The sequence below is a fragment of the Anguilla rostrata genome, chromosome 11 (genome assembly GCF_018555375.3).
Source record: "Anguilla rostrata isolate EN2019 chromosome 11, ASM1855537v3, whole genome shotgun sequence".
NCBI classification, from domain to species: Eukaryota; Metazoa; Chordata; class Actinopteri; order Anguilliformes; family Anguillidae; genus Anguilla; species Anguilla rostrata.
In genome coordinates this window covers 14,262,827-14,406,045 of record NC_057943.1, presented here as the reverse complement: position 1 = coordinate 14,406,045, position 143,219 = coordinate 14,262,827, and the positions used below count along the sequence as shown (strand labels likewise).

At 40.6% G+C, this 143,219-nt stretch overlaps 8 protein-coding genes across 27 annotated transcripts in view; 6 read left to right on the top strand and 2 right to left on the bottom strand.

Annotated features, from left to right (window-relative positions):
• Positions 1 to 565, top strand: part of gata5 (GATA binding protein 5) — a 12,298-nt gene extending 11,733 nt beyond the window's left edge. For both annotated transcript variants that reach the window (XR_010324007.1, XM_064298113.1), the window contains one exon: positions 1 to 565. This exon is cut by the window's left edge and continues 346 nt beyond it. The gene's annotated coding sequence lies outside the window, so the exon portion shown is untranslated.
• Positions 566 to 25,850: 25,285 nt separating this feature from the next.
• rbbp8l (retinoblastoma binding protein 8-like) lies at positions 25,851 to 38,610 on the top strand. Of its 7 annotated transcripts, XM_064298110.1 has the most exons (16): positions 25,853 to 26,187; positions 27,782 to 27,847; positions 28,658 to 28,817; positions 29,163 to 29,205; positions 29,320 to 29,418; positions 30,352 to 30,464; positions 30,786 to 30,861; positions 31,136 to 31,320; positions 31,535 to 31,587; positions 31,742 to 31,833; positions 32,294 to 33,104; positions 33,341 to 33,443; positions 33,594 to 33,652; positions 33,966 to 34,086; positions 34,731 to 34,819; positions 36,038 to 38,610. In XM_064298110.1, exons 3-16 carry the CDS (start codon positions 28,751 to 28,753, stop codon positions 36,050 to 36,052), a joined length of 1,926 nt encoding a protein of 641 aa, XP_064154180.1. In that variant the 5' UTR covers positions 25,853 to 26,187; positions 27,782 to 27,847; positions 28,658 to 28,750; the 3' UTR covers positions 36,053 to 38,610. The 7 variants fall into 7 exon arrangements, 5 of the variants coding, with proteins under 5 accessions (XP_064154180.1, XP_064154178.1, XP_064154179.1 ...); XM_064298108.1 differs by lacking the exon at positions 27,782 to 27,847; XM_064298109.1 differs by lacking the exon at positions 27,782 to 27,847 and having other exon boundaries at positions 25,853 to 26,195.
• A 486-nt stretch (positions 38,611 to 39,096) lies between these two features.
• On the top strand, positions 39,097 to 52,456 carry hck (HCK proto-oncogene, Src family tyrosine kinase). 3 transcript variants are annotated; one of them, XM_064298105.1, is made up of 14 exons: positions 39,098 to 39,325; positions 41,110 to 41,234; positions 41,925 to 41,964; positions 42,933 to 43,029; positions 44,352 to 44,447; positions 45,050 to 45,153; positions 45,548 to 45,697; positions 46,092 to 46,244; positions 46,565 to 46,747; positions 47,192 to 47,268; positions 49,531 to 49,684; positions 50,101 to 50,232; positions 50,593 to 50,813; positions 50,846 to 52,456. In XM_064298105.1, the coding sequence occupies exons 2-13, from the start codon at positions 41,118 to 41,120 to the stop codon at positions 50,793 to 50,795; spliced, it is 1,506 nt and encodes a 501-aa protein (XP_064154175.1). In that variant the 5' UTR covers positions 39,098 to 39,325; positions 41,110 to 41,117; the 3' UTR covers positions 50,796 to 50,813; positions 50,846 to 52,456. The 3 variants fall into 3 exon arrangements, with proteins under 3 accessions (XP_064154176.1, XP_064154175.1, XP_064154174.1); XM_064298106.1 differs by having other exon boundaries at positions 39,097 to 39,329; positions 41,117 to 41,234; positions 50,593 to 52,456; XM_064298104.1 differs by having other exon boundaries at positions 50,593 to 52,456.
• Positions 52,457 to 55,325: 2,869 nt separating this feature from the next.
• tm9sf4 (transmembrane 9 superfamily protein member 4) lies at positions 55,326 to 72,156 on the top strand. The gene is made up of 18 exons (XM_064298101.1): positions 55,326 to 55,451; positions 58,827 to 58,934; positions 59,361 to 59,460; positions 59,779 to 59,947; positions 60,292 to 60,436; positions 60,884 to 61,007; positions 61,742 to 61,860; positions 62,513 to 62,624; positions 62,939 to 63,009; positions 63,734 to 63,866; positions 64,210 to 64,291; positions 64,762 to 64,837; positions 65,459 to 65,542; positions 66,123 to 66,298; positions 66,795 to 66,858; positions 67,387 to 67,506; positions 67,907 to 67,996; positions 68,726 to 72,156. The coding sequence occupies exons 1-18, from the start codon at positions 55,419 to 55,421 to the stop codon at positions 68,873 to 68,875; spliced, it is 1,956 nt and encodes a 651-aa protein (XP_064154171.1). The 5' UTR covers positions 55,326 to 55,418; the 3' UTR covers positions 68,876 to 72,156.
• Positions 72,157 to 72,779: 623 nt separating this feature from the next.
• On the bottom strand, positions 72,780 to 107,715 carry plagl2 (pleiomorphic adenoma gene-like 2). Of its 2 annotated transcripts, XM_064298103.1 has the most exons (5): positions 107,541 to 107,715; positions 83,073 to 83,109; positions 81,324 to 81,447; positions 80,703 to 81,196; positions 72,780 to 80,041 (listed from the first exon to the last, which is right to left on the bottom strand). In XM_064298103.1, the coding sequence occupies exons 4-5, from the start codon at positions 81,044 to 81,046 to the stop codon at positions 78,676 to 78,678; spliced, it is 1,710 nt and encodes a 569-aa protein (XP_064154173.1). In that variant the 5' UTR covers positions 81,047 to 81,196; positions 81,324 to 81,447; positions 83,073 to 83,109; positions 107,541 to 107,715; the 3' UTR covers positions 72,780 to 78,675. The 2 variants fall into 2 exon arrangements, with proteins under 2 accessions (XP_064154173.1, XP_064154172.1); XM_064298102.1 differs by lacking the exon at positions 83,073 to 83,109 and having other exon boundaries at positions 107,541 to 107,713.
• Positions 107,716 to 115,213: 7,498 nt separating this feature from the next.
• Positions 115,214 to 121,633, top strand: pofut1 (protein O-fucosyltransferase 1). 5 transcript variants are annotated; one of them, XM_064298094.1, is made up of 7 exons: positions 115,214 to 115,367; positions 116,202 to 116,323; positions 116,819 to 117,001; positions 117,529 to 117,641; positions 118,535 to 118,727; positions 119,367 to 119,609; positions 120,020 to 121,633. In XM_064298094.1, exons 2-7 carry the CDS (start codon positions 116,255 to 116,257, stop codon positions 120,206 to 120,208), a joined length of 990 nt encoding a protein of 329 aa, XP_064154164.1. In that variant the 5' UTR covers positions 115,214 to 115,367; positions 116,202 to 116,254; the 3' UTR covers positions 120,209 to 121,633. The 5 variants fall into 5 exon arrangements, with proteins under 5 accessions (XP_064154164.1, XP_064154165.1, XP_064154162.1 ...); XM_064298095.1 differs by having other exon boundaries at positions 115,250 to 115,388; XM_064298092.1 differs by lacking the exon at positions 115,214 to 115,367 and adding an exon at positions 115,429 to 115,583.
• A 949-nt stretch (positions 121,634 to 122,582) lies between these two features.
• kif3b (kinesin family member 3B) lies at positions 122,583 to 132,934 on the top strand. Of its 3 annotated transcripts, none has more exons than XM_064298088.1 (9): positions 122,583 to 122,744; positions 124,458 to 125,955; positions 126,184 to 126,285; positions 126,583 to 126,705; positions 126,806 to 126,924; positions 127,157 to 127,273; positions 128,793 to 128,898; positions 129,130 to 129,338; positions 129,712 to 132,934. In XM_064298088.1, the coding sequence occupies exons 2-9, from the start codon at positions 124,531 to 124,533 to the stop codon at positions 129,818 to 129,820; spliced, it is 2,310 nt and encodes a 769-aa protein (XP_064154158.1). In that variant the 5' UTR covers positions 122,583 to 122,744; positions 124,458 to 124,530; the 3' UTR covers positions 129,821 to 132,934. The 3 variants fall into 3 exon arrangements, with proteins under 3 accessions (XP_064154158.1, XP_064154160.1, XP_064154159.1); XM_064298090.1 differs by lacking the exon at positions 122,583 to 122,744 and adding an exon at positions 123,334 to 123,932; XM_064298089.1 differs by lacking the exon at positions 122,583 to 122,744 and adding an exon at positions 123,334 to 124,042.
• Positions 132,935 to 136,054: 3,120 nt separating this feature from the next.
• LOC135234012 (protein-L-isoaspartate O-methyltransferase domain-containing protein 2) overlaps positions 136,055 to 143,219 on the bottom strand; it is a 9,472-nt gene continuing 2,307 nt past the window's right edge. For 2 of the 4 annotated variants that reach the window (XM_064298097.1, XM_064298099.1), the window contains 5 exons: positions 142,492 to 142,833; positions 141,618 to 141,720; positions 139,922 to 140,093; positions 139,639 to 139,762; positions 136,055 to 139,202 (listed from right to left, as the gene is read on the bottom strand). In XM_064298097.1, coding sequence (XP_064154167.1) covers positions 138,748 to 139,202; positions 139,639 to 139,762; positions 139,922 to 140,093; positions 141,618 to 141,720; positions 142,492 to 142,798 — 1,161 coding nt within the window. In that variant the 5' untranslated portion in view covers positions 142,799 to 142,833 and the 3' untranslated portion in view covers positions 136,055 to 138,747. Of the gene's footprint in view, positions 139,203 to 139,638; positions 139,763 to 139,921; positions 140,094 to 141,617; positions 141,721 to 142,491; positions 142,855 to 143,219 lie in introns of all 4 variants that reach the window. The other 2 variants (XM_064298098.1, XM_064298100.1) reach the window with 2 other exon arrangements.

Genomic DNA, 143,219 nt, shown 5'->3' with positions numbered 1-143,219 from the left:
GCATTTGGTACATGGCTTTGCAAAGACACTCAGCATCACAGCAAGTTATTACAGTGTGATAATACAAAAAAGTGCAATGAGGGAAAAACTGTTTATTACCTCTTAACCTGCTTCATTATTCAAATGTAAATAATTATAATTGTAAAGATATATTTATGTTGAGATAAGGGCAGTCAAGACATAAAGATGTTGGAGTGTCATATTCCATGATTGTATTTAAACTTGCTTAGAGAAGTTTCAAGCAGTCAAGGAGAAGATTCTGAAAGAATAGCTTTTGCTGATTAATTTTATTCTTAACAATTTATCCAGCAATTTTAAGTGCAATGACTATCTTTTCAGGAATAAAGTGAAAAGGGGCAAGATTAATAATAGATACATGTTTTTATTTGGAATATGTTAACCTAAATTCATTTGCTGCATTATATTGGACTGCTTTTTTTGCTTAAAAAAGTCTGAAGATCTTGGATCTGGGTTCAAGAATGTCTGCCTCTCTGACTGCCTCTCTTGTTTGTTTGCAATGCTCTTTAAAATCTGTTTAGGTAAATAAATAAATTAATAAACCGTATGCAATGTTTCAAGTGTTAGATTAAATACCTAAAAAAACAATACATTCATAATTCTGAAACATTTTAAGATTCATTTTCAGAATGTTTTAATGCTTATTCTAAAATATTTTTGATTTTAAGAAAAGTCTTTAAATACAAGGTATATCCAAATGGGATTTTCTGTCAGAACACAGTATATATGCTAGTTTGTGTTTGTTATTTTTGTGTGGGAAACATGGCAGTGAAATTCAGGGTGATTTCCATGAATACAACTACAACTTATTATGCATGAGATTTACAGTCAAACAAGTGACAGTTAAATAGCACATGGGCTGTGTTATCAGCACAGGATTTCTATATTTATATGCACTAGTCTCAGGGTGTTTTCATTATAAAATAGAATTTTGTGCTGGACTATGAACACAAAGAGTGGATGTGGGTACACTGGCATCATAAAGTAACTCCATTGTACAGATGTTTTTGGATAAACAGGACAAAAAGCACCTATCATTTAAAAAGATTTCTCTCTCTCTCTCTCTCTCTCTCTCTCTCTCTCTCTCTGTCTATCTATCTGTCTATCTATTTATCTCCTTTCCCATTTGAAATGTCATTGATATTTGACTTTAAAAACTGCCACCTCTTTCACTCATATTAAATAATGAATTCCTAATATGTATTTCATCAACCATTTGAATATATGTTGCTCTTTTGTAAGGTATACTTTTCGGTTTCTTGCTCAAGCAGTTGCGAGCAAAGGTTGCGCTCCACCTCTGCTTTATGACCCTCAGGGTTCTTCTATCTCGCAGGTGCAGCTCATGCATCAGCGTGAAGCTAGTTAGGGTAACAGCCTCATGGAGATGGAGGGAGAGCGAACAAGAGAGAGAGAGAGAGAGAGAGATTTGATTTCTAGCCATGTTTTATTTTGATTAATTACTTTTTATTGTTGTCGATGTCTGGGAACAGTGGGCAGACATTGTATGCAGGTCCAGTCCAAAGATTTATCCTTCCTGAGGCCTGTTGTTTGCTGGGCAAATGCATGGTAGAAGAATTGTGTGTCAAGCAATTTGTAGCAAGGAGATACACCATTGTGACAGCAGCTACGTGTAAAGCCGTAGGCAGGGGTGGCAAACGTATCTCAAGGGTATAACAAGGGAGCGTGTGCTTGGCACCCCTCTATCACGCCAAGCTGAAGTCTTCCACTATAATACGAGGTCCCTTTAGAGGGGTTGTGACCCCAGCTCTGTGAATCAGCAGTACGCTGTATGAAATATGTATAACTGTATTCACAGAAAACCTCCCCCTTTCCCACCTTGCTGCTGCAAAGTGCTCAAACACCATTGTCCTTGTGCAAGCGTGGCACTTCTTCAAAGGACTCACTTCAAGTGCTAAGCAGACAGCTTGCATGGGAGAGGGGGCGAGGTCGGGGGGTGGGCGGGGGGTGGGGGGAGCTTACGGGCACGTTTACATTCAATTGTCTCTGAGTAAGTGCTTTCATTACGGCATCATCATTGTAAAACACTAAGTGGGGCATTCAGAGTTGGAAAGGTTTCAAGAAAGAATCCTTGTCCTTATCTCTCGCTTTTCCCTCTGTTCTTTTACCGTTTCGCTGTTGTTTGTGTGACTGTGGTCCTTGAAATAGAAAAACAGCTGTAGCCCCCTTCTTAAAGTGTACCTAGTCTTGTAAAATGCTACTGTTATTCAAGTCTTTCCAGAATTATTTGCTCATAATTGCACATTTTATGTAAAACCATTAAGTATTTTATTAAAAAACAACCTGCGTAGGACTATTGTCTTTCTTCATAATTCTCCTCAAATCCCTCAAATGTTCTTGAAGGTCCCGTAGGTGAACATTCCCAGGGTAATTCAGTTGTCAAGGTTGTTATGTATTGTTTCTGTCATTCTGTTTTGTTCCGTTGTTCTTATTGCTCTCTCTCCATCCACTTGCCCTCTCTCCGGGAAAGTGTCTTTCAGTCCAAGCTTCCGTCTCCTTCCCTTTCGGGTCGCTCTGCTATGCTGATGACTTCAGCCGAGCTCATTTGGGGAACCGCGAGGAAAGAAAGCCCGTCAGCGGTGGTGTGAGCGACTCGGGGCGAGAGCGAACGATGGCTTTTCCTCCCGCAAGGCTGGAGAAATCGAGCTCTTTCCCAGGGCCGCGCTCCTCCACCACTGCAGTCATTCATTCCTCCCCAGTCCCGTGCCTGTGGCGGAAAACAGGATATTGTCTTTAGGTCAGAGCAATACGGAGGGCAGGGGCCCACATGCTTTTCCGTAGGTAATATTCCTTCTTAAGTCTAAACTTCCGCACACATGATCCCCAAGGGCCTGATCCATTGCTCCCAGCACCTAGGCCCCCAATTGGCACCAAGGTTAGGTTCAAAAACACGGGCATTTTCAGCATTTATAGCTGTGATTTTACACTTTGTCACAAATCAGTTTTGCATGCTGTTGTCCTCTGTGTTTGGAATCTGGCATTTGTGAATCATAGGGGGTCTTTCTACGGCTCAGAGAAAGAGATAGAAAGGGGTTCTTTTGCTGTCCTTTACTTCAGTAGAGAGAAGATAAGCCCAGACTTATTTTCTCTGCCCAATGAGGCCTATTACTTGGAGAACCGTTTATTATGTTAAGTGTTGGTTTCATTTTGATTGCCTCTGTGCACCATTGCTTACCACCACTAAAATAGCAAATTACTAAGGAATAAGGTTGTACAAGGTAACCATGCAAGGGGAATATCTGGGCTACTGCATCCTCAACAATATAATAGAATAGTGAATTTATCATAAAAGGGAAATTCAGAACTAAGATGCTATTACTAATAAGCTATTACTTGAGCTATTACGTTTTTTTGAACAATTTCCTTTGGATCAACAGTATAGAAAAAGTTTCAGTGCAAAGCATATAAATCCTGAACTCCTGGCTACGACATAAAGAGTATTTTTGGTTTTGCCAGGGCCACTTCCTGTTTTCATTTTCTGCAGAAACACCATTATCCATCATCGCTGACTTAGGCACAGACAGGAAAGCAGTGAAAACTCTGCTGTTTCAGTGAACATAACCCTGGCCATTGACTCCTTTGGCTGATGTTATAGTGTGTGTGTGCGTGTGTGTGTGTGTGTGCATGCATGCTCATGTGTGTGTGTTTGAAGGGTCGCCTTTTGTCCTTCAATGCTGTTAGATATGATAATTTAATTCACTTTTTAAAAAATATTCTGGAGTCTTACAAAGGATGGCATTAATGGAGTGTTACCCTGTAAAACCAAGACTAAGATCACAGAAATTCTACTGAAAATTGTCACAGGTGAAACGTTATGGCATGCTGACATTATATAACTCTATTAGAGCAATAACAGTGGGAGCAAAAGGGAGTGGCTTGGCAAAGAGGCAGGGCGTTGTGTGAGAGATGGAGGGAGGGTGTTCCAGAGCTGATAAGGTATTAGTCAGCTCAGCAGCGTCAACTGGTCTCTGAATTTCATACAGAGAAAGATCACGTGTCAGCTGACAGGGGCATTCCAGCAGGTACAGGTGGTAAACAGTCAAAACCGTTTCTGATTTTGGTGACACTAGCACTTTGGGATTTTTTACATTCTGAAGTTCTCAATTTTTTCTAGTTCAAACAGGAAAATACAAATGAATCTGAATGATTTTCTGAATCCCTGCAGATTGAGTTCCAGTATATATAAGAGTTTAAGATTGGGCTGACTGGCACTGCGACAGTTAACAAGGTCCCTTGTTTCAAGGATGTGATGCTGTGTCACCACTGAATCTAAAAATATTCCACCCTACACAAAAACACCTGCCACTGATTGGTCCTCAGGGCCACAAACAGAAGCCCAGTCTAATTTTGGTATCCCGGTTCCTGTCTGATATTTTTAGTTTGATAGATGGGTACACTGACAATGGAACAGCACTGTGATGGTCAAATGGGCCATTTGACCTTAATCAGAAGTCATTTGGGACAGCTAAACATTTTGCACCATTAATGGTGGATGAAGTGGTATCAGTGAGTGAAGAGCTAAGGAATGTTGAACTAGTGTGACTTACAGATGGACGAGAGTTTTCAGTTTTTTTGGGGGTTTTTTCCCCCCTGAACGTCAAACCTAATTTTGCCACTGGTGCCTCTCAAACTGGTGCTTAAATGATGGATATTAGCCTTTATTGAATGGAGGAGGTAAAAGAGACACAGGCCGAGTGCTCCCTCCCCCTCCCCATATGCCAGTCCCTTCACACCTACCCTTGCTTGTGGTCCCCCCCCACAGCCAAGTCTGGAGTCAAAAGACTTCAGTCTTGCGGTCGCAAGTGTGATTCATGAGCTCCCTGCTGCTAAAGACAACATACTCACACACGTTTGTGTTTCCACTGCAGGGGTCTCCCTTTGACTCCCATTATATTTTGATTTACTATTCAATTCTTCAGGCAAATGACAGCCCTCATTGGGAGAAAAGAGACCACAACACATTTTTGCTAATTGGAAATTCTACCTGCTTTGTTCCTCGTGAATTATAAGGGGTATAATGTGGATTAGTGACCTACAGAAGATATATGGCCGCCATCTCCATGTGGAGACATCTTTTTCTAAACATGAGCTGTAGAAAGAATAATAGTTTATAATAATAATTTGCAGTGAGTAGTGAGAATGATATGAAAAGTAAACAGTGTTTTATTTTAATGAAGTCATGCTTTCCATTATTCTGTTATGATGATTGTCGTGCATTTGCTTTGTGTGCGCATTAGATTATTTTTCAATTTCTATCAGATATTTTGCATAGTGCATGTTTCTCATTGCTCTTCATTTCAAACATTTATTTACAGCTGGATTTACTGTAGCTAAAAAGCCATTTTAAAAAAATAAAAAAAATTTTTTGGTGGTGGTGGTGGGGTGGTGGGCGTGGGGGGGGGGGGGGGGTGGAGGATGGGGGGGTTGATGGGATTAGGGGTGGGGAAACAAAAGCCCTAGAACCTACTCATGGGTTTTTAATAATGCACCATTTTAGCCATTTATATGCCACACATGATGCATGATATTTCTATTACATGGGTTTGTTTAGTCTAAAGCAAACCATCAAATGAGCAGGTGTATTTATTACACGTAATCACCAGGGTGTAGCTTTAGTTACTGCATGCCCAGCAATCTGTTACACCTTTTACACGACAGTGTACCTTTCCAAAGGTCAAGGAGAGGCCAGGGCAAAGGCTCTCTTACAACCATAGCACAATAAACCAAAGTGCATCTCCAGGCAATTACCACACGGGGGACAAACACACTTATTATAAAGAGAGGGAGGGTGTTGGCAAGCATTAGTCTTTAGATGTCAACATTTAACTGCTTTTAAGGACTGCGGCATCGATTCACACAAAGAGTTTGATGCTTGTGATGTTAGAAATGATAGAAAATGCACATTTAGAAGATGCATATACAAGATATATACAGTATATATATATATATATTTTTGCAGGTGGTTTGTTTTATTATAGAAAGAGGCTGATGTAGCAATCTGAGACAGCAAAGAGGAATATGCTTTCCAACAGAAATTCTTCTGGTCGAAACTCAAACTGAATCACAACAGGCAGAGATAACATTCATTTCCTTGAAATAATCTTGAGCTATGAGCAGAGGGTGCTCTGGAAAATTCATCAGTGCCATAAGTATGATTATGACAGTCAATTCTCTATTGGTACACATTCATGAAAATTTTGTCACAGTCCTGGCAGCTGTTGTTCTTTTTAAACAAATAAAAATAGTAGCCACTAGAGGTGTGAAATTAAATATAAAATAAAATGCAAAACCAAGATCAATGAAGTTCAAATTTTTATGCCCCAACCTACTTAGAAATCTGTCCCTCTAATGAATAAATTGTGTCTTCAAAATCTGATTCGAGATCATTTTGCACTATTTTTCTTATGATAGTTGGGGTTATGATTGGGGTTAGGTGGACTGATTCTGCATCAGCTGTGCGAGGCAGAGCTTCTCCGACACATGGTTGTTATTTTGCCCTCATTTGTGTTCTATCTGAGTGGGTGTTGTTGGAGTTGCACCCTGGCAGCTGTGACACAGCTATTAATGCGCTCAGTATAGCTGACCTAGCACAGCAATACTGTATTGATCCCAGCAGGGACCGCAGCTTCTGGTAAATATTTTACCTTTCCCTTTGACCCTGCTTCGTGCATGCAACCGCATTTGCGAGTGTGTGTGTGTGTCTATGTGTGTGTGTGTGTGTGTGCGTGGGTGGATGTGCGTGTATGTGGGTGTGTGTGTCTGTGTGTGTATGTGTGTGTGTTTGCACATACTTGTGTGAGTATGTGTGTGTGTGTGTGTGTGCAAACTTGTGTGTGTTTGTGTGTGTGTGTGTGAGTGTGTGTAAAATTTCCTGTTTTGGATTTATTGAATGGATATTATTAGAGATGGCTAACTTTCAGCTATTTTCGAAGTTATTTTTTATTTAAAAAAAGAAAAAACCTGATTGATGTGAAAGAGATGTTCAACAAATAATGTAGTTCCTTGGACCGGAGTAATATTGTTTCCTTCAGAGACAAGAAAAACAAGAACAGAGCTCCCAGAGGTACAATCAATACAGTCCACCTTATCATGTCTCCACACACCCTGAAACACACACAAACACGCATACTCTCTGTCTCTCTTTCTCTCTCTCTCTCTCTCTCTCTCTCTCTCTCTCTCTCACTCTCCCTCTCTCTCTCTCTGTCTCTCTCTCTTTCACACATACACACACACACACACACACACATGTCTCAGACGGGCCCATCTCATCACATACAAAAAATAACACACACATACTATATAAAGAGCAACCTCCTTTTGTTGCTACATTCTCTAAATTTATCTGACACCTTATTCCATGGTTCTGTTAAACAATTTAACACCTATGCATGTAAATACTGTAAGAACCGCACATTCACAGCATATATTATATACATTGGATATTTATTATCATTTGGAATGGCTTGTTCTGTGGAAATAACTCTGGGTGAATTTACAGAAGAAATAAATGTTTATTACTTTTAATGTCTGAATGACTCAGTGCTTTTGAGTGACTGTGCTGATGAGTAGGTGCAGAATATTTTCTGAATGTCAAAACATTTGACCCTCTACTTCATGAATGCCACAATTCACTTTAATTGCTGTACTCGGTGAGGAAAAGGTAAAATGAGACAACACCACATTGTGTCAATATTCAACCTTTATTTCGAAAACACCATCGCTGGTTGCCTTAGACTGTACTACCTCTGAGAGCTGTGACATAGACACTCCAGTTCTCTTATTCCACATCACCCTCACCTCAGAGATGGAAAGAAAGAGGGAACAACAGACAAATGAATGTGCATGTGTGTATGTGCACGCATTTGTGTGTATACTTCACGTGTTTGTGAGTTTGTGCATGTATGGATGTGTGTGTGTGTTTATGTGTGTCTGTGTGGGTGTTTATGTGTTTGTGTGTGTGTGTGTGTGTGTATGTGGGTGTCTGTGTGGGTGTTTGTCTGTGTGTGTGTGGTGTTTGGGTGTGCGTGCATGCGTGTGTGCGTGTGTGTATGTGGGTATCGGGGTGGCTGTTTGTGTGTATGTGTGTGTGTGTGTGTGTGTGTGTGTGTGTGTGTTTCTCTATGAAATACAAGCTTACTAGGCTGAAGGCTTCTCCTCATACAAAGCATCTTCACACATCACACATAGCTGTCCTCTTCACCTGTTCCATGGAGAACACAGTGAGCTCGGCACCACTGTTTTCACTGGGCCTTAATAAGAGAGACCCCTGGCTGGAGAGTCAGCGATGTCACTGTCTGGAGGGGGTGGTTGTGGTAGGTTGGGTAGCCTTATCTCCAGAAATGGAACTCCAATGTAGCAGAATCTCTAAGAGACAAGTTTTTTTTTCTTTTTTTTTGGGGGGTGTGGAGTGATTGGTGCCAGGTACACAATCCTAGCTCAGGCGTCTCCTCTTTCCCCAGATCTCCTTTCCCAGGCAGTCACCCTGGGTATGAGCTGTGCTCATCCAGCAGCCATGAGGCAACCACTGATGTGTTATTTTTACTGCGGCCCTGACGAAGGTGCAGGGCAGGGAAACCGGACCTTGGGCTGGGCCTACCCCCCTTCCGGCTGTCACTTGTGCTGTCTCTCTCTTTCAGTCCCTTAGCCTCATAGTGAAATCCCCCTCCCCTGGCGTCCTCATAGAGTGATTGCGATCTGTCCTTACCCATCCTTTTCTTCTGTCATCTGTCCAGTTCCACAGTCAGCTCCGCCCACCTTCTCTTGTCACATGCACCATTGGAGGACAAGGGTTGTAACAGTTAAACTGACTGCTGAAACATGCCAACAACAGCCTGTCCATCACTGAAGCGACCAATGCAAAGGTTCCAACGAGTGAAGTCCAGCACCACTGTGGGGAACAAAACAACTGTGCCAGTGAAATTATTCACTACAGTGATGTGACTGAAACAGTTATGTCAATGAAAGCATTCACAATAAAACTGAGGTGAACCAATCAATCATGAAAAAAATCATTGGTTGTCGAGGTAACTATGCTAATGTCATTTATTTGTTTTGAGGATAAGAAGCTGAAAAGGACACAAATACAATGTTTGTATTGGTTCTGAAAAAAATACTTTGATGATACACCCAAGGACTTTAAAAAAAAAAAACTATGTCCAGGAGAGAATATACTGTATAGAAGAACCAAGAGAACAAGCAACTATATTAATGACAGCATTTAGCATCACTGATGTATCTGAAATGAGTGACCAGCAAAACAAAGTGACTCAGAAAAACAGAATAAACCACAACTATAAAGAGTAATTTTGGCAGTTGAATATACGCACTATGTCAAGTTGTAATGGAAGTATATATATTATTAAACATAGAGCTTTGAATAAAACAATCAACTTGTAAAAACAGCATATAGGTGATGCTTTTGTTTTCTGTGCTTTCTATCTTTTTGTGTGTACATATACATTTTTATTGTGGCCAACCAATGGTGTCTGTGAAGCATTCAGATTTATGTACACAAAACTATGCTGTGTTATGCATGTGCTCTCTCTCCTCTGTCAAATGTTCTCCTGGCAATTTAGTTGAGTTGAAAAACTTTGCACTTGTGTAGCACCCTTCCCGAACATCTGTCAGCAAAGGCCCTGTTACACCATCAACACTCATATAAGCCAGATCATTAATTCATTGTGATTTATAGAACTTGTACCAGCTGATTCCCCTATCACAGTGATGTCATTAACCCCCCACCCCCCTTTACAAAACCTAAAAGCTGCCACTAAATAATAAGCATCATAAAACTGGGGCTGTCCCACATGACGGATTCCCTCCCTCTGCCTCTGAGAATGCACTTTGGATAACCCTCAACAATGCCTTTTTTCTGCTCCCTGTAGATAAATTGACCCTATTTATTTTAGAGAAGGACAGAGAGAGAGAGAGAGAGAAGAGAGAAAGAGAGAGAGAGGGAGAGAGAGAGAGAGATGAAGGAGAGAGAGTGGGGGGATACATGCTTGTGGTTTAAATTCAGCACAATTTGGTGAAGGGTTACTTTGTGAAAGAGTGTCTTTCCAGATTTATAGATGTGGCTCCACTTCCTCCTCTTGGAAATGTTTTAATCATGATTTGTTTGATTAGACTGCAGGATGAAATGAGCGTTGGAGGGATTGCATGGTGTACCTCAGTGCAACCCTCTTCCATTTGGAGACTAGAGTTCACAGACTCTCCTCATCCCGTTACAATATTTGAGGCAACAGTATATTTGAATGATCGTTGAGCTGAGAGTAGGAGACTCATAAACCTTGAGAGCTTCATCTTTCTTGCATGCGCAACCTTTCCTCTCTGGGTAAAAGCCTTATAGGTGCATAATGGCCTGGCACATAAAAGTCTGGAGAGAAAAAAAAGGTGATGGTTGTTTTTATTGATCCTATTTTTATATGTCTGTTGCAAATGCCAATTGTTTTATGATTAACAGTGAAATGTCAAAGATGAAGTGGATTCATAAAACCACAAAAAAAAAAAAAATTAACTGACAAAGCATTGACTAAGGTAACCAGTGGAAAAAACAAGGAGACAAAGACTGGGACAGAGTAGTAGAAGAAAAGAAAGAGAACGTAGAGAGCAAAACATGGATGTAGAGAAAGGCCAGGAGAATGAGACAACGTAAAGACAGAGGAAGGTACAGTAGATGAAGATAAAAAAGGAGAGAGGAAAAGGGGACAGAAAGAAAGAGATAAATTAAGAAAGGAGGGTAGAAAATAAGAGAGTGAGCACATAGTTCAGGACAAAAAAGGATAGGCAATGGAGTGGAGAGCCAAGGAGAGAAGGGGTTTATGTGTGGAGTTAGGGTAGGGTAGGGTCAGGGGGTGGGAAGGCAGTGTTGGGCTGGGAGGTTGGGGAGGGGGGATGGAGTGTATCTGTCGGGAGCGCTATTGGGATTCCTCAGTCGCTGCCTCATTGTCCCAGGTCCTGTAAGACAAAGGGTTAAGTAAATGTTTTGGGAAGATAAGGCCACTCACATTGACAGGCAGCAGACTCCACTGCTGGGGTGAACCAGACCAAGATACACTGCAGAGCGACATTTCTCCCCCTCCCTTATTTCTTCTACTGCTTTCCTCCTTCATTTGTCCCCCCCTCTCCCTCTGTGCGTGAGGGTCAGAGTGTGTGTGTGTGTGTGTGTGTGTGCGCGTGTGCGTGCGTGTGTGCTCGCACGTGTGGGTATGTGTATGTGCGTTCGGGTTTGTAATAGAGGTCATGTTTGTGTGAGTGTTTTTTTAGATTTGTGAAAGAGGTGGGAGGGAGATGTTGGTTTTCTTAATGTTGGTATTTCAGTCGCTATCTCCAGAAACAAGACTGAATGTCTGGCCAAAAAGCACACCAACACGTATTTGCCTGAACACTCTTTGCAAGTTTTTCCATTCTGAGAACAAGCTCCGTCTCTCAGTCCGCTGATAAGAAAGAGGTGTGGCTGCGAATACGTGTGTGTATGTGCATATGTGTGTGTGCGTATGTGTGTGTGTGTGTGTTTGTGTGCATATGTGTGGTGTGTGTTTATTTGTGTGTGTGTGTGTGCGCACACGTGTGTGTGTGTGCGTATGTGTGTGTGTGTGTTTGTGTGCGTATGTGTGGTGTGTGTTTATTTGTGTGTTTGTGTGTGTGCGCACACGTGTGTGTGTGTGTGTGTAAATGTGTATGTATGTGCATAAGTATGTGTATGTGTGCACTTTCACATTGAACCAGGCCTTGATCTACATTTCAAATGTATAATGATTTTTTTAATGACAGTTGACAGTTTCTTAATAACACTTCCGTGGTCATTTTCACACCTACCCAGGCTTTTGTGTGCACCCCAGTTTTTAGGTTGCTTGCTTAAATACTTAGATATTTAGATATTCCCGTAAGCAACCCCCCCCCCCCCCCATCCAATAGAAGCCCATTCAATATCAAACTCCACGTTAGACTCATTGTAAACACACGCCCCTGCTCCTCATGACTGATATTGTTCTTCTAATGAATGTGTTGCCCTTCATGTTTCGATTACTTATTTCATTATGTTAATATTTTACGCTGTTTTGTTGCTTTCCTTTACAAATGCAGGAAGTAGACCCAGGCAGTTTAGTGTCAAACTCGAGGATGCATATCATTGCACGACTTCTGATGTGGGCGTACCTGCAGACAATAACATTGGGTTGGTCCTAGAAATAGTGTTGTATTACTACCTACTAGCAAACCCGAAAATGTCTGAGGACGAAATAAATGGATGGTGGCAACCATACAACAGCAGCCAGCAAGCTATCTAACTGTTACCGTAGATATCCTATGTATCACAGACAGACGCGATAGCATTAGCCAGCCTGCTTAGTAGCTCCCTCGAGTGGTTTGACCAACAATGGGAAAACAGTGGGTACAGCTCCAGGCTTCAGGCAGTCGCCTTGGCAGTTGGTGGCTTCAAAGTGGTCACTGCATACCCTTAGTCCTCATTTGCGAACTTCTTCGGCTGTTATGTTGGGGTGTCTGATTACATCCAGCCATGTCTGGCACAAAGTTGCATCACGTGGAAAACTATGAGAATGTGCTTTCAAGGCAAGTTTAACGGGGGCATTATAACAACCGGATACAATGCACCTTATTATTACACCGATATCGCATCAAACAAATGCTAGCAGACACTAGCTTGTTTGATTTCAACGCTAAGTTAACGGAATGTTTTGCTTCGTTTCTTCTCGATTTTGCCGCGAAATGATATCGAAGAAGAACAAAAAATTGGAAACCATACTACTATGTGGACTTGCGCTAAAAATAGGTCTTTGTTTCTAATGTTAGACATTTAAAATGAAATAACTAATCGAAAAATGAAGGGCGACACATTCATTAGAAGGACAATATCAGTCATGAGAAGCAGGGACGTGTGTTTACAATGAGTCTAACGTGGAGTTTGATGTTGAATGGGCTTCTATTGGATGGGGGGGGGGGGGGGTTGCTTATATGGGTATATCTAAATACGTAAATGTTGAAGTAAGCGACCTAAAAACTGTCTGGGGTGCACACAAAAGCCCGGGTAGGTGTGAAAATGACCCCAGAAGTGTAATAAAGTGAAATTCCCCTTTAAGTATCTCACATGAAAAGCAAACATCGCAATTAAAATGTATTTATTATATATACTTCATAACAATAAAAGGTGGTAGATTCCAAAGCCTTTGCAATCCGGATTGAAGAGCTGCAGTGAGCGTCATGTCCATACGCAGTGATCCAGAGATCCACTGTATGCACAGTAGCTCGCTTCACACGCCAGCCAAGTGGTAAGGCTGTTACTGTTGCTAAGGAACAAGTGGACAACAAAAAACACATTCATAACTGGAGTTCAATTTATAAATCCAGGCCTTTTTCTTTACATGTTTTTTTTCTACAAACAGAGAAAAATAAATGAGACCAAGAACTCTCAGGCCATTTATTAAGGGTGTCAAGGCAGAGGTGTTGCTGTCGGCTATGTCTCTTTGTTGAATACAAGTTGGGGGCATTCTGAATATACAATTGGACATTTCGTTTTTGTAACAAATTATCGGATGAGGTAAACAGAATGGTAAGTGGTGCAGAAAAAAAGAGACAGTCAAACAATTTATACACCCCCAATTCATTACCCCACCCCACCTAAAATAGGAATATGTATGTCTGGCTTGAAATTCATTTCACCTATGCAAAATTTTTAAAAATCCAGGAAAAACATGGTGAATGTGTTTTCCCTTTGTAATTCCAACATTAACGTACATCCCAAATCTAACATAATATTGCAAACAGCATAAACACACATGGCATGGTATACATGTTTGACTATCAGAAAAAAGCAAGGGTTGCGGAGTGATAAAAAAATGACAGAAATGATCATCGGGAGACAGCTTTTCTCATGGTTATGGATGCGGGAAGTAGTCCACTAAGGGGAAGTGTACAACACGCAGCAGTGCTTACTTTCTGCGCAAGCAATATGGACACAGGCCTAGTGCATGTGCCTTCCTTTCCTTCCTTCAAGCGGAGACACAAATGCGATAATTTGCACATTGAGTTATGACAGTAATGATGAAAACAACAGCAAAAATGGCTAAATTTCATACAGAGGAATTCATGAAGCTGGACCAATTACTATCCCGTCTCAGAGATGATGTGATCACATCCTCTTCTCATAAATAACGGGAGCACGCAGCTGTCTAAATCATGAAGCTTCATTCAGCATTTTCCTTGAGGAGCTCTGAACTCCTGTTTTGTTAACAGGGCCCATTACGCCAGATGTATTGTGCAAGTCTGAGCTTTGGAGTAAGACTATCTGAATCTCCCTCTCTTCCTTTCTCCCCCCCCCTCTCTCTCTCTCTCTCTCTCACACACACACACACACACACATACTCTTTCTCCCTCTTTCTCTCGCTCCGCCTCTACTTTATCAGCAGCCCTGGTCAGTGTCCTACCATCACGGCTCGATGTGATTTATGTCAGGGACTCTAAAGTTTACTTATCTCCAGGCCCTTCCCCCATCCCTCGTCCGCCCCCCCCCCACCCCCGATTCCCCCCGCAGTGGCTGGCTCCCTCTGTCTCAGCCCGTAGTCTGCCTGTCTCCTCCAAAGCACCCTGGCCCGTTCCTCCTGGGAGAGAGATGACCAAGCCAGAGAATACAAGACAGAGGGGAAGAGCGAGGGCCGGGAGAATGAGACAGGGAGGAGTAGAGAGAGAGAGAGTGATGGAGAAAGTGGAGAAGCGTGGGGGGACGAGAGAGGAGGAGTAGCGTGGAGCTGTGCTAGTGCCAAAGATAATGGGGTGTTAGGGAGAAATACGACAGACAGGGAGGGGAGGGACTCAGAGGTGCGGCACACAGTGAATGTCGCTCTCCTTCTTCTTTTACTATGCATTAATTCATTCCCTTCATATCAGCACGGCTGGAGAAGACCAGCTACTGCCATAGGGCAGAAGCCACATTCTGTCACACTTTAGGCTAACGCGGGGTATCACTGCTAACTGTGACCGACTGTCGCGTGCCATGATCATGCCCTGGCAGTCTGCTGCAGCCACTGATTAAAGAGCAGTGTGACGCCCACAGGCATGCAGGTGGGCCTGAGCGTGGATGTGTGAGGTCTGCTCGTCAGCTGACTGTGGGGACAGGCGCCATTCTCAAGCTCATGTGTCATGTGACTCTTCAGGTACACAGTTCTTGCATTGAACAACTGTATCTTATTTCATTTTTTTTTATGTAATGGCAGACCCATGTAAAATGTAAAATCTACTGGCCAAATAAATTTTGCAAGGGTTATTTTACAATCCCTAAAAATGCACAGTCCATCCCGTGTGTGGGTTTACACTTGTTTGCCATCTGCGCAACTCCTTATTTTGTGCTTTGATGTGCTTTTAAAACGCCCAATGGCCTCTCTGTTTTCTCTCTCTCTGACAATTGTTTATTAGTTTTGAAAGGGCTCAAACGGACGTCAGCCTCTCCCAGAGCGTGGTCAAGGAGCAGAGAAAGGAAAAAAAGAAACCTAAAGGAAAGAAAGAAAAAGAGAAGCAAAACTGTTTATGGTTTTTTTTATCAGAGTTTATTTAAGAGTTCATGTTTGGCACAGTGACGTGAAAGGTATTGGAGAGAGAGAGAGAGACCACCCAGGTGTCTGGAGTATAATTCTGTTGGAGATTTATTTGGTCCGGGGTGGATTTTGAATATGTTTGCAAGACAAATCTTGATGACCCACCCAGCACTATGTGTGCTTTGATCCCACTGCTGTGCATTATAAACTCATTCAGAGAAGCAGAAAATGAGATTTATGTGAGGTTTGACTGGCAACACAGACATTAAGAAAATTTGAGTTTTGTGGCAAGTGCAACAATAAAAGATGAGATTTTAAATAGCCATGAATCTGTGAATGTACAGCTGGTTCCTGATAGGACCTGAAAAATAGCTACTTTTGACATTTTTTAGACCATAGAATGTATAGGTTATTTTATTAATATTATCATCTGTAATATACCTCTGTATTTTACAAACATACAATGGGTAATGGACACAGATTGAGCCCTGCTTTCTTATAAGCAGACAGCATTGTTATAATTGCTACAGAAGCGCTTGCTTTACATGCAACAACATGGCTACCAAGGTCCTCTAACTAAAGATGGGGATAAGCCATGCTGTAAGTTCCAAAGCTAAAGCAAACAATGACAGAAATCAACTAGCCTACTGTGGTTCATACCACGGCTAATGTTTGCATCAAACAACCTACATAAATATAGGAAAAAAATCTAGTAGTTAATATACTGTCCAGAACTGGTGTATTACTGGGATGCCATATGATTATCTTCTTTCATGGCCAGCTCAATACATGGAATGATAATTTCAGAAACTTTATGGAAATGAATTTATTCTCAGTAATTGTATAGTTAGATAAAGGTTACTTGATCATTTCCAATTCACTGACATTTCTGGAATTCTTTCTTTTATCTCCTTCCCCTTTTGTTTGCTCTGGAGTGCAAGCTCTAGTCATGTACAAGCCTTTAATTTTTGTGATCCATCCCAGACTTGAAGTAACCTCAGGTCAGCACCAAATATACATAGTCTGTGGAGAGCCTAATTATATTAACTACATGATTAATCCTGTACTAAGTCAAGGACTGTTCTCTAGAAGTAGGTCATAAGAAGTTAAGAAATGCTTCAGAAGTCAATTTCTCATTCTGGCTTAACTACTCTAGAATTAAACTTACACTCCACTTAATTCAAACAGACTCTGGGAAACTGACCCTAAAAAAACTATATTCCACAGGACGCCAAAAAAAATAGTAGTAGCCAGCTGTACATTCCACTTTTGGGCACACTACTTTGCAAATTGTAAAATAGTTTAAGTTTCAGTGACTCGCTGTCGCTAGTGAACAGACTCCATAAAGCAAATGCAGGTTATAAATGCCATAAAATGTATGTCTTTGGCTTGAAAAACTGGAACAATCCTGATGATCCATATTATTCTAGTATTACTCTTATAACTGAAAATAAGTGAAGAGCAAGTTACGTGATGACCCTTTGTTTTTCTATCTATTAACTGACCTTGATCACAAAATATATTATTGGTTGACTATGATTATACTTAACTGACCGGTAGAAATAATCTGATGTTAAAGTTATAGCAACACAACTAACAGGTAAAGGTGGCAGGTGTTTTGGATTCAGCATCACACTAGTGATAGCTACTCTAGTCTCACTAGCCTAATGAAAGTGATAAGTAAGTCTGTATTTTATCGGATGATGTCATGTTCACACAAACCATTTGTTAGAGCTGATTTAGGCTTATGATCAGCTTTGGCAATGCCGAGAAGAAATGTCACTTGTCAAGGGCTAACCACTGTGAGCATGCATGTTCCATTCCTTGTGCAGCCAACTGTAGGTACTATAGCCACAGAGTCAGGATCACCTCAAACACTAGGAATGAGTGTAAAGTGCCCTGGGAGCTGCCCTATGGACATGTCAGTGGCTTCAGTAGTTCATGGAGTTCATGGCCTTAATCGCTTTCAGAGATGCAAGAGACTTCCCTATATGTTCTATGGTCATAACCCCCTCCGAGACCTCTTTCTGTCTCCATTCCTCTTTTCTATGGCCTCCATACATGGTACGCTCTCTCTATATTTTGGTGCTGTTTAATTTTTCAGAGCTGCCTCTTATCTGTTCATAAGGAGGGTAAGAAAACAGTGTGATCGTGGCCCCTAATTCGCTCTCTCTCTGTAATTGCCTAATTACTTTTTTTCTGGGGTTCTGTTTTCTGTCAGGCCGGCAGCAGGCTGGAAACAGACCTGAGGAACAGGGAGCATCTCCCTCAATGTCATATGCCTCGCCTTCATTGGTTCAGTACAGGATGTAAGAGCTTTCTGATTGGCTCAGTTGAGGACAGATGGCTTTGTTGATTGGTCTAGCTCAGGATGGATGGCCAAGCTGACAATCTGTGGGCCCCACATGTATTTAAGTGTGTGCGTATGTGTGTGTGTATGTGTGTGCATGTGTGTGTGTGTTATTCCAATAACTCAAAGACTTTTGGCCCTTGGGGTGAATAAAGGACAATACTGAGTGTGCACAGACAGTATGACAGCACAGTAATAACCCAACAAACCTATTAGCTGCAACAGATCAGAATCCCTGGAGACACTGCTGCTCTGTGCATCTGTATCTGCTAAAATAATAATAATAATAATAATAATAATAATAATAGAATATATTAACCAAGTCACAAGTTAAGGTGAGGTCACTGTTCTTAATCATTTATGCATCTAAGATTAGACATGGCTACAATTATTTTGTAGCAAAATCTATTTTTTTTTTAATTTATATTGCTTGCTGAAGAAAAATCCTGACATGAATCTCTTTTATTTTTAGAAAAATTGAGCCCACAAATAAAACAGTTTGCTATAATGAGATAATCAGTTGCTATTTCCAAACAAATTATTTTTGTCATGATGAGAGATCACCTTGAGGAGTACTGATTGATTCATATATGGAAAATAATGCATTCCACGCACAGAGCCATAAACAGTGAAATGCATATTTCAGTGTCAGATGGTTCGAGTGCAACTGTATTTTCCAAACAATTCCAAGGTTTATTATTATTCAGGGATGGTGGTTAGGGGGGAGATGATTCAGGCTTTTGCCCAATCAAGCTTGACAAAGATAAGGGGGGGGGGGGGGGTTGAGGAGCCATATCCTTAACACAGGCAGTAAATCAGAGGTGGTTAGTTGTGGGAAGGATGAGAGGGGCTGATTTAAGAAGCGTCTTCGCTCCTCTGTCTCAGCAAAAGCAGAGCCTCTACATCAGGAGCTGGAGGCTGTCGGAGGGAATCAAAAGCAAAGCTGAGAAAGGAGGACAGAGAGGAGAAGCTACAACTTCTCAGTCAGAGCTTGAGAGAGGAGAAGAGAGTCAAAGAGGGGAAAAAAGAGAGGACCAGCAGATATATTCAGAGAGGAGTGGACAGAATAAATGAGAAACAGAGAGACCCAATGAGGAGCAGGAAGCCAAGAAAAGGAACAGTGAAAAAGTCAGAGAGTGAAAGAGGAGAAGAGGCTGAGTTGAGTAGAAAGGGTTGTAGTCAGCCAAAGTAGCATGGCATGGGGCAGTTTGTTTTCATTAGGGGTCTGAGGAGGGGGTGTGGTGAGTGAGGAGGTTAGAGTGAGTGTGGGTTACGGTTGGAGGGTTAAAGGGTAAGAGGGTAAGGGCCATGCTCTCTATCTCCCCCTGTGTGCCTCTTGCAAATCATAGCCAAATAAAAAAAATTATAAATCCCATAAACTGTTCCTCATTTTTTCCCTTGTCTCCTTCACCCTTTACGCTCTACCTTTTTTTTCTCAAGGCAGCCAAGCTCTCCAGAACTATTACCACAAATGAAGATGGATTTGGCCACTGCACAAGGTTGCTGGTCATTTATTGAGTGTCCCCTCTCTTTCATGTGTGACAGGGGGTGCTGGGTGTTATTTATGTGGGTTGGATGGGGGGATTATGGCTGACTCTAGTGGGAGGAGTGTTCCCCCAAACGAGGGCAATAGATTTGACAAGGTTATCCTGTTCTTCTTCGAACCCTCATCACTCGTGGCTCCCAGACCTGCCATTTTCACACAAGACATTACAGTGACTTTTTTCAATCATGATCTTCATCCTCATCACCTTCATTAGATCCTTCTCCCCCTCACTAAATGAGTCTTCATCTTTGTCTTACTCACATGTGTTGTAGTAAGTCACTTCACAGCAAACTTTATCTTAATCTTCCAGTGGTGTTCATTGTGATCCCATCTTCCTGACACACCTTCCCGTATCACGTTTCTCTGTCTTGTTCCTTGCTTGTCATTCATTTTCAACAGCACTACTCAACTTCAAGCCTGGTGGGAAACAGTGTCTGCAGGTATTTGCTCCAAACATCTTCACTGAGTGATTTCACTAATTATTTCACCTTCATGCTTCAAGAAGAAGCTCATGTGTTTGGTTGTGTTGTGCATGGTTGGAGCAAGTACCTGCAGACACTGTGGCCCACAGGACCTTGAGTTGAGTAGCCCTGATTTATAACATCTCAACACAGGGAGCAGAGACTGTATTTTGAAATGTCCTTACTGCTTCCTATGAACAATGCACTGAAATCGTTTGGTCATTGTGGAACATCTAAGGTCAAAACATGTACGCTTTGTCAAAGGGAATGGGTGTAGAGTAAGGGTCATCACCTTCTCTGTTTATGTTGAACATTTTGAAGAAGAAATTATTTTTTTCTTTGGACACATGAAAAAGGTATTACAGTATTAGGCAACCAGAAATGTCAAACCACTGCTTTTTATATATGGTATGTACAAATGTATGTTTTTGCTATATTGGTTCAGTGTTTAAAGCAATAGTGAAGGTATAACTGCATCAAATAGAAACTCCTGGTGCTAGCCCAATGGCTCTAGCTAATGGGTCTGCTCTGTTATATCTTCAAAAGATCATCAGGCCCTGCACACCAGACAGACCTTTCTGTTTTGCTGCATCTGTGAAAAAATGGTGACTGTCCTGTCTCTCTGGGGACAAAGGGTACATGATGCTTGAGTGACAGCAGCGTCCACCATGGAGACGGCGCTGTGTTATCAGCTCTGACTCAGAAAGAGGAAGCAGCTGGGCGTCCTGCTGCTGGCCAGACACAGGAAGCAGCATGGTAGAGACAGGAAGTGCCTTCCAAAAAATAATAAATAAATAAATAAAAACAAAAATAAAAAAGACACATTCACTATCCCAAAACATCACTGTTGTTTCAAAAACAATCATATAATCAAGCACAATCAAAAGAAAAGGTGTAATCTGTATACGGTGAATGGGTGCACAACTGCAAGCTCACTGATACACCACAGTGTCAATTTTTAATTACCTCACACACCACAACTCAAAAACGAGCCAAGGTCATTCCGCTATGGCGCTTGACGGCATGAGCGCTAGTATTCGTGAGACACACAAAGTTTAAATTGTTTAGCGATAGCTTTTTGTGCCAAGTGCAGTGTGTGGCCACCGTGCTAATAGTGTCAGAGGAGTTATTAATAGCAGCTCTTGTAGTGTGTTAATGGTATTAAAGTGGGCCTGGGGCTGGCGCGAGACTTAGGTGTCGCGGCTCTACTTCAGTATGTGTAAACAGCAATACCTCCTGAGCCCTACTGCGCTGGGGAGGGGGATGTCAGACGAGCGTTATACCTAAATAAACTGTTATTTAAAGGCCACCAGGGCTTTTTATGAACCATTGTTCACTACAATTAAATTATGCAGTACGTAGAGAAAATATACTAAATATAAGGTATAATGTATAATAGTAATATAATATAAAGTCTCTTCAAGATTTAAAATCATTAAGGAGGGTGATCTTAAATAGCTGATGCTCACACTACTTTGTTCATCTTTACTTTTTTCCTTTCACATTGTTTAGTTCAGTTCCCCATTCTAAATCTCTCTCTCTCTCTCTCTCTCTCTCTCACACACACACACACACACACACACACACACACACTCGCTTGCTCTCTTTCTCCTGGATCTCTCTCTCTCTCTTTCTCTCTCTCTCACTCGCTTGCTCGCTCTCCTGACTCTCTCTTTTTCTCTCTCTCTTTCTCTCTCACTGAGTTCTGGCTATTTTGAATATATTCCCTCCCCTGTCTCAGCTCAGTGGAGAATAGTGCTAGCCCATCGTTGTCTTATTCATCCCCTTGGGTGGGCCTGGACGGGCCACATTTCCAGGATGCTTCCTGGATGTGTTACAGTGTTATGCAGTCATCAACTGAAAATTCAAAACACAGACAGCCGAAGCCTCTGAGCTAAGCATGTATGATGCGATGATGTGCTGAAAACGCAAATCAAGCATTCATTTGTGTAATTATTCATTATTCATGACAAAACAAAGGATCATAATGATATTAAAATACACCTTTGGATAGTAAACATGCATAACTGGCTGAAAGAAGTTGGTGGCTATGAAAGTCACACACATACTGTACTGTGGAAAGTGACGTGATTCTGCAGTAAGAGACCTTATCATAATATCAACATACTCAGAGATCACAGTAGGCAGTGTGGTTCAAGTGGCACAAGGGCTCTATTGTAAACTGTCTACTGAGCAGTTTTGCTTGGCCCATGTGGATCTTTGGGCAGGGGAACAATGTCTTCCCCTGAATGCCGTGCATGATCAGCCATGCGAGAGAAATGTGCAGTGCACAGTGCAGAACAAACACATGGTAATTTTTCAGTTAGTGCTCGAGGCAGCCTGGCAATTAGCAAGGCTTTGCATCGGCGTTGTCTTTTTGAAATGTGATTTGAATCAATCCTTTGCCAGTGTTCCTCCGGGGCAGACGGAATGGGGGTTGGTTATGGGAAAAAAAAAAAAAAAACATTAAGCAGTCAGTAAGTTTGCCATACCTCTCTCAGCATTGGTGAATAACTGAGAGACAGAATTTATGTGACACATTTATTTTGTCCATGTCGCTCAGTGCCATGCAAACATCCATCAAGCCAGCTGTGTCCCTCTTTCTCATCCACCCGGCCACCCCACCCACTGCAGTCATTGGAGTAATTTATTTGTCTTTTTGCATCAGCAAAGTTATTTCAAAAAGGAGCACTTGACACCTGTAGACCTCGCTGAAGAACATTGATTTAGATACATCAGACCATAAAAAGTTATTTTACAAAAATAACGCCAGTCTTCTTGTTAAAACCATAGGTAACCTATTAATTTTCCTTCCGTTTCCACTGAAAGAGATCCTACATTTTCTCTCCTGTGTCGGCCATCCATAATATTGCATAAACATTTACACAGCAATATTTTTTAAAGGCTTTCCGCGGCGTCTTGTAAATCTGCCTGGCTCTTTGAAGTCTTATCTGTGGGGGCTTGGGGGATGGGGTGCGGGGGCAGGAGGATGGAATCCAGGTCCTGCCAGTGAGCTCAACGGTGATTCCATGTCCAGAGAAAATGCCCAGAGGAGTTCAGTAGTTGAGGGCCAGGATTGGTTCAGTAAGCATTAGAGACACCAATACATGCACCGTCACATCACAATGCCATATTCCAGCAAGTTCAATTCTCCTGGGCCAATCAAAATACTGAAAGTTTAATGCATCGCAAATTTAGTGGACCACTAGCACAAATAGATTCCTACAGGAGGCTTTGACATCACTTGAAACTTTGAATAGGTCCTATAATCTTCAGGGGCACAGTCTATTGCTTTAACTGTTACAATGCCAATCGAAAATACTGTCAGGTAAGTTTACATAGTGGTATTTAATATATGGACATACCTCAAAGCTGCAAATATAATAACAACAACAACAACAACAACAACAACAACAACAACAACAACAACAACAATAATAATAATAATAATAGTCACTATTGGGTGGCATGGTGGTGCAGTGGGTAGCACTGTCGCCTCACAGCAAGAAGGTTGTGGGTTTGAATCTCGGCTTGCGGAATTTCTGTGTGGAGTTTGCATGTTCTCCCTGTGTCCGCATGGATTTCCTCTGGGAACTCCAGTTTCCTTCCACGGTCCAAGGACATGCAGGTAGGCCAATTGGATATCTAAATTAATCACTGCTTCATAATGTTTCACTGAATTATGAACTTCAGAAAAGATGTCTGTATACTTTATTTGTAATTTCTTAATCCTCATATTGTATACACAGAACATAAATGTGAAATTCAACCTTCAGTCTGACAGTGTGAGTAGATTATAGGTGGGTGTTGCCTTATACCAGTTTGCAGTAATATTACCATGTGTGGCCATGTCCAAAAATCTTGTCCATCAGTTCAAGTGGGTATTTTGTCTTTATATGATGGCAGCAAGATTTATACACCTGATATGTCAATTAATTAAATAAAAATATGACAAAATAATGACATTATGTCCTTATACGTTAGCTTTAGGTAAAACCTGAAAAATAGGCATCCACAAATTAGTAGTATTTATCTGTCTTCCTTCTACATAATTAACATGACAAACTCAACTATGTTGAATGAAAAATGAGGAATGAATTTTGATCCTGGTGTTACAATGAGTTAATGAATGGAAATGTAATGTCATAACATGCTCATGAGGTACATTTATTGTGTTAAAAGTTCTTTTTAGTTCAAACTAATAGAAAGCAAAACTTTTGTATTCAGCACTAAAATAATAAGTCACTGAAAATCCTAACATGCAGATATAAGTTAATCATTACTTTTTGTATGGCCATCATCAATAGCGCTTTTAAAAGGGGCAATTGATTATTCTCTCTCATTGCACAACTGATTCAGCGGTCATGTCTGTAAAGAAGTGAAGCTCTGCCCTCTAGTGGAGATCCAGTACTGCTTGCTGTTTTGTGCAGTGAGTGGTTGACTCAGTTTCCCCTTACATTAATATTGTTAAGAACTCAAAAAAAGGACACAAAACATTAATGTAAATCAATGATATCGGAAATACTAAAGATCAATGTTGAACAATATTTAAGCAAATTAATTTTTCATTTTTTATTTTTTTGTTATTACAGTTACGGGCTGTCGAATGTTCTAAATGCTCACTTAAATTTACTAATGGATCTTCTTTTAAACTGGCTATTTACTGATTTTTTAAATGTGGCAAGTGGGACCTCAAACATTTACCATGCATTCAACTGTAAAACTTTCATTTGCATGTGTGTTGTCATGGTAAGTTTCTCATAGAATGTTGTTGGTTGAACAGTTATTCATCTTCACAGAAATATTTGATTATTGAAACATTTATATATTCGATATGAAACATCAAATATTTTGGCAAGCCCCAAAGCAGCCTCATCTAACCATTTACACCTATTTCCAAAAGAATACAACCTGTTTCGTTTAAAAAATATAATGGGACATGGTACCAGTTTGTTTTGCAAAACAATGCAAACAAGGCGTGCTGATAGGCTGAGATGAAGCTTTCATTAACTGAGCAAAAAGTTGAATCATTGGTAGATATGTTACGTTCCTGGCCACTCTAAAGGGCACACTCCTCTTATAGTTCTGCTGTAAATCAAGGTGACATATGCTGATGATTCTAAATGGCACGCAACGTCATGAGATGGTATTACCAGGAATTAAAAGATTGTCAAAAACCCCTACGTGCCAAATCTGGCCACACCACTATTCATGGTGCATTGTCTACGTCATACCCACACCCAGGGCCTCAGCCATGGATCTTCAGGCTCGGGACAAAATATATGATATGTTAAACCCCATATCCTGGGCCCCCTTCTGGCCTAGTCCCAGGACGAAGTGCCCTAGTTGCCCCACCCAGTTTGTGGCTCCATCCGTACCTTTCGATTTCAGTTCACCCTCAGCTTCTCTCCCATTCAGGAAATAATATCTTTAGAAGGTGAACGTAAGTCTGATTTGCCCAGAGAGAGAATCAGGAAATGACCAGAAATAGAGCATGCCGCTGTCCTAGGATGCCCTCTCTCCTGAGACCGGAACAAAATAATGGCAAGGGTGTTTTTTTTTTGAGTGCTGGGTTGTATGCTTTGTGGCACACATATAACATTCCATCATTGCTGGTATAGTACTACTCACAATACAGAGAAGCAGGAAAATAAAATTAATACTGGCGAAAAGTATCTTAAAAACCCTCATAATATAAGGGTGACAGCATTTATTATATCTGTACACAGCGCAATACCTAAAAAATAATCACACATTCCCCTAAGTGTAGAAAGCAATTCAATCATTTAGTGCATGAACAATCAACATCAGACGTCCACTGACTCTGTGCCTGTACTTGTCTGTCTTTAAAAAAAAGAAAAAAAAAGTACTTTCTTGGCTCTCGTTTCTGAGAGGCAATCGTTTCATGATCAAAACGGCTCTGTGTGCTGAGGATTTTTTTTTTCCATTATTTTGTTTCCAGCGTTTATGAAGCCAGTCAATCCGGTTCTATCAGATTTCTGCAGAACTGGAAAAGCCAGAGGGAACTGGCTGGGTTTCTGTGTGTGTGTGCTTAGGAGGAGGACTGCTCAGACCTGTTTCCCCAGAAGCCATGAGTCTGGAGGCGGGCGGGGCATGGGGAGCTGGAGTCTATCCTTCACTTTTCTTCTTAGCCTGCTTCTTACCTTATATCTCTCTATCTCTCTCATTCTCTTTCTCTTGGCATCTGGACCTCTGCCTTGAAGCTGAGGGAAGAGTGGACAGACTGAGGTGAGTCTGTAAGTGTGGTCCATTCATTATCCTCATCCTGCAGTGGTTAAATAGAGCTATGTAGTGGAGGTAGGCTTTAATTACCTGCTGAGAGGGAAGATGTGAGTTCCTTTTGGCTCAGACTGTTCAGTTGTTGCTTCATTGGCTGAAATGATGCATTGAAAAAGCCACAGTGTTGTTTTCTGAGCTATATATATATATATATATATAGACGGAGTGTAGCACAGTGGGTAAGAAACTGGACTTGTAACCGAAAGGTCGTAGGTTCGATTCCTGGGTAGGACACTGCCGTTGTACCCTTGAGCAAGGTACTTAACCGAAATTGCTTCAGTATATATCCAGCTGTATAAATGGATACAATGTAAAATGCTGTGTAAAAAGTTGTGTAAGTTGCTCTGGATGAGAGCGTCTGCTAAATGCCTGTAATGTAATATATATATATACATATACATTCCCCTTAATCTAACTTGTTTGTTTGAACTTTGAACTCGTTTTGATTATAGTCGACAATCTATGGCATGACAAAAATGGATGTTTAATGTCAGGTTTCATTTTCTCCAGATTTTTGTAGTTTCTATATTCTTTCTGTTGGTCTGGAGGCAGAACGTACTGCCCGTTGCTTTTAGGGACCTTACCCAGAGCGTAACGGCAGGGAGCACGAGAGGTGACAGATGACAAGCGCGTGGAAAAGGAACATCGGAATTATAACCGCCGCGCACTGAAATCCAGACATGTCGTGACAATGTGACAGCATTGCAGCGGCTCATTTTCCCACGGTCCGCCGTGGATCTCTGGCACATCCCTTTTTATTCCTTGTCACTGACAGCGCCTGGGTCTGTCACCTAGGACTGAGTCTAGGAGGACAGTGCAGGGGCCTATCATCACGTTTTCGTACTGCAAACCGAAAAGTCTGAATTGCAGTTTTTAAGATGCTGCTGCTATGTGTTTGTGTGTGTTTAAATATTGATGTTTATGATTTACACAAATCCAATTTCAGTCTGTGGAAGCTGGGATGGGCCAATGGTTTTCATCAGCAGACCATGAATAAATGAATCATTAAGGATTTCTCTCTGATAATATCTCTTTTGGAGGTTCAGCTATGCTTGCAGTCCTCCCCAGCCACACAAAATGTCAGCATGCTTTACAATCTTATCCACAATCAGATCCTAGGAAACATAAAAATGGCTGAGTCACTGGTTATTTATATATATATGTTATATCACCCAATCATTGGAATCATTATTAGAATGACTGCCATCACCGATTCACATGAATTATTACTCTAGTTTTATTAATGTTAAGAGCTTTTCAAACTATAGGTATATGAATTGGATATTCTATGCATAATTCTGTCAAAATGTGTAAGCAGTAAAAATGAAAACAAACAGAGTGAGCTGTACTCTTTCAGTGTTTTCTATAACGGAGCCCAAGACCTGAAGCCACTGTTCCTCCCATGTCCACTGACCCAAGTCCCCTTACTGCTCTAGGATACTGGGGGTGGGGGTGGGGATTGTGACTGTTTTTTTCACCGCCTTCCTCTATGCATGTGTATGTGGGGTGAACATGTCACCTCTCGCTCTGTTTACACATTCAGGATATGGTGAACGTTTCTCAACTTGCAAAGAGAGAGAGAGAGAGAGAGAGAGAGAGAGAGAGCCAGGTGAGAGAGCAAGTGAGTGTGTGTGTGTGTGTGTGTGTGTGTGTGTGAGAGAGAGAGAGAGAGAGAGAGAGAGAGAGAACAGTTCAACAGCTCACATTAAAATGCAAACTGGAGGGTTACACCCTCCTGTGCAGTGCTGTCGAACTAAGGGAAAACTGTAATGAGGAAACGTCACTTATAAACCATAACTCTTGCATTATGACATACCTTGTTGGAAAATTGGCATGTATAAGTATAACATATGGGAAAATACATTAGAAAATTGCCCTGTAAAGGCAACAATTATCTTGCGAACGGGTTATGTCCTTGTTAAAAGGTCAAAGATCTGTAAAATCAATTTGTTATTCATTACCTCACCTGTTTCTTTGGCAATGTAGCATGGTTATTATCGACTTGGTACAGAGCTTGCACCCATTCAAATGTCTGACAGCTAAAATAACCATTTTGGCCAGGCTGATGTGATTTCCCTTAGACTAACCAGCAGATTCTGTAACAATTCCTGTTTTTCAATGTGCTGTGTTCTCCTTTTACTTTTGTTAAACCTAAAAAATGGCTTTGTATAATGTGTGCAATTTAATAAACAAAGTCAGGGTTTATTAAACTCACCTACCAACCACCCTAAGCAGATATTGATAACTTGGACCTTGGGCAACTTCCTAGAAAAACCTGTCCGGCAAGTTTGGCTCATTCTCAATATCAGCAGCACTGAACAATCGCTCATTTACATGCTTGCACACGACGTGGTCAAGAAGACCTCGTTAAGCTCAAACACCACATGAAAACCATGAAGACTTTGTCTTTTTTAACCAGGAAATTCCATTGGATTCCATAAGAAGTTAAGTTGTTCAGACGGAGAGGGTGTAGGTCTCCACTGGCGAGAAGAGGCAGTGCTTAAAAATCGCAATGGCTTTGGAGAGCTTCACTGAACTATTGCACAGGCTGAAGGATCTTCACGAGAGAGAGATTGAAGGTGGGTCACTATTCTCAGAAGTGTCAATAAGCCTTTCACAGCTTAATGGCATTTCCTGTGTTCAACATTGATCTATTAAACTGCAAAGGAGCCTCATGCACTTCAGTATGCACTTACTGTGACATTTAAAAAATTTATAATTTAAGAAATTGGGTTTTTGGTTTGGTCCGGAAGTTAGAATCATTAATAAAGTAAAAATAAGAAAATTTCAATACAGCTAAAAACGGGAATGATTTATTTTAGTCTTACAGTTTTGTTAATATTTATCAAGGATGCCAATAATATTGGAGGTGACGGTGGATGTGCACATAGTTATTCATTTATTTTTCTGCTCTGGTTTTCTAGGATGGCAAGAGAAGGTTTTGGAACTGACCAATCAGAAATGCTGGTGAGTGTTAATCCCACGATCTGTGGATAGAACAGTACTGCTGGCTAATGTGGAGATAATGAATATGTAGGAAAGGATGATGCTGATAATGAATATAGCTCCTCTTCCTCTAAGCAGCGATACAAAAAGAATGGAGGAGCTGTTCAACAAGAACCAGCTGCTACGAGAGCAACAGAGGCTTCTGACAGAAAACATTAAACAGCTGGAAAACAGGTATGCGTGTGTGTGTGTGTGGCTGCATGTAAGGTTTATTGGTGTGCATGGCAGCACAGTATGTCGCTCACACCATACATGTGGTTGCATGTATTTTCTGTGGGGATCCAATACTTGTACGTTTACTGTATATCAGTATCTGAAGAAAAACACATATTCAACATATACAAATGGCCATGTGAAGTTGTTGGTGAATTCTGTCTGCTTATACATGAGGTGAGAAGGTACAGAAGTTAATGTTCTTAAGGGCAGAAAGTCAGTGGTCATTGTGGTGCTGTATAGACAAATCACATATGGCCAACACAATACTCTCATACAGTGTGGGTATGTAATATGCATGCAGAGGGTATTCTCCATTTAGAAATAATGGCTCTCACAGCGGTTTGGTGGAGTTCCAGACCCTTATAAATAGCTTTGTAACCCTATCCAGACTGATATATTTCAAAAAATATTTTCTCATGTCTTCTGAAATTTCCTTGATTGTGGCATAGTGTGCATGTAGAAACTTTGTGGAGACTACTTCACTCTGATGGTAAGGCTCAAAATGAGTGAGGTTCAGATTCAACAGGACTGGCTGCAATCTAGCCTGGCTGTGTTCAATCAGCTGCATCTAATTAGCAATTCAATTTGGTTAATTGGTTGATTGAGTAACTAAAGGGGCAATTATTTTGCATGGGTGATATGGGTGTTTGATAACGTTTTTCATTAAATAAATGAAATAATGATTTAAAATGTGTTTTGTGTTTAGACAGTTTTTCTAATATAAAATTTTGCTTAAAGTTCAGAAAACATTCTGTGACAAATATGCTATGATAGAGGAAATCAGGAAGGAGCAAATACCTGTTCACAGCACTGTATATGCCACCATTGGTACACATATGCATACTGGTCCATGGGGCCTCAACATCACCTCTAATAACCTTTGTCTCCCAGGTTAAGGGCAGGCCTGTGTGATCGGTGCACGGTCACCCAGGACGTAGCCAAGCGGAGACAGCAGGAGTATGAATCCTCACAGATCCAGAGTCTCCAGCACATCACCGTCCTCGGTACCTGCTCCACCTTCCCAATCACTGCCATACTGCCCTTGCAGGGCTTTAGGACTTTCTTTTGATGTTGAGCGTGATATCCTGCTACATTAGATATCAGTCAGCTGCTGTTTGTGGTAGAATTGAAAACCTGTTGGGCAGCAGCACCCGAAGACCAAGCTAGCCTGCTAGTCCCGCAATGTTACATTACATTACATTTATTTAGCAGATGATATCCAAAGCGATGATGCATCTTCCATACAGAGTGACTGTGTGTCAAACAGCAGTTCTGTAACAGGTCTGTTGCTGGGTGTCCCATTCTGATTCTGTATTTGTCTCCAGTGAGTGAGATGAATGCGCTCAAGAAGGAGAACAAGAGGCTGCAAGATGAAGTTAAGAACCTGCGGGGGGCGCTTGAGTGAGTTTGTCCCTTTAACCCATGAGTCTGTATTAGTGTTTCCCACTGTGCACACACATGCATTCATACAACACACATGCATTCATTCACCACATACCGACATAGCAAAGGGTGCATGGTCAAGAAACCACAAAAATGTACATATGCATTATTGTCCCCACACAAAAACAAATAGGACACACATCCACACATGGAACAGGTGGCTCAACACTGGTGATTCAGAAACGTTCAGGACGTGTGTTCCAAGGAATTCATTGTTTATATCTCTGTTCAGTGGTCAGAGCAGTCAGGATTCACTGGCTCCTGCCCCAGAGGTCAGGCAGGCACCAGATCCTTCGCTCTCTGCAACGGCTTTAATTGCAACAGCCATAAAAGCCAGCAAGCAGCCACAAGGGGGCACCACACCTGGCCTGACGATCGTAAAAAGTGACCCAGATCAGAACAGCTGTGTCATTGAAGGTGAGATAAAAGACACTCATGACCCTAGTACTTGCTGTTTCTGTGAGATTGACAATGATGTATCAGTGTTAATTAGTTATTTCTTACACACGTCTGATTAAGGTTAACAGCAACAGTGTTCAATTCAAGAACAATTTTTAAGTAAAATTCATAAGCCACAAACCCTATATGTGCATTCATTCATTGGTTAATGTGTGTCTTGATTACTTTATAGAGAGGTTTCCAGGATATAGGAAGCAACAGAGCTGGAATGGACATGAAAGTCAAGTAGGTCATTGTACTTCATATTCTACATATTAGTTGTGTTATGACCATCCAGTAGGGACACAGGAGTATAATAGGTCTGCAGAATGTGTACACTGTAGATTGCAAGCTAAGTGTGTACACCTCCATACTACCCTTCTGCTCTTATGTTCTCCAGATGGCACACAGGGTCCATATTCCTGCTTCCATCTCCCCAGGACAGAGGGCAGAACAGCACACTGTCCGGGGACCCATAGCTGGAGAGAAGAGGTGAGAAAAAAAGCAAAAAGAAAGAGAGAATGAGGGAAGAAAAGAACAGAATTAGGGAAAATGAGGGAGAGACAAAAGTTTTTGGCCCTGCGATAGATTGGCGGTCTGTTCAGGGTGCAATCCTGCCTCTCGCTCATTGCATGCTGGGATAGGCTCCAGCCCCCCCTTCCCCCTGCGACCCTTACCAGGACAAGCGGGTATAGATAATTGATGGATGGATAAAAGTATCTGAACGTGTGGAATTTAAAATATGGAGGATAAGAGGGATGGGGAGGAAAGAGGAAGGGGAGACACTAACAGAAAAAGAGACAGTGAGAAAAACGGATTTGGAACAGAAGGTGGAAGAAAGGAATGATGATTCAAGACAGGGTACATGAAAAAGGTACATTTATCCAAGGGCCCATGCACATCTGTTCACAGCTAAGCATTTTCTGTTTTGTCCTTCATCTTCTCATCTAAGGGTGCACAGTGTGGAAGCTATGGAGCCACGACTTTCCCCCAGCTCACCTTCGCTTCCCCCCCCTTCCCCCCTGGTCTTCTTAAAGAACCTCCCTTATTCCTCCTCCTCACCATCTACCATGGCGGAAGAGAAGCCTGTCCGTAACGTGCTCCACGCTCCGGTTCCATACCGGCCCCGCCCCATTAAGACACCCCGCCTCTCGCTGCCCTGGTCCCTGACGGAGCAGCCAGACTGGGCGTCCCTTGGGCCCTTGTGCGGCATTGGGGTTGGGCCCCATCAGACACCTTCTCTAACAGAAAACAGCAAGGGCCTGCTGCTGGTGAAGGACCTGAACCAGAATGGAAAGAGGGGCATGGAGCCGCACAGGGCTGATAGAGATGCCCCCCAGCTCTACAGCACCGCCCTATCTTTGAGGAGGGCCATTTCAGCAGAGCAGGCAGCGAGAAAGGACAAAACAGAGGAGAGAGCAGCAGGGCCAGTCTGGTGGAATTCCAACATGAGGCAACCGGAAAGGATATTTGGAGAGAACCTGCGAGACGGTGAGACAGATGCACCTCTTGACCTCTCTGACCCTGGGAAGGGCAAGCTTGGCGAGCACCAGCAGTTTTATGAGACCAGTCCAGCCTTGCTGGACAAGGGTGTTAAAGAGGAAGAGCAGTTATCTGGCAGGATGGACACTCCCACCCAGACATCAACAGGCTCCTCCTCTTCCTCTTCGTCACCACTGGTGCACAGCTCACCCTCCTCTGCTTGCTCCACCAGCAGCCTACAGCAGGAGCAAGGACAGCACAAACAGCAGCAAGACACACTGGTACAACACACAAACATATGTGCCACACATATACATTTAAACAGTCGTGTGTGATTGCTAGACTAAGTGCTCAACAGCATTGAACTATTTTAAATAGAGGAGAAAATATTGTACTCTGATTCTGTCTGAGCCTTAGTATATTTTAATATATTTTTTATCCTTTTCCAAATATGAGCCTGATAGTGATGCATGAATGAGATATTTGTCATGATTTAAATCAGACCATTTGATTCCAGGACCAAGATGAATCAATGGAAGCCAAACAAGATTTGAACTCAGAACTATGCGCAAATGCAGGGGAAAAGAAAGTACCTGCTCTGACCATCTCTCTTCATCCAGGTACAGATAATTTTGTGTATACGTTTGTGTCTGAGTGTGTATATGAGTGGGTGTTTGTGTGAGAATATGCATATTTGCTATTGCATATTTTTGCCCAATGCTTTAGTGTGTGTTTGCTGTATAAATATAGTTCCATTGGTCTCCTCACAGTGGGTGTCCTGGAGGTACCGAAGCCAGGATCAGAGAAGAAGGATTCATGTGATGGTGAGGTCAGTCCTGCTCAAAGGCGATTCAGACATTTTTATTTTTCTGTGTCACACAGTCAGTCCAGACAAATCCAGGGAGGACCAGATATTGGCCCATTGGCTTTTAATGATGAGACCAACAGTTTACATAGTCTAAAACAACAGTGTATAGTCTGCTAAAATACATATAGTAGTATCTGTATAGTGTGTATGATAATGCATAGTACATATCCTGAGTTTAGGATGTTGGTATAGATTAGCTGAGTTTGTGCTGTTTTTGTTGTTCACATGCACTTTTTACTATTAGGCTTGTACTAAGTTCAGAATCTTTATATAGATGAACCTGGAGCTCCCTCCAGAGAACAAACTGGAGGAGCAATCAGAGGACGTTCTCTCCTCTTTTGAGATGAGCCAGAATGGGAAGAGGAAGACAAGAGGGCAGTTTACAGGGAGAGAAGGTAAGGATATCAGTCATTCATTCACTCACCTAAGCTTCCAACATTTCACATTTTTTATAGCACATGTGCATGTACGGTCACGCAAGTCTGAAGCTGGCGGTTTCCCGTTATTAAATGAACATGTTTGTACTAGCAGTAAGAGGGGAGTGTTCATGAAAATCTTCTTGCAAAGTGAATGTTTCACTGGATGTCACATGACAAAAGAACTTATGCCCACCGAAACACCTCTCAGTGGTTATGCAGTGGTGTCTTTACAATTGTGACAATGCAACTGAAAGATCCACTGTCATATGCACAGTTTTGAGTCGCTGTATGGGTCTTTGCTCTTATTAATGCCAACAGAACACATTTCAACACAACACAGACATTTCCCACAATACAACACAGACATTTCTCAAACACAGGAAGTTCATTCATCAAGCTGGGATACCATAGTCACATAAAAAGGAAGCCAGAAACATTTTGGAACGAATATATCACATTCCAACATAATTTTGTGCCCTCTTACTTTCCTCTCTCACCATAGATATATTTTTGGCTCCATGGATAAAAGTTGTATTATTTTACACATTGTCAAGTCGTTGCATCCTGTTATTTTGTTATTTTACTAAATAATAACAGCCCTGCGGCCCCGATCTCCCAAGGAAAGGAGGGTGAAGTTGAGCCCTGGATGGCAGGTGAAAACACAGAGTGTCATGGAGCAGAGCTGATGACCCCCAAACAGCACGGCCAGGTAAGAGAGGTCCGGAACAAACTGACATGCAAAATTGCATGGTCGACTTTAAGCTATTTAAAAGCAGCTTAAGAAGCTCAGTAATGATTTCTACTTGGTACGTGATTGAGAAACAAAGTAAACAGTGGTGCGGCTGATCTCGCTGGCTGCCTGTCAGGACGTCATGTGTTACCAGTGGAGATACAATGAATATTTCAGTCAGATGACAGGGCAGGGAATGGATATCCTTAAACAACCCAATTGTTTGAGAAGGCTTATTTCAACATTGAGAATGCGGACTCATTTCGTGATTTTTTGCCAGAATAACTGCTATTTGTAGGAGTTTTCTATTTATCATATGACCTTAGACATACATTATCTACATTTAGTGTTATACTATAATCCTGCACAACACGCGAGAGGTAAAAGATGACACTCAGTCCAGCAAATACCTCCACCAACACTATGCAATTTTCCAGATATGCCAGTTCCACATGTCAGATACCCACCAAAAGATAATTGTTTCTTCCATGCCCTTCATAGATGCATGCATTTTCATGACAGTACCTCAAATTGGGCATGAGATATTCCCATTTAAATTCTTGCTAAACTTAAGCATTTTAGTCTGTTATTGCAACACCATGAGAACAGTCAGCACTATATTTGTCCGTTGGGCAGACATTAGTTCTCCAGCACCCCCCTGCTGATAGGCACACAAAGTTGGTGTTACTTGAATCCGTTAATTCTACTTTTAAATCTGGGCTACAAAAAAATGTGACATTTTTAAAGAAATATTGCTGGAGGGAAACAAAGTAACAGTATGTTTTTCATTGAATTTCCACATGTGATTGAATATGCAATTAATCATGGATTAATCGCAATTTGAAAAAAAAAAGATTGTTTGATGTTTAATTTTTACTTTCTATCAGTGGAGAGTTACTGGTGTGTCCTTCATGGAATGTATCTACAGTTATTTAAAAGGCAAAATCTTGTCATTAGCACTGGAAACATTGTAGCTTGAGATCAATTTCAGATTTGTTGCAAAAAACAAAAGAATGCATATTATTTGAAAACAGATCCAGGTGCACAGATTACTTGCTTACCCATGATCGCTTTCCATCACCGGCAGTGGTTTAAAATGCTCAGGCTCATCCATGTTTAATGATTTTATTTAATGTTTAGTAAGCATAGCTTACACACTCATTCATGTCATTGTTTTACTTTTTTGTCTCCTCCTAGATGCACGTACAATGAGAGAGCGTTGTTTATAGACAACGTCTAACTGTACTCCTCCAAACGGCTGTGCTGAGCATCTGCTTCCACTGGAAGACTTTACCCGGCATCCATCATTTTACTAATGTGGAAAGAGGGGTGCCCACTAAAAAGTGAATAATAGTCACCACTGAAATTTCTGTTAATAGAAACTTTACCAGCAGAGCTCAGCACTGTGCTGCTGTGGGGAAGGCTAAGGAGGACTCTGGCACCAGCATGTATCCCCTATAAAGAAGAACTTGTACAGCTAAGAGGAAAACATGAAAAACAAAATCCTTCTTGTGGCTTTAAGCACTTCAGTGTTGCAGCCCCAAACAAGCATTGGGTTGCATTTTTTGCATCTAGTGTTACCACCTTCCATCCTCCTGTTCATGAGGTCATTCTCTCCTTATAACCCAAGAATGACCCCAAATCACACACAAACTCATATCACACTCATTCCACACACAAGCACACATGCACGCACACACACACACACACACACACACACACACACACACACGTACCTAACCAAATTAACTGTTGTTGAATTATAAAACTTAAAACTCTGAGACTACATAGAGTCTGATGAGTGCTTTCAATGTGTGTTAATCAAAATGACAAAAATTGAGAAACTGAAAGAAAACCAACTTTCTTCTTCTCCTTTTGGTTCTTAGTAGTACACATTTTGTAATACTGAATTTTCCAATCACAGCTTCTGTGAACTGCATAGGGAAGCTGAGGGGAGCAGGTATTTCCCTTTAAAGCTGTAAATCTATGATAAATTTACGCATACACTACTTCCACATATTTCAAGCATATATATTACAGTTACTGCAATTATTAAGAGCATAATACATGATGCCATTCATAAAGAGGAGCACTTGAGCATGACCTTGAAAATACTTAAACATTCTCAGAAAAATTATAATCAGGTGCAGATGGAGATTCCTCTCCCCTCCAACTACACCCCATTCTGCAATCTCATCGAGGGCGTCACATTGGCTGTACTGAGCCTGACAGTGACATCATATCCTTTCCCAGCTGTGTGGAAACCCTTTTCTGTAATAATGCGGAATGAAGAAAGTGGACACATTGGCAATACAACAGGAAAAGAACACAGTGCTTTCAACATCGGGCCAAAATGAAGAAATAACAAAAGATGGGAAGGAGAGAAACTGTTCCCCCTCATACACACAAAAAGACATCTTCAATCTTTAAATTCTGAAATGGTCTATGCCTAGTTTATTTCATGCCTAGGGGAACGCTGTTTGGTCATGAAGTGTGTGGAATTTAAATGAGAATTCTTCCGCAAACTGTGGTTTGGTTTACAAATGTTTGTGGCTTTTCCTGGGTTTGGTTTACAAATGTTTGTGGATTTCAAGGTTGTTTGTGTTTCAGTTATAACTTGTATTGTCATGGCAATTGACAAGATGCTTAAACGTTTACAGATTGACCACTCCTCTCACATTTATCATAAAGAAAACTATTTCTATTAACTTTGTAATATCTGACCACATATACATTTAAAGCTGTAGGGATAACCAAGTGGAACTGATTCTAGAGGCTACTATATAGGGGCATTGCATGTTCCCACATGACCCTTGCATTATACTAGAAGGTTAATTACCCCGATTATATGGACATTTAATAATGGTTCCAAAATGTGGAAGGAAACCCTAATTGACAATGTGGATTTGCATTTTTTTCCCTAGATGGAAGTTTTTCTGTGAACATTTATTTTGCAACAGGGGTTAAACAGATACTCATTTTCATATGTTATATGGATATGTTTATCTAATAATCCAAAAACAAAAGCAGATTGATATGGAAGTCATTTCCTTTAACATAGAGATGGAATTTCACACATTAAGCAGATGCCATTAGGTTTGTACAGCATTTAGCTAAATGTGATCTTGTAAAGAATTAGATGAAAAATCACTACTTGTGTTAACCTGTGAGAGAATTTGAGGGAAACAATTGGTTTTAAAATGTAAACATTGTCTAAGAGTCTTTGTGATTTATCGGTGAAATGTACCTGTATATGGCACAATGTTCTAGACGCTGGTGACAATAAATTTGAAGTTTTCTAGACTTACTAGAAACTTTCCATAGGCCCACGGGAGGGAGAACTTTAAAGCTTTGAAAATGTTACTGAGCACTCATATTCAATATCTATCTTTAAATACACAGATTTTAGATATATATTGATACTGTTATACCAAGAGAACTTTAAATGGCAACCCCAGACAGCGTGTGTCTTTGGGATAAACTGCTTTATCTGATGAATGCATGAGTGTTATCAAGTCACTGTCAAATCACATAAATTTGTCTTAATGTGTAGATTTTTAGTACATACAATCTATCTTGCATAAAATAAAATAATTCCTCTAAACACATCAGATAAGGTAATGTAAAATTGTAATTGTACATTTAAAAATCTACTGACAGGTGTTGGGATAGAATACTTAATGTGATACATGCAATAGTTGTTTTTCCCCTAACATTGTGTCAATGTTTCAATCAATGTCTTAACCAATAAATACATTCATTTACATTTACATGGAGAGAAGTAGCCTACCTGATTAAAGGGAATGTATAGGATGCGCAACCTCAATAATCAGATGAAAAATGGGGTTTATTTTCATTCGTTGGCCTTTGAGACACTCGCAAACCCAGCTCTTTGACCTCAGGGACTTCTCCTCTAGTGTAAGAAATAAAAGAAACTAAAATCAAAATGTATTTATATAGCGCAGTTTGCCTTAGAAATTAAGATGGCATTCTCAAAACATGTGCATGGATAAGGTAGATATGTATGGAAAACTATTTTTCAGTTCATAATTATTCTGACCTCAGTATCATATCAAAAGAGGAGTACAACTTAAAACAGTATGCCCGAGTTCGTTCCTCTGTGTCCTTCCTAGTGTAGTCGTGCAGCCGATTCTTTTTTTCTAACCGTTCGTGATGAAGCCTAATTATGCATGCGGAAGTTTCTCTTCGTGCGGTGAGGAAGCCCTCCGCCGGTCTCAAAGAACCTTTTTTTCTGATGACTGCACTATTGGGAGAATGTAACTTCCTCATGTGCTGATTGTTAACATCCTATGTACTCACTCCACCGGCACTTCTCAAGTGAACGATATGGAGGAATCGTCTATATCATAAATAGAGGGGCCTTCAAAAATTGGTCTATACATACTTTAAAAATAACCTTTCGATGGAATATAGGCTGCTTCATTTTCCCGGATAATACTAAGATTTAACATCTGATTTGAAGAAGTAAGTATGAGTCTTCTGTAGAATCGTCTCTGGAAATTATTTAAACAATTAACCACCGTTTCCTCACTTTATACACTGATATTAAAATATAGAATTAGTCAATAAGTGTTCATTTAATATTGCAAAGGCAGTCGACTAAATAGACTAAATAGGCTACTGAAGAAAGAAAATAGCCTCTTTTATTTCAGGGACATTAGTTAAGCTACTCTTGTTCGTAAAAAAATGTCAAAAATGGGTCAAATATAAACTATAAATGATATCTAAATAAATTATGACACTCGTCCGCATTCTATAAACTGTAACGGAGTAAATATAGCAGGAAAATGAACGAATAAATAAATGGCGTTAGTGATAAATTAACTGAACAATGTGCCTGCATTGATTTACTGTCTGCTTGGCACTTGGCTTTCAGTAGCCTCTATTTATTTATCTTTTTATTTATTTATACAATTTGTGCTTGCATGCTGTCGATTTGGAATTCGAATGCTCGTGCAGACCTACGTGTTTTAATGTACCATCGCTGTTTCGGTGATCCTTCGCATAATAATAATAATAATATCGGCTCGGGGGACACACACTTGGGGAAAGTTACAATTAACTTCTGTTTTGCGAGCTTGTTTCCTTGGAGAAGGCTGATTCTCTTTTGTGGTCCAGTGTTTTACTGCAAGAAGTAGGCTACATAATTTACATCCATGTAACACATGTGGATGCTGCTTTGCTCTGTCTTTGATATTTACGTAGGATGGCAAGTGTGATTTAGGCCTATACATTTTTTCTTCGCCATTTCCATTATCGTCGTCTGAAGGTTGGTTGTAAAAGTTGGTTTTGCTACAGCTTCTTGTGGTCAGCCAAGGGAGCACTGGAATCTAAGTTCCACGTGGGATGAACTAGGTTTTAGTCACCGCAAAGCAAGCTAAGTCGGCAGTACCTACTGTAATTGCTTCAGAGAGAGACTTCGTCTGTTTGTCGCAGATGATATAATCAGATTCGCTTCAATGTTCTTAAAGAGAAAATCACTGTCTGTGTAAGGACTACACAGACTGACCGGAGGGTACAGTACATACAGGATCATAAATAAAACATTGCGTAGCTCATCCTATCATATAGAAATACCCAAATACCCTATCAGAATGGGCTCCTAAATAAAATGGGTTACTTACTGGATAGCTCATTCTTTCATATAGAGATGACATGTCAGAATGGGTTCATATGTAAAATACTGCAGGTTACTCAGACATTGATTGGGTAGCTCATTGTGTTCATTTTGAGTGGTAGGTCAGTTTGTCAGAACACCAGTTCCCTTGGTTCTTGTTTTGGAATCTCTCCTTGAATTAAATGCTGCTTGCTTCTACATTGCATCCTCATGCTAACACACAGTGCACAGTCTTGTCACAGGTGCAAGTCAAAACACAACTCAGTCCTACAAAAATCTGTCACACTAAGACAAGAAAAGTTTTCATTTAAAACAATCAACAAATACACTCCACAGTAGTGTGAGAACTTCTTTCATTAGGGCTTAACGAGGTCATTGCCTTCAGCTGTAGGCACATGTCTGGTGTTGCAGTGTAAAGGAGTGGAGCCAATGGTAGGTGTAGTATTGTCCCTCTATGATGGTAGCCTTACCTAATGTAAGGTACTCATTGGTACTAGGTAAGAATTTATCTTCAGTAGTTCACTGCAACACGAATTTATTTGCCGCATATATGCCATATAGCAAACATATTACAGTGTGCAGCAGTTACAAGAGGAATAGTCCCAGTGAGTGCATGCACTGTGTCTGACAGGTTCCAGAATGGGTTGCATTGAATCCAAGGAGCAGAAGGCTATCAACAAAGTGATAGACGACGACTTCCTGAACAAGGCTCAGGCACCCCACTATGTCAAAGATCCCACATCCGGGAACAAGGCAGTGAGTAGAGACATGTGTTGGGTTTGCTACATGGGATACAACTAGGTTCGGGTAAGGAGGGAAAAGGTGAGGAGAGAACAGGTGTATGTTAAGGAGAACATGGAGGGCAGCATTATTGTCAGGGTGGCTGATGTCAAGCCTGGCACACCCTATGATTTCTGAGGTATTCAGTATTTTTTAGAAACGTGAAAGGGGGCTGGGGTGGGAAGATTACATCAAAACTTGAATTACGGAACTCTGGTAGTTGACTCCTTTATGTGGTCATTATTTATTTTTTATTTTTTTTATTTTTATTTTTTGGAAATGTTGGAAATAATGCAGTTTAACAGATTTTTACAAAGTCAGAAAAGTCCAGCTAGGGTAATATTGCCCTACTGAATGTGTCAAATTTGCCTTCCCTTGTTTACTGTAACCTATAGTGATGACACTTGCTTTTGAGAGAGAGGGGAAGAGAGAGAGAGAGCTTGAAAAGATAGAGTGATGTGTTCCAATGTGTATCTTCTTATGACATGCCCTAACTGTTCATAAACATTACACTGTTGAATTGTTGGCTGTTGCCAGCCGAACTATGATGACTTACAGTGCCACTTCTTCATTCATTATTCCCAGAGGTTAACTCTGGTTAACACAGTTAGCATGATGCTATTTCAGCTAATAGCATGTACTTTCTTTCTCCTGCCCTCTCTACAGAACAGAACCAGCTCCTCCAACCTCCCAGTCTGCACTGACGGTGAGTGGCAGAACATAAATCAGGAGCTTCCCAGCTTCAGAGCGCTTTGTTTGTGCAATTATTATCAGTAAGATCAAAATTAAGTAGTACAAATTTCAATGGGTTAAAAGTACTTCCATAATGCAGGGCTAACATACTTTCTAACTCACCAGGCCACCCAGTATAGACAGAAATAACCTAACATTGTCGAGCTGACACTACCTCGTCCTGTGCTACAAACTGTCAAGGCCTAGGTTACTCCCACGATATGTCACCTCATTTATGGTTTATAATGTGTGAGACAGTTTCAGAGACTCAATTCAGTGTCTGCCTCCACGTTCTCTTTGAAACCTCTTGTACCGCAGGTTGTAACACTACCAACCTACAGAAGCATTTGCTTTTAAAGGGAATTTTACCTCTAAAATATCTGCAATGTTCAGAAGCTTTCGTATAAGTGTTCTGAATTTAAAGGTATTTCTAAAGGTGCCAGTATACTCTAAATGAAATCAAACTTTTTGTTTGAAACTAGCCTTTTTGAACAAGAGATGAGCAAAAAATAGGCCGTGTTTTGAGTTCAAACGTCGTGGTGTGTGTATGCCCCCAGCACAAACTATTCACAAACAGTGTGCAATGAGCCTATATCTGTAGCCAGTGGAGGGAGATGAGAAGGGGAGTGACATGGCTGAGCCTAGGGAGGCTGGAAGTTTGAAGAGCAGCAATGTTGTGGATGAGGTTCAGAGGCCTGATGGCACAGGCAGGGAGCTCAGCGAGGAGGGAGTTTTGGTACTTGAGAAAAGAGATCTAATACCCAGACCAGAAGCTGGGTTGAGTAAGTGGCAAGGAAGTGGTGGATTCTGTGGGTATTAGCCTGCTCAGTAACATTCTGTATGCCTCCTTTAGCCTGATTACATGATATTTAATTCAAGCTTAAGTGCAGACAATATGATTAATTCCCTGCATGCTTACCTGCTCCCCTTTTTTCCCTGTAGGTCCAGAAAACATTGTGATTGCGCTGTATGACTATGAGGCCATGCATGAAGGAGACTTGGGCTTCAAAAAGGGGGACAGACTGAAAGTCCTTCAAGAGTGAGTGTTGCTTGCATAGTCCATTAGCCACAGGACTGAAACGATATCCCTGTAAGAAAACACTCCTAAGATGACTCCAAAATATTTTACATGGATTTTGAATGTTGCTGGCATCATTGTCTCACTTTGGGGGCCATGTTGCGCATGCTTGCTTCATTTTGACAGAGAACGTGGTAATGCCCTGCGGGCGGGAACAAAAGTATCAGTCAGTCATTTTGTGAACAACAAACTTCCTCATCCCATCACATCGCCATTTAGTTATGCCAGCAGAGAATGGAAAGTAGAGGTGGTGTTTCTAGTGTCAACATGGTGAGAGTCAAATTCAAGCTTATCTCAGGAGCTACATTAGTTGTAACCAGATCTGTGTATTCACAGTGGAGATATGATCGAATCTATATGTTGGCGAGGAAGATCATGCTCTGTGACTATCCCTTGGCACTGTGGGATTGCCTCTGTGCGTGTATGTGTGTGTGTGTGTGTGTGTGTATGCAGGGGTACACAGATTATGTCAGTATAGCGTAAAACCAGATTTGTGTATATTCTCTGCTGGAGACATATACATACATCGGACATATATAGCCAGTGAATGGAAGTAGCAGGTTAATGACATTCTCTCTGATTTTACTGCTAAGCTGCATATGACTGATATATTGCTATTGCCAGTGATTATGGAATTAGAGGCAATAGGGCAGCTGGCTCTGTCTGAACGTCCTTTTCTCTAATGTTCATATTCCACGCAGTATATTAAATGAGCTAACCAATAGAGCAGTATGTTTTGTCAGGAAATGGTTTGGCTTAAACACGCCACTAGAGACATTCTATTCCACACTAAATGCAATGGAAGGTGGGGAGTGCCTAATGTGGAATGGATCTACACTGTCCAAGAGCTTGCTAGAGCCTCATTATTCCTTGACATGAGGCGTAATATGATTCCTGTAGCTAGCGAGCTAGTGAGTCTTACCCAGCCTTTCAGGGCTTCCGGAGGAAACCCAATGGCAAGATGGACACATGCCTTGCTGGCTAAATGTCATTTGTGTTTGAATAGGAGTTACTCTGGAGTGGGAATGACCTGACTCAGTTACAGTTACAGAGGACATTATAACTGACCAACTCACTAGTGTAAGCAACTGTTGGGCACAGGGACTCGAAGCGAAGCTACCATCTTCAATTACCATGTCTTCCCTCTGCTGATCATTCCGTATCACATTTTGTATTTAATAATATTTCAATTGATGAGGATATTGTTATTTTCACTGTTAAAGCAGGGCTCTCTCTCTCTCTCTCTCTCTCTCTCTCTCTCTCTGTCCTTCATTTCTCTGCAGGTCAGGGGAGTGGTGGAATGCAGTGTCTATCAGTACAGGAAATGAGGGCTACATCCCCAGTAACTATGTAGCTAAAGACAGTTTGGAGACAGAGGAGTGAGTACACTGGTTACAACAAATAAGATACTGTCTGAAGGCATAGTTAAAGTGTGGCTAATCTGGAGAAAATGTACCATGATTCCGACTGCAATAAAAATTGGAATATTAAGGATGTTACAGAGCCACCAGGTTCATTTAAATGCAAGTTTGGAAAGAAGTACAATAATATAGTACGTCTTCAAAGATGAAGCATGTTCATTTTGCATGATTACATTGCAGAGAACCCAGAGATGTTCCACAAAATAATACAGATAAAAAACAAGAACAGAGCAGACGAAAGAGTGGTGAACCACAAGACTATGCTAATGAGTTGATGTAGAACATGAATGCAAATGGTAACCATGTTGTGTAATAAATGTGTTTTTATTCGAGTGATTTTAATGCAAACAGTTTTGCTTATCTGTCTGTTAGTGGCAGGAAATTTCAGAATGAAATCAAATATTTGAAATGATAGCAGAAAACAGAAAGATGAATGGCCTTAGTGTAAGCATATTTAGAGTTTTTATTTATTTATTTATGTTTGGTTATTCATTATAGCAGACACAGTTAAAATAAATTGTCCACATGTGAATAGATTTGAGCTCTTTATTGCTTCATAGGTGGTTCTTCAAAGGTATCAGCAGGAAAGATGCAGAGAGACAGTTGCTGGCCTCAGGAAATTGCGTTGGGTCCTTTATGATCCGAGACAGTGAAACCCCCAAAGGTAAGCCCTCTGACTGGATGCACTTGTCACTGTGTAACCACTGTGAATATGGGATGAAAGCAGTAATTCTTCATTTTGTCTGTGGTTCTACTTTGAGTCTTATTCAGTTATTGGTGTGTGGTGCATTAGACATTAAATATTATTGTTCATCCATCCATCCATCCATCCATCCAATATCTATACCCAGGGCAGGGCAGATTAGAATTTTTTTCAAATAAAAGGGCAGTTACATACATATGATAGAGAGGCTGTTGTGATCGTACAAAAAGTTAGGGAAGTTGGCCATTCAGGACACCATTGGGTAACATTACCTTACAAATCAACCTGACCTTTTACCTAATCTGGTAACCATATCTATTTCTGTGAGGAACTTAGGCATTGTTATTTCTCACAGGCAGTTACTCCTTGTCGGTGAGAGACAGAGATGCTAAATTTGGTGACAGGGTCAAGCATTACAAGATTCGTACTCTGGACGATGGAGGCTTCTACATTTCTCCCAGGATCACCTTTAGCACTCTGCAGGACCTGGTCAGCCACTACAAGAGTGAGTGCCCTCTGCTGGCAGGACATGTCCGGAGAAGTTCTGTGTTATGAGTTTTTTTGTAATATTTTGAATGTACTACAGAAACCAATTATAATGTGTGTTCTGTTTGCATGTGTGTGTGTGAGGGTATGTGTGTGTGAGAGAGAGACAGTGATTGCCTGTGTATGCATGTGTGTGTGTGACTGTGACTGCCTGTGTATGCATGTGTGTGTGTGTGTGTGAGAGAGAGACAGTGATTGCCTGTGTATGCATGTGTGTGTGTGACTGTGACTGCCTGTGTATGTATGTGTGTGTGTGACTGTGAATACCTGTGTATGTATGTGTGTGTGCGTGTGTACATGCATGCATGTGCGCATGCTCATCTAAATGTTGGTGTGACTGTGTGTCTGTACAGAACAGTCTGATGGGCTGTGCCAAGCTCTGACGGTCCCATGCCTCAGTCCCAAACCGCAGAAGCCCTGGGAGAAGGATGCGTGGGAGATCCCTCGGGAATCTCTGAGGCTGGAAAGACGTCTGGGTGCAGGACAGTTTGGGGAGGTCTGGATGGGTAAGCCAAAATCGCGGCATGTAAACAAAGGAACTGGAAACCTAATGGGTTTTCTTCAGTCATCTGACTTTAGCTCAAATATTTGTACTGGCTGCATTTTCATAGAGCACACAAACTGTTTTATATTGAGTGTGGTCCTCTGTCATTTGTATTTGAATTTAAATGTATCAATAAACGATATTTAGACATATTCAGGTGATTGTCAACTTTAAATTGGATTATGTTTCAAATAAGTGAAAGGTTCTTGTCTAATCAGCACAGTTAGGCTTCCCTGGAGATGTAGTGCAATAATACTCTTTCATTGCTTTGCCCTGTCCCAGCCACATATAACAACCACACAAAGGTGGCAGTGAAGACAATGAAGCCAAACAGTATGTCAGTGGAAGCTTTCTTAGCTGAGGCCAACCTGATGAAGACATTACAGCACGACAAGCTGGTGCGGCTTAATGCCGTGGTTACCAAGGAGGAGCCCATCTACATTATCACAGAATTTATGGAGAAAGGTAAGCAGTAACCTCTTTTCTGTTTCTTGCTGACTTTATCCTAACTCTTTCTCTCTCTCTCTCCCTGTCTTTATCTCCACATATTTTCGTAATCTACTGGTCTAGCTGTTTGTTGGGAAAGGTAAAGAATGCTCAGAAAGTAACCCTTTCCCTATGTAATCAGATTACAAACATCAGGACCATTTAATAAATGGCTCATCTCCTTTCACCTTGTCTGTGGCTTTCTCTCTACACTTTTACTGAGCTCATGAAGAGAGAGGGTAAGGATTATCAAGTGTTCATACTCCTCCTCTACATGTCACGTAATATTATGATAACTATGTACAGTACACCCCGGCTGTAATGACATATCTAACTGTCATTGGATCCCAACTACTAGATGAAATGTGGGAGATGTACATGTAATAAAAAATAATTTAACCTCTTTGGCTTATGTGTCGACAGGCAGTTTACTGGATTTCCTGAGGAGTAATGAGGGAAGCCGTATCCAGCTCCCAAAACTCATAGACTTCTCCGCACAGGTGAGTCCTGCTGGAGACAAACACACACACACACACACACACACACACACGCAAGCATGCACGCACGCACACACACATACACACACACGCACTATACAGACCCTGTACTTGAATTTCACCCAAAGGCACATACTAGTAACTACAATGATCCAGACATTCCCTGTGTTTTCTTTTCAGGCCCAGTTCCTGAACAATCATGTAATTTACAGACCATATATGGCTTTGGAATGGCACTGTTAATGATTTGCTATTCATGATTTACAATGACAGAAGTCTGGAAGATGGGTTTATGTGCTGCTGGCATACTCAGGGCTGCAGGGACCTGGCCACATTTGTACATAATTTGTTCTCGGGTCGGTAAGACCCGCTCGCTGGCAGGGGCGCACCCTCAGCTCTTAGTACAGAGAGAGCTGAAAGGGGAGCAGTGTGAGGCACAGTCTGACAAGGAAACTACAAACACAAGGTTGTGATTGGGCATAAAACGGGCATTACAGACCATGTGCGCTTAAGAGTTAACAGACACACTGACAAAAAGAGGCACAGACAAACAACAACAAAACAAGCAGGGAACTGTAGAATGACATGGTATCGTTTTTTAAAACTTTGTCTCGTTTATTTCGTTATTCGGTGTGGCTTCTTCTGGTTGTTTCGCACTTTAATATGACGCCGTTGGCGCGCGAATGAGTGCGTACTTCCGCTCAAGCGGAGGACGTCGGTTGACTAGGCGGTCCTTCAATGTGGCCCAGGACGCATTCGTGTACACACTGCTAAAAAATGTGGCCATATGCGACCCAGACCACCTACGAATGTGGTCTGAGTGATCGGATCTCAATGCGTCCTCAATGCGTCGTGGGTGCGTTCACACCTGTAGTTAGAGCTGTCCACTTGTGATCGGATCACCCAAGACGCATTTTAACGCCTGGTGTGAACAGGGCCTTTGGCACAAAGACACAAATTACAGCATGGGGTGAAACAAATTATGCACAGAACAAAGACAAGCACACACAGAAACTCTGAAGAACAGACAAACAAACAAACACACACACAGTGTGACTCACACTGGGCTTCATCATAATCCAGGTTGTCAGGAAATAATCCCCAAACACAAGCTCTGTGTTCACTATAAGAGTAAAGCCCATGAACAAAGGCAGAATTATTCACTGATCAGCCCTGTGCTCTGATACACTGTAGTGCATGGTTACACAGTGTCTTCTTTTTAAACAATAAAGCAGGCCTTTCCCCTGTGAAGCAATTTCAATATTCAAATGAGCTCATTTTGTATTAACTGCCTCTGTGTGTGGGATTACGTGTGCAAGAATGCACGTATGTGCATGTGCAAGAGTATGTATTTCTGCCATACGCATGCACGCATGTGGGTAAGACTGCAGTATATTTATCTACTTCTGGCAAAAAATGTTTTGTATCCTTTTCCCGGTATACTGTGGAACTCAAAGTGTCTCTGTTCATAGTGTTGACCATAAATTAGGTTTTAAAAAGGAGCAGAGGAAGTTTAAAAAGCAGAACATTGTACTTATCTAATTTTACAGAGAGAGAGAGAGTGAGAGATAAATATTCATGAGATCGACACACAAGCCCTACAAGAGGAAAGAGGAAAGAATCTGAGACAGGTTCACACTACTGTGCAATTCGATACTGTTATTCTGATACTGCGTTAATGCATTCCAACTCCAAATTATAGGTCTATACCTTACTGCGAGATCTGAGCTGCTGTATTTATGCTAGAAGAAAATGTATGTGCCATCTCCTGAGTTGGAGTGCTGGTTTAAGAAAATATTAAGAGTACATGTCCCATAATTAGTTATGCACACCTATTGGGGTTTCTCCTGAGATGGCGCATGAGTCTGATTAGAAAGCCATTTTCATAGTTTTAGCCTTCACACTGAAAGATCACTGCTGTACCACATCAGCATCCATCCATCCATCCATTATCCATACCCGCTTATCCTGGTCAGGGTCGTCAGAGGTGCTGGAGCCTATCCCAGTATGCATTGGATGAGAGGCAGAAATACACCCTGGACAGGTGGCAAATCTGTCGCAGGGCACCACATCAGCTTTACCTAGTAAACGAACTGCATGTTGTCACAGTCATCTGAACATTGCAGGGTGGCTGTATCTTCTGAGCAGAAGTGATCTGATGAGATGACTTGCACTGCGTCTGGAGGAATGCTTATCGTTGCACACTAGAAAGCAGGAAGGATCTAACTGCTGAGTCTTCTGATCACTGCTGTACTGTGTTCCCAGATTGCAGAGGGAATGGCATACATTGAGCAAAGGAACTACATCCACAGAGACCTGCGAGCTGCCAACATCCTCGTCTCTGAGACCTTGGCGTGCAAGATCGCTGACTTTGGCCTGGCCCGCATCATCGAGGACAATGAATATAGTGCCCGGGAAGGTGAGCCAAGGGCCTGGAACTGTTTTTTTAATATTAGGTGATCAACCTTTCAACATCCATAGTAGAGTTCAGCACACACCCCACAAATCTACAGAATACTGGTCCATGCAAATCAGCCAATCCAAGCATTAGGGACAACACCACTTGGAAGAATCATTGACCAACAGTGCCACCTGCTGGCCCCTGGCAGAACTGCTGCAAATCCCATGATCATGCAAAATTTAGCTCCGATATGAATGACTTTCTTGCCTAGCCTTTGAATCATGATACTGCTTTTGCCTGGTACAGTGATTCCCACATTTCTGAGCTCACTTCCCACCTAATGATTGAACACATTTTCAGTGACCCAACCGTAAATATAGAATTTCTGTCATGATGGGACACTAGCATTTAACAGCCTCTCCCTGCCGTCACAGGAGCCAAATTCCCCATCAAGTGGACTGCACCAGAGGCCATCCACTACGGCTCCTTCACCATCAAGTCTGATGTGTGGTCCTTTGGCATCCTTCTAACAGAGATCATCAGCTATGGACGAACCCCATACCCAGGTACGTAGATGAGTTGCCCCAGTAAACAGGTCACTGTGACACAATAATTTTTTCACAATAATTTTTTAACACCATTTTAGACTGTAGACACCACACAGAGGGAGCCCAACACAAAAGCTGACAACTTCAAGAGCATTTGCCCCTAAAATAAACAGCATATTACAGAAAAGATCATTGGTACCAAGTAACTAAGATACTGTGGGAACAATTATAACAGTTTCTTGAAGTTCCTGAAGAAAAGTAAAGTTTTTCTATTCTATAACTGAAACACAGCAGGAGAAAGGTGGCACTAAGATGTTATACTCAATAATATTTTTTTAATGTTACCGAATCTCTAATTACTGTGTGCATTTGGCCCAGGAATGCCACACTCGGAGTTGATTCGATCCCTGGAGAGGGGCTACCGCATGCAGCGCATGGACAACTGTCCGCAGGAGCTTTATGATATTATGCTGATGTGCTGGAAAAGCAGACCAGAGGACCGGCCCACTTTCGAGTACCTACAAAGTGTGCTGGAAGACTTCTACACAGCCACAGAGACTCAATACCAACAACAACCATGACATCATGATATGCACACATGTACGCCCTCTCTCTCTCACACACGCACACACATACACGCACATATGCACACACACACACACAAACACACACACACACACACACAGTCAATTTCATAACTGGTAAAGATACACAGGCACAGGAAAAATTATACTTTAGTTGTAATGAAAGTCCCTGGGTCTTACCACTTATCTTTACTATTCATATTGAATGAACACGGAAATGTGTTGGTGGGGTAACACATACAGTCTTACAGATACTTATAATGAAAGATACACAGCACACACAGATAAAGGCGCGCGCACACACACACACACATGCATGCACACATACACACACACTGGTTAAATGCTGAATTTAAAAGGGTTGTGGTAAATTAACATATTATTGTGCATCTTCTAAGATACTGCATTTGAAAATCAACTGTTTAAATTTTGTGTTTAAATCTCATTTTCATATCGTAGACAATTTTTTTTTGTAATTATCATTTGAAGTACTGGAATGCTTTTCTTTGCTTGAGAAACATCTATTTTCTCTTTAAAACAAGACCAAAAACATGAAATTGAAATATAAAATCAGGATGAGCATCTTTGCCACAATACATCAGACCTAAACAGACATCCCACCTTTGAATATCAAAACAACCGTTGTCCCCGCCCACAGAGATAGAAACACGCACCCAATCCCCCCTGCTTCCCCACACAGCTCACCATATCATATGGGAATATGGAGGGAATGCACTTATCATATGTATCTTAATCACTATTGTTGGAGCGAAACGTATCATCACCTGTGAGACTTGGGACTTGGTGGGATTATCTTGTTGTCTTCAACAGCATTAATCATTATTTAGTGGTATTTGTACAGTAAAACTAATGTAGTGTATGCATTTACTCAGGTATATTTTAATGGGATACAACATTGCTGTGCTGTCTACTGTCAGGAAGGTCCTATCAGAAAGGTCCTATTGTAAAACAAACAGTTAAATTTAAGATAAAATCTCTCTCTCTCTCTCTCTCTCTCTCTCTCTCTCTCTCTCTAACTCTCTCTCTCTCACACACACACACACATGCACACCCTAATCCCTGTTTGCCTTATAAGGCATTGTCTCTGTTCTAGAAGAAATTCTTAGAAGCACCACCCAGGTTAGCCAACAGTTAAGAATGCACTCTCAGATTGCACCTGTAGGTACCATGCCCTACGAAAGACACAAACTACAAAGCCCATATGTCCACCTCAGTGACTCACTTAACCACGCCCCCTACTAAAGCTCTACTGTAATCACTTGGAACGTCTTGTATGGGTGGAAGGCAACCTACGGTACTTATTTTCAAGAACAGTCATCTATAACCAATCAAAGAATACTCTCAATTGCATTAGTTGTGGACAAGCCCTCTAGATCCACTGATTGAACAATATCCAGATTTAATGACATTCAGCAATCTTGTAGGGTAATTTGGTTGCGACATTACTATCTCTTTGCAGTCCACCTGATATATACCATTGGAGGGAATTCACATATTTTAACTCATGCTGTGCGGTTACACTCTTTTGTAATAAAATGATGTGTTACAGGATATGCAGGTAATGTAATTAATGACCCACTGACATTTCAATGACTTAAGTTACTTGATTTAGTTCACTATAGAGATTTGTTGACTCATTTGTTGATTCATTTATTCATCAATTCATTCTGTAGTAGCCTATTTCTGGTCAGTGTGTACTGATAGTACATTTTTGGAACAAGTATTGTACATGACGTTTTCTCCATATTGTGAAATCAGACCATCCTATTTCAGAAATGTATGTGGTAGTTACAATATATCAGTATTTCTTTGTTTATTTGATGATTATTATTGTTATTATCCATTAATCCATTATCTATACCCACTTATCCTGGGCAGGGTCACGGGGGAGCTGGAGCCTATCCCAGCGTGTATTAGGTGAGAGGTAGAAATACACCCTGGAATTGTCGCCAGTCTATCGCAGGGCTCACACACCATTCATTTACACACTCATGCCTATGGGCAATTTAGACTCTCTAATTGGTCTACCTGCATGTCTTTGGACTGTGGGAGGAAAACTGAAACTGGAGTACCCGCAAGAAACCCACACGGACATGGGAAGAACATGCAAACTCCACACAGAAAGGCCCAGGACCTTTTTGTTTTTAGGTAACAGTGCTACCCACTGCACCACAATGCCACCCTGGATAGATTTGTGATATTTTATATTTATTTAGTAGGCGTAAATATGGAAAATAAATGTGGAAGTTATATGCTGCTACAAAAATTTCCCCATGGGGATAATGAAGCATTCTATCTATCTACAGTATCTATTATACAAGCATTATTTATTTTAAGATATTCTAATATATGAGAACTTGTACATATTGTAAAAACTTGACAACCAAATATAAACAAATCATTTCTGGAGTGTAGATTTTCATTAGCTGTTTAATATAATCATTTAAATTATTTCATGATGTCTTCCAAGAGGCAAGTTGTGTTATTTGACACTTTGATGTGACACAAAGTTTAAATGACCACATTTTCTTCAGATAGTAAGGTGAAACACATTACGTGAAATAATTTAGGAAACACTGGGTAGCATTGCTTCGAAACAGAACTTGTAAATTGTGTGAACTAAGATAGTCAATATTGTTTGTCATGAATTGGCCTCATTTTGATATCAGTACTTTTAACACCATGCCATGGCATTTGTGTACTTTGAAAATGTGTTTTTTGTTGAGACAAACTCATCGTTACATGGATGTGATGCAGTTCATTTCGTTCACCCGTGAGATTTGTTCAAAAGCAAATGACTCAGGTGACATGAAACCCAGCTTACATCAGGACAGCGTACAGTTTGAACAACTTTCCGAACAAGTAATGCTTGAATAAATAATACATAGCATTAATAATTAAGGACACCCGTTGATTAATGTAGATGACCAATAATGCTGGAAAGTAACATGGTTCTATCTGCCGTTCATTTCCTTGTTCCTCACTGTATACACTCAATACTCTTGTCTGTCTGTGGCCACAGTAAATCCTACCATCAATTTAAAAATTGAAGATTCTTTCCATTTTTCCGATACATGCATTTCAAAGAACTGAAATATATTCACATCTTAATTTCTTCTGAAATACAGAGAACAGGGGTTTGGTTTTAAAACTTGTAAATGAAGAATTTCCCCAGTACATATTAGAACATGTGTTTCCTTCTAGTGAAAGCCTGCTCTCTTATATTTTATCTACATAAACCCTATGAAAAGGAGTGCAGGAAAATATATATAATATATAATATATAATATTTTTTTCATCCATATTATACACTTCCTATACATTACGGTTCAAGTTTTTACTAAAACATTGTCAGACAAGTAATTCACCATTTGTCCGTTCTCAGCCATAGGAAGCATCAAAGTGCTCGTCCAGCATAATGTGGAGATAAGACAGGGCAGAAACTGAGGGGTTACTATCTAAGGTGTGAATGTGTGTGTCTGCATGTGTGGGTGTCAGAGGGGGTGTCCATGCCCCTGCCCCCTCCTCTTTCTCACTAGTTAAAACATGTGGTTTTCTTTGAGTTAAGTCAGCTTTTGAGCAACTAAAAAAGAAGGCTTGTAACAGTTGGAAGTGGGCATCTGAGTCCCGCATCTAGGTCTGGCGGTCTACATTTCATCTCTGGTTCTTTTGGAATATTCTGTTGTCTTTTGGTTTCTGCATTTTGGATTAGTTTGGGACAAAAGCTGTGGTTGGGTATCTTCTTTCATTAATTTCTTGTGTGACTGTCCATGTCTGTAATCTTTGTTAATTGTTTTAATGTAGTTGATCCTCGTCTTTAGATTAGGCATAAATATTTGTTGTAACTTAATAAATGTCTTAATTTTTAGCTGGTTTTGAGTTGTACATTTTGATAAAGGTTGATCCAAACAGTTTGCTCTGCTTATCAACGAATTTGGTGATTTAAATGATAATTTATATCTTATGATAATAATTACTAAATGAAATCAAATAAATTGTACATTTTGGGTGAAGAAAATTGAACATATTTCAATTAATCCACCTTTCTGACAACATACTGTACAGAGAACTACCTGACTTTATATTTTAGATATTCCCATGCTAATATGGGATAGTATATTGGCATCTCCTGTGACATCAGAAATAATAGACTTCATACTTGCAGAACAAGTTTAATTACCTAGGAGACTGGCATTGAATTTCCAGTACCCTCTATTACAACATTTGTTTTTATGTTTCTGATATAATCACAAATACAATGGTCTGTGAAAGGGGTAGCAGATATAGGCCTACTGGTTCAGACTTTATTAAAGCATGTGTGATTAACCAGTAGTCTAATCTGTCCTGGATTTGATAGAGGCCTCAGGATTGAACCAAGAGGTTTAAAGAATTGAAAAAAAATCCATTAGTGTACGCGGTGATCTTTTTTGAATGGTACCGATGTAAGCATACACATTTCAAACAATCAAACGTCATCTAATCCAACTACTCCTCAGGGCACTGGAAGAAAGAGCGACTCCTGCAGAACGCACAATATATTGTGCGATTTTTTTCCTCTGGTTCCTCGTTCGCCAGTCACTATTTCCTGTAACGTCACGAATGACACGTGTATTCAAGATGGTGGCCGCGATGGTAAGTGTAAACGAGACATCGTCCTTTTATTTTCCCCATTCCCTAATAATCTACCTGTATTGTGTATTGTATTGCTTATTAATTCGTTTAGCTCTAGTTCAAAATACACTTAATTCAAGGTCCTAAGATGCTATTTTATTGCCTTTTGACGACTTGGGGATCCATTCTTTGCGACGGAGCTTTAGCTAACTGTATTGCTAGCTAATGTTAGCTCTCCAATAAATCCGGGTTATGTCGTATTATATGCAACTAGATCACAAGCTTGTCAATTCATAATTATGTGTAAATTGGTTGGCAGCTATATGTTACCTATTTTGTTGCACTTATGTATGGATTTTTGTACTACTACAGACTTGTGGCTCATTTTCAGGCTAAAAGACGTTAGCTCGCTAAACCTTAAACTGGCCAGTCGTGCAGTATCTGATGCTAGTCTATGGACATCAAATGCTGCAGTGTTTAGATTGGGTTGACTGTGCGTTTGTTACGTACCCTTTGGGTGGATATTTGTCTGTCCGATTATCTATTATAATTATTTTAACTCTGTGAGTAGTCTAACTCTTTATTTCTAGGTAGTTGCTAACTAGTTAGCTGTAGGCTAAGTTTGTTGTTGAGGTACCGTGCAGATAGCAAGCTAACGCTAGCTACTCCCTCTCTTCCTTGACGTTAGGTTAGCAAAGTTAACGTTTTGTTTGGAAGTTCCTAGCTTGCTGTAAGTGTGACAGAAGTCACCAGCGGGGTCATTCGTGCCAGGGCTCTACGCTAATTTACCTCCTTTTACTGCAGGTTACCACAATCCCACTTAAGACAGCCAACAAGGTATTTTTTGACTAATGCTAGTTACAAGCGAGCTAGCTAGTGAGTGTGTTCTAAAATAGCTTGCTAGCAAGTCCAGGTACTTATTTACTTGATTCACAGCTTAATGTTTACAGTTGATGTAAACGGAAATGTTAAAAGATGAAGGGCTTGGGTTCTATTACTTTGAAAAACATGGGATCCCATTCCACCCTGCTGTCCATTACCTTATATCATCAGCGTGACAAAGTATGGTTTAGGAGCTGACCGTAAAACTGAATACTCTTGTGCTCAATTTCCTTTAAACTAGCTTTGTCAAGATATTAATGTACAGTTCTCATTTTTCACGTAGTTACTCTCTGTACATTGCAGTGCTGAATGGTTCAATTACCCCAAGAGTGCAGCAATATACTATCTAGACTGAAATGGCATGAAAAACACTGCATTTTGCTGACCACTCGTGTTCATGAACTAGTTAGCCTAATACCTATCCATCTGTCTTATTACTCTAGGGCTAACTGTATACCATTGTACTTATACGACTGAGACTGGCACTCACAGTCCATCCCCAGTACTACACAAGGTCAAGCCAGAGACACATTCATCCAGGGATAAAGTGTTTTCTTTAGCTTATAATGAGAGGCACGTAGGTCTGGGTATAAGTATAACAATTAAGTGACAAATACATAAGTAATATATTCTTGGTCCAAAAAACTAAAAAAACATCGGGCAAGTATTTTGTTAAAACGGTTGAGATTACATGGAAAGAATGTCACCAAACCTTGATTGCAGACTGATTTTTTTATATTGAGTAATTTATCAACCCCACATGACTTCAAGATGAAAATGGAGGAGATAAAAAATGGTTCTATAAAACTCATGACCCTACAAATGGGTAAACATAGATAAATGCTGTTTATTCAAACCTCAGCCGGACCTGCAAGGAAAAAAGCAAAAATTAAAAAGGTAGGCTACATAACAAAATTTAATGCACGGTGTACTTCTAATTGCTCAGTTTCAGGAAGATGAAGTTTAGGAAATGTCGCTGAGTTTAGTTTTCTATTCTGATGTGGCTGAACTAGCTTCATTTCAGATACTGGATTAAGAATGAGATTATACATATACTATTAGCTGCAAGTTTCCAGTTTTGTTCTTTAATGTATTCAGTTTAAAAATGTTATGGTTATTAGTAATTAATCTGAATTTTGGTTTAAGGCTGCGTTGTAAGAAGAGACACGATTGTTTTTTGTATTTTTCTGATGGGTTTATTGTCACTTATCGATACTGGAAACAGGGTTAATGAATAGGCTACAGTATTTGCCTTTTCTCTCAAGCACTGTGAGCACGGCAACTCTCCCATAAGTAAATGTTTAAATATTTACCTGAGGAATGCCTTATGTTTCTCATACATCCCCTTTCTTTTCTGGTATTTCAAGCTTGTTCCCATGGCCTGTTTTCCTTATTGCCAATTAATGGTGCCTTGTGTAATGATTTGTAAATAAATGTTGTTTGATGTTGGAATATGAAAGGAATTATTTAGGCATTGCATTTTAGTTTGGGGTGGCAAAAAAAACAAAATAGGCTGTTTTTATCAAGACGCAACTTTAAATAAACCCTGATGCTCATGCCATAGCTAGAAAAATGACTTATGTTCTGCCTCTGGCCAGTTTATATTCTATATCATGTTCCACTGCATTCATACTGTTTGGCTTGAGGGAAATGACTTGCAAAAAATAGCTCATGGATAATTTGGAAGGTCAGATCTTAATTCTGTTCTAAGGTTGAAAAGTGTGTACTCTACTTTCTGAATTGCAATGAGACCCAACTTGTCTAACCAGTATTTGGTCAACTGTGAAGGAACATGGATTGGGCAATGTGATGTCAACGCAGCTATGAAAAATGTTACCCAACCTGATTATAATGTGAAAAATGTGAAATGACAAACAGTATAAAAAAAAATCGCTTTTACCCAGGGATTGAATTGCAATTATTGCTAGTAATAAGAGTAGCCCTATTCTTACCAGGACAAAGCTCTGTCTCTCATTGTCCTTTTCTTGTAGCCTATGTGCACTCTTCCTGTGTGTATTACCATAGTCTGCATCTTGTCTAGAATGTGTATTTAGCCTAACTGCTTGTGATGCAGTCAGAATGATTGCTTAGCCGGTAGATCTTGTGGTAGTTTTTATAGCATATAGCCTAGATTCTTCTATAAAGATATGGTGAATCATAAGTAACCAAGTAGGGTCCGTTCTGTGATTATTTATACCCTAGGAGCACTCTAGTAAACAATATTTACATGAAATTCATGAGAAATTAGCATTTTCTCTGATATGACAGTTGTATAGATATTTCTGACTGTTTTAGTCATTACTAAAGCAAATCCAGTTTACAGTTAATTATTTTCAGAAATTACAGCGGATGAACAGCTAATGCCATATTGACCTTTCAGAACATGTAGTGTGAATCAGCTCAAGTAAATGGTATATACATAGCAAATTAGCCCATATAATGAGTAGACCTCATTTTGATTACATTTGTGTATATGGGCTTACCCTGGTAGTTGACCCTGAGTTTGTGTTTCAGGAGACGTGGGCCCTGCTGCTGCTGTCCATGCTGCACGTGGCCCAGCCTTTTTATGTGCCTGGAGTTGCTCCCATCAACTTTCACCAGAATGACCTTGTGGAGATCAAGGTGAGGGATAGGTGACAGGCAGGAGGTGGCTGTGAGCCTATTGCTGTGTGATGGTTATCGCAGTTCCATTAGGTTGCAAAGGAAGGAATGCTTGGATGTGTTTGTCTCTTTCTGTCTGCCTTCCTGTTGGCAGGGTGTGGTTGGGGCAGCCACGTAATGAAGTCAGCTTGTCTACTTCTTGACTCTCGTGTCACCAAGCCTGTTTCTTCACTAAGATATTGAATTAAACTAATGCCCTTTGGTGTTTTTCTCTAATTTAGCCTTGATTTACCCATGATTACTGGGAGAGGGCAAGTCTCAGTGTAAAATTTCCGAATGTCCGTTTTCTTGTGCATTGAAGAGCCTCAGATATGCTTCTAACGAAAGTGATATTTTTAATGTTGCTAATGAATGATTTGTAACCCGACCTCCCCTGGCTGTGAATAGGCAGTCAAGCTGACCAGCTCGCGGACCCAGTTGCCCTATGAGTACTACTCCTTGCCTTTCTGTCAGCCTGGCAAGGTGGTCTACAAAGCTGAGAACCTGGGTGAGTATTCCTGCTATCACAAGCATATTTTAGTAGCAGGAGCTTTATAATGAATCTTGATGACTGATAGAGAAATTGGAGAAATTTTCTTTCCACGCAGTACACGGTCAATGGCCACTCTACCTTTCTGTTGTGAACAAACAAGAAATATTTAAAAGCATTAAAAATAATGGGCGGGAAAATCTTGTTTAATTCAGCAGCGAAACCTGTTTTTGTCTTATATGGGGAATGGGTGTAACTACATTTACATTGATGGCCAAACCATGCGTTCTCTTTGTGTGTGTGTGTGTGTGTGTGTGTACGTTTACGCATGTGTAGGGGAGGTACTCCGTGGTGACCGTATTGTGAACACTCCCTACTTGGTCCTGATGAACCAGGACCGAAAGTGTGAGGTGGTGTGCGAGAAACCCAACAAGCCAATCAGGCTGAGTGTGGAGAAGAGTAAGCTGATCGCGGAGCGAATCCAGGAGGAGTATTATGTCCATTTGTGAGTTCACTTCTGGATCTGAGCTGGCATTCAGTTAACCAATCAACCAATCGGCTGTCTACGTAACCAGTCAATCAATCCATCATTCAATTAATTAGACAGTTCATCAGTCAACTTCTTACCCTTTGCGCTGTCCAGTGAATGGTAAGCTGTTGTCTTACCAACATTCTTATAAATTGCATTGTTTGAAATTGTGAAAGATTACAGGAAATCATTTTGGTTAGGCATTTTTTTTTACTTAACCAAGACATTTTCACATTTGTTAGGGGATGAACAGATTGAATCAAAATTATAAAGTGAGGGTACATAATTCATTACTAGCCAAACTACAAACATTTCTCCAGGATTGCAGACAACCTCCCCGTTGCCACGCGACTGGAGTTCTACCCAAACCGTGAGGCAGGGGGCGAAGAGGAGCAGAAGAAGGAGGCCCTTAAAGATGTGCAGTTTGAGCATGGCTACAGGCTGGGCTTCACTGACAACAACAAGGTACCCAGCACCTGCTTTAACTCTCTCACTCAGAGAGGTTTCTTCACACCGAAGTCAGCATCGCTTGCACGAGTACCCGAGGCTGTTCTGTGGAGTGACGGGACCCAGGGAGAAAGCATGTGGTGTGTTTTTATCAAGCAAAACGATTTCTGGGTTTGATGTTCAGCCTTAGAAGACCTTTAGAAACTTTAAAGCAGTTTCAAAATAAAGTTATATGGACAAATGGTGAGGTTTAGAAGGGATGAAAAAAACATGGTACACATCAAGATATGCTGTAGTAAAGGCTTCTGTGGCAACACTGCCCTTGACCCCAGTGCATTCATCCAGCAATCTGGGGCATCAGGAGCAATGCAGTTGGAAGTTCAGTCATGGTTCCCTAGCTCTTGGTTCACACAGCAGCCTGGGCTTCTCCCTGCCTGATGGTGTTTTCCTCTCTTCATCCCTCAGTTCTACCTCCACAACCACCTCTCCTTCATCCTGTACTACCACAAGGAGAAAGTGGAGCAGGACGAGGAGCATAACTTTAGAGTGGTGCGGTTTGAGGTGGTGCCCCAGAGCGTTAAGGTAGAGGGTAAGTTAAAACTTCTGTCTCTTACCTTAAGTGTCTCCTGATGTAAATGGTTTAGTTCACTGGAGTGGCATGCTGTCTTTCACCTGATATGAATGCAGTCGGGGAATGACTCCTGTCATCCATTACACACTCATCCCATCAGAAACAAAAAAAAAAAGGAAACACTGTGCCTCCTATAACGAAATGTCCCAGTCAGTCGACGTCAGTCGTGTTGCTCCTAGACTCTTTGTTGAAAAACTCAAATCGCCGGGATTATTAGATTATAGCACAATGGGCAGTAAGGTTAAATGTGGCGTGTACACATTTTTACGTGGATCCTCACAGGCCTGTTTCAGAATAGATTTTCCGTGAAAATGTAATCCCAGAAAAGGTGCGCATGCTTATGCAGCATGTGGCTGTGAAATCTTCATGTTGTTCACTGTTAGATGTCTATTTAGCCATGTGCATGTGCTCTCACAGTTAGACATTTTAACATTGTTAGGATTTAGCAGACACATTTATCCAGAGTGACTTGCATTCTTTTACGTACAATCCATTTATACAATGTGATATGTACTGAAGTAATTCAGGTTGAGTACCCGGCTCAGTTGTACTGCTACAGTGCCCTGCCTAAGAGTCTAACCATGATCAAATCATTAACCATTATGCTGCAGTACAGCACATGTATCCCACAGTTCTGTTGTGTACGTCTGTAGTTCGCCTAGGATGAGCATGATCCCCTGTCTCTCTCACAGACCTGAAGGGGGATGAGAAGGGTGTGTGCGACCTGCCGGAGGCCAGCGGCTCGGCTCCCCAGGAGATCGACCCCAGCAAAGAGAACGACGTGCTCTTCACTTACTCTGTCCACTGGGAGGTGAGCTGGGAGCATGGTGCACGGGACTGGTTTATTTGGGCTGTCCTTATGACGTTCAGTTCTTTTTTATGACCTTTCTACCCCATCTGCCTGGTGTCACCATTCCTCGCGTTCCCACCAACGCAAGCACTGATTTCCGCAGTCAGACCCAGGCCTGCAGCAATGGATTTGCATCCTGAACTGGATGTTAGAGGCCTGGTTTCTATCTCTGTCTATGTGAGAGAGCATGCAGAAAGCAATGCAGAATTTATATATCATCGTGTACAAAATTTCTTGTCTTCATGAATAAATAATTATTAATTTGTTTACATTACAAATAATGGCTTTGTGTCTGTCTATCAACTCTAGACTGAACATGGAGGCTTAGAATGAATAAATAATTACTTTAGTTCCCTACTCCTGTGAATATGTGCCCAGTGATCAAGAAAGAAATTAAACATTGGCACTTCTTAGTGGATATTTAAAATTGGTATACACTCATAAATAATTAACACACTTGTGTTTAAAGTATTAAACTAGGAAATATATCCACATTAAAACAAACAGTGGCAAAAAGGGAACATCAGAGTTAATAAGCCATTGCTTAGTATTCAACACCGTGTGATATTTAATGATGCCTCCTCAATGCTGATGTGTGCCCCCTCCCCTGCAGGAGAGCCAGGTGAAGTGGGCGTCGCGCTGGGACACCTACCTCACCATGAGCGACGTGCAGATCCACTGGTTCTCCATCGTCAACTCCGTGGTTGTGGTCTTCTTCCTCTCAGGTAATTCCACGTCCTCCATATGCCCAGTTCCTCTGGCAGTCCATCACTACAAGAGCTGAATTCACACGCCTAATTCAGGTTTTCCCTGTAAACATGGAAAGGGTTTGCACAAAGGTAGGTTGAGAAAGGGGAAGAAGGCAGGGGAAATAAAGTAAAAAGAGAGTAAGAAGTGCACTGCAGATAAAAGGAGGATTGGTATAAGATTTTAAAATACCATTTCCCCCATTTTGATCCCTATTTGTGGAGAATTAAAAAATATGCAGTCACTGTACAGTCTGTTCTGCATTTGCTTTTGTGTTTTCCTGGATCTGTAGGTATTCTGAGTATGATCATCATCAGGACCCTGAGGAAGGACATTGCTAACTACAATAGAGAGGATGACATCGTAAGTGACTCGCTTTACTCCAAAGAAATTGAAATGTAGAAAATGACTGCAGAGGTGATTCTTTTCAGGAATCAGGAAACTCTGACCTTGGGGACCTTCTGTGTATGCTGGTTTTTGTCAAAACCAATCTCTTGATCAATTAACGATGTGTTGTACCATATTGTGTGGTTAAGCTTAACACAATGGAGGTTTTAGCTTTTGCTGTCAGTAAACTCCATTAATTTTACACGGACAGTTTCAGATTTTCACACTGAGAAAACTGGACTCAACTGATTTCACCTGTCAGTTTGTAATTGAAGCAATTAAAAATAGAACCTCTTTCAAATGGAATTATTTGAAATGTAGTACATACAGTACAGTAAATGCATAGGTTGGTCCCACTGAATTCCTGGGAGGTGAATATGAGAAGATATTTTTAAGGACATGCATATTTCTGCTTTAATGTGGCTTTAGTAAATCATCCTTCAATAGATGAAAAAAGTCTAATTAAGAGCAGTTGGTGTTTAATTAAAAACAATTAGCAACTTAAAATACAGAGCTTGTTACTATGGCTGGAACAAAAATCAGCATACACAGTGGGTCCCCTGGACCAGGGTTCAGAAGCACTGCTCTATAATGTAGTTGATCTGACATTTCTTCTTAAAAAAATGTGCACCACATCTGAAGACTGAAGTATTTCACAAGTAGAAAGGGGAAGGCATCCATGTCTGTCTGTCTCTGGCAGGAGGACACCATGGAGGAGTCTGGCTGGAAGAACGTCCATGGAGATGTGTTTCGCCCGCCTCAGTATCCCATGATCCTCAGCTCCCTGCTCGGCTCTGGCATACAGCTCTTCTGCATGATCCTCATTGTCATCTGTAAGTATTCTGTAACTGCACACTCATTGGACCTGCGGATATCATGGATTGTGATGAAAACACCAAGTAACTGAAAGGCCTTTTCTGATCTTCATCAGGATTTGGAATTAAATGCATATAATTTATGCATATTCACCTAAATTATGCAGCAAGACGATGATCCAAAACACAAAAGCAAGTCCAATGGCTGAAAAGAAACAAAATTAAAGCTTTGGAGTAGTCTACTCAAAATCCTGACTTGGACCCAATAGAGATGCTGTGGCAAGACCTGTTTTGGAAGCCATTTTGTATTGGATTGTTCGAATTGATTTTCTATGAGTAAACATACACCTCTTTCTGGCAGTTGTGGCCATGCTGGGGATGCTGTCTCCTTCCAGCCGAGGTGCTCTGATGACGACAGCCTGCTTCCTGTTCATGTTCATGGGGTACGTGCCACTGCCACACTGCGACATGTGCAGCGTCCTGCTCCAGACGGTCTCATTCTCAAACTATCTGGATTCCACTTGTTACCTACAGATGCAACGCAGATATCATCTTTCCCAAGCACTGATGCTCTAGGTTGTTTATTGTAGCTGGGATCATTATTAGGCTGGGATAAATAATTCTGGATCACTTTTTTGGGGCAGGAATAGCCTGAATATCTACTGATCACCGCTAAGGAAGTTTGCTTCTCTCAGCCTTGGCTTCGCCGTGCGCTGTAAACCTGGATGTTTGTTACCTGTTCCAGAACATATGTCCCTTTCGGTGGAATTCTTGGAGTGTCTCTGAGCTTTCCAAAAGTGTTGAGACCTGCTGCTTCAATGGAAGATGATAAGCGTGGTATTCCTGCGCAGCTGGGTGCAGCGTGGAGTGTAGGCTGATTACGCGTGTCTGTGCATGTTCCTTCTCTCTGCAGTGTGTTTGGGGGGTACTTCGCTGGCAGGCTCTACCGCACTCTGAAAGGCCACCGGTGGAAGAAGGGAGCGTTTTGTGTGAGTGTCGCGGAGGGTTCTCTCCTCTTTTTCTCACACACAGAGCTGGGGGAAGTGTGTGGGTCAGATACCTTTCACACACTGTCCATGCCATTATGAGCTGAGCTGGAGTCACTCAGTGCCAGTTGGGTCACCTCAGCCTGTCTTTTCATGCTGTCCATCAGCTCATCCCCGGCTAATTGCTGCATGTATAATTATGGAATGTTGTAGGCAGTGTGGTTGAGTGAAATAAAGTGCAGAACTGACAGGAAGTGTCAGTGGAGGGCGGACATTTCAAATTATTCATAGCCAACTTGAAAATGAAAAAGTTATCCTGCACATTGTACTTGACTCAAGAATGAGGTGTGGCTTTGGATAAGTAAAGAGTGTAAAGCCTTCAAATTTGAACTTCTCCTGATATCCTCAACAAAATATATTCAGTGAATTGTTGCATTTGTGTGCGTGTGCACTTTATCCTATTCAAGCAGGGAAAACGTAGTGGCTGCTGTAGCTTTTGACTTTATGAGTTTATGGGTGCATGTCTGTTTTTATCCTTTAGTTCGTTTTATTCTTTTCTCCCAGGCTGTACTTTAGGACTGCAGTGGACTTTGACCTTTTTTTTGCGTTTGTGTTTTCTTGCAGACGGCCACCCTCTACCCCGCCGCGGTCTTCGGGATCTGCTTCGTCCTGAACTGCTTCATCTGGGGAGAGCACTCCTCTGGCGCGGTAAGCTCGGCGTCAGTACCGACGGTAGCCTTGGCACGCATCCTCCGCGGCGGTGTCTCGATAGCCAGCGTGTGGGAGCGGTGGTGCTGCTGTTAGAACACTTGACTGAGACCTGTGGGTGTGTCTGCTGCTGTAAACTCGACATGGCGTATGATTAAAATCGTGAGCTCCGTTAGGGACCACATTGAAGGGTGAGAAACGCATTATATGAATCAGTAGCACCATTTCCCTCCACTCAGAAACAACAGTGGTTATAAATAAACAGGTGATGAAGACAAGCTGTAATTTGAACTACGCATAAATCCATCAGCAGATTTTTTTGGCTGTTTTTATTTGTTTATTTCGTTTGGTTTCAGTGGGCGGTGCAGAACAGTCAGCATGTCAGCAGTTGCATCAGTGCATAGAGTGCCAGGGTTATCTAAACAGCTCAGTTGCTTCTGTAGTCCCTTGGGAGGTGAACAGTATCTTATACAGTGTTTGTAATGAAATGGATTCACCTCTAGCTGGTAGGCCTGTTTCTGTCAGGGAGCGTGTGTGCGGTTTTTTGACGTAGCTTTTTTGCTTGCCTGCTCTCCTCCAGGTGCCATTTCCGACCATGGTGGCGCTGCTCTGCATGTGGTTCGGTATCTCCATGCCCCTGGTCTACCTTGGCTACTACTTTGGCTTCCGCAAGCAGCCCTATGACAACCCCGTCCGTACCAACCAGATCCCTCGGCAGGTCCCAGAACAGCGCTGGTACATGAACAAGTTTGTTGGGTGAGTGGCTGTGCTCAACTGCAAATCACACCCATCTCCATGTATTCTGTCCTCTTAGTGATATTTACGGTTCACTGTATTAGGACTTTCTGTTCTTAAAGCAGCCCTTGGACTGTTTGTGTCAATCAAGGAACTACACGCATATTGAAAGTTCTATTGGGGATTTGTGAAATGGAACAAATAAAATGAATAATGCAAATTGTTGAGGAAAATGAAGCGTACTGTTTTCAAAGCACACAATCACTGTGCTGTAATAGATTGAGGGCAGCAGTCTTATGAAACCTATAAACATCTCAACTTCTGACTGAGGTCTCTTACTAGATTATTCATTTACAAGTGAATCCCTTGAAAACTTTGAAAATGTGATTGAATGAAATATTGTAGAAGCTTTGTGTGGAATATTGGAAAAGGTTATTAAGTATTCGTCCTCTGTGCAGAATCCTTATGGAAGCTCTCTAAGTCATGTGACCTGACTCCCTTTGTTGTTTTTGTGCAGAATTCTGATGGCGGGGATCCTTCCGTTTGGCGCCATGTTCATCGAGCTCTTCTTTATCTTCAGTGTGAGTGTCCTCGCTGTCGGTGGTCACAGAAACCCTGAAAAGCCATGGCTCCCCGCCAGTCTAGCTTCTAAATCGGGAATTGGGTGCCTGCAGTCACAAAGACCACTGCTGTTGCCTGTTTTTTTTTAATTTGTTTTGTTATTTGGCTATATCACCTGACGTTGCCGGTTAATTGTTTAATATTGAAATGGCATATCAGTTTCAGAATTGTTATAGGAGAGTAAGGCCATCATGTTTTATCAGAGCGACTTGCTTATTTGAACTAATCAGTGGCTTGTTATAGTGAGCAAAGTGTTTTCGAAGGCTCTTGAAGATGCAAGTTTCTGCTTCCTAGATCTTAATAAATTTGGGTTTAGGTGCTACTGCCTTTAAATCCGAGAAGTAATTTAGAGGAACTCCCTAACAATGGTATTGGTTTATCAACCAAAGTAATATGCTTTTTTAGAATGGTAGCTTTCATATTTGGTTTGTAGTGCTATCTTGTAAGTCGATCAGGTGTAAATGTTATGCGTGATATGCTCCCTCCAGGCCATTTGGGAAAATCAGTTCTACTACCTGTTTGGCTTCCTGTTCCTGGTCTTCATCATCCTGGTGGTGTCCTGTTCCCAGATCAGCATTGTCATGGTATACTTCCAGCTGTGTGCAGAGGTGAGTGGGACTGGTACTGTCACATATATTTCTATAGCATAGAATATAGAATTTATACTAACATTGTATTATTGTATAGTAATATGATATGCTGTCCTACAGAGTCTTAGCCACTTTTTTTAAATCACGTTTTGACATTGCTATTGTGGAAATGGTCAATTTTGTGCCACCCTAAATGCATCAGGTAATATTGAGATTGTATTATTTCCAAGCCACTTGGTATGCATCCAGGAAAGTACTTGTACATTGCTAGTAAAACATGTTTAGCAATACCGTTAATCAAAGCCATTGTAAAATAATAATCGTAAGCTATAAATTGTCCTTTAATATGGGTTGTATTTTGTCAATAAGAAAATGTGTATATGTAGCTCTGATTAAAAAAATGTCTCTCTCTTGGTAGGATTACCGATGGTGGTGGAGGACTTTCCTTGTCTCGGGCGGGTCTGCCTTCTATGTACTCGTTTATGCCATATTCTACTTTGTCAACAAGGTAACATCACCAGAGCCCATACGTTTCAGAGTTTCTCTGCAGTAGTTTATTCATAGATCATCAGCAGCCTTTTGGCTAAATTACTGAATTGAGTTTTAAGCTCCCATAAGCCATTGAGAAATGCAGAACATCGACATGCCATTCTACATTCCTGCCAATAGGTGGCAGAAATATGCTGGACTGTCTCTCAGTTTCAAAGAAAGGTTGTAAGCTCACTCAGTGGTTCATTTCTTATTTAGTATTTAACTAGGAATACCCGCGTGTGATTGAACTATCTCTTACAAGGGGGGAGCTGACATAAAACACACTCTAAATTGAATATAGTTTTGAATATTTTAAATATAAGGTGACCAGGTAGTACCGGAGCTTCGCGTCATTTGGAGGTCTAGGTAACGTTACCTGTGCTCTGCTCTTATCTCTGTAGCCCTAGGCCCGCTTGCCCTGTTTGCTCTTCCAGTGCTGTGAATGCGCAACAGGAGTCAGGGCAGACAGCTGTCCTGATTGGTTGTTAAGATTCAAGCAAGGTGAAATTTGGAGTGGCTTGTTTCAGAGCCTGGGGCAGTCACGGAGAGACCAGATTTTTTTCTTAGACCTTTTAATTTAAAAAGATCAAGGTGAGAACATATAGTGCCTTGTAGGGCTGTCTGAACCTTAATTTGGTAGTCTTGGATTAATCTCTTTCTCTCCCTCTCTCCATCTTCCTTCTCTCTCTCTCTCTCTCTCTCGCAGTTGGACATTGTAGAGTTTATCCCATCACTGCTGTATTTTGGATACACAGCCCTGATGGTCCTGTCCTTCTGGCTACTGACAGGGACAATTGGGTTTTATGCTGCGTACATGTTCATACGGAAGATCTATGCTGCCGTCAAAATCGACTGAGATGCTGGAAGGAGACGAGGGGTTGTCTTTTTTCCCTTTTTAAAAAATATCTTTTATGTTTTTTTTTGTTGTTTTTTTTTTTTTGCAAGCAAGCACTGATTTTTGTGTATGGGAGGAGCATGGGGATGGGTTTGTGAAAGAGCACCCCCTGGAGGGAGAAGACGGACACAAACATTACACAGCTCCATCTTGTCTTCAGTTTGGGAAATCAAAAGAAAAAAAGCTCCTCCTAGACTGTAGTTCACAGTGTTCAGCAAAACAAGGGCCAAAGTGTGTGCGATGAGATTTTCCTTTCCCCCCCTCTTTTTAATGATGCTTTTGGAATTTGACAGGGCAGGTTTTAGGAGCAGTAGGCAGTTTTTACATCTGTTGTACCTGTTGATATTTTTCCTTTTCTTTTTATTTTTTGTTACAGGGAATATGTCTGTAAAGACTTTGGAGTGAGGGGCACGAGGCACTGTATCTATGGACATGATAGTGTGATAATGTACATGAAAATGATGAAGAGCTTGTATATGTCTGAGGAGCAGTAAATAATGAATAACATTGTATTTAACCCAACCCTCATAAGATTGGGTCTGCCCTGTCATGAGGCCCCTGTGCAGCCAATGAGCTTCTGACCTGTCGAGACTAAATAGGGTTCCGTTGTTCCTTTGGGTGGAGAAAAGAACACGTTGGTTTCACTTTGTCTGCTTGTTCGTTTACTACTTTCTGCTTCTTCTCTGAACAAATTTGCTGAAATGGGCCCCAAGGCCATGCTATACCAGCTGAATGTGTTTTACTGTGTGGGCACAGTGAGATTTGGATGGTGTTGTTTCATACACAATCATGACACAAGTGGCTGTATATGAATCTACAGAACTCGCTTAATTTTTGAAACAGTTGATACAATGCTGAGTTTAGAGGCTCTGATGATGGTTTAAACGTTTAAATTTTTTTAATTTAGAATTTTTGTTTAACATGCCTGGTGGTTTTCTCATTTTGTACTTTTGTTAATTGTTACATACGGAGCGTTGATATGTAATTATTGATAAACATACTTTAGGACTGTTTTAAAGATAAACCAGCTTACACTTATTCCCAGCAAACATGTAAGATAATGCTGTGGATACATTAGCTGGTTGACATTGTGATTTTGGCAGTACCATCATAAGTACAACCTGGGTTATAATACAGTATACTATTCGTAGCCATAACTCATGCTGGTATTAGAATTACGGACCTGGATACTGATTTTAGATGAACAACTAATGCCAAAAATAATTAATGGACTGACTGCTCTAATATTCTGATGCATACATGCATGTTATTTACAACTTTGTATGCTGGTAATCAGAGCACATGGTAAAGGCTAACATCAAGTAGTGCACAGCATTATTTGTAGAACCAAGAGTATTGTAATATTATGAGGTGTACTTTTTAAAAAACGTTTTTGATGTAATTTATTTCGTTTTTTTTTTTTTTTTTCTCTTGCCAGGTGCAACATCACTGAAAGTTGGTAATCAATTGGGCACAAATCTTGGTGCTTGATATGCCACTGTTGGGTTCCTAGGCATTATGAGTCAGAACCTTGATGTAAGCAGTATGCCTGTTTTGTTGGTATCAACCTGTTCTGCACCGTGCACAATCAAGCCTTTGATTAATTGCATTATTCTTACTGTTAAACGTCATTTTGGCTCTTTTTAAGGATGGCTTTGGTGCATAGTCAACAGTACATTGCAAGATAAAATGTGAATCAGATTTTTCAGAAGGAGAGCTTTCCTGGACGGAAATGTCATTCGTTCTTTCAAAATTTCTGAAGTAATTTCTGAGTTATAGTTGGTATGAAGAACCGCCTGGATTTTAAACATTTTATTTTATTATTTTTTTTATGCAGAAGCAGACACAAGTGTACTGTAACTCCTGTCAGTTAATCTCTTTGCAGCTATTCTAAGATGAGCCCGTTCTAAATATATAGGTCCTGTTGCCTACTTTTCATAAATGACTTGGTTGCCCAACTTTGTTCTTTAAGGACTTTTGTTCACTATTTGTTTGTTTTTTTTAGTCTTCTGTATGGTTTAAACCTCCATGTGCATTCAATCATGTACCCAAAATGAGCTGAATAAGCATAAATGAGGGGAAGCCCAGAGCTAGAGAGTACATCTTCCATCTGCGATATGGTAACACTGCTGTGGTAGACTTGCTGCATTAATATTGGGAACTGAGAATGGAAGTGGGCAATGTAGAATGTGGTGTGCCAATGGTGACCAGCTGTAGATGGGTGTACCCACCCCCTCCATGCCAGAAAACCCCGGCAAGGGGGGTGGGGGTGGGGGGGGGGTGGAGGAGAAATCAATAAAATGTGTCTTGGCAGATTCAATCAATTACTGAATCATTCTAGCCCTTTGGAGCCCTTTTTCAGAGCAATTCCACTTTTAGAAGAGTAGAAACGTAAGTCTATAACGAGAGGAAAACCCTGGCATGGTGAAGTATCCTTTTTTAGCACTCTACTAGAAATGCTGGATGTCTGCAGGTGAGCTAAAGTTTCACCAAAGGGTTGGGCTACTGATGTGTCGCACAGCAAAAAATTGAACAGCTACAGTGAGAGCACAGGGATGGGACCCTGGGGTGTTGTCCTTTGCTCTGAGCCCGTCTTCCAGGTGTTCAGTGTGGAATTATTAGTTCATGGTTTCTGTGGTAAGACCAGGCAGAAACCTTTTTTTATTTTTAACCATTTTTTTGGGCCAATCAAATGTAGGTGTGCCCCCTTTAAAATGCAGTTGGCAGAAGGAGGAAGGGAGAATTGTTCTGCAGTGTGAGACTAACTGCAATTGCAGCCTTTTGTGGTTAAAACTTTGGGTGTGGCCTATTTTGGTAAATATGTGGAAACCACTACTGGTTGGGGTCCCTAGGTTTGGGTTGGGACAGGGAAAATCAGCAGCAGAGAATTCAGAACATGGTGCTTCACAAGCTCTTGTTCTAGCCTCTAAACATGTTTGTAGAACTTGGATCAAACAACAGCATCTGGGACCCAATAATACTTTGACGTACATATTTTATACAGATGTACTTTTCTTGCCCTGTATGTATGTGTGTACGGGTGTGCGTGTGTACTGTATGTCTGTATTTCTGTATATAATGCTTTGTGTTGTTGCATTTAAGCTCTTCCTAGGCTGTATGTTCCCAGTCATGTCGTCCTTTATGACAGGCAGCATGTTTTTAATCCTTTTTTTTTTTGTTCTTTATTCAAAGAATGTCCAGTTATATAATGTATGAAACAATAAAAGTGCCCCTAAATTCAAGTTTGAAATGCTGTCACCTTGGTTTCCAACGACAGAATTTAGTATGCTTGTCACTGAGCAGATAACCTAAGGAGGGGGTGGGGGGGGGGGGGGGGTGGGTGTGTACTTTGTGAATAAGGGACCAGTTGTGTGTGAACACGGTATATGTGTCCATGGTTCTTGGACTTAAGGTCGCAGTTGTTTGAGTAACAGGCTCATGTTAAAATTCTCCTCACTAATTTGGACAAATTTGGGACCAAATTGAAGCAAACCAGCATGTTCATCACTGTCCCCTCTTCCTCCCTGAAGATACCCTGAAAAAATGGCTTTATTTTTAAACTACAACATTCATAATGTAAGTGTAGCTGTAAGTGGAATGGGATGGAACAGTGCCATAGTACGTGTAAGTAAGTACAGGTTAGCGATACTGTAGTGTAATTAGAGGCATTTTCAAACCCAGCTCTGTCTGTGCTTTTTATCACTTGAAAACGTATCTAACCCACAGCCATTTAATTTCATTTTCAGGCAGTAGTGTTTCCTGCTGTTAGGAATGTCGACTGCTATTTTCAGTGTGATTGGAGCTGGGTACTTTTTTCAGCCCTGGGTGTAACATTTTAATAGAGGGGGGAAAAACGACAAAGAAGTATGAAACCGTGGGTTTGTCTTTTAATCATTTAACATGACACATTACAAGTCAAAAGTACATTGTACTGTACAATAAGTAAATAGGTTTGTTGTAATGTCTTTTCTTTGGATCAACCAATATACACATCTGTCATTTTACATTGCAGCAACTGATTGCATGTGAAATGTGTCACAAGAAAGGCAGACAATTTGTCACTGAAGCATTTTTTTTGTACAATTCTCCCTGTAGTCAAACTCCATGCTATATAAAATAGTGTAGGATGAATGCAAATATTCCTTTTATGTTTCTTTCACCTTTTTTGCAGGTGCCGGTAACAAGAGAATACTAAAAATAAAATGACTATGTCTAAACAAGATACATAAAGAGCTTGGAATGCAAGACTTACATTAAGCTAAAATATATGAAACTACATGTGGATTTTGTCTATACTAGACAGTACCCAGTTTCTCATCATAAAGCAAAGAAATGTATTTAATCAGATTTATATCTTCCTGGATGCATGTTTTTATTCCCTTAACTTTGTGTCTTGTACCTACTAGTACAGAAAAATGTACTAGTGTAGTACATTTGAGGATAAGTGCAGCACTAGTAGGTACAAAGGAGGTAAAAATCAGGCAGAACCATGACAACAAGGTGTAGCTACAGCTAGTTACAGCTCAGTCAAACCACAGATGGCCAAGAGCAGGAATGAGCTTGATAAACAGAACATCACAATTTCACTGCGACACTGCTGGAAGGTGACGTCCACAGGTCTCTCTGTGTATTTAAACCATGTCTGGACTTCACCTCCCATCAGCACCACTGAAAAATGAGATGCTCTGCCTGTTTGAGGGCCCCAATCCCTCGGAGTTGCACATTTTGAGGACATGCCCCACCCATCCCCATGAAGGAGAGCAAAATGTGAGATTCAATGCCATCCACGTTAAATCACACAGGCTCACCTGTCACGGCCCAAACTGTCCCACTCAGTCTTATTCTGAAGTGCATCTGCACTTGCAGGCTGAAGCTGGAGGATGTCACAGGTGCTATTTAAGAAGTTATTTCACTTAAATAACAGTTTAACTCTTTGACCAGATGTTGGAGACATGACCAAGAGAGGTCCTTGGTCGTTTAGTTCCATTGACTGGTCAGGGCATATCTCAGTGTGCAAAGTTAGCTCAGCACAGAAGACCCTAACTGTATTCAGCATTGTGTGCCACTCAGCCCTTACCTGACACATCAAGACAAATTAAAAGTGCTTTCAAAATAAAAACCATATATATATATATATATATATATATGCAGTCAGTGTTATATTTCAGCTCAACCTGTAACCAAAATAGGGTTTTCTTTTTAAAGATTAAAATTCAAATAAAGTTGGATTTGACCACAATCAAGTTTTTTTTTCTTTTTTCTATTTTTACAGAAACGGTTCTGGAATTTTGGCCTTCTGTTCCCAATGCTTTAGACTGCATGAGTTCTAAAGACACAACTTATATTTGATTTGAGGTGGGGAGTAGTTTCCCTAGAGTTTGAGGAGCTGTAACAACGCTGTTGTAGTTCTTTTTTTTCTGCTTTTCTTAAAATTCACTGAATGGTAAATTGAGAAAAGCAGCCTTCTTCTCCAGGAAGGGGCATGGAAGATATTAGTGAGTCTATCAAAAATACTGTTATTCTTAAAAAAAAAAAAAAGAAACATACATACACAAAGATTAATAAAATCTACACATCAGACTAATGGCACTTACATGTACATTATCAAGTACAAAATTAAAAACATACAAACAAAACAAGGCTGAATTTAAAAAGGAAAAATACTCTTTTTAAAGGTTTGAAAGTGCTAGAATTCAGATAAGCTCACAGAAACCTGGAGAGAAAAAACTGAAGAGATGACAAGAGCTTTCTTCTTTTTTCTTAAAAAATGAATATGCTCAAGATAACTTCACATAAAATTTCCAGGTTCAAATCAATGTAATAATTTTAATTAAAATGGTATGACCTTCACATAATTAATTTTAATAAAATTGGTATGTTAACACACTATCAGGGCTTCCTTGTCTCTTGATGGAAAAAGCAAAAACTGTAAATGTTACTTGTGTTGGTACTTACGATTCTAATATAATGTGGTTTCGGGAATTATTTGAAGATTAAATTAAGGGAAATTGCTTTGTCAGATGTGCATACATGCATATGCCCTGTGAAGAGCAATAGCATCATTACATTAAATTTCAGCATTTAACAGATACAAAACTCATTGGCAGTAAAGATTTGGGTCAGCTGGTGCTGGATCAGTTATTAAAGGAGACTAAATGACCCTAAACAGCAGATGAAAGAAGATTTATAAATGTAACCCTCTGTCAAAACCATTTCCCAGGTTTTAATTTACAAATAAACCATTGGTAATTATTTTAAACTGACTGATTCAAGCACAAACTGTAACATACTATGAAGAGAATAGGGAAGACAATGATTTGTACCACTGGAGAATACCCTTGGTGACCTCAAATTTCACATGTACAGTATCAATATCAAATGTTTATCATAATATTTGAATAAGCAATTGTGCAAATTGTAGTTCCTTCTCCCCAGGTTTTTGGTAAGAAAAAATAAAATGAGGTGATGCGTTGTGTTGTTTCGAGGTCCTGTTTCAATAACAGAAAAAAATATTTCATATGACAACAAAAATAATAAGCAATATCCCAACTGGGTGTCCCATACTTTGAATGTCAAAGACCACACTGATGGCATTTTGTTCTTGATATTGTAATCATTTGCTATGCCTATACCCTTTTTATTCTATTTTCAATCTAAGAAGCAGCCATACACATTACAGAGAAGAGGAAATGAAGGTGTAAAAGAGTATTGCTGTGCACAGTCTGCTTTAGACCTAGCAGTTTGAAATAGTTTATAGTGGTCTACAGTTACTAAGAACCATAGCTTGAAGCAGCAGCTGAACTGTTAATGTATTGTGAATTATTTCTCTTCTTTCATAGATTACATGCATTTCACGGCACAAAGGGGGAAGTGGTTCGGCAAATTGTCTACTGTTTTTAGTCTCAGCATTTTGAAGGTGATGATGCACTGATGTGTTGCTCACACACATAATGTAGTCAAACAGACTCATGTTGTGGAAATAGCTTTTTGCACTTTCCCTCTCCTTCCTTTTTTACATTTTCTAAAGACAATATTTTGAAAGCAATAAACCAACATTGACAATTCAAACTGTCAACCAGGAAAAGCCTTTGAATGGTAAAGCCGAGGTTTGTATTGTAGTGTCAAAACGTTATTGCCCTAACTGAAGCAAGTTACTGTGGCCAGAAGAGCAGTTTGGAACTGGCGATGGTGGAAGACATTTTGTGGTTCAGGATAACTGAACACTTTGTGTTTGTGGGGCATTTGAGGTCTGTACACAAGTACTGTGCCTAGCTAGGAAAGCACAGCTGTCCACATACTCTTAGCAACGGTTTTGTTTGGTTTGAAAAGACACCATGCACTACAGTTTATAACTCAAAACAAAATATGAAAACTGAAATGTTCCTTTGCGTTAAATGTTCTTCACACAACATGAGTCAGCAATGACATGCTATGGTTTGTTTTGTTTTTTCTTCTCTTTTTTAAGGAACCCTGTTAAAACTCACTTCTCATGGTGCTTCAGTTCTGACTGCAAAGCAGTGGAGGATATTAACAGGGTTCAACTGACCCTCATCAAAACGGTCAAAATCCTGCCATTTGGATTTTCATCTCCATAGTGAAGTTGGTTTTTGCTAAAAAAAAAAAAAAGAACAAAGAAAGAGGGAATAATTACTTTAAATTTGTTTCACATGAGAACTTGTCCAGTAGAGGTGAAATTATATCCAAAGCTAACAGGGCTAAACATATATTCTGACAATGCTGAGGTCGCCATGTTGTGAGAAAGTAGAGAATTCATAATCAGCTTTTTGTACATATGGGTGTTTCCATTATGCCCTCTTTTAGAGGCAGAGTAAAATGTAAAACACTAAGCCCTTCCTAATTTGGTATGTTGCCATATTTTACTTCTGTCTATCCACAGTTGAGGTTCTTGATTTTTTTCTCACATACATGAAAGGGAAACGAACATAAAATAATGCTAATAGAGAAAGCTAATACTTCATCCATGTTTTGATCAATTAAATGCAAGATACACACAAATGTAAACCTGCCAGACAATAAAAAAACCATCAGCAATTTGTTTTTAATAATCTATCTACCTACTTTACACTTTACTGAAATAAAAGCAATTATAATATATATTTTTGATGTTGTATTTTGTACACTGCAAAAATATTCTTATACAAGTTTTAATTGTCATTGTTATTTTTGTTTACTATTCACATATGTCAGGGTTATTATTACCATGAATTTCTAGGAAAAAATAAACTGCCTAAGATATATATATTTGATTCTTCTCAAGATTTTTAACACAAAGCGGGTTGGAGCAGAAGCTGTCTCTCTGTCTTGTGAAGGCCCATCAAAAATTAGTGCCAGAAGGAAGATGGTGTAGAAGATAAAAACCAAATCACTTTATGGGATCATTAGGGCTATAGGCCTGTTTCGGTTTCCTGGACTAGTTTCCATATTAAAAGGCTGCTGGCCATATTACAAGGTTGGTGGCTTATTTGGTTTGGTCATGTTTGTTGCTGGATTGTTTTGGCTGGAGAACCACAGGGGAAGGGCTAGCCACATTTCCACAAGTTTTTGGAGTCGCTCAGCCAGCTCCAACAGGTGAAGTGCCATCTGCTGTAAAAGTGCTTCACTTAACAAAGCCTCATTCTGTCTCCCACTAAAAGTAATTTTCCCTGGACTGTCGTATCACACAGAATGACAGCAGAGAAACTGACATTTGTATAGCTTTTCTTTAAAATAATCTACCATCTCTCCTTCGTTCTCTGCAACTTGCACTTCTGCAAATGTGTTTTTCAATGCTGAATCACTTCGCTGACCAAACTGTGTTCAGTGTTGCAATGTTTTGCAATGATATAGCTTCATAAAAATGGCAAAAAAACGTTCTCTCTGTGTCAGCCAAACACCAGATTAGAGAACAGAGACTTGGACACTTCACACTACTACTGTGGCATCTTTATGTATATGTCGGATTTAAAAGGACTCTTTTGCTCCTTTGTGAATCTTTCAGATCTCATCAGAGTAATACTTGCTATTATATGAACATTCCGCAAATTTGTCTTACAACAACAGATACGCGTTTGCTTTTTTAAAAATAGTTTCTATAATTTGGTTTAAACAAAAACATTGTTAGATTCTAATAATAAAGAGAAGCACTGCTCTTTTTATGCATGGTTGAGTCTTATCCATCTGTGAGATACTCTGAGGTGACTCTTCCCTTTCAAGTGTGACCTTTGGGCTTGATGTGATTACTTCACTCCTCCACTAATTTTTCACTCCTGTCTGTGAAGACAGTTTACGTTCAAGAATAATTACTTCAAGACCTTACTGGCAAGGGAGAAAGGAGAGACAATGTAGCTGGTTACATCTCACATTTGGAAAAGCAAAATTATCATAATCCACTTCAAGCTAGTCTTTCTGAATAATAACACAGATTATCTTCTCTAAATTAATCTTTGTAATTTTTTATCAATATTATTACTTTATATAGACTGCAGTACCATGCCTTCTGGCTCATTGATGCTGCCTCTAACTACAGAAAGGGGTAGGGCTGGGGAAAGGGGGGTTAACAAAAAAACAACAGCTAAAGTATTGAATGCAAGCCTAAATAAAAGCTTCTTAGTCTCTTTTTTTTAATAAAGGGTTTTAGCTTCCTCCGGGCTCAATCAAAAGCTTTTGTGCGCTTTAATTAAGGCTTCTAAGTGTTCAAGTGTTTTGACCCCTGACCCTTGACCCCTGGACCCTGGGTGGCAGGGCAGAGTGGGGAGCGGCCCTCACTGAAACGCCTGGTGGAAGCGAGGCAAGGTGGTCGTGCTGAGACTGGTGCTGAACACTGGAGGGAGCGAGTGCAGGGGCCCCAGGCTGAGGCCCCCACTGGAGCCCTGGGGCTCCTGAGGTTGCGGTTGCAAAGAGGTAAGAGGCGCTGCGTGGGGCTCGGCTGCGTGGGAGGAAGATGAGGATGAGGAGGAGGAGTAACCCATCACCAGGCCACTGGCACTCATGGGGGGGTTGTAGGGGGGCAGGTTGAGAGGCAGGAAACCCAGCAGGTGGGAGAAGTCCATGTTAGCAGCACACAGAGACTCGGCAATGACGGCCGGGCTCTTGGACAAGAGGTGCTCCCCACAAAGATCATCCTGCAGGGCCTGAGTGTGCTCCAGCCCCTCCTTAGGCGGGGAGTTGCCATGGGGCTCCACTGGGGGTGGCACTGGCAGGCCACTTTGCAGATCCATCAGGAAGCTCTCCATCTCCACCTTCAGGGGCTTCTCCAGTAGATATGAGGTAGATCCAAGCTGGTACTTGGGTGGTGGCTGGGGGTGCTGCTGCTGTTGAGGCTGCTGGAGGGGAGGGGGGGAGTGGTGGTGGTGATGGTGAGGGTGGGGATGGTGGAGAGGGGAGGGGGATTCCATGTGGCAGCCCATTCCCATGGCAGCAGACAGCGACCCAGACACCAGAGAGTGGTGGGACACCCCTGAGTTGGACATAGCCTGCAGGTGGGGGTTGTACATGCCCATGGGGAAAGCACCGGGGAAGGGCTTGCCCATCAGGGAGTCCTTGGAGGGGCCCATACACATCATGGGGCTGAGCTCCTCTTTTACAGGGCAGGGCGGAGAGCCGGTACCCAGCAGGCCCAACATGTCCGGCGGCTCCGTCTTGATCTTCAGCAGCTCCTGCGAGTGGCTCTTCTTCACATGCCGGGTCAGGTGGTCCTTGCGGCCGAAGCGCTGGGCGCAGTACTGGCACAGGAAGTCCTTGCGGCCGGTGTGCACCACCATGTGGCGTCGCACGTCCTTGCGCGTGTAGAAGCGGCGGTCGCAGTGGTCGCAGGGGTGCTTTTTCTCCTTGGCCCCGCCCGAGGACTTTCCCGAGTGGCTCTTGAGGTGCTCCAGCAGCACGGGCGTGCTCTCGTAGCTCTGCAGACACACCTTGCAGGTGAGGTCGCCGCTGGTGGCCGCGTGCATGGCCATGTGGCGCTTGTAGCCCAGCTTGGTGTTGTAGTTCTTGCCGCACTCTTCGCACTTGAAGGCCTCTTTGTTGGGGTCGTGGGTCTGCAGGTGGTTTTTCAGGTGATCCTTGCGGTGGAACATCTTCTCACAGAATGAGCACTGGTGGGTCTTCTGTGGGGAGTGTGTGGCCATATGCCTGTGGAGACATGAGACTATGGTCAGCATATCACACGTTGTGTTTATATATGAAGTGTGAATGGAAAAGGTGTCGCTGGCTGAAGGTGCAATATTGGCCACTGATCGCACAATGAGTTGCCAGTTCGGGAGTAATACAGAACACTGAACACTTAAGCAGAGTCTACACATTTTAATTTTGTTCATGTAAAAACTATTACAAGTTTACTAAAAATCTTAAGGAAATTTTATATATGCACAATGAAAGTGGAGAGCAGCTTAGAGCAGCATGCCAGGTAGCAACTTGACTTAATTTAGTAAATTCTTAAAAGAATTCTTCTTCTGATTTCCATTCAATGGGCAGCCAAAGCCAAAGACAAGTGACCAATCAACAACTTAATGTGACAACAAGAAAGGGCTGATCTCAGTGAGCTGTTTGCTTTCGAACTCAAGCAGAAGCCAACAGGAGAGTCATAGAAGAATGCAATGCAAAAGTGACAACAGTGCCACAAATGCATGCTATATCACTGCATGTTAAAAAAAAAAAAAAAATCATATACTATATATAATATGCATGCTTTTCACATTGTTAGACACAGAAGTGGAGAGAGGTTAGACAGGTCAAGGTGCAAAGTTGATTACTGTCTTCTGTGACCTCTTCCTTCCTTTGCTGTGATTTTTACCTGAAAAGCTTGTACTTGGAGACAAAGGCCTTAATGCAGTGCGGCTGGGAACAGCGGAAGGGCTTCTCTCCCGTATGGCAGTAGGCGTGGAGGCGGAGCTTGTCCTGCGAGCTGAAGAGAACCCCGCACACTGGACACACGATCCCGGTGGCTCTTCCCGCACTCTCCCTTTCCCTCTCTCTGTGTCTCTCCCTCTCCCACTCCCTCTCTCTGTCCCTCTCTGGCTCACTCTCTCTCCCTGATCGCGGCGTGCCTCCGAACAGCTTGGCGGCGGCTCGTCGTTCCTCTTCCTCCGGGCTCAGTGCGGTAATCTGGCGTGGGGCATCGGCGGCAGCAGCTGCCATGGCAGCCCTAGGGTGCCGGAGCCATGAAAAAATGGCTGTGCCTCCCCTGCCTTCCAGGCTCTGCTTGGGTGGTGGCTGGGTATAGTAGTGAGTGGGGTACAGGTCACAGCCAGGAGCTGGATAGGATTCAGCCAAGGCTTCTGTCTGTATCTGCACAATAAGCATGTAACGTCATGTAAATGTTTGCTGATTCAATCTACTTCCACATTCACAGTTTTAGTGCACACACAAACACAGTTAAAAGTTGTACATGTTTTACGTAGTGCAAAGACCTTACCTTCTGTGTGTCTGCAGGTGTGAAATTTCTTGTGAGAACTGGTGTGTGGATTCCCCTTTCTCACCCGGTTCCAACAGTGGCAGTTGGGGGTGAATGAATGGTTTTGCTGTACATCTTCACTGTCCTGCGGGGAAACAACCATCAAAGTTTCAGACGGCCTTTGCCATATATAGCACAAAACTGTTCACATTTTAAAACCCAGAGCCCTCCATGGATCAGTCCCTCACACTGGCTTTAGTGAAGGGTCTCAAAAAGGGCTTTGATCCCCTATAGCAATTTAAAGTTATTGAAATAATTAATGGTAAAATCATATAAAATTAATCAGAAGCTACATATAAGATTTTCCAGTAATGCTAGATAAGTCCCACAACTGTTTACTGCAATAGGAACAAGAATAATGACCAGATATCCTTCCAGAGTGCACTAAATCAAATGTTTGTTCAAGGTGAATCTCATGTTTTTTGTGGGTTTTATGGGCAGGTACTATAGGGAAGTAGGTGTCTTGATGAACAGTCAAAGCTGTGTTGTGTACACTTGACTTACTTTCCATTGAGGTTTTCTTCTCAATTATAGCCTGTGCATGTGCACATTTCCCCAGAAAAAATGTCCACAAACTGCTTTTATTCAAGCAGAAAACAGGCCATGTACAACCAGTAGCTGCAGGCTGGTGCTTTTTGGAGGCCCATATTTCCACAAAGCAGTGTAAGAACACTTTTGAGAAAGTGGCTTCCAAATTCAAATAGTGAATAAGCACAAAAAATGTAAGCACTATTTACAGAAAACCCTGCTTTCAATTGGTTTGTTCACAGCCTTTCTTCGTCACAAGGGGGCACTGTCGGGTGATATGATATTTACAAGTCATCTTAATTCTTTTTTTTTTTAACTTTTCATTGAACTGTACACTTACAGTATGTTTAACAGTTAGGTAAATCCAAATCCAAACCATTTCCTAACAGCTTTATGTTCACACTAATGTGGTGTCCAGTTTATTTAGTTCTGTCTTTTCAATTACTTTTTAATGTGTTGCACTCCGATTCGACAAGCCTTGCTTCCCTAGAATGCATGAAGTACAAAGTGGGCTTTGTGTGCATGTATGTACATGTATGCACATGTTATGAAATAGGATCAGGCTCCCATAATCCTAAAGAAAGCAGTGAAACACAAACAGTCCCTGGGGAAAAATGGTTTGAAACACAAGTGTACACATTGAGGAACTTGTTCCTGTCACATGAACTCCAGATATTTGAGCTTACTGTATATGTGCAAATATTGAATTACCTTTTTTCTGTTCTAAAATAGCACTCCACTACAACATTTGAAATGTATGTTATAGAAAAGCGTAGTATTGTTGAAATGTAACATTGTGGTAACACTGATTTCATTAGACTATGAATCAACAGTTTAGTGACATAATGGTTGCTAGATTTGTATACCACTACATCAGACTCCATGCTAGGCATTGTACAAAGCTGCTCTACTTTCAACTTTAACCCCAGTGACCACTGATACACCAGAATACAAATGAACATATACCCATGTCAGTATATGTATATGCCTTTTGGTATATGGTCTGGCTACATAAAACCACTATATTAATTCAAAATCCTGACTCACTGTGGATATTTAAGATCCCATAGCACTTGATCCCAAGGGTGGTGCTGTTACACTATTGCCCTGGCCTAATCTTTTAATCTTTTAACATAGCTACTTAATCAGTCTTCAACATAATTAGCTAATTACAATACTTGCCTTGCCATTGTAAGAGCTCTGGTGCAAAATGGTGTCACTGCATCATCCAGGTAATGCATGCAATAGGAAAGAAAGTGAGAAACTCTCTTTCAATGCAGCACTTTGGCTATTGTTGGCTAAAAAGCACTGTATCGATGCAAGTCCATATCCATGCAAATACATAAACAAGAGAGACACTGTCACAAAAGAACATCTGGCCGGATGGCAAAAAAACAGGTGGCCAGGTCCACGGCAGTGTTGGGCCATAACGTCGCTAAAGCAGTGAAGCTACTAGCTTAATTACTTTTCCCAGTAGCCTACTGGTAGTGTTGATATTTCCAAAACCAAATAGCTTTCTCAGTACTGAAGCAGTTTCAAGTTATATCATTACATTTTCCAAAGAATTTCCAAGACTCAAACCCAACACACACACACACACACATAAACAGTTTTTATGCATTCATAAAAGAATACACCATACATATATAGAATACACCAGAAATATTTCACTTAACTACAATAATCTCTGAGTTGCATCCCTTAACATTTGCCTTAAAATAGTTTCAATGTAGCATACTACAACTTTCACCATGCAGCTTTCAGCTTCGCAAGTTACATTTTTCTGAGAGACAGTTTGGATACAGCTAAGGTACTTTCTGAGGAGTGTCTGGTAGCTTAGCTTGCTACATTTTCCAAGTAGCTTGCCCAACACTGGTCCACAGTCACAGACAGGAAGCTACTGTATATAATGACATTCCCTGAGTTGAAATCAGTGTGGCAGGGTTAGCACCTGAATGACCCGAAGTCAGATGAACACTCTCTGTACCCAATCCTACCCTACGCCTGCTGTACGATGTAGAGTGATTATAAATGTGTGTACAGGTATAGTCTGTGTGTGTGTGCATGTGCGTGTGTATGTGTGTGTGTGTGTGTGCGTGTGTGTGTCTAATAGGAGCTAACAGAGTGAATATGAATGTGTGTATGACTATGAATGAGGGTACAGATTCACTCCGGCAGGCATGGGTGTGGGGCTAAGAGGAGCTGACAGCTGCTGCATGGTGACATGGCCGTCACACAGCAGGCCTGGTGAAGGGGGGTGACACTCTGCTCTTTGAGCGCCATTGGGGAACCCTGTTCCATTGTTGAGCTCCACCACGATGCACATTCCACGCCTCGGCAAGATCCCTATCTCGCCCCTCCACAGCACTGCAGAACCTCCTCATATCTCCTGCATGTACCTCACCAAACCAAACTCCCGCCAACAGAATCGCAGTAGCCTTCCACCACAGCACTGCCTCCAACATTTCTGCATTGTTTAAATATTAAACGCTCTTTATAGTCGTTTAGTGTGATGCTTGGAGAAAGTCCCCCAAAAAGGATAAATTAGTAGTACATTAAATTTGTTACTACACACATTTCATCAGAGAGAAAACGTCTGTTTTTCTGCTTGCAATCAAGCGTGTACGGAAAACTTCGAAAATATTGTTAACACAAGTGGCTTATATATTTTTGTAAATATATAACAGCACTTTTACTGTAATCATGTTTTCAACTGAAGGTTTTTATGAGATACCTTTTCTGTTATAGCACATAACACATGGGTTTGCTGGATGCTCTCTTAAGAAATTACATTCAATCTGAAACATACTTTTATATATTACTGAGTGTTTTTACTCCCACTGGAAAGTAATGTTTATCTCACTTCCTGGAGTTTGGGGGTTCAGGCTTGATCAGTCCACCATATTTTACTGTAAAGCCTCTTTGTAACTGTCTCTCTAAAAACGCTATATGAACAAAACAAATGTAATGTTTAACCAATTCCATTGCGCTTTAACAATTGTATATTTCCATAAATTATTTATTTTATTCAGTTATATCATTAAATACCACAGGCAGACTTAATGTTTATCAAATGGAAAGTAGCAGTATTATTTGAGCAAAAAATAATCCATGTCTTTCCAATTTTTTAGGTTTCCACATAGTTACACATAATTAAAGAATAAAAATCTTCAAAAGATCATCTTGATCATGTATGACACCTGTAGAACTCTCTCTGCCTGACCTGGACCTCTGGAAACAGAGAGAGCCATACAGGTGTCATAAATGTGCAGCAGACTCACAGAAGCACATGGAAAGGATGACCCCAGACACAGGACTGCTAGATCAGTTAATTTCCTGGGTAAAAATCTATTCAGAAAACTATCCAAAAGAAGAGTATCAAATACTGGGCTTATTTGATATTCACCACCTTTCCCTGACATGACAATAATTACTGAGAGTTCCTGATATTTTCATCCAGGGCAAATAAACAGCGTCATTTAGACAAATAACCGCCCTCGCTGTACATTGTGAATGTCTCTTTTGACCTTTGACAAAATAAATGCAGATATGTAAGTGGGACCTATTTTTGTTCAACCGACTGAAAGGCATCTAAATCGCAGAGGAATGTTTCCAACACCTTGTTAAATCAATGTGACAAAGAATTTAGGCTGTTCTGGAGGCAAAGGGGGTCCTACCCAAAACTTGAAAGGAGTACATGATACAGTGGCCACTGAGTGTATTTCATCCGTTCCCATGGACAAGCTGTGAGAAGCTTAGTAGCTCTATATTATGTGTGGTGCACTGGAAGGCTGAATCATTCTACTGAACTGCCATGGCCTTTAAATAGAATATGTGTTCACCATACTTGGCTTAGGTGACAACAGCCCTGAGAGAAAGCATGAGAGAGAGAGAGGGAGGGAGGGAGGGGGGAGAGAGAGAGAGAGAGAGAGAGAGAGAGAGAGAGAGACAAAAACAGACAGTGGGAGAGGAAGGAAGAACAGAAGCAAAAAAAAAAAGAGGATGGCAATGGGGGGAGGGGGGGTTCAAAGCTTGCCTTTAGTGATAGTTGAGCGACTCCACAGGGAGGCATGGCAAGTCATGCTTTACTGACCACACTGACAAGGAGTGACACGAGAGGAAGGGAAGGACACTGTTACAGGCAGAGTTAACATTGACACTGGAGTAGAGGAGGGGGAACTATGTGTGTGTGTGTGTGTGTGCGTGTGCGTGTGTGTGTGTGTGTAAAGGGGTATTGTATTATCTTGTCTTCTCTAACTGAAGAGGTGGGCTACTTGTGGAGCAGAGACTCCAGACTGGCTGCCTCTTCTTGGAGAAAGGAACTGCTGTTAAGGTGAAGTGATGTGGCACAATTATCACCACGATTGTAATGCTGTAGACATAGTTGCTGAAGGTACCATTACACAATATTACATTTATGGAACAAATCTACATATCATGGACATTTGATGTCCTTCAGAATTCTCCTCTTAGCTTACTGTATGTGAGGTCGTTTTGGCAATTGCAATACATAGCAGCGCCCCCCCCCCCCCACACACACACACACCAAGAAAACCACACCACTTCAATAATATTCCACTAATTAATTCAGTGCAAATCAAATATGAAACATAGCTTAAAATATTTCTAAAATCTTTTTTTCCCCTCCATATCCTTTGTGCTTATAACCTTGCTCTCAGGCCTAAGAATGGTCTTCAGCATGAGAGTACTGCCCACCTGTTTTTTTTTTTTTTGGCACAGAATGGAATGGATGTGTTTCACTTCCTGTGTTGTGGGCAAATGTATCACACAGGCACTGCCAAGAGCTGAATTTGGAAATAGGAAACCAATACACAGTCTCTCATTCTGCAGAGAGAACCCGTCCATGTCAGCCCTCACCTAGTGTGGCAGTTACAGGGGGCTTAGCGAGAGCTCGGGATGTGGCTGACAACCAGCATCTTTATCCTTTTTTAACACAGCACCTGCGGTCAAGGGACTCTCTTGACAGTTGCAGGAGAACTGTTTTTCAGTTTGTTTTGATGAGCTCCCTCATTGCTTTGTTAACTTCAGTCTGCCTTTGCTCTTTTTCCTCATAGAACTTTGTTGTACTGTATGTACAACTCTGACTACATATCTGGGACCAAGCTGTCACTGCAAAAAATAAAAATAAATAATAATAATAATAATATATATACAAATAAATTGGTAAATAAATAAACATTAATCTAACAAGAGCTTGTGAGTTTTTAAAAAAAATCTGTCACAACATAAATACAATTTAACAAGGCCAAATTGCATTCCTCCTACTAACAGTAAGCTGAGAGTTTGTCTGAAGCGAGAAAGCACAGTGGGTTGAATGTAATGTGTGCCATGCTATTGAAGCTAGAAATTATATTAGGGATCTCTTAACTGTGTGTGACTCTCTGCTTCTGTTTGCTACGTGTTCATCATGAACTTGGATAATACAAGAAAGCTACTCTCGTATAACACGGCGTAGCAAACAAAAATGGAAACATGACTGACAGAAATAGCAAATACTAAAAAACTAAATGCAGCGGGTCAGACCTGTGTTACATTAGCATGGTTAAGTAGTGGGTCTGGTAAAGTTCTTATTGTGCTCTCACTGAACCCCACATTGTTTTATAATGACTGGTTAGGAATAACATTTTTTTCCTGCAGAGCAAGACGTGACGCTTTAGTCACTCCTAGCTTTCTAGTATGGCTAAAGGGTTGGGCTCCAGGCTACTGATATGGTGCCAGTGGTTGAAAAAACACCAGGCTATGCTGTTAAAGCATTAAAAGCTGAAAAACATCCATTTTATGTGCGCTCTCCCTCCAACATGTTTCACATTGCCAATTGCATGTGGACTGAATGTTCATGGAGCAGAGGCTAATTTGACTGTAATACCATTAAGAGAGTTTCTTTTTCATATATATATATATATATATATATATATATACACACATATATATATATAAATATATGAAAACTATTTTCTAATACACTGCATCACCCACAGACTAAAAGTAAAAGAAGCCAACACACCCCACATGCTATTCTCATGTCCATTTCCCACCTCCCTGCTGCAAAGTTGGCATTGATAGCTTCTATATACACCCCCTCGCCCACCGTCCACATCTATCAGAGGCACAATTGACCTTCATCCAAAAACAATACAAAGTGAAAGATTGAAAAAAAAAGAAACTCACAAAACAAATGGAGCAACAGGATGGCATGTGTAGCGGCAATTACAGAACTACAATTAGAATAAACAAATGCCATCCCCGCCCCTCACACCCCTATGCTCCTCCCAGCTCTCCTCCTTGCCAACCCAAACACCCAGAACTCAGAATGAGCTCGTTAAGACTCCCCCATTCTCCCTCTTTCTTTCTCTCCCTCCACCTCCCTCTGTGGTTCCTGTAGCAGCGTTACACTAGATCACTCCTCGTTTAAGGGCATAACCAAAATAAACACGATGGATTAAAAGTGGCCTCGTGGGATTCTCCAGGTTCTGCAACAGGGCTTCCACCCCACCCTCACCTTCAGCCTACACCAAGCTGTGCTATGCTCATGTAACACTCAAAATATATTTATCTTCTTCCTTCTCTCATTCTTACCGTGGATTATCAGTCTCTTCACTACCTTCTACACTCCCCACTCAATTTTGATGAGATCAAGTACCTCCACACAAAGTTGAGCACACTCCTAGGCACTCTTTTAGCTCATATTCCCACTGTCTCTTGAATTCTAACTTGTATAAAAAATTGCTTTTAAGAGGAAACTAAGCAATCTGTTTTGATTCAAGTGGTGGATAATTTGATAGGATTTTGCAATAACCTCCACATATTCTCCGCATAAAGCATTATCAGTTCAGGTTGTTGTGATGAAATAAGAGGACATGACCTTTGCATTTTTTGTACTGTCTCATAAAAGAGAATACAAATTCTGTTTTAAGAATTTAAAATTCAAAGAATTTAATTCTTGCTTTTCATGCCCCACCTCCTTCCTGTTTACCATCTCAATTCTGGGTGAAACGCCACAACAGTTGTGAACACGTCAACCAAAGAGAATCAAAGTAGAAAGAGTGAAGTACAGAACGGGCAGATTCTCAATAGCTCATACTATAATTAATTATGCTAGTGTAGCCCATATTTCCTCAGCTGAGGGAGGACAGACTCAACCATATGCCACACTGTTCATGACACACCTAAGCAACTTCCACTTCTGGTTAACACAATAATCCTTACACTTTAAATTTCCACTATTTTTCTCTTACGAAAAAAACATTGCTTTTAATATGTTTCCCGGCAAAGACATCTGGGTGGCACTAGGCCCTAGATACCAATGGTGTAGGAGGAAAAAGAACTCATTAGAAAATAAACAGGCTCAACAAACAAAAGCCAATTAAATGAGGGTTCCCTCCTTGAACTAATTTGTTATGGAACAGTTTTCAAGGATAAGGGGTGGGTGGTGTATGTATGTATGTGTGCGTGTGTGTGATGGGGGGGGGGTGGGTGTTGGACTTAGGTCTATATGACTCCACTACAGGAAGGGGGGGAGGGGGGGGCTGTTGTTTATTTTTCTTGTCAAGAGAAACATTTCATGTCAGAGGCAGAGGAAGACGATCTAGAAGACTAACAAAGCTCATTCATTAAATCTATGTGGCTGATCCTTGTGTGTGTGTGTATGTGTGTGTGTGTGTGTGTGTGTGTGTGCATGCGCGCATGTGTGTGTGTGCACGTGTTTCAGTGTATGTATTGTACCTGTACGAGTGCATACACGCCCTGGGTCACTCCGTTTTTGTTGTGTGTACAGTGCGTGCACGTGTGTGCGTGCACGTGCGTATCCTGCCCTATAGGATGGGAAGATGAGTTTGGGGAAACCCCTGCTGGCAGGGAGTCCTGGCTGTGTGACGGAACTCCGCTGCAGCCAGCACAATGGGCATCCAGCCAGCGGGCACCAGGCCAACCTCCCTCCCCCTGCCTGTTCCCAAACGGTCTTCCAGCACCAAATAGTCCCATAAAAAGATTGCAAAATTGTACTATATTTTTGTATGCATATGCGCACACACACACAAATATATATATATATATATATATATATATATATTCACACACAGTGAATGAGGAGTAACCCAAGCTGGACAACTCCAAAGAGTTACTGGTAATTCATAATACTTTCATAATAATTTCTTGTATTTTGTTCAGTGCTGTGTACAATGAACACTGATTACTTTTCAGTACTTTTCACACCAATAGAGTGTATTAGAACTGGACCCATTTAAACCGTATATCATTTTAATTTAATTTAATTGAATGTATTTGATATTTACTTCTACTAAAAAGGCATGGACATTATAAACAAAGCTCCATAAGGCATCGTTCATTAAAAAAAAAAAAAATTTCCCTACCAGGCATGAAGGCATTTCTGCAGAAACAGAAATGTTTGCAGGGTTTGACAGTTAAATCATGATTTTACCACTTTTTGTGATATCATTTTATGGCAGATCAGACCCTACAATTCAGTGTCCTATGGGTTAAGCTATAACATGTTTTAGTTAGCGAAATAGCAATGTGGTGTTTAAAATATAAGCAAATGAAAATGTAAAATAGGGACTGAGAAATCACCGAATTGCAGTTTTCTTGATGAAGCCAAGAGTTAATACACGTCTGACCTACATTTACAGGCCAATGGGTTTACATTAAAGGGCCAATGAACGAAACTGAAACTGACGGTTTTGCAGCATGTCCTTAAGGTAAGGAAAGGTTAATCATGGATGCAGATTTCACAAGCAAATAAATCAATGTATTTTTACTTTGGAAACAACACTCAACTTTTCAACAGCAACGATGTCCTTGTGCTGTCATTCCAGCTTTTCCAGGTTATTCACAACTTTCCCTGAATAATATCTTCACTGCTCTTCCCTCCGTACTAAGACGTTATGCCTTCTGATATTTTCCACCAAACACTATTTGCATGGAATATGCCAGTTTTGTAATCCCATCTCGGACACCGATGAAGCATATCCAAGAACATTATAAAATTTGTTTTCAGCTGCCCCTACTTTTTGCCAAATGACACCAATACATTCCAGACAAAAATGTCATTAGTTTGCATCACAACTCCTTGCTCCAGAGTATTCAATCCTCAGTAGCATGATAGATTTATCAAGGAACTGGTTGAAGCTAGATTAATTATTTTACATTGATGGTAAAATACATCCAGCTCTTCCAGACCCTTGGTACCACAAAAATATTGTGAGTGCAACTGCAAAAAATGTTTTTTCAAGTTTTAGTGTAAAGTCCCAAAGGCCCATTGCATACAGCAAGCATTATGATGCACCAAGACTAACAATGAATCAAGTAGAGGTAGTCCTACCCTGTCCCAGTCTTTATACAGCTTTGCAATAGACAGAAGGCCTCTTGCTTGTTTTCCCTATTGCTTTACAGAACACCTAGTTCTAATCATCAGGATGTGCAGGTTTTGACAATATTTCTGTCCTTTCTTTCCTCTCCCATGCTTCTTTCTGATACATGCTGGAATGTCTACTCAGGTCGGGGTTCAGCTGATTCATGACCAGTTATTACCCCACCCTGCTCTGTGCCCAGAGTAGTCATATCCTATGGACAATGGTTCACTTCCTGCCACAGGATTCTACTGCTCATCAGATGTGCATTTGCTTACAAGTATGCATTCATCTGTTCACTCATGGATCACATCCAAAGGCATTATAATACACATTGAAATATGCTATGCACTTTTTTAATTTACATTTTCATGTTTAAAATTAATTAAATTATGCTGATGCATTGCTTTGAATGTAACAATTCTACCAGTTAGAACTGGGCCCTGCTTGTACTGTTGGTTTTAATTATATGCATGCAGTATAGCCAAAAAGAGAAACCACTTGGACTGTCTTCAAACTCGTCTCAACAATCCATTATTACTCCTGACACCCATTCTATTAGCGTCTCTGCCCTAGCCGCTCATGTGTGTGCTGTGAGGGAATCACTCGAGAGTGAGAAAATCATGACTAACCCACTGTCCCCAGGCAAAGAGAAACTATATGCTGCCCCTCACACCATGCAATCACACAACTGAGATCAGATTTCAAAAAGACGGTGAACAGTTTCGACAAAACATCTGCAATATGTAAAAATTTAATGGCAAAAATTAAGCACACAGATAACATGACTAATACAGCTATGAACATGAAGCAATGGCACAGCATCTATCTTAGTCAGCAGCAAAGAATAAATGTTAGATCTTTCTCAGAATTACAGAATTACATGAATTCCTTCAGCAGCAGTTATAATTACACATGCTTAAGAAGTGACTTCTGCAATTGTCAAATTTATTCGCAAAATCAGGTTGTAGAGAATGATGTCTCATGACTTATTGCAAGTGCAGTGTTGCCAAGTTGAGCCATTTCACGCCTAATTGAACTCATTCCATTTCATTGTGCAGGGAAAAAAGTATTGGCTTGGTGTCTACATTCTGGACCCCTCACTGCACTCACTGTTTTAGTGTACACCCCTGTTTATGCCATAACTTCAACGTGCCCAGACTATCAGCAATCATACCATGGGGACAGGGCACGATGTGTATGAAATTAGCCTGAAATGTCAGCCACAACTAGCAATGTGGCTAACTAAGCTGCTGTTTCGCTCACAGAAAAAATAAAAACAACGGAAAACTGGCAGAACATTAAAACGTACCAAAAGTAGAGGGAGAGTAAGACCAGTCCTGAAAGTTCAAGATCACAAAAGAGAAACTTCACAATTAATATGGCGAACAAGGTTAGCTCATTATTTGTCCAGTATTACAATGGAACTAATGAGTATTTGGACATCGTCTGGAAAACTGGCAACTGTAGTGGAACTGAGATAGGCAATGCTGCTTAGCTTATTCGCTTAATCAAAAACAAATTCCCATAATGTGCAAAGGGGTAAAGGCAGATATCCCACAATCAAACTGCACTGAGAGTGTGGCTATCACCACAGACTGGTGGATCTCCGAGTTGGAGTGGAACTGTAGCCCATGTGTAGTCCCATCAAATTGCTCAGACCAAACCATGTAGAATTATGTCCTGAAAACAGGTCTGCATTGAATCTACATATAGGTTTCCTTCCCAAGTAGATGCCTTTATCCAGGAAAATATCTATATAATAATAACTTATTAATCTAAATGATAAAAATAACAATAATAATAATAATAATAGTAATAATAATAATAATAATAATAATAATAATAATAATGGCATACAGTACTGTACATTTATGAACCTGAAAATGCATTGAGGCGATTCAGGTTACACATATCAATCAAGAGTACAATGGCAACGGTCCACCTGGGATCTGGGCATGCACCCTCCCGGTAAAGAGCCAGGGTCCTCAACCACCACATTCCTACCTATATATACTTCCACTATTCACACAAGCCATGTGCAAGCTACAGTGCTTATATTCCACTGGCCAGTGGGAAGTTTCTTGTTTTCTATTCCATAGCTTTTTCATGTTAAAGGGAGGATTTTTATTTTCTGGCAAACCACTGAATCCCCCTTTTCAAAGGATGTTTTTCATATCAACACTCATACTTTCAACACATGTAAGTATATGTGTGTGATAAACTTCAGTACTCATAATGATAATGATGTGAGTTATTAGACAATAATTCAAGTGTGTTTCTAAGATAGCCAGTAAAGCCAACTAATATACTAAGCCTGCACCTTACACTTACAAACCCAATTACATTCGGCTAACTCCACTTTCAAAGACATAGACAAATATATGTTAATAAACAACAGTTTTTAACCTTCCATTTAAATGCACCAAGCAAGAAAGAGCTGTCTTTCCTCACATTTAATGACTGAGAGAAGCATATTATTAGAAAAATTTATTTTCAGAACTTTTGAAAACCATTATCATTAAAATACAGCATTAATCTGTGAAAGTATATGTCATTCATATGACAACATATAGTATAATAAATGGCAAAACCAGAAGCCTAAGTTACAGTTAGAGATTCATTACAATACTGGGGTTGTATTGGTATTTACCGATAATGGGTTAAAACCTATTGATATTGACCCCATGCTAATATTATGTTTGCTATGATTATGCAACATACATGCAACACATTTGCTTGCACCACTGATGCTATAAACTATGTGAAAATGTCATGCTCAAAAAGTACCCTAATCAGAGTCATCTGAACCACTGTATTATTTATTTTTAATTTATCATTTTTAACAGCCAGGCTCACAAGTAAAATTATACAGACACCCAGTAGCTCTCAAGACTCACACTCCCTGCTTAATATAAGCTAAAATATTTTCATTGAAATAGAATTTGTTTTATTTTTCCTTCATAGGTTCACACCTGTGCTCATGTACGTCTTCCATGAATGTGGGAACTTGGTTGCAGTTCGCATTTGGGCAGGACGTACCAGCACCAGCCAATTATGGATGATTGGATATTAGTCCCAAAAATTACATATCATGCACCCCTAGTTACAATGCAAAGCACCAAAGTGCCCGAAACTACAGTCTAGCACAACACAGACACTCCAGTATCAGCTGGCTCTGAATTCAGACAGATACTGGCATGTCACCATTACATGCGCTTTGCTGTGACCTTACTGCAGCCCTGATAAGGCCAGTGTGATACAGCAGATAATGAAACATTCAGCCTGTGAAGAGAAAGAGGGGATGTCCTTTCCCCCAGCTGCTGCAGGAGATGTAATGTCTTTCACGCTGTTATTTTTTTCAGATGGGGTCAGCAACAAACAATCCTTAAGTTTGCCAATGTCAGCACTGCTTAAAACAACAGCCATTGTTCAGGGGCTTTGTTTACAGAAATCTACAACAAGTGCCAATGGAGGGCTATTTTCTGACCTTGTCAATCAAGAAATAACTTTTTTAAGGGCACGCATGCACATGCACGCACGCACATGTGCATGCAGCCCCTTCCTTGTTCAACACGCAAGAAAATTTTGGGGAAAGGAATAAAACTGGGTTGTAAAAATAACATTCCTGCATAAAGAGGATGTGAAAATGAGCACAGGACAGCTACTGTTCCTCACATGTCTCTGAAATTTGAGCAGCTACAGGCTGCAGTGACAGCAGTGCAGGCGGGCTATGAAGGAAGTCAAATTGCCCTATAACTTCCAACACAGGAAACTGAGCCTGACACAGAAGAAGATATGAGGCAAACAGAAAGCGAAAATGAAGACCAGGAACAATTTACAACAGCTTCTAAGATTAAACCTTTTGAAGCTTGCTTCTTTACCAATGCAGAAATGTAAAAATAACCATTCAGTGCTATGGTAGACTGGATTAAATATACTATTTTAATAACACTAAATCCATGTGCAAAGCCAGAGGTATATATTATAGTATACAGATACAACACAGAGTGAACTTTCAATTAGTAGTACTGCCTAAACACTCCAATGATGGGTTTTAATAAACAGGCAGTGGAATAACAATGGAAAGCATTCATCTCTCAGTTTGGAATCACCACAAATCTGAACCGTCTACCTAGCTGTTTTGTCACGTGGGGAAAGCACTGTTTCGCTACCCCCCCCATATCCGGCACACTATGAGCGAAAGCAGAGTCTGACAGCATCAGCATTCTACTCTGACATCAGGGAGAGGGCGCACAGAGGAACCTCCTGAGGAAGGAAGACCCCTGGCAGCTTGGGAGTTATTCATTAGCACCTGTTAACACTCCACCTTTCTCCTCTCTCTCTCTCCATCCGCACAGAGAGGCACACGCTCGCTCGGGTGACAGGGCAGCTGGAGGTCGGTCTTCCATCTCACTGCGTGTGCACGTACACCGCTTTTTCTTCATACGGGTGTGCGCGTGCACACGTCTTTGCGTTCGCATGTTCGTGCGCGTACCTGACTGCATGCATGTCTGTGCGTGAAGATGTGCTGTGTGCCTGCATGGATACATGTGTGTTGTGTGCGTGTGTATGTGACAGAAGAAAAAAAAGAACCCATTTACAGTAATCTTGGAAAGGGGATTAGGTTTCAAATGCTGGAGTAAAATAGTTAACAGATTGCCTGCTTTCCTAACAGCTTGGTCTGAGATACTGCTCGATCCCAGATGCAACCCAGTACCTTCCCCCGTGTCTCTGCCCTTCACTTATTCACCAAATTCTCTCTCTCATTCTCTCTGTCTTTTTCTCTCACACTCTCTGTCTGTGTCTGTGTCTCCGTCACGCATTCACACACACACACACAGCCAAATAGAGACAGTATTGATATACAATTTTGGTCAGATAAGGCACAGCAACATACACATGATCTGAAAAATAATGGGTATACCCTGACTTAAAACAATTGCAGAAAAAACCTGACTAAGCATTGTAACAAGCAATGAGACACAGTTGTAGGAAACACACCGAGAGCTCAACCAATCTTTTACAGATGTGCATCCAAACGTAGAGCATTATGTGACACAAACACAAAAACTGTCTTACAGAGCACTACTCTACATATGTAGTCACAAGTATATAATATTCCACATACTACAGAGTACAACAGTGTACTGTTGATTGCATAGAGCACCACAGAACACATTTATTCTGACACAAACCCAAAAACACAGCTATGGCATTGGTCTGTAACTTCATGCAGTATCCTATAATAATATTTCACTGCATTGGTGTGACGTACAGTTTTACAATATCAAATGAAAATTTTACAGAACCACGATAAAAAATGTCTGAGAGACGATCCAGATTATTAAAATGGGACAGATTGGCTAAACCTGGCCGCCATTGTAAATAAGAATTTGTTCTTAATAACTTGCCTGGTGAAATAAATGTTAAATTAAATTAAATTAAAATTAAATCAGTTTCATTATTTTAATTGTTATGCTGCTTTGTAGTGGGACAATATGAACTAACCTGTTCTATGAAATTACATCTACTTTATAAATATTTCAGGTAAAGTTGTTTGCCATGGAAGACAACAGCACATGAGTCTTTGAATAATACATTTCCAGTAAAAGAGGTGAAAATGTACAAAATCATTATGTCGGTCAAAGTTTCTACTTGATTGTGAAAAAAACTACCATATCCAAAATGGCTTCCAAGATGAGCACACACACATATACACTCTCTCTCTCTCACTCCCACACACTTACACTCCACACACGTGCACACACACACACACACACACACATTACAAATACATAACAGTTTGGAGTTGCAACAATGTTTATAGTAGGTAAAGACTACTTTTCAATCTGAAAGAAACGTATGGTTTATTTTGAGTTACAGCAGTATTTACAGTAGATAAAGAATATTTTTTTCAATTTGAACAAAATTTATGGCGCAATCCTATCTGCTATGCCACCTGTGTCTTCCATATATCTGACGCTTACATTTTATGAGCACAGCCATTCTAGTCATTCTACTTCTATGGTTGGATGAAGTAGAATGACTAGCAATGAACAGCTAGCTGCTGAAAGTCAGTTGCTTGCAAAATGAGGCCATTGAACCACATGAGTAGAGTGAACGGGAGCTGCTGCCAGTGATTGGCTGGGCCAGGGCGGTGGTGGTGGTGGGGAGAGGGTGGGGGAGGGCGGGGGAAGAGAGGGTCGTCACGTGATCAAGTCCAGCAGAGAGGGTTATAATAGACCCCCTCTCGGAGTGGAGAGGCAAAGGCTGGACCTGAACCAAAATCCCCCTACCACACACAGGCTGCGCATTGTTACCCATTCACCAGGCTCCATCCCAGGGCACTTTATCATTCAATTAGGACAGCTTTCACACCACACACCACAGAAAAGGGGCCTTCAATCAAACTGAAAACTTCACACTGGCCCTGGAGGGGATGCAGAAAGGGACTCACAGTTGTCATTCCACTTTCATTTTTTTTGTCCTGGTGTTTGAGGAGAAGAGAGAGCACAGTCATTTGTTAATGTTTGGTGTCTCTCTCTCCCTCTCTCCCTCTCTCCTTCTTTTCTTTCCTCTCCTCCATGAGGGGGGGGGGCTGCCTCTGGTGATCTACTTGAACTGTGCTCAGCAACATGGGTGAGCTGAGGCTGGTAGCTGAGCACTGTCCATGAGAGAGAGAGAGAGAGAGAGAGAGAGAGAGAGAGAGAGAGAGAGAGTGAGGGAGAGAGAGGGGAGGGGGGGATAGAGAGTCACAGGGGCAATACTAAAGCTATAGCATGCTGGGGTTCTGTGTGTGTGTGCTGTATGTGTAGGTGTGTGTGTGTTCATGTGCGAGAGAGAGAGAGAGAGAGAGAGGGTGAGAATGAGAAATAAGGCAGAGAAAGACAAGGATATGGTAGAATCACCAGAGCAGCAGTCTAAGATCAGATTAATAACTCTAATGCAGGAAACTAGTATTTGTTGCAAGCAGACAAAAACAAAAATTTGGTATATGCTGTACATGGTTTTTTATTTTGTTACTCAAAAACTAACAAACATGCTAGTCTTGCACCAGTTATTCTTTTTAAAAAATGTGTAGGGAATATGAATATGGGGTCTTTTCAACATTTTTTTATTGTTATCAAGGGATATTTTTGAGCATATATGTATTTCACACACAAGCACAGACACAAATTATGTATCAAAGTAGCAAATAAACATATATTATGCCCTGCTGACTTCTCCACGTGTCCACTACTCATGATACCAATAGCTATGACACCAATTTTAAAGAAATGTAAATGTAAATGAGCAGCGAAACCAATGCTTGTGATGGTACATTAACATGAACGGTCTGCAATATATGTTCAAGGGTGCCTCTGATATATCAACAGCTACTACTAACAGCATGGTTCATAACATTTTTAAGTTTGTATTCTCAATGGTGACAGTAGTAGTCACCATTCACCCTAACAAACTCAGAAAGTCTGAGGGCCAGGACATGGTAGTACCAGGAACATCTCCTAAAAGGAGTGAAGGTGGGGCTACTGGATAGCTCATTCGGTTAAGGCACCATGCTGTGGTGCATGGATGACCCTCAGCCTCGCCTCGGATCTAAGCCAAATGGTGCCAGTGCCGACTGTGGCCAGCAGCTCCATGGTACCGCACCCGGTGACTGCATCACCCAGGGTATGGGATGGTTCAATCAGATAGATTCCCGCGTTCGTCCCTGTCTAGCGACCCCCAAAATACACATATGAAAGGTCTTTATATGAACGGTCTCTGACCCCGCTCTATGTGAGCTTAACTGGAGTGTGGAAGAAGCAGCTTGGGGGGATGTTTGGGGGGAGAAACGTGGATGTCCACACTCTCCTGAAACGACAGTGGGGCTTTGCAGTCTGCGGTTTTAGACGATTGGCTATTCCAAATAGGTGTGGGAATTGGATATGCTCCGTCCCACGCTGGGCACCGATTTTATATATATTTTTTAAAGTGACGGTAAAATCATTCACCATGTTCTGCAACACCATCTCAACTCCTACCGATGGCAAGTGCTCTCACTGAGAGGCCCTTCCTGAAACACAAGACACCGACTCACCTCAGCGACTCCACTCCCCCCCCTACCCTCCCTGCCCTGTCGCCCCCCCCCCCCCCCCCTCCGCTGGGCTCACTGGGCCATTGTGGATCGGTAAATTAGCTGATCAAAGCCTGTCCAAATGCTGGAGGAATCCAGTGGCGAAAGAGCCAATGCTGAAAAGCCCTTTCATGCAGCCCAGCCCTGCATGCCTCCCTGTCATAGTCCAGCAGAGGAGGCTGGAAAAGAAACTTGCTTCTCAGGGACCATCCTGCTAAACAAACTGCACTTTGAGTGTGTGCGTGTGTGTGTGTGTAAGTGCTTTTGGTGGGGGTGGGGGGCTGTTCTTTCTAAGATTAGCCAGAAAGGAGGAACCTCTTTGACTTGTAGGGGGTAGGAAATCGGTGGCAGAGAAGGCCTGCGACACGAGCAGCATCTTCAGAGCACTGGGAACAGCTCGGGACCTCAGCACAGCACCACGGATCTTTCAGGAGGAGGCACTGTGCTCTGATTATAAAAGGTCCCACCGATCCTATCAGGATCAGTGTAGTGCAGAGCTTCTGGGGTCCTGATGCTGTGTATGCGTGTGTGGTACTCTTTATGCTTTCTCTCTTTCCTTCTCTCAGCTGGTGGGCAGGCATGTTTTTCTGTGTGTGCAGCCTGCATCTTCTGCCAGAAAACAACTACAATCTTCATTATTTGCCCTGGTGAAAAAAGCTTATTCTGCTACTTTCTTGCCAGAACGTCACAGCCATAGGCTTACATTTCAGTTCAACTTTGGAGGAAAAACGATGCTGGACCATCCAGTCCTGCGCCATCATACGTCAAGCCACGCAAGCATACTAGCTAGTCTAGGGACCGATTCATATGAAAATATTAGGTGGTGACATGTCTCCCTGTCTCCCCCCAAACCTATGCATATAGTCGCAGCACTTCTGTATTTTGCAGCATGCTTTGCCCTTAACCCAACCTTCATGAGGATGGAACTCTGCTGTAGAATCACATTTGCGTGTGCCACGTACATCTGGACAAATGTACAGTATATAAGTGGGATTTGAAGGTTTCTGGATGATGCATGTTGTGGTTTTAAATGCCATGCCAAGAAGCTGGCAAGATTATTACAAATAACTTTGCAAGGAAGAGATGTGTCATCAACGCTTTATGCATGAATCATGACCTATTAAAACCTAGAGGTCGCTCCATGACGGAGATTTCAACTTGTATTCAATTTTTCATCTGCTGACTCATAAAATGGAATTTCTTGTGCAGACTTCAATAGTGCTTTATAAAATTTAATGATGTACTTTTTTATTTGTTGCTGTCCAAACAAGAAATCCAAAATAAAATCTTGATTAAAAACAAAAACAAAAAAAGTGTCCATTCTGACACTTAATGCTGTTGTAGCATTAACATACTTGCTGCCAGACACATAATTCTTGAGAAATCCCAGTGTTTCAATAATAATAATAATAATAATAATAATAATAATAATAATAATAATTTATTGTGATGAGATTCTATTTCCAATCCTGCAACTCAAAACTAAGAATAAAACATTTTCTGGGCTGAGGGTTGATGGTTGCATCAAAGCTCTGTTAGAGCCTCCCCTTCAACAGCTCCAATTTAAGAACATCTTGTGTTGCCTTGAAATGTTGCCTCTTTGTTGTTTTATTATTGCATTTCATTGTTCTAAAAAACTAGCTGAGGCAAGCTGCAGATCAAAAACACAAATCCAGCAAAGTGGCATGCCATAGCAGAATGCACAATCAAGTGTGTCTCTGAACAAAACAGTGCCCAGCTGTCCCTTTCAAAAATACTGCTATGGATAATAAAACTATGCCTTTGGAATTCACTGTACTTTCACTGTCTTAAAGTAATGTGATAAAACAAATTTTTAGATCGATATAAGCTGTTATTTGATACTTCCCAAAAAAGCTGCATAGCTGGACTGACAAAGCCACACAAAACATTCCTTGAGTTACCACACTGGCCACACTATTTAACAATAACAAGACAAAACAGGACCTACTCAGCTTTTTCAGACTTAGTAATGTGTCTATTCTAACAACTGGAAGGCAGTGCTGCTAGTGATACAACTGATAAATGCACACACATGTAACATTTTCTGGGTGGTTTAACATATTCAATATTGCAGAAATCAATCAATTTATTTATCGTAATATATGAATACATCCTTTGTGAATTTGGTTCTATTTTATATTAATCGAATACAGTATAGAGTAATCAAACACGCATGGCCAAAATACCTGCAAACCATTTGAACATATATGGGTCCTTATGTAATAGCCATATGATCAATATTTCATTATTAAAACTGCTCCTGAATTTGTGTGTGTATATTTCTATATTTATGACCATATTGTTTATCTCTAGACCCCTAGATAATTTTGAAATCAAAATGTACAATACTATTTCTGAAAAAATCTCTAAAAAATAAATCTGCAGTATTGTAAGTATCCAAATGTTTTAAATGACATGTGTAACTGGATCTAACTCTGCTCAGGAGGAAAACTGCCTACACTCCCTACATCAATCTGAAACAGCTCAATCTGAATGATGTAGGGAAAACAAACTGTAAAGGAAATTATGTAAATAACCTCTTATAATGGGCCTTTCACCATCCTGCATAATACCTGACATCTTGCCCGTTATGTCCCTTGTTCTTTCATCCTGGGTCAAGATGTCAGGGACACTGACAACATACCTTAACACATGTTCCCTTTTAATCACTTAGCTGCACCTCTGACCACTTATGAGTTTCTCCTACCATTCAGCACTGTGCAGCACTGTTGACAGCAGCAGTTTTTCTCTCTCTTTTTTTTGCTAAGCCAGGGTTCCGGTAGGACATGACACCTTTACAACTTGCAAAAAAAAAGGAAAAGGCTGGATGTGTGTGTCACATGTAACATGAACACTCACACAAACTGCCATTTCTTGCCTATAAGTATGCATTTTTAATTTAACAAAAATCATAAGCATTAAGTTGGAATGAAAATATATATTTTTGAAAAATCCTCTATTTTTTCATGAACCTACTGGTGACACAATTACAAAGACAGGTGGATTTTGTAGGAGCAGAAATACAGAGTGTTGCATTATGGGGGCATTGCATATGTTTAAACCATAAGCCAGTGGAGTCCAATCTTATCCAAAAAGGGCCAATGCATGTGCAGGGTTTTATTTTATCCCAGCACTAAGACACCTGATTCAAGTAATTAACTAGTCATAAGGGCTTCAATCAAGACCTGGATAAGCAGAATCAGGTGTCTTAGTGCTGGGTTAAAACAACCACACTGGCCCTTTTCGGATAAGACTGGACACCCCTGCCATAATCATTCACTTGCTTTTTACAATCACATGGGGCATAAACATATAGACTTAATCCTAGCCAAATATGTGAACAAATAAATGACTGCCTGATAAAAGTACACACAAGAGTGACCAACAATTTTTGTTCAGGTTTGTCCAATAGATTGTAACTAAATTACTTGCAAATTGCCATTTTTTTATGTCAGAAAAAAGTGTTGGAGATCCAGCTATAACATATCTTTGAGTACATACACTTCCTTCAGTACAACACATTTATGTAAACACACTGTAATCCAATCATGCAAAAAAAAATTTACAGCTGTGCCACCAATTAAAGAAAGATACTATTTATATGGCATAATGGTCAGTACTGACAATAGACACATATTCTATTAGAATGGAGCAGCAGTGTGTCATAATGGTTAGGAAATTGGGCTTCCGATGCTGAGGTTGTAGGTTTGATTGCTAGGTAGGACACTGTCGTTGTATCCTCCAGCACAAAACTTGACCTGCTCTGCTTCAGTAAATACCCTGCTATATAAATGGATTGTATGTAAATAATATAAACTGTATAAGACACACATTAAATCGTCTGCTAAATGCCGAAAATGTAAATGTATTTTTCGCTAACATGTTTCATTGGCATTGTAGTACTCTGACAGTGAGGTATTTTTTCACGTAACATTGGGCTTTCCACAAATAATAGTTTGATTCATCGCATGCATCAGCATAATTCACACGATACACACAATTCTGTTTTGGCAGTAATCAGACTAATATGAATGCAAAGCTTGACAGTCTTAACATTAGGCCCTACCACCAGAAAAATGTGGAAAATACGTTTGTTTGAACTTTCACTGCACTTCTCTGCAAGTTTCACAGAGTACTTCACCCTATTCCATGCCTCCTTATAGCCTTCTAAAATTCAAAATAATAAAATACAATATATTACCGTAAAAAATATATTTTTTTCCTTTTTTCTGAAACTTCTGTTCCACAAACATACCTATGTAAGTTTTCCTCATTCAATCAAATTTACAGACTGTACATTAGCACAGTAGAAAAAATACATCCCAATCCAATAACATAAATGCTCTATGCTTATTTGCATGTACGCATATGTATACAAACACACAAACACATGTATGTGTAGGGGTGGAAGACCCATCAACATCATTTCCTAGAGTTAGAGGACACAAGACGTTAACAAAGTAATCTGTGAGCCTTTCGTGATGGATGGAACCCTAATCTGAAATACCCAGCTGCCTGACTCTTCTCAGAAATAAAGATCCAGAAGAATGATGTCAGTATGTGGTTCAAGCATCTAGCATCCTCTTACGATTTCAGATGCTGCATACTGCAAGTGCAGTCAGAATGCATTTGGCCGGCCATGCTGTCTGGTATTGTGAGCAAAGTATCTGCTTTCCATCAATACTTCTATCACACTTCTATCTTGGGTAAAGACTGTTACTACCCTTACCTACAACAGCCAAGGACACACAAGGCTCTGAGAATACAATTCCAAATGAGTAATAATGAGTAATTTCATTTTGTATGTCTGATTATTGCTTCAGAAAGCCTTAAGGCCCCAACTCTTGGCATATTTAAGATACTATTGTTTTTGTTCTTTTTCACAACTCATTGGCACCTGGATTTTAAATGTTAAAATTATTATACAAACATCTATAATCTGAGGAACCACCGATACTCATTTTTCAGGAGCGGTTCGTTAGTCATTATCCAGCAGTAACAGTTGCATAACAAAGTAATGGTCACACAACAAACTTTTTCAGAGGCAGATATCCTTTCTTAAAATAAAAAAAAGTTGTCCTGGCTACTATCTGTATGACACTGCACAACATACAAAAATCTATTTCAAAATGGCACATGTCAGTACAGACAGATGATCACTGATCTCTCTGGTCTATTTCTCTCTCACCGCAGATATATTTACTTTATCATGGTGCTCTTACAGGGAAATAGAAAATTCAACTTTCTTAGGTCTAAGTTAACGTCCGTTTAAAAAAATTGCACATAAATAGAATGTATAGAGCAAAAAAAATCCCATACAACAGTTTCTGGTTATTAACTGCCGTTTGTCCTCTCCAGGGGTTGTCCTTCCGATTAACCTAACTGATGGTCTTTTATAATGGTAATCAGAATACTACCCACAGAGGTAAAGAGGATTGTGGGACATTTTCACAGAAAATCCCTCCTCACACTCCCAAGCAGGCATGCGTATTACTGCCAGTTAAATGAACAGATGCGTTAAAAAAACAGAACTAATAATGAAATTGTAGCTATATAGATTTCTCTTTTTTAAAATAAGAACTACAGAATGAAAGCTTGTCTCTTATATAATAACCTCTGTAATGTTATGTGTCACACCTAAAATGTCACATAAACAGGCTACTACAGCACAAAAAACAAGTGATATTATTTTTTAAATCATTAATGATACGATAGGCGTTGTCCAGTTTTTCTGTATGTGTTTCCATATTCTATATGCAAATATGGAAAAAAAGCAAGTTTTCACTATGCAGGTAGTGCAACTAACACGTTATGGTATATTCATTCACATCAATAACAAACTCAAGTGATTTAAATTATATTCTAACCAGGTATGGCAAACATGTCCGAAATACAATCTATATTATTTTTAAGTGGTTGTCTTCCTATATGGTCATTTAGGAACATGTTGTGCAAAATGTTATTTTAACACATAGCTAGAACGCAAAGCTCAAGCAGTGTCGTTTATACAAAACTACGTACATAAACATAAAATATCACATGCAAATATTTAACAATCTAAAAAGAAAATTAATGAGAGGATGTAACACAGCCAACTTAGGAGTGGTTCGTGAAGTTGGCGGTTAAATGGAACAAAAAAGAACTAACATCTTCATATGTGTTTCAACTTGCACTGCAACGACAATAACACAAGCATTGTCTCGTGACGATCTCACTTCCATTTCCTTATTATGTAGCTCGAGGCTGTGGAAATGGGGTCTTGCTGGGCTGCGCTCGTCACAGTTTCGTAGAATATAATGAGATACCAATGGAGATGTTTGGTACCGAAGCACAACCGGCCATGCAGTCGACATTTTAAAGAGGTTTATTTGGCGCTAGTCACATTGCGTTACTTGATGCATTCTACTATCTTTGACACAATATGTCCTTTTGTGCATTCTCCAGAGCAAAATAATGCTTTCCATTACACAACGTGGATTATTTATTTTATATTTTATTCTATTTGTTATCATTATGTCACCTAGTGTCGTTAACCTACATGACAAAAGATTGGAGGCTCTCCACTTAAGAACAATCTGTTTAAAATCTGGAATCATAGAAGAACAAAAGTTAGCCTATTTAAATGTCTTCTAACGACAACGGGAAGTATGACACTGCACACATTCATTCAGCCACATCATAAGCTGTTGCAGTTACTGGCTATGTTACAGGTGTTTTACCAGAGAGAACAAATCTTACTGAAAACTTCCGCGCATGAGATGAGTGAACACAGAACGTTTAAATGATCATACAGGGAACTTGAATACACTGCACATGTATGCTGCGTTTATGATGATGAATTAGGAAAACGGAACAAGATACTACCAGCTACACGTGCGCTGGTCTTGCCCCAAAAAAAGTATCTTCTTCCCGGTGAAAGAGAAAGTGATAAGATGACACATAAGGTTATGAGGCTATAGTGCTAATCTAAGTAAAACAGGTGATTATTTATTAAATCATTTCTGACCGTTATTGCAAATATTTAGATAAACTGTTATATTTTGAAGAATATGGCTATCCGAAATTAATAATATACACATTTCTAATTCGGAGAAGAGAACGTTCCTTCATATCAAACCAAACATGCAAAAGCTACGGTATCTCACAAAGAATTCAAAAAAACAATACAACAACAACAAATGGATTTGATATGGACTCAGCTTCGCATCCAAAGTACCCCCGCCACCCCCCCTCCTCAAAACCACAGGGAAGTTATTTACCTCTTCAAAAGCACACACAAGCCAACACTGATAGAAAAGTCACATCGCAACACAGTTCACCCAGAAACATCCGATTATTGAAAAACAAATGACGATCGCTAGTAAACCACCATAGCGCTAGAGAACTCTGCAGCAAAGATATTCGAAGGAAAGTATTCCAAATAGTCAACTTTGCTATCCGTTGTGATGTTTAGCTTTTTATTCCACATCCACCTAATGTAAACGGGTGTTTAAATTGATACAAATAAAGAAAACAACACCGAACTTCGATTTATTTGCTATTTATTTTCAACTACCTTTATCCCAAACGTAGCAAGGACGTTCCCCCTACTTCTATCTCTCTCCGGGTACTGGCATGCTCACCACTTTGATAAATATACAAAAATTGCGTAAAATTCAACAATGCAAGCAAAACTCTCGTAGAATATCAATCAGTCAAGCAAAAGTCCCTGTAAATTAAATGCATTTTGTTTGCAGCTTAAATAAACTGAAACCGTAACATATTTATCGACAAAGCTTCGGGCGAGCAAGCGATCACGTAATTAAAAATTAAATACCCCGATGCTTGTACATGCTCCCACAAAATAGGTAAAAAATAGAAGACACCCGATAACTGAGAAAGCAAACTATTCAACGCATTTAGCGACACACCAACAACAATCTATCGATCGCCGATGTAAACAGTAACAGTTATTACTGATATCTTATTAAAAAAATAAACATGCATACATCAGAAAGTGCAGCCACATTAGGAGGACTTGCAAAAAAAATGAGCAGTTACCCACCAAAAAGTTTCCAGCACCGCACTAGTCAATTTCAGAAGGAACCCCGGTAACATTCCATCCCCGACCCGACGCAAACCTACCGTGGGAGCCCCCACATCACCTTTCCCGGTCTTTCTCTCCTCGATCTGTTGTTTTATTATTTTTTCCAAATTTTTAAAATTATTTTTCTTTTTTCGGGGCCTGAGTGTGTCTCGCTCTCCTCAGGCTGCAGCAGCAGAGTTATGGGGCGCGAGCATTGTGGGAGTGTGACGTCAGTCCACTTTCACAAACTTTTTTACAGGGGTTGGTAAACTTTTTTTTAAGTTCTCGTTGACTGTACATAATAAATATATATTTTAAAAATAATACATTAAACGTGCGAAGTTCGGTCAGAAACTTTATTGAAAAGATTTTGAAGTTGCAACAAATAATTTATCCTAAGCGGACACGCAAATAATACGTGTAGGCTACACATTATTCCTTCTTACGACATGTGAAGCGCAACATTATTTAATTACACTTTAAATCGTGTTTCTGATGGGTTTGAAATAAGTAAGCATTTTTACATACATAGCAATTTTAAATTAATCTTTTTATTTATTTATGTATATATGTATTTTTTTTACAATATTTAATAAAATATCTCGTATAGGCTATTGGCTAAGTTAAGAATCATCAAGCTAGGGCATGTATGCTATTTAGTTTCGTAATTTATTTTCACAATACATGTTACATTAAAGCATATATGCTTGTTTTAGATTTGCGTGTCGTCTGTTTAGTTTATTTTCTCGTGTGCTGGAATAGGCTACTCTCGTTATAAATAAAATTTGAATTTTGAGTTAAAATCTGCAGCATAATGTATATGCGGCTGTCGTTTTATTAGGAGTGCATTCTTATTTCAACGTAAGGACAATAATCATAGGCAGCATTTCAATGTCTTGAGTTTTCTTTTAAAATTTTGTTTTTAACACAATGGTGTTGTAATAAAGTATTTTGAATGGTTTAGCGTTTTGTTATTACAGTCAGATCATTTAATTTATATTAGTATTACGTCAGGTTTATTCCCTTTCTCCAAATCTACAAAATACCTTGGGAAAGAGTGATCACAACAACTGAATATGTTTAGTATAAAGTTAGGTTGAAAACTCGACAGTTTAGCAGTAAACTGACAATAATCCTCACATGTAATCACTTAAACAGAATGCACATAAACCTCAAAAGGGTAATGTGATAACTGCAATTAATTTATTTTGATGACTAAAAGATTAAAAAGGCACAGGCAGCCCCATATTCCCAGAGATGTCATCCGTGCCTCCTGGTGTGGGGAGAGCAGGCGGGACCCACGTGTGGTGTTTTGGTGGTCCCGTTTCACCTTGTGTTTTGGGGCGAAAGAATTACTTCCAGGGCATATCAGTCAGTTTCCTCACAACCCCAACCCCCCTCCTCATTCCCTCCATACGCACTCTCCTCGCGGGTTGATGTGTTTGTGAGTGAGAGAGTGTGAGTTGGGGGTGGGGGAGGTTGGGGTCTTCAATGATCTTTTTGGCTTGCTCTTTGAAAGGGGAGAACACACATTCAAGTTTTGAAAAAAATCAGAAAAATTGTTCAAGTGAAACAAAAGCGTTATTTCTTTATTGCTGGTTATTTTTTGTTAATAGAAACATTTTTTTCGTTTAAACATTTATAATGTTGCAAGTTAAATAACTTGTTTTTCATCAAGACTGATAACTATCAAGCGGTGTACAATTAATCTATTTTGCTTGGAGACAAAACGCGGAGTAAGTAGGCTACACATCTATATAATACATGAAACATGAGCCTTTATGTATATGCAACTTCTTGAAACGTAAATCTTTTCAAAAATGTCTTAAATGCCAATTGGTTCTTTTATTTTATTTTTTATTTGCAAGTATCTATATGTTTATTTGGTCATTTTACCAGCTTACATGTCATGCTAATAATACAATAATAAAAATGTCTACTTAGTCTTGGAAACCTGCAAAGTCATTCCTGTTTAACTAATGACGTTACAGTTTTATCCAGCTGGCAAATATGCGTGTTCATTTTTGGAAAATAGAAGTGTGTTCCTACTAAGGTGTGTTCTCTAATATATACATACAAATCACTATTTGTGCTTTTGTTAACTTTTTGTTTTGGGTGTAGGAAATGTTAATTTCTAGCATTATTGCAATACTTATTATTGTCCTTCGATTAGTTCCTAGAGTAGGATTCTCATTAATGAAATGTGTTTAAAAAAATACAATAAAAAAAACTCATCTTTGTGTTTGCACGGATGTATCATGTTTGGAGAGAGAGAGAAAAAAACATTTGAATTATCTGAACAAATTTACTTAGATATTTGCATGTTTTACATGTTTTGTCATTTTATCACAAATGTCTTTAATACATTCACGTGTTTTGCAAACACATTTAACTGGTTTTGAGAAGTAATCTGCAAGTCATCTGATATATTTTTATCAGTCAAAATACAACCAAAAGCACATTCTATTTATGATTCCAGTAGACACTCTTTTTCTCTCTGAATGATCTTATTATAATCTCATAATCACTTAGATCATCTCTTGCTGCATTGAGACAACATAGCATGAAGGTTATTTTTCATCCCCCTGTGAGCAAAACTTAATTACGAGTAATTATCCAGGAGGACTGGACCAATATCCTTATCAGTGATGCTTCCAATCTGGAGAAAATGTATTTGTCCAAATGTTTGTTTGCTTTACAGCCAATTTTATATTTGTAAAATATAATTCTCATTGTGGAATTTCAACCTTGCAAATGTCCTTTGAATCTGGACCTGATTAAACCCCCGTGAAACATTAATAAAGATTGACATTCTTACTGTAATGATTGTCACTTTTAACACAATTATTAGGTCAGTTTGAGCAAAATCTAAATGTAGACATGTTACAAGTATTTTTTTATAACAGAATGAGGAACAAAACACTTTTTAAAAAAACATATATTTTTGTCATTTTATTCTTTTCAGTAGTTATAACTGGCATTTAGTCATGGACTAGCCACACAAATCTCTGGAATGATAAACAAAAAGAATGAAACATTTGATATGTACGATATGTTCTGACTTAATTGCTTAAAAATTGCTTAAGACTTACTTTTTACTTGTTATTTCAAACTTCAAGCATGTGTTCTGTAGTAAATTGCATATGTACAATTCCAAATGAAGATATTTGTTGGTTCTTGCTGAGAGTGCTGTCAGGTATCATATGCCATGATTTTCCATCCTGTCACAAATGTTTCTTCTCCAGGTAATGTCATGGAAACATTTGAGATACTCATAACTTTTACAAGTTAGAAACAAAATCTGACACAATAATAATAATAACAATGATTTAAGTTGAACACGTTACTAAAATGTCTTATTTTAACAGTTTGAAAAATTACATAAGAAGAAGATATTATATAAAAACAAAACAATACATTTGTTATGAATGGTTTGTCAACATTCCAAAACGTCTTTTAATTATACAGTTAGTATCTTTTGAATATTCTTATTTTACACCACATTGTCAAGTACCAAAATACCATCAAATGTTGTGTATACCAAACATTTTGTATATAAAAGACTGCTTTATCTTAATTTTCATTGAGAAAGCAATGCAGACCAAATAGGAATAGGGTAACAAAATGAGAAGATGTGAAAATGACATTGCCCCTCATAATTCCCATCTTCTTTCATGTTTGTTTATTTTCAGAACTTCGTGGTTTGACTTCTTTCAGAATGATAGTGATAATGTGGTATTCTGACATTTTGGTTTTAGATTGATTTTACACTACCCTGAAATGCTTTGCAGCACCACAGAAACCCGGTGACACTTCCCCACCTCCTTCTTAACTTGCTTTTCAAACATTATGAATAGAAAAAGAATTGGTTCCAAAAGTGAACATTCTACTGCACTACACAGTGAAAAGTTCAGTGTTAAATCAACTCTTAAAGAGTACATATGGTCCCTATTTGACTCATATGTACGCTGATGGAGTTGAATCAACACTGGACATTTTACTGTGTGCCCGCTCTGAAAATTAGGCTTGATTATCTTGGAAGGTGGCAAACCCAATATTGACAGAAAAAATTAGAAACACTCTAATAAACTGACAGGGATTATGCAGAGGACCATCTGCATATGTTTATACGTAGCTAGCAGTCTAATCCCAAACATTTTCTGGTGTCATCCAAATTTGGCTCTGCTGGACTCTATGTCCATTTCATCCAACTGGCCTGGGAAACAGATTCCATTTGATGTGTTGTCTTTAAGAAGATGGTGATTTAGGTTACTAGGATGGTGATAAACCGGTTATGTGAAAAAAGAGAGAGAGAAACTGAGAGACTCATCGCATAAAATTCTTGTACTGCACTTCTTTAAAAAGAAGAGCAAGATTTGGATTTTACCATACTGAAGTAGTCATTCATTACCCCTGTTCTCTTCATTGTTTGGTTATTTGTTGAGTGTGTGTGTGTGTGTGGGGGGGGGGGGGGGGGGGACGTGTGTGCATTTGTCCGTGTCTGTACATGCACACTGTAAGTAATATTTCATTTGTTTCTAAAAACTGAACAAAATGCTTTCGCAAGAGTCCAAGGATCAATGCATCTACCTGATGATCTTCACTTTCTAACAAAATACCTTGTCCTGTTCATGTCTGTTGCCTTCCCATACTATCAATTTATTTGATGATATTGTACTCTTAAAGTCAATGTACTTTATAACTATATACATTATGCCTCAAGATCTACTCGCATCATCCTTATTGATGACATAATTACCAAGGACCAACACTTTTTCTCACTCATGTATTTTCCTTCTTTCACTCTTTTCTTTGCTCTGTTTGTCACTGAACTTGCTCTGTTTGTCACTGTGTGTGTGTGTGTGTGTGTGTGTGTAAATTGGGAGAAGGCATTTAAGTCACTGTGCATATACAGATAGATCAAAAACATTGGGCGTAATGGACAGCCATTCAAAGTGCATACATATATCTGATAGGCAAATTAGTCCCTAACAGTACATCAAGAAGGGTTTGGGCACAGAATGAGTAGAAGCCCATGCTAAAAGCCTTCTTTGCCTCGTTCAGTCAGTACATGTGTAGCCTGGAAGAACACTGGCACACTTTCCCTGACTAATATTCCTAACTAATTTAAAGGGATGAACTCATAAGCATTTGTACAGCACTAATGTTGTAGATAGAAGATGCACATAAGGGTGTGTGGAGGGTGAGACCAAGATGAGAGTGTGAAGGTGCATAGGATGGGCGGGGAAGAGAGAAGTTAGTGAAAGGAATAAGGAAAGAGAGGTAGTGTTGGTAATGTGTGTATCATATGTGCGTCAGTCAGTGCAGTGTCTGTTGTCAGCTGATAAGGCCAATGGGCGGACCGGCGGTTGCCATGCAGACCGGGGGGGGGGGGGGGGGCATACATGTGCTCATGTGTTGTCTGACTGTGTCCCCCTGTGACCGTAGGCCAGTAGGTTTAGGCTAAATCTACTGATGAAATGTCTTTTAGAAATCATTTCAAGTAGTTCCTTCTTTGGTTATCATGATCACAAATAAAAAATACAAAGAAATTGCAGAAAAAGTGAAGTAACATCTAACTTATGGTACAGACAATAATTAACATTCACTTGTAATGCTTTGTGCTTTCATGCTTTTGAGTGCTTGTTTCTTCCAGCTGTTTGAGGTGATTGGGTAGGGAAAGATAGCAATGATGGGAAGACTGTAAATAAAAACCAAAATAAAAATGTCTATGAACCAATTAAAAGGATGGCTTCTTAAAAGAGCTTAGAACTTTTTTTTATCTCTCAAGTGAAAGGATTAACAGTCCGCTATGTCTACAGCCTGGTAGCAATTGACCAGGAATCAGCAGACCCAATTCTAGCAAGAGTTAACGTACTTCATAAAGTATTCCATATGGCTGTAGCTAAGTGAACTTGATCACAGGGAAGGCAGGCTGAAGAGAGGAAAATAACCTGACTGGGGGTTGGGTTCTGGGGGGGTCTACCTACCAGGGTGATGTATGTTTTCATGAGTCTGCTTCCAGTTAACGTTGAGTGGAATGGTGTGTCAGTTTGATCTCGGTCTTCTGTTCTTCTATGCAAATGATTTCTGTTGTGAAACAGCTCTGCAGTTCATTTGCATGCAATTTAGTTCATATTTTCTCCCATTCACTGTGCCTCTGATCAACCTTATCATAGTCATAGCACAGCACAATGATAATTACTGTAATAAATACTAATCAAGTTATTTTCGCAACAGTGAGGTTAAATAAGGCACCACAGACATCTGTATAACTCCCTGTTGAACTAACGCCACGACATGTGCTTATACAGGCGTGCACACATGCATGAATACACACATGCAGGTCTTGATTCAAACAAACAGCGAATGTCCCTTTTTGTTCAAAAACAAATATAGAAGAATTATGCTTTGTTGATAGTCACACATTAGTTAGACAGTATGTGTTTGATATTCACTGAACATGTGTAAGACTGTGTTTAGGATGTCTTAAATGATTTACAAGTTAAGTTCAGTTCTTTTAAGATTAAATTGAGACAGTAATCTTATATTAATTGTATTGTTGTTCCTATGATAAAAGCATAATTTCAGTCTAAGTTATCATTACATTGTTACTCTTTTATTAGTAACCAATTAAGGTTAAATATCAGTTCAGGGCATACCTAGGACTGAAACTCTCAGCTTAAACCTGCTGACCACAAATACACTTCTGGAGCCATTATTCTTCCTCTCTCTCTTTCTCTCTCTCAGCCCAGAGTTAAAAACAGGTGTCTAGATGCAAATAATTTAGTAACTACAATCAGGAATGACTAAACAGTTTTTGTTAGGATGAGGCTAAAAGATTCAATGGTTAAATCATATTTTAGACCTTCATTTTAAATAAAAAAGTTTGAGTGTGGATCTTTCCTGACTGTAGTGACTATTCTTGTCCCCACTTCAGCCCATTTCCAGCCTCACTCTTTTCCTGGTAGTGACCCACTGCACATGTGCAGATCACCAGCTTCTCATCACCCACCAGCACTGAGCCTGCAAATAAAAGCTAGGGTCTGGGTGGAGGTGGGGATAGTGAGGGCACATTGCACACACATGTGCCTTTAATGACGGATTTAATAGCAGTGCTTTGGATTGACTGTTAGCCTCACTTAATTTAGCTCCTCTCATTATAATAACATTTGTTAGCTCCATCTGAGCTCAAGAAACTAAATAAACCAAAACTCACATTTTATTCTTATTCAGTTGTGTTGTTAGCATTGTCTCTATTGAAGAATATAATACTTAAAGTTAGATATGACAACTTGGTTGCATTAGCTTGCTCTAGCAATAAACTAAACGTTGTGCAATACATACACTGTGCCCACTTGCTTTGCTTTTGCAATACCCAAAAGCATCACAATGTTAAGGAATATTGTATTAAACAAAGTTATTTGTTCTTTAATGCGAATCTGTATATATTTTTTTTTTTATATACTTATTCTAGACATGATTCCGTGGATGAATAAAGACCAAATCTATGCTTCAATAAACTAACTGAATCAGTGTATTAATTAGTCAATATCACCTGTAGGCCAACATGGTAAGCGCCATACAATATTGTAATTATGCGCCAACATTCTGCAATATAATTTTTCAATATTGCCTTCCTGTAGTCGAGTGGTTTACTGCGAACATGTGTCATCAATTCAGACCAATTAACGCACACACGAATTACTTCTGCGCAAATAATAGGTTTTAAAGACTAAACGAATCACAGCTTTCTTTGGTTAGCAATTAGTGTTTCATCAAGAATGATTGCACAGTAGGCTATTTTCAATTCTGTACTGAAAAAAAGTTATCACCCTCCTCTACCTACAACGCGCATAAGAGTCCAAAATCAACGGTCGCAGATGGTGAGGTTTACCAGCTCCAGCGTATGTTGAAAAAAACACACTTAGATGACGACATATGCTCTAAAGAGACAACAGTAGTATAAATAGCTATTGAAAATGAGTCTCCACTTACACAGTTCTGCAGCTATTAGTTGCAGACTATTGCTTAGACTCCACGAAAAATGGAAACAATTATAAAGGAATAAATTACTGAAATATAATTTGACTGTATGAACAGTAAGCTATTCACTATTTCATATCATTTTAAGTTACTGCAATGCGTGTTTATTTTCTAGCCACCGTAGAAAAGGTGTCTGTGTCTGTGTGTGTGTATGTGTGCGTGAATAGGATCAGTAGGATTCCTTCACAGCATTGCATGAGTTAAGTTTCGAGAGTGGACCAAATGCATTGTGGGCTATTGGATGAATTGTAATGGCGGCGAAAACGAAGGGCTTGAATCTTTTCTTGCTTTTTTGGTTACATTTGTTGCTTGCGCCTTCGTTATTATTTTGCAATGCAGTAAAGCTAGTGTGGGATGAAAATGGATACATATTGTATTGTCCTTGCATGGGTAACGTAGCGACATTTTTGTTTATTGTGACAAGGTATCTTATAGTATACATATTGCGTTTCGCCTTTTAGCATGCTAAAATTGTACTTTTCCCACTTCGTTTTACTCGTGTACGCTGTTGCATATCTAGCTATTTGGCTAATAATTCTTCTAGTTTCTATTTTTCTTTGTCGTAGCTGGTACAGAACAAAAGTCTCTGCGCATCCTCTAGTCAAAGTGTATTTTCTATAACAACATGTTCTGATTATTCCGCTGCCATTTTGCGATTTCCTTTCATTTTTTAGGTCGATTTGGGAACCAGGCAGATCACTTCTTGGGATCATTAGCCTTTGCAAAAATGCTGAATCGAACACTTGCAGTTCCTCCCTGGATCGTTTACCGACATCATGCGCCCCCCTATACAAATGTAAGCATGCCACTATTTGCAGTAACTGCTGTATTACTCTCAGTATTACTGTCTTCGCCTGTTCTCCAGTGTGAAAATTCAGGAATGAAACAAGATTAGCTTCCATCTCTTTTGCATTATTTTTCTGCTCATGGAGCACAACACCGATCTAGTTAATATGCAGGTATCGTTTGCCCACACCCCTTGAGGTGTATAATAGGAGCTTTTTAAGAGATTATATATTAAATAAATACATTCCACCATATGATCCAGACTTAGATTGTCTGCCCTGGCTTTGTATGCATATGTAATACATATGCGCTGCAGTCAATTGGATATCTAATGTAGCCCGCAAATTGTGTGTTTTCCTATACTGCATGTCATGAGGACCCCTGGTCTCTTTGTCTGATTTACTGTAGTATTTTCATACAGAAATCTGAGGAATGTTATTTGGCGAACAGTACTTAAAACACAAAAGATACACATGTCTCAGTTCCATTTTCCCCCCCAATGCAGATGCATGTTCCCTACAGGGAGTTCTTTCAGTTGGAGGCTTTGGCGCAGTACCACCGGGTCGTGAGTCTGGAAGACTTCATGGAACAACTAGCCCACACTCACTGGCCTCAGGGAGTCAGGGTGGCCTACTGCTTTGAGACAGCTGCCCATCGCAGTGCTGACAAGAAGACCTGTCCCATGAAGGTGAGGGGCGTACTGGGGTGTATCTGGAACAGGAGAAACAAGAATCACAATCATTACTGCAGCAACAACTCTGACCTGGTTGAGTGGTGAAGGTCAAATGAGGGCTGTTTATATGCTAGTGATCTATGAGTAAATAGTTGGTTACATTTGATTTATCAATATTTAAATCTTATACATAATGATCTTGGCTGAATGTGAATTGAGACATTTCTCTCCTGCATTGTAGCTCCTTTGAAAAAGGCTTTGCTGAATGGTCTGGCTCTGTGCTGGTATTTTATTAATAGTCAAAACATAAGCGATTGCAGATTATAGATTTTGTGTGCTCATTGCTTTCTTGTTGATATTAACACCTGCATTTCACCCATCTGAACTCTTTCAGCATACTTGGAAAAAAAATTAAAATGCTGTCAATTTTAGTTGGCACCTTGCAACTGCAGTGTGTCACATGCTATCCCAATAACCACCCTCATATCTGATTACTTGCCCTTACAGATTTTTAGTAATGTCAATTGCTCGGTTGTTTTCAGGATGGAAATCCTTTTGGTCCATTTTGGGACCACTTTGGTGTGGAGTTTGACAGGTCTGTGCTTTTTGGGAGCATATCTTTCAGTGCCTACTATCAGCCACACTGGATAAAGAAGTAAGTGTGCTTCATGCGATGAGAAATAACATCCCTCAGCTTATGTGAAAATCTGGTGTCTGTTCTCATTTTGACATTGACTCTGGTTATCAGGTACCCTGTTTATTATAATATCTAATGTTAAATTTATAGACCCTTGGACCATATATGGAGATAAATATTTGAATTCTCTAATTAATTGTAAACAAACTTTGTGTGCACAATTGGCACAACTAACCAAAATTAAAGGTTAAATAGGTAAATAAATACATAAATGGGTAGGCAATTGCAGGTCACTAGGCATATACATGTCACACCTGCTAATGCTAATGTTCTAGACCTGAGTATACCACTGTGCATAGCATGATTAAAATCATATTGTACTTAAGACTGAATTAGTGTATCACATATTGGGATTGCAGGTATGTCATTCACCCAGTTAAGACTTGGCAGGAGATGCTCCATACCTATACAGTACAAAGAGTTTGGCTCTTTTCAGGGTTTCCTACAGAAATAACCACAGTGACCAAGAATATTCATTTCTCTACCTTTTGACATCTTGGAAATATGCTATATTAAGATACAACTTATGTCCACGCAAAGCACCAAACTTTGGTTACTTTGCATCTTCCTCCTCTTTCTTTTCCCTCCGATTTTGTCATCACAAATGCTCTAGTTCCACAATCAATAATTTGTCATAATCAATAATCTGATCAATGCAGTTCAATCAAAGTAGCCAGTTGCAGGGTGCTCTGCTATACAGGAAAAATTGACATATAAGGAAGTGCACATGATGTTATTTCAGCCAGTGGAATACATTTTTATCAACTTTGTGGTCGCCATCTTTGTTTTGTGTAGAAGCTTGCTTGCTTGCTAGCTAATAATTGCCAAAAACCTCCTCCCTCTGCCCTTAGGTTTCCCCCCTCAGAGCACCCTGTCCTGGCTCTTCCAGGGGCCCCAGCCCAGTTTCCTGTGCTGGAGGAGCATGTTGGCCTGCAGCAGTACGTGGTGTGGGCAGAAGGGATAGTGCAGCAGGGGGAGCAGCACATCCAGGATCTATTGATCAGGCCCTACTTGGGCATCCACCTGAGGATCGGTTCTGACTGGGTGAGCCCTGAAAGTATGAGGTGTATTGAAAAGAACGTCAGTTAGGCCGACTGGGGAAAGGAGGGCTTGGTTTTTACAGAATGTTTCACAGCAGTTACTAAGATATCCACTTAGTCTGTTGGTGTAATACTTGCTGAAGTTGGAAAGAACATTGCTCAGCCAACCAAAATGGAGCACAGCTCCAAATGCTCCAGTAGTAAAGAGTTGATGAGAGATTGCCTGGGGCTTCTTAAAAATTGATTTCTAATTTGCACCTAGAGGTTGGGCATGTCCGAGTCTTGGGGAAAAAGTTGTTCAAGCGTGGCATTGTAAAAGCTCTGTTGTTATTGGGGAAACTGGGCCCTGCACATTGTGATGGAAGGATGATGGAATGGAAGGCATTCTGACAATGGAAAAAATGTGTGCTTATCTTATTTTGGCATATATTATATATACTTCTTATTTTTTAAGATTATTATTCTTATGTTTTCTTCTCACACCTTGGCTCTGATTTCTGTTTTCTGTTTGAAGTTGTTAATTCAGTGAAAAATAAGCTATATGTATGATGTATTTTCAGCAAAAAAGTGTATGCTTTCTTTTTCTCTTGCTTGGTAGTTCTGGTCCTGTTTTCTGAAATGCCTGCTTACCTTCTCCTATCAGCAAAACGCGTGTAAGCTGCTGCAGAATGGGGAGACGGGGCCTCACTTCATGGCATCTCCCCAGTGCGTGGGTTACAACCGTCAGAACGCCCTGCCCCTCACAATGACAATGTGCCTGCCAGATCTGGCGGAGATCCGCCGCGCGGTTAAGCTCTGGGTCAAGAAGACCAAAGCCCGCTCTGTCTACATCGCCACCGATTCTCAGTCCCACAGTGGTGAAATCCAGAAGCTCTTCAATGGCAATGTGAGCTGTCTCTCTTCATTAGCATTTTAGAATATTAAATACAGTATTCTGTATTTTTAAATTCAAAAAGTCTAGATAACTTTGGTCATGTTGTTTAGTTTATAGTTTTTTAGCCGTCTTGTTGCTAAAACACCCTTGGTATTTTAGCTAATTTAATTCACCCTATTTCTATTTTAGCATTCAGTGAGAATGCAGCGTGTTCATGGAAGTATATTAATGGCTTACTTCAACTTAAATGGCTGCAGACTGCTGTTTTTCTCCTATGACATTCTTGGGTATGATCAGATGTCAGGGAATTGAGAGCATGTCGTTTAGGTTGCAGCCATATGAAGTAAGGTGTAATTCTTGCTCAACATTTAGACTATGAATACTGTCAAACTGAGTGCCCTTGTCTTTTCTCGTCTGCACAGGTGAAAGTAGTTAGCCTACAGCCAGATACAGCGCAAGTTGACCTGTACATTCTGGGCCAATCGGACCATTTCATTGGGAACTGTGCTTCCTCCTTTTCCGCTTTCGTGAAGAGAGAACGCGATGTCCGTGGCCGACCCTCGTCATTCTTTGGCATGGACTACCCTGGGAAGAAGAAGGATGAACTTTAAAAGATCTCGTTATGGAGGTCTGAGTTTTAACAGCCGTTGAGGAAAGATGCTGGTCAGTTTGTTTACTGAGACTGAAGTACCTGTAGACTGGATAAAAGAATAGCACTTGTAGACAGGTAGTTTTTTGGCGTTTTATAATGAAAGCACAGGAATATTTTCAAGGTAATTTGGATGCCTGGTGTACTCATCCTTTAAAAGGACAGTCTGTATTACATTATTATTATGAAAGCTCAAAACTAGTGTGCAGAAACATTTTACAGTTTGAGTGTAGATATGCAGCCTGTATGCTTACGCAAACCAGCTGGAATCAAGGGGTTTCTAATTTCCACAATACAGTCTTTGCTATATATATTGCAATTTGCATACCAGTCAAGGTGAAGGGAGCTCAGGTCGCTTCATTAAGTCCCACTGCCCCTGTATAATGTTGCCTGATCTCATGTGCTGTGACTTTTAGAAGGGCCACCCTTCATGTGTATGATATACAGTAAAGGGAACATGGGTGGGGTGGGGTCATAGGGGGGAGCAGGACCCTTCTTTTTTCCAGGAGCTGGAAACTGACACACGTTCATGCGCAGTAACTGATCCTGGCAGATACTAATTATAGGGGTGGTCCTGTCAGTCTTGCTTGCCTGTAACTGGCTGGCTAATGGTGTTTGGTGAAGAATTACTTAACTGGTTAGTCACTGGAGCTCTTCAGCAGGATGAGCTTTTTTCAAGCCCTTTGCCATACTTGCAGGCCAAACATCAAATGACATAAGCTTAAAACCAAAGTGGCTAAACTCTGTGCAACCCTTTTTATGCTGATAATTTCTTTGTCTTTATCTGGATAATGTGGGGGAAAACATTTGCCCTTTTTTGTAATCCAGTTATGATTTCAACCTGGAAAAGGATGGAGATGCTGAGCCCCCTCTTTTGGCTACTGCTTGCATAATGCATATCCAGAGAATAAGACCCAAGACCAAGCTATGTAACTGAAATACATCTGCACTCATGTCTGCTCTAGTTTTAATTGAACCTGTTTCTTCATTATCAAGGAAATTCTTGGGTTTAACAGGCAAAATGCTTCTCGCCATTTTACATAAGTGCAGTTGGGATATAATACCTGGGGCCACAGTAAACATACTCCACTAATTTTGGCCACTGAGCCACTTTTCCCCTCTGATTTACATCGTTGAATAATATTCTGCAACATTTTGCTGGTTTGACTTGCCTCTAATGTATAGGGCTACAACATGCTTTGCTCAGGTTAACAAATGTATTGTGATATAAAGTTGTAAAGACAAGATCGTTGATATCGTGGGCTTGAAGTGGGGGGTGTTTGATTCAAATATTGAATGACATGTCAATGGAACCACAGAGGTGGTTTGTTAATAAACCAAACCCATGGTTGAACATAAGATTTGAGTAAAAACACATTTACATTAATTTTCCTCAGTGCCCTTTGCTTTGTTTTGTGTATTTGTGCGATACCCTACAAATACTACAGTTCAGTGGTGCAATTTACTGAGTGATCTCAAAAGCTCCGTCTGCTTGGTATGTTGAGTTATAACCAAAGTTTAACAAGCTCCAGGTATGTGATTTTTTTCCGTTGGTCTAATATAATTTTTAATATGATGATCATAATCAGGGACCAATCTAAAGTGTTGTCCCCCTTGATACTTGTGTGCATTGTTTCAGACTGTTTTGATGTGTACTCTGACATTTTTGGGTGTTTTCTAGTAATTGTAAAGCAGTATTAATTGTTCATTGTGCTGTTTACATATCATTCCCTTCCACTGCCTGATGCTTTAATGTACCTATTTATATATGGTATATTTTTGACATTATTTGGTGAAATTATAATTGATCGATTACTGCATGTCAGGGTGCCCAGCAAGGGTTGATCCGTTTTAGTATTTTGTGCCAATTTATGTTCTTAATTATTAAATCAGTCATATCTTGATCTGACATTTGTATAAGCACCGACTACAACCTCAAGACTCCTGATGAATCATAAATATTCTACTGTGCTCAAGTACAGTAGTGCACCAGTGTAGTAATTTATGGAACTGTCATAAAACTAAAACTAAGGTAATTGGTTGGAACAAAATCCAAAACGTGGAACTGAGTTGTGCACCCCTGCTGTATATAAGTTATATATATGTGCACCTAGTTTGCGGTCAGAACCAAATCATTTTGAATACTAGAAATAAAAGTTACACTTTTAATAAAATTACTCCTTCCATCGTACCCAACTAATTTATTAATACATTAATGCATAATACATGTACGTGCACATTTTATTTTTAATAGTGCTTGAATGAATCTGCACGGATTAAGTGACGCGCACCGTAGCAGTTTATGCTCTCTGCTATTCGCTCCTGGCTCTGCTGTTCAATGTTGACTCTCCAGAATGATTTAGCTGGCCCCAGCTCGCCTGTCTATTCCATCCGGGATACAGTAACTACAGCAGGGATGAAGCTCGGTGTAGTAATGGCTGACGACGGAGCCGGGCAGTCTGGTGCTGATAGAACCTAGCTAGATATGTCTTATTCAGGTAAGTGTATTATTCACAAGTATTTTTCAGATTTCATGGTACGATATTCCATTATTCTTATTCACTGTGCTGTGTGGTTTTAGAGATTCAGACAACGGATGCAAATGAGCTTGCACTAGCTAGTTAGCCAGCTACCTTGTTAGCTAGCACTAGACACCTAGCTAGCTAACGTTGTTCACCCAAATTCCATCTTGAAAGGATTTGTTTTTGCCGTTGCTAGGCCGCCCATACAAGGTTACAGAGAAATAGAGACTGTCCAGATTGTTTATATCACCTAACTGCTTCTCTTTGATTCTTTGTAAACCAGCCTTTAAAAACTATTAGTTTGTAGCGAGTTACTGTTCTACTCCTAAAGTTAGTTACCCACAGTTTGTTTAATGTTTAATAAAACAATTTAGCTGAAGGTTGCAAGCTAAATGACAATCGTGGCCACATAGGCTAGCTAGATGAATAGCAGATAGATTTGCTAGCCAGCGTTGAATCGGAAATAGCTCCTACCACCAAAAATTAATTGGGCAAACATTGGCGTTGATTGAAAACCCGAGTGCAATAAATGCTAGCCATTTCGATAATTTTTGCTTGATATGATCGCGAGCCAACTTCGCTACTCTATTACTCGGTTGCTAATAAGCTATTTCCAGCTATCAAACTTGCTATATTGTTAACGTTAGCTGGTTGCATTTCAAAAACTTATGTTTATTGTGTGTTTAACGTTACCGTGTGTCAATAACGGTTGCTATGTCTAACGTTGACAAACAAACGTTAAGTGGCTAAACTTAGCTGGATGTGCACATAGCGATTGTTCGTTAGCTTTCCAGCTCGTGATAAATTTAACAAGTTTTGTGTGAGGTTATGTTTGCTACTCTTTCCCATACAAGGAATAGCTGTGCTAAACGTTGACGAAGCTCGATTACTGCTGGTCTATAGCATAGCACAGAAATTTCTCAGTGTGCAGAAAGGTGCACTAACTTGATAATTACCCGGAGATGACTAACCCTCCGTGAGCAATATGCTTACCTACGTGACAATCCACTTATTCTAAACGACAACGATTCAGTTTGATTAGACGCTGTTTAATCAGTTTTGAAGCAGTCGTGGACGTTTAAAAATTTAGCTCCCAGTTATCAGCTGACAGGGAGGTAGCTAACAACTTGATCAAGACCAGACTAGCTAGTTGGATACCGTTCGGTATGATGTTGCCAACAAGCGAATGGAGATTTCATTCTGGCATAAGATCACACGTGTGATTGGAATTTCCTTACATGAACATTGTAATGATGATGTAACAATCACTGCTGGTAATTCAAAGCAATGGAGCTCGAGGACACTGACTTAGAATTTTGAAAACAACATTTCGATAAACCTAATTTTCAAAGGATTAAATTCACGACGTTAGTGATGCTGTTGCAGATGGCTAGTTCGTTCCACCGCCTGGTTGAAAGCGCTAGTTAATGCTGATAAATTTGGTTTAACGTAAGTCAGATTAGTATACTGGTTGGTTAAATAATTAGCTGGCTCAGACTTTGCTTTACAGCATTTCAGCGTGGCAGTGTATGCGTTCATATTTGGTCCTCTTTGTCTTGCTTTAGGCTCAGGAAGGCTAACATACTGTTAAATGCATTGACTCTGTTTCAGAATGGCACCTGTCATTGTTACAATTGAATTTCAGTAACAACATGTAAGTAATTCAATTATTTGTATGTTTCTTTTTAGGCTTTGATGGGAATACAACAGTGTGAATATAAGCAGCACATAAAACAGAGCTAAGCAGTGTATAACACTCACAATGTCTAAAAGCAAGAGCTCAGAGTCTGTGAAAGTGGTTGTGCGCTGCAGACCTATGAATGAAAAAGAGAAGGCGGCTAACTTTGGGAGAGTAGTGTCTGTGGATGTGAAGCTGGGACAGGTGGCTGTGAAGAACCCTCGGGGTACAGCCCATGAGCACCCTAAGGTGTTCACCTTTGACTCGGTTTATGACTCAAACTCAAAGCAGGTAGATCTTTACGATGAAACCTTCAGGCCACTGGTGGATTCTGTCTTGCTGGGGTTCAATGGCACCATTTTCGCATACGGTCAGACGGGCACTGGAAAGACCTACACCATGGAAGGTGTGCGCAATGATCCGGAGAGGAGAGGCGTAATCCCCAACTCCTTTGAGCATATTTTCACGCACATATCTCGCTCTCAGAACCAGCAATACCTGGTGAGAGCATCGTACTTGGAGATCTACCAGGAAGAGATCAGAGACCTTCTCTCCAAGGATCAGGCCAGGCGGCTGGAGTTGAAGGAAAGGCCTGACACTGGCGTGTATGTCAAGGATCTGTCCTCCTTTGTCACCAAGAGTGTAAAGGAGATTGAGCATGTCATGAATGTTGGGAACCAGAACCGGTCGGTCGGATCAACAAACATGAATGAGCACAGCTCCCGCTCCCATGCCATTTTCGTCATCACCATTGAGTGCAGTGAGCTGGGCCTGGATGGGGAGAACCACATACGGGTAGGCAAGCTTAACCTGGTTGACCTGGCAGGTAGCGAAAGACAGTCTAAAACTGGGGCCCAGGGGGAACGTCTGAAGGAGGCCACCAAAATTAACCTGTCCCTCTCTGCTCTTGGCAATGTCATCTCTGCACTCGTGGATGGAAAGAGCACCCATATCCCCTACCGAGACTCAAAGCTTACTCGACTCCTGCAGGACTCCTTAGGTGGCAATGCCAGGACTGTAATGGTGGCCAACATAGGCCCTGCCTCATATAATGTGGAGGAGACGCTGACTACCCTGCGTTATTCAAACCGAGCAAAAAACATCAAGAACAAGCCCCGTGTCAATGAGGACCCCAAGGATGCTCTCCTGCGGGAGTTCCAAGAGGAGATTGCCCGCCTAAAGGAGCAGCTCGAGAAACGCTCAGGAAAGAGGAGTCAAAGTAAGGGGAGAAAACGGAGGCCCGGGGAAAGTGGGGACGAGCTGGCGGAGGGAGACGAGGATGGCGAAGAGGAAGGTGATGGCGATGAACAGGCAGAGGGAGATGAGAAGGAGGATGCGGATTATTGGCGGGAGCAGCAGGAAAAGCTGGAGAAGGAGAGGAAGGCCATCATGGAGGATCACAGCCTGGTGGCAGAGGAGAAACTGAAGCTGCTGAGGGAGAAGGAGAAGAAGATGGATGACCTCAAGAGGGAACGGGAGGCTGGGGAAATGCTGGCTGCCAAAGTCAAGGTAAAGCAGTTGCTTACAGGTATCATCTTATCATATTTGCAATATTTGCTGGTTATATATTACTTAATTTTCTTTAGGTAGTCACCTCTGATGAAGTGACAGTGCTCATTGTCCACATCATTCTTGTACTTCAGATTCCTATTGTGATGTTTGATATGTTCACTGAGTGTTTACTGTATGCATGAATCTCAGTACTTTGTCTTCCTCTTCCTTCTTTTTATGCACTAGGCCATGGAGAGCAAGCTTCTCGTTGGAGGAAAAAACATTGTCGATCACACCAATGAACAGCAGAAGATACTGGAACAGAAACGACAGGAAATTGCTGAACAGGTATGATGGAATAAAGAAAAACTTGACAGGGAAAAAATGGATACTGTGTGACCTATGGACATGTCCATTTTCATCATTCAGTGTTGGATAATAGGACAGTTTAAAGGGGGGACATGGCTGTAGGTGTGGATTGTCTGAGAACAGAAAAAAATATTTGAGAACATATGTCTGTCTGTTAGTTCATATATCCTTTATGCTTCTTAATCTTAACTACAAAGGGAGGTGTATATTAGTATTCACCAGCTGATGACCTTTTTCCACCCTCCCATCTTCTCCACCTTCGCCATGCCTGCACAGAAACGCAGGGAGCGGGAGATGCAGCAGCAGATGGAGTCCCGGGACGAGGAGACACTGGAGCTGAAGGAGACTTATAGCTCCCTCCAGCAGGAAGTGGACATTAAAACCAAAAAACTGAAAAAGGTGTGTGTGCTTACATGATTGAGCTTGCGAGTGATCATGTTGCGGTCAGGATGCTACTCATTAACTCCTCCTTTTATTCCCCTTTTCTCCTGCCCTCCAGCTGTTTGCTAAACTGCAGGCTGTGAAAGCAGAGATCCACGATGTCCAGGAGATGCACATCAAGGAGAGGCAGGAGCTGGAGCAGACGCAGAACGAGCTGACCCGGGAACTTAAACTGAAGTACAAAGCCATCCCCCCCCACCCCCCATGCCCCGTTCATTATTCTTTAGAGTCGTATAGACTGTGACTGCTCTGTCCTTGCTCAGCCTGACATAATCATAATGCATGTCTGAAGCTTTGCTGTGTTTCGTCAGCACTGACTGGATTCAGTCAGGATTTATTGTATTAAATTGTCCTTGCCCACCCCATTAAAATCCAGCATTGGTATGTAATGCCATTGTTTGTATTGTAGGCACCTTATCATTGAGAACTTCATTCCATTGGAGGAGAAAAACAAAATAATGAATCGAACATTCTTGGATGAGGAGGATGACCACTGGAAGCTACGACCCATTACCCGCCTTGAGGAGTAAGGATCGAGTCCGCTTCCTGTGCCCATTGTGTTGGCTTTAGGTTAGCTCAGAAGAAAGCTTGCTTTATTTATATATGTATATATGTATGTATGTATGTAGATGGAGTGTGTAAAAAAAAAAAAAAAAAAAATTATATATATATATATATATGTGGTCAACTCCTGTTGCTAGGTTCTTTTCCGACAGGCGGACTCCAGTGAACTAGCTGGTCACTTACTGGCGGCAAGCCATGGCATTCTAGTGGGAGAAAAAATGTTTATTGTATTAGCAGCAGAAGAAGAAAAAAGGAAGACATCAGTTTATCATGCTCTTCATCTGATGGCGTGCTAGCCAACTATAGGTCCCTGATTAGCTTGCTAGTGTGAATGGCAAGCTTGCTTGCTAGCTGGGTGACTAGCTAGCCAGCTAGTTAAATAACAAGCGCTAAATCATTTCATGCCAGCAACTCCCATTTTTGAATCTTTTGCCAGCAAATCGGCAGGTCAGGAAAGCAAGTCTGGTAAGAATTTTAGATGGTTGAGTCAAAATTTTAAGATTGCAATGATAGAGTAAAGACTTTTGTTTCAACTTACTATTGCTAATATCCCTATTCCCTTCCAATCAATAGCTGCAGGCAGTTTTCAGGTAGAGAACAGCATTCATTTCAGAAGAGAGAAAGAGTAGGATCAGACAGACAGACAGTTACTGCATATCCAGAGAGTGCATTCTACTGGTGGGGTTTTCTGAGAGCCTGTACGACAGCCATCTTCAGCTCCTGCTTGTTGTTGTGGGCTAGTTACCTCAAGTTTTCTCTTCAGCAAATTACATTCAAGTTCAGTTAGGTGAATGACGTAGCCAGTCAATAATTTTTTGTGTTTATGGCTTTGAAAAACTCCTTTGTTGCTTTAGCAGTATGTTTGGGATCATTGTCTTGCTGTGGAATGAAGCACCGCCAATGAGTTTGGAGGCATTTGGTTGAACTTGAGCAGATGAGATGCTTCTGTATACTTCAGAATTCATTCTGCTGTTACTACCAGCAGTCACATCATCAATGAAGACAAGTGAACTAGTATCTTGGACAGTTCGTTTTGGCCTCCACGCTTTGCTCTTGCCATCACCCTGATACAAGTGAATCTTGGCCTCTTCTGTCCACCAGACCTTGTTCCAGCTCTTTTGGGTAATTTGTTGCACTGGCCATCCTGTTTTTGTGGCTAAATGGTTTGCATCTTGCAGTGTAGCCTCAAGCCTTTGTAATTGCTGAGCTCATGACTGCTTTCTTTATTCTTAATAATGTTCCAAATAGTTGATTTTGGTAAACCTTGGGTTTGGACTGTGTCTCTTGACTGTGTTTTCTAAATTCTCAGCCTAATAATGGCTTTCTTGACTTCAATGGCACAACTCTGGTTCTCACATTGACACCAATAACACTCCAAAGGCAATCGAAAGACTAGAATCAAGGATAGATACTGAAAGCATCCATAGTCAATCAGATCTGACCTATCTGTTCCCATATCTTTTCCCATTCTCTTTTTTCAGTGACCAGCAGATGATGACTCGGCCTGTGTCTGCTATAGGCTACAAGCGGCCCCTGAGCCAGCATGCCCGTTCAAACATGATGATGCGACCGGATGTGAGATACAGGGTATGCCTTCACCAGCCCCAATTAACATTAGCCGTGGTACTCTGGTCATCTTTTCCCTCTGTTTAGAAGAGATACACTGAACTGTTACAGTTCTTCATGTAGTACCTATCTTTTCCTCCATCTTTGCTGCTGTCCTTGAGCTACTGTCCTCCCTGGTTGGATTTAATCGTGTCTCACTCATAATGCTGTCTATAGAGCTGTTAAAGTCCCTCTCCTGTCTCATTTCTCCAGGCTGAGAACATCCTACTCCTGGAACTGGACCTGCCTACAAGGACTACCAAGGAGTATGAGGAGCCCGTCATTGCGCCCAAAGTAGCCGCGGCGTTGGAAGACGCCCTGCGAGATGAGGACGAGATCCAGGTGGACGCCTCTAACTTCCACAGTAGCCTCCCCATCCCCCCAGGTGCCATTGTCGGCACCACCAAAAAGCCAAAGTCCAGGTGAGATGCCCAGCAGCAGTACCTACTTCACTGTAAAACGCAATAAGTTCAGCTTATTCAAAAGATGGGAGGAAACCCGCTGCCTTTATTTGAGTAAAGCCACTCAAAATATTTCATTTTACGAAGTATGAATTGCAATTTAATTTCATGAAGGTTAATGAAGTTAGCCTAACACAAATCAAAGTTTCTAAGATAGTTAGGTTAATGCAGAACTGAGAAAGCAGCCTAGAAATACACTAGACTGCTCATAGGCTCGTTGTTTCTGCTTTCAGTTCATACTTTCATTTGTCTGTCTCTAGAGTGAGCTAATGGTATCGCTGGTAGAATTCATTCAGCACGCAGTTTTTTATTTTTTATTTTTACCTCAACCCAGTGGCCGGCCTAAGACTGGAAAAAAGGTGAGCACCCCAACCTCTGCAACAAGCCCTTCCAGCTCAGGACACCCCCTCTACCCACAGTCCCGTGGGCTTGTCCCCAAGTGAAGCCCTGGCCCTCTGGTCTCTGGACGAGTCGGTGGAAGGTGTGCTGGACAGCGTGGGAGAAGACGTGCTGGTATGCGCACTACAATTTAGTGAACAGTGCAGCCGACTCTCACAGTGTAAGAGGAACCTCCAGCTTTTCATCTTGTGGCCATTACTTATTTTACCTCCTAAACATGTTTCCATGGACCACAGTGACTAAATACAACTGACATTAAATATGGCTAATATTCTGGTTTAAAAAAACAACTCCCAAAACTGCATTTACAGTTGTTCTCTCTCCTAATTGGTGTCACAGACAACGTAGACCAAGTGTCTTGTCTGCTGTTCTGCAATTCGGATGTCATCTGCTCTCCTGCACTGTCTGCTTTTATACCATCTGAATCTTAATTTTGCCATTCTGTGTTCTTATTCGCAAAGAACGGAACATGGTCTTGTCCCCAGTAAACAGACAGCACCCTGAATTTGTCCATCTTCATCCCCTGAGGTTCTTTGAAGTATGCTGAAGTAATTTTCTCTTGATGAGGAAAGTGGCAGCATTCAGGGCAGGAGCTGCTTTATTATACATGGTAGCCCCGCACAGATATATATATATATATATATATATGTAGATATGTGGCTCTGCATTCTGTTTTTATGTGGGTTTCAAGTTATTTTTCCATTTGAGGAAAAGGAGTATGTGTGCTTGCATGGGGGTTTCCATTCAACTCCTTCAAATCTGAATTCCAGTTTCTTTTGTTCTCAACACGAGTCAAACTGTCATGAGAAATCGTAGGGTGAACGTTCATCTGTGTGGTGAACTGCAGAGCACCCTTTGTATAGGTGTGTTTTACCACCCAAAACTGTAGATTCAGGAGAACTAGAGCACTTTCTGGGCAGTTGTGGGTCAGAATAACTCCACTGCGTACATCCAGACTTATGGTTGCCTTAGACTCATCCCTGGCCCTCAGGTCACCATGCAGTAAGCTTGGTAATGTCAGGAGGTCACAATGGAAAGAAACGGGAGGAAATAGTTAAGGCTACAGTTTTATCACTGGAATCATGGATCCTACATATTTGAGATGCCTGTGAAACCTTGAAATTGTGAACGAAAGCAAAACGTGACAAAACGATAAAAATAAACACAGCTTGCTTCATTGCGTATGCATAAAGTAAAAAAATCTTTGCTGCTACAATTGAATTATGAAACATAGCCGAATTGCAGCTCACCAAACTAGGTTGGCTACTGATTGTACATGCCCTATCAGCCGTGGTTCCTCTTCTGCCTATGGCTGTACTTCCAAGGGAATCATCTGCTATATGCGTCCACTCCTTGTGAATCCCCAGCTCACTTCAGTTAAAAATCTGCACCTGTTGTCAGCTCTGTTTAACAGCTGATCAGCTTGCTATAATCATGTGGGGGGAGAGAGAGAAACAAAAAAGATCAAAAACATATCGTCTCTAAATGGCAACACTACACCATTTATGCTGTCAATAAACTTGTGCATCCAAAAATTTGCCCTCATTTAAGTGTCCATTATATTACGCTGTCTCTGAAAGTGACTCTCAAAGTATTACACATTCGAATTACCACTTATTTTTTTCTTGTATCGTCGTTGCATCAAGTATATCGTAATAATAACAATAATGCTGGAATAGCTGATTGCATGGCTCCCAAGATATTTTAAAGTGAAGGAAGGGTGATTTGCCTCAGCATCAGTTTGTGGCACCCATAGTCTGTATTGGCATGGCTTATTACATCTTACATTTTTGGATTATTGCATTTCCTGACAAAAAGATTATTTGTGAAATCATAAATCTTGGTTATTTATAGTTTTTTTTTAAACAGATGAAATAACCTGGTTTCTCAAGGCACGCAAATGAGTTACCACACAGAAAACAAATGAACAACGCACACATTTAGCTGATCCTACCCTGACACGGGACCAACAGTCAGGTGGCTGATTGACGTCTGATTTTGGCTTTGTGCTTTCACTGTGATGTGACAATGTCATCCAACACTCCCCACAACTGGCTGTTGTGGCTTGCCTGTGTTAAAGAGACCCCCTAAACATGAAAAATGGATTAGTTTAGATTTATTTTATAATTTCATTTTTTATTTAGATTTTTTTGCCTGGGGGTTGGTTCTTGGATATGTATAAAGCCCAGTTGACTCGTGCATTTTTGTAATGCTGCCTCTAAACCTTCTTACCCTCTAGGGTAGTGCCACTGCTTGCTGCTACTATACGTTAATATTCCTCCAGTAAGGTACAGTGTAAATGTTTATAAGAAGTTACCAATAGATTATCCTGAATTAATTTTACCGTTGTATTAAAACAATGGATAAAAAAAGAAATAAAAATAAAATTCTAGAAAACACTTGAAATTTTAAGTCTTAACTCCTCCCCAAGTTTATCTTTTATATATCTACTTTTTTATTGTAGTTTTCTCTTGGAATAGAATTTATTTGGAATTTATATAATTTAAAGTTATGTAAAATTATTTTGTGTATATTTTGAATTTCAGAAATATTTTATAAATGCTCGCAATATGAAACATTGTCTTTTTATTTCACATAGCTTTACTTTAAAAAGTGTACCAGATATTTTAGGATGGTACTCAAATGCTTGAACTGACTGTTGTATGATATTGTCCTTGAGCTGCCCTAACAAGGAAGGTTGTGAATGAACACTTCCAACAGTTAGATTGGATCAGTACTGTGTGTGTGTATGTGCGTGTGTGTGTGTGTGTGCACTTGGTGGCAAAATGTTGTTCAAAATATATGGAGAAATCCCCCCCACAGCATGATTATTTAGCAACAATAATATAATTAACTGGTAAATAAATGTTTAACTTGTGTTAAATGATGAACCCTGGCCTATGATGAACAATGCTATGGCATGATTACACAAGTTCATGAAACAATATAAATGAGTAACCATGTTAAACTAGTATATTTTCAAATGCTACTGTAACACTTTGTCCTGGCTTGTTATATCCACTGAACATACAGTCTGTGGTTGTGCGTGTGAGTGACAGGGAGGAGGCAGAGTGAGATTATCCACAATGATTCTGTCACCGTGTATGAAATGTCTGTCTTTTTACCTTTTTTCTGAATTAAAGAAAAATTTCAAAGAATGACGTTAATGAAGGTTACTAAGACAAATAATGGGCTTTAAAATGTTGTTAGTAAAAGGTGTATTATTTGTTCACGTTTGAGGTAGATATTGTACAGTCCTGCAGCTGAACACTGATGGATTCAAAATGAACCTAAATGGGATACACTTGCCCTGAACAAGGCTGTGTGCAAATCAAAAAGTATAAACAACACACCTGACTGTGAAATTGAGTCAATATTATTAATGATTTCAACTGCTGGAGCTAGTGTGTTCTGGACAAAAAACCAGGCAAGTTCTCTCAGATTACAAAGGATTTTATTTTCAAGTTGAGGTGTCCACTGAAATACATCATTTTTTATTTTGTCCAGGGGTTACACTCATAAAGATTCAAACTAGTTTCCACCCACAAATATTTTGAAACTTGCACAGTGTATGTGCAAAGCTATCATCTGGATACAACAGCAGATGAAGTATTGTGTTGAATACATATTTTACAACTAAGCACCAATTGCTATTGCAACCACTGGTATGCAGTGATAAGCTGCATACAATTTATGAGGCATTGCTGCATTCATGTAGTGCAATATAATCTGTGGCAGGCAGGTGGCAGTAATGTACATAAAGTTTGTCAATGTGAAATATGTTCAGTGGCACACGCCTGACAGTTCATTGAAAGGAGGTGTTTTCTTGTGAAGCTGAGCTTATTTTTGGGTCATGTCGTGACACTATACATTATTTTCCCCCGTCGTTTGTGTTGATTTGCTTGTATTCCAAGAAGTTAACTAGCTTGGAATCTCTGCCTGTATTAAATACCCAGACCTCGGAGTAACACAAATTTTGTGTGTAACCCAAAGACGCATACATTTTATTTTAAATTCCAGCTGCCTTGTAATGCATAATCTTTATTGTTTTAAAGATATCCTGGGATGGTTCAGAGTCTCAAGAAAAGCATTATTTCACTGTAATTGTGCAAGTGCTGAAATGGGTTGTGGAAAGGACAAGCAGAGCAGATCCGTAGTTAGCTACATTAGAGGATATGGGTGCACACCAGAAACACAAAACAGATTTTACTCCAAGGATATAGTACAAAGATGGCACGCAATTTCAAAGTAATGTTCTAAGAAGCTAGTGCTAAAAACAAATATACCATTTCTTTCTCTAGGGGATTCAGAAACGTAGTCAAGATTTGAGTATTGCAGTATTTTTTGAGATGTGACAATCTAGTTATAAACCATCACCCTTGAAAAAAGTCAAAATGTACATTATATGTGCATGATTTTAAGTAATGTGACTTCCATAATGAAAGTAAAATCACTATGGAAATACTTGCATCAACAGGGAGGCAAGATGGTATTCCTTGAGTATTCTAGATTTGGTTTAACTGATGTTTCATTAATCAAAATTCTCCCAGTAATGGTGGATACCAAGATGGGAAAATACTATGCTATGTTGGTAAAACGGAAGACCTAGTTAGAATTTTTGTAAAAATGTAACCTGTAAAATATCTCCCAAAATAGTACTTAAACTATATCAATTTCATGGGCTTTAATTTGACATCAAGATATACTTTCTTTACCTCTTGTACAGTGGAGGTGTTCACCTAGCAGTTCTTTAACTGTTGTAAGGTGAGAAGCCAAAAGGAACTGTGTACTTGCCCATCTGATTCCATTCATTGCCATGAAAGATGTGGCTGGTGTAATACCAAAGGCCGCACAGATTTAACCTCAGAGGGTAACCTCTTGATACCCCTATCTCATGCAAGTAATCTAAATGTCTGTGCATCTGTATGAACTGCCAAGCCTATTCACAGCTTTGAGCAACATTATGGCCCACCTGTCAGTGCCATCCAAATTGAAGAGATGCAACTGAAAGATTCATCAGGGAAGCTGTTTCAAATGGCATTTTGCAGGTAAAAGGGGCTTCATGTGATTTATGTGCCACATGCTACATCAACTGGTACCAAATTAACCATGCACACCAGGGGCCTCATTTATAGAACGGTCTTACAATCAATTTTGATCTTACGTATGACGTACGCAGAAGATCATGTATAAGTAATTATTTATAAAACCTTACTTTGACGTGGAAATGATCTTATCTCTACGCAAATTCTAGACTTGACGTAAGTGATTTTCCTGCTGGTTATGTAGGGGTATTGCAGTTTGGGATGCATATGCGTCCAAGCCTGTGGTGAACTTTGCATTAGCTTTATGTACAATTTGATAGGAATTATCAATTAAAGGTGTGAGGAATTAATTGCCAGACGCAAGGTGTTTTGAATTAAAAACAGGATGTGATGTTCTATAAATAGTGTGTCAAATTAGAAAAAAGTAACCATGGCGGTTCTTGCGTTTCTGGAAGACATTGAAAACCGTGCTTTTAGAAGGGAGTTTTCAGAGACCGGAATGACTTTTTTGCGCATGATGATCTTCCAAAAAGTTTGCTTTTCTCTTTCGGTCCATGGTTATTCCTGACTAAACCCTCATTTGTGCTAGCAAAAATCGCTGATTGAACGTTCAGGTGCCGTCAATTTTAAGTTAATTTGAGATTTATAGATCACATATGCGTAAGTTACAAATGGGCTTCTTAGAACCTGCGTAAGCAAGGTTTTTTATGCTCAGTATCTTTTATGACTCGAACGTAAGCACACCGTCGAAAAAGGATCTTAAGACGAAGTTCAAGTATAAATCTAAGAACATTTTTTATAAATGAGGCCCCTGAGAATGTTTTATTTTAAGGTAGTCAAGGTGCATGTTGCATGCATGTTGTCATGGCTACTGTTGCTGATGACCAAAGGAATAGCACTTGTGCAATTTTCCTAATTGTAATTATAACCCATGCATTATGGGTGGAAATATCACACTGATCAGTGGGATATATAATCTTGCTGATCTCAGCTGGTGTGCAGTGAATGCCTGTAGTAAATTTTAAGCAGTCCAGTGCCAATTACGGCACATTTTCTTTTCACTGAGACAAAAAACTTAAGCCAAACCATGAACTACTCTAGTGCACTAAATTTCAACGGTTTGGGTTTTAGTTTTGTTCAGATATCTTAAATAGCAGTGCCCTTTGTGCCAGTCTGTGGCAATGGAAGCCTTGACATGATCTTGAATATGCTGAACAATGGAAAACACGTACGTCATTTCTTCCACATTTATTTAATTCTGTCAACAGCAGCCAATAAAACATCTTCTATTACACATCATATATGTGCAAAAGTACAACAAATTTACAATTGCCAAAAATGCTGAAACTTATGAAAACCCTAGAGATACAGTACAAACAGAAACATCGTAAGAACGATTCCTTTAGAAATGCAGGGTCCACGCAGGTAACATTTGGCACTGACATCGCACTTATTAGAACAGCTTATTTGTAAATGAATAAAGTCGGTGGTCAGTATCAAAAGGAACTAATTATGTCCTCAGCTTCACTGTCACTCTGTTACTAAACTTTAATCAATACGTATGCATTAGACCTCATCCAAAATGAGGAAAATATGGTTGAAAAATCACACAAAGAACTATTGAATCTATAGCTTTCGAAAATTAAACAAAATTTAAAAAATGATGCACACCATCTGGCTATAAATTGTTCCGTCAATAATCAGCATTTTTCCTCTTTTTTCACACTGTTAATAATGCTGGCCAGGAACCATAATGACCTAAGGAAAAGCTATTTAGTAAATCCATTCCATCATTTTTTTTTATATGTTGGGGAAAAAATGTGCACGTGTAGACGTCAAAGGTAATGGAATGAAAATAAAAAAGGTGCAAACAATATTAATGAAGACTGCACGGGTTAGAGTCAAATGAGCCTATCTGCTCATTATGGTAAGTAAAGGATGCTATGCTTGCTAAACAAAATGAATGGCAGTAATGAGAGAAAATATTTAATCTCTGAAAGGAACCAGCCAATATCTGTTATACGCCCCCTGCTTTCATGACCACATACTAGCACAAGAAAGACCTTCTGCGTGCACAGCTCTGGAAAGAGGACAGGGTAGAAGCAGTGCAGGCTGGATGGGCCAGGTCATTTTTTGTCCAGCCAGCATGCACAGTGCCACATCATCCACTGGCTCCTGTGTCACATGGAACCACTTAGATAAAGGGCCTAAAAAAAAACCCCTTTTCAAACGGCCCATACAGATAGCTGTACTACTGCAAAGTCTACTGGAGTTGCAGGTTCCTTCTAGAGAAGTAAGAGGAAGCTACACCCTACTGCACCCTACAGTGTTCAACACTTCCTTTACTCTGATGACCAGTTGTTCAATCTCACATAAACCACCTAGCATTCGGAAGCAGTTGTGTGAAAAAATAAAGGGCCAATAAATGTACAACTTTTCAGTGAATTACACTGAAAAAATTCTGATTGGCCCTGTGTAGGATTAACCTCTTCTGTTGTGTAGCAGACACAGTCGATGTGGCCATTGTTTCCATGTGATGTTGGCAAGCTTAATAATGGACCGATTTAAAGGAATGTGACAGACTTATATTGCCAAAATGGAAAAAAGAATGGTATTTAAGCTCAACTGTTATGGCAAAGGAGGCACATTTGGCACAGAATATGGTAGCGAGGTCCATGTGCCACATTATGTTATTTCTTTTCTTTTTGTCTATCAATAAATATATGTATATTTCTTACAGCAGGTCTGTAATTTTACCTTGCTGATTTTATTTTTTCAGGAAACTTTTAACCACCTTTGGCTTTCAGATACCTTAGTTATCTTTGTGAGACATATTCAAATAGACATACATGAGCATGCATCAGCCAGTTTCCTCTTCCAAACAATCCAGTACCTCTGGCCCTTCCCAAAACCATCAAACATCACTGTCTGGTGTTGAAATAAACTCAACTCTTACTGTAATGAAGACAATGCAAAATCCTAGCATTAAACAACTGAAAGTGATCCCGAATAAGGTGCGAAAAAAGAGCATTCAGCAATTTATACATCCTCTTCACATACCAAACTGTCTTGGTTAACTACATTATCCTTTGAATACATTATTGTCCAAAATATTTTTCTCCCTTTCATAAGGCCACACTACAGCTATAACTTTCCACTGGTCCAGCTGTCTGCTTTTCTCCCCAAATTCTGATGATTTTTATTAAAATGGGATATACAGTCAAGTGCTAATTATAAGAGCCTGGTAATGTCAGTAGTCAGACTATATCTTTCAAAAAATCAACAGAGACAGAAAATGAGCAGCCAACTTTCTTAGTCTTTTCTCCATTACGTTGCTATAGGTGAACAGGCAGCACTGCAACTCCAGGTATCTCACTACATGAAATGATATGCCCACAGCAAACTCTTGGAGTTTAAATAGTATGGAACATGGCCTATGTTCAGATTAGAATATGCTATCAAACAGCAACTCCCAAGCAGAGATGTGGAGGGCGGGAGATGGTGAGTGGCGGGAGTTGAGAATCCATCATTTAAAGGTGCCTTGCACAATTTCCACCAGCTATTAGTCAAGACCATGCAGCCTCCATAGAGTTACACTGTCATAATTAAACTGAAATTTTTGCACGGCAGACCAAATATTACATTGCACAAACAGAGAGAAGTTAGTGAAAAGTACAGCAAAGCAAACGATAATACTTCCCATCTATCCACCGAGAACCACCCACTCTCCTCAAAACAAGTGTTCCTTCTCCTTCCAGCAACAAGAGCAAACCGAGACCCAGGGAGGCTCATTTGGAAAAAAAGGTGGCTTATTTGCCTACAAAGTTTGCCACACCTGTCGAGGGAGGAGGACGCTGGAAACTGTAGTCTTGTTTATCTCTGCATCTGGAATAAAACTATTCTGGATGGGTGGCACTGGGAGTATCTTATTTCTCACGGTAATAGAGCAGGTACATTTTGAGGGGCTCCGGCAGAGGCAAACCGAGGATCCTCTCTCTTAGTACGTTGATAGCAGGTTCGGACCTGAGCTCTCTGCCTTCCCTCTCCTCCTCCTCTTGCTCTTCCTCTTCTTCGGCCTCGCCTCCCATCTCGCTCTCGTCCGCCCGCTCTTCCTCGGCGCCGTCGCAGTTGTTGTTGTCGTCCATGGGCCCCGGGAGCATGCGGTTGAGGAACACGTGCTTGTTGGCCAGGAGCACGGAGTCCATGCGCCGCCGGTGCATGCGTCTGCGCTTGAAGCGCGGGCCGGCCTTGGGGACGCCCCCGATCCCGCCCCTGGCCACGCCCCCGCCGTGCCCGCGCTCCTGCCCCGACGTCTTTTTCAGGGTGTGCCGGATGGAAATGCGTGCCAGATCCTGCAAGGATCGCACCTCGAACATGGCTGCTTCAAGAGTGCAGAGGATCAAGAGCAGCCCAAGCACAGAAAAGGGGTGTGATTGTGGAGATAAGTGGTGTGTGTGTGCGCGAGAGAGAGAACAAAAAATAACCATTAGTCATCATGATTGGAGAATGAATTTTATAACTAAATAATATAACTGACCCTAAAATATTCCCTCTTGTCAGATTAATTTTAAGAAGATATGTATTCAGGCTCCGACTGAATAACTTGATGAAAATTACGACATTGCAGTCCTATGATATTTCATCACCATTTGGTCACCATTGCAATAGGCTTTAGCTATGAATCTAAACATTTAACAGTAACAAAATGTCATTAAAACAGCATCCTGCTCTGATGTGTTGAGTGGTTCTGCCCATGATGAAGACTACGTTTTTACATATGTCCAATCCTATTGGATTCTCAACATTTAAATACTTACGTAGTGGAACCATTTTGGTTTTGCCATTATCCCTGTTCTTTGGCAACACCAGGGGAGCGAAGGAAACAGCAATGATTTTCTTGGTCTCCCAGCTATTGTAACCAGTGCGAGTGATCTTGGTCAGCTGGAAAAAACAGTTGGAAGACAATGAATATATGTGCTGTGCATGCAGTACTATGTATGTATTTGACATGACTATGTCTGTACTTGTGCATGCTGGCCTTGCACATGTGTGTGTGTGTGTGTGTGTGTGACAGTAAGTTTGCGTACGCATGTGACTTACCTTCTCCTCCAGGGGAAGGACAAGGATCCCCCCCACCTTCAGCAGGTTTTTCATGTAGTCCTCATGCTCCCTCTGCACCCCCGCCCCACAGTACACCCTGTCGTACTGCCTGCTCTCCGGCGTGATCTCCAGACAGTTTCCCACCACAAAGGAGGGCTCGCAAAATTCAAACCTGCATGCCCCACCCACACATAAGCCCGTTAATATTCATTTATATACAGTACAGTCAGACACAATATATGCATTTACACCAGTGAACATCCATTCACATGCTCACATGCTTGGAGATATGTGGTGTGCTTGTCCATGCCTTGCCTACACTGCAGCCAACAGGACAGCCCCCATCTACTTGCAGGACATGATTCGATCCTATGTCCCTGCTCGACCACTCCGCTCTGCGGCAGCAGGGCACCTTGTAACCCCTCCCACACGACCAAAGGGATCACAGAGCTTCTCCACCCTAGCTCCCCAGTGGTGGAACGAACTCCCCGTCCCTCTCCGAACCTCCCCCTCACTACCCATCTTCCGCCATGGCCTGAAGACTCATCTCTTCAGACTATACCTAGACTAACCACCACCATGCTGTATATTTCACTCTAATTCCCCCCCCCCCCCTTTTTCATGACACTTGCTACATGTTGCCCCATCCCAGCACTTTTTGGTAATTTGTATTTGTCCTAATACTGTAGCTTATTCTTCTGCCTAGTTGGCTTTGCAGAGGTTAGGTCTGAATAGTGTTCACTGTGTGAACTAAACTGTGTTCTTGGCTAGGAATAGCTGTAGAAATTAAGTATTGTATCTTACTGAACCTGTGTTTAGTAGTTGTCTATGACCATGAAATGCATGTTTTGTACGTCGCTTTGGATAAAAGCGTCTGCCAAATAAATGTAATGTAATGTAACATATAAACTCCTGTTAACACACACACACATCTATTCTTCTTTTGGGCCCTGCTGGCTGTATGAGTTTGGCTTGTAAGATTGTCTGCCTGAAATCTTAGGTTGGAATGCGGATGAACCTTGGTAGAATGAGCATTCATTGGACAAGGAGGATACAAAATTTTAGGGCAACCCTAGTTGCTATGGCAACTCTTAAGACTGATAGGGGAACAAGCTCTAATGTATGTCATCCTGGTTTTGAATGTTTCCTGTGAAACAGCCACAGTGATACAAAATGCCTCCACTGGAGTGAGAATTGATCTTGTCAGGGATTTTTCAGACAGAGATGCTCAAAATCAAATCAGCCACTGAACGGAGGCTTGGCTTAAATATGCTCCAGGGACCTGGCCTCTCTCTCTGGATCAAATGCTCTACTGCCACACAGCAGTGAATGTCAGGCTCTGTGTGTGTGCCCAGGACAATTGCAGCTTTACTGAAATGCAAACTGAATAAGCTACTGGCAGAGAGCAGTCAATGTGCCACCACTGTTTTACACGACAGCTCTTCACCAGCAATCTCAGCAATGCACCAATCTTATCGCCAACAGAAATGTTTGCATGCTGTAGCTGTAGCTTAGCTCTTACCTGTTATGCATGATGATTTATTCAAAGAATTGGACTGGGCAAGTCATTGCTTAATATATTACGTGCAATTTTACTGGTTGATTGGTTGATTTGTAAAGTCATTAAGCTGATGGACTGTGTGAATTGAAAGGCTGAGACTACCAGGTATCACAACAAGAAAGAGAGGAGTCTCACTTGTCAAAGCTGTCACTGGTTTTGATGAAAAACTCCAGTCTTTGGTAGGCATACTCTATCACATCAGCATGCAGCTCTACCCCATGGTTTACACCAAATGGACCTGAGGATACAAGGAGTTCAGAGGTCAGACAATTATGAGAGTTCAGTCTATATCACTGTTAGGCATCTGTTATGATTTACATTTTTTGTGGCTGATTCCAATTAAAATGTGATGGGGTGTGCCGATTAGAAAATTTAAATGAAACCGAAGTTGTACAAATGGTAATTGAATCTGACAAGATAAAATGAATGGACTTTTTCAAAGCACTTCCTGTAGTGACTGTTGTTCTGCAGGGTTTTCTCCACTCAATTGCTTGAAATCTTATGGTATTACAAACATCCATTGGGTAGACTGAAAACACAAACGTAATTATTAATGTCTCTAAAATAAATCTGATAAAATTCTCTAATATTTTGCATTTTTAACTGCTACAGCTATTTTAACAAGCTGTACAATTTTGTTGACTGTAATTCCAATAAAGCATAAGCGGTATATACATATTTCATCGGAATTGAGTGATATGTGAACAAAAATTGGAACTTTGGGAATATGGGAACAAACAAGTGGAACAGGTAGAAATGATCCTGAAAACTTTTAGGAACTTAAATAAATTTTATGGTTCTGACTTACTCAGTCAATCACTTAGAGACACATCATTGTTAGTAAAATCTCTGCAATGCTGGATTGAGTGGACAAATACAGAGTCAGAAATGAACTGCAGCACTATATTTTTCAACATGAACGTTTTCGCAAAGACTTGTGCGCAGTTCAGAGAATTGTGGCTTTCCTTTGAGCCAACAGTTGACTTTTCTACATGACAGTGTGGCTTACCCAGAATGAGGCCCACCATGGTACTCAGGTAACCAGTGCCGCTGCCCAAGTTGAGGAAGGAGAGACCTGGTTGCAAGTCCAGGGCCTCCATCACCTCAGAGTAGATGCAGGGGGCAGAAAGGTGGATGTTGCCATGCCTCCAGGCCAGGTCTTTGTAGGCATTGTCGCGGAATTCCTCCAGGTAATAGTCCGCGCGGTCGATGGCGCGGAACGCCTGCTCCACCAGCTCTGAGCGGATGTAATGCGCCTCCTTCAGGTTGTCAATCAACTCGTCATTGTCCTCCCCAGCACTCACGGCTCCACCCATCTTGGCTGGAGTGACAGGTGGACCAGGTGGAATTTCTGCTTGGAGGAAAGACAAGCCTGAAGATCAGAGAGATAAAAACAAACACACACATACATACATGCATAGAACAAAAAATACGGAAACATCAAAAAGGACTCTGACGTAACTAAACCACAATTGACAACATATGCCGACCATGAACAAACTGCAATAGTAAAGAGGAACAGTCAAAGCTCACTGGCAGGGACAGATGGACACTTAACACGATAGCTGCCAAATACCCCAAAACTCCGGCTTCAAAAATGACCACAGCACTGAATCAGCACTGTGAGCACCCAGAACTATGTACTGAGCTTCTCTAAATTTATACATATAGCAGGGCTGCTATTCAGAAAACAAGCGTACTCAAGGCTAATGCATGAAGACCCATAATCTGATGCAA

Bases quoted from the DNA above. Each gene is read 5' to 3' on its own strand.
- kif3b (XM_064298088.1), top strand. From the start codon at position 124,531: ATGTCTAAAAGCAAGAGCTCAGAGTCTGTGAAAGTGGTTGTGCGCTGC. The intron at 126,706-126,805 runs GTGTGTGTGCTT...CCTGCCCTCCAG, and splicing joins AAACCAAAAAACTGAAAAAG to CTGTTTGCTAAACTGCAGGC. The intron at 128,899-129,129 runs GTATGCCTTCAC...TCATTTCTCCAG, and splicing joins GACCGGATGTGAGATACAGG to GCTGAGAACATCCTACTCCT.
- pofut1 (XM_064298091.1), top strand. From the start codon at position 115,779: ATGGCGGCGAAAACGAAGGGCTTGAATCTTTTCTTGCTTTTTTGGTTA. The intron at 115,918-116,201 runs GTAACGTAGCGA...TTCATTTTTTAG, and splicing joins ATTGTATTGTCCTTGCATGG to GTCGATTTGGGAACCAGGCA. The intron at 117,002-117,528 runs GTGAGGGGCGTA...GGTTGTTTTCAG, and splicing joins AGAAGACCTGTCCCATGAAG to GATGGAAATCCTTTTGGTCC.
- plagl2 (XM_064298103.1), bottom strand. From the start codon at position 81,046: ATGGCAGCTGCTGCCGCCGATGCCCCACGCCAGATTACCGCACTGAGC. The intron at 80,042-80,702 runs GTAAAAATCACA...ATGTCTCCACAG, and splicing joins TCCAAGTACAAGCTTTTCAG to GCATATGGCCACACACTCCC.
- hck (XM_064298106.1), top strand. From the start codon at position 41,118: ATGGGTTGCATTGAATCCAAGGAGCAGAAGGCTATCAACAAAGTGATA. The intron at 45,698-46,091 runs GTGAGTGCCCTC...GTGTCTGTACAG, and splicing joins CCTGGTCAGCCACTACAAGA to AACAGTCTGATGGGCTGTGC. The intron at 46,748-47,191 runs GTAAGCAGTAAC...ATGTGTCGACAG, and splicing joins CACAGAATTTATGGAGAAAG to GCAGTTTACTGGATTTCCTG.
- tm9sf4 (XM_064298101.1), top strand. From the start codon at position 55,419: ATGACACGTGTATTCAAGATGGTGGCCGCGATG. The intron at 60,437-60,883 runs GTACCCAGCACC...TTCATCCCTCAG, and splicing joins GCTTCACTGACAACAACAAG to TTCTACCTCCACAACCACCT. The intron at 61,861-62,512 runs GTGAGCTGGGAG...CCTCCCCTGCAG, and splicing joins CTTACTCTGTCCACTGGGAG to GAGAGCCAGGTGAAGTGGGC.
- rbbp8l (XM_064298108.1), top strand. From the start codon at position 28,751: ATGGCTTTGGAGAGCTTCACTGAACTATTGCACAGGCTGAAGGATCTT. The intron at 30,862-31,135 runs GTGAGTTTGTCC...ATCTCTGTTCAG, and splicing joins AACCTGCGGGGGGCGCTTGA to TGGTCAGAGCAGTCAGGATT. The intron at 33,444-33,593 runs GTACAGATAATT...GTCTCCTCACAG, and splicing joins GACCATCTCTCTTCATCCAG to TGGGTGTCCTGGAGGTACCG.